This window comes from Vicugna pacos, chromosome 20 (genome assembly GCF_048564905.1).
Source record: "Vicugna pacos chromosome 20, VicPac4, whole genome shotgun sequence".
Classification (NCBI taxonomy): domain Eukaryota; kingdom Metazoa; phylum Chordata; class Mammalia; order Artiodactyla; family Camelidae; genus Vicugna; species Vicugna pacos.
In genome coordinates, this window is record NC_133006.1 from 11874666 (window position 1) to 12018844 (window position 144179).

The window sequence follows — 144179 nt, forward strand, 5'->3', positions numbered from 1 at the left end:
AGTTTACCACAACTAGCCACACTCCCTCGCATTTAACTGCAAAAGAAGCCTGAAATCTAACTCAGGAAAGGTAGTTCTTTGGGACGTTAGTCTACCATCTTCTCGGTCTGCTGGCTTTCCCTGCCCCAGCAAATCATCTTTCTATTTATTGGCCTGTCCTGTGGGGAGCAGTACGAACTTGCAATCAGTAACAAAAGATAATAATAGTATCTAAGACCCTGAATTGTTGAGATGGTTAGATAGACAGACACATAGATTCAGATGATTACTTGCAACAGTGCTCAGTACGTGGAAAACACAACACAAACATGCCTATTTTTAGACTAAGCATAAGTTTACTATAACCCTTAGGGTAATTAAACTGACCACTTAAAGCTCAGCATAACAAATGTGCGTTTTAAGAGAATAATGCAGATCCTCTGGAAATATGACAATTTATTTTAACAATTGGCTTGATAGCAGTTAGTCCTGGAAACTATTTCGACTTGAATCCTTAAATAGTTGAAGAAGAAAGAAAAGGCTGGAGAGGGTTAAGGCAACGGGTAAAGGCGAGAGACCACATCCTCTTTGTTATTCATTTATTGATTCACCCACTCAGTATTCACTGTCCACTACTCAGTGGGGACCCTATTACGTTGTCTTAGGTCAGCAGTTCTCAAATGTGGTCCACAAGGTCAAAACCACTCTTATAATAATACGAAGATGTTAGGTCCTTTTATCACTGCTGACTTGTGTACTGATGGTGTAAGTGCGGCTGTAGTAGAACTGTTGGTGTGTCCCGTGATCAAGGCAGTGGTACCAAACGGTCAGTTTTCTCCACACCACACTCCCCGCACAGGAAATGCTCGGCCCTACCCCGCCCTACCGTCCCTACGACTATTCCTTAAGGGCATCATTTCACGTGATACATTAAGGTTGATAAATCTCCTCTCACGAAACCCTTACAAGTGAGATAGATCTGTGGTGGTCAGGTTTAGATATTAAAGTTAGACTAGACTTATCAAGTAAATCGGGGGATTTTCCATCTTTTTCTAAGTCTTCAACTCGTTAAAAGTATTTAAAACACAGCCGTAATCCCCTCTGGGCTGGCTTTTTTCAGTGGTAGAACCTTAATTACATTTCCTATTTGAGGTGTGATTAGTCTATTAAATTTTCAGTTTCTTTTTGGGCAACTATTCATTCTTTGTCCGAAAGTTCCCTAACAACAAAAATGTGTCTTGGTGTTATGTATCTCATCAATTTCCCACCTTCCTCTCCCGGGACAGAGGGATTTCTGTTTGCAGAATCAAGCCTTTGTTTTAGGACAATTTTTTTTTTATATATACACTTGAGTGTAACAGATGCGTCTATAAAGATGCTACACAAGCATCTTTATGAGTGTGGTACCTTCTTGTTCACCTTTGAATGGTGTCAGTTATTGGCTGACAGGTGCCGAGAGAAGCAGCAGTGAGACAACCGAGAGCTTTAGTTCAGGACGTTATCTAAGACGCCCACCCATGAAACCTGTTGTCATTGCTGGGAACCCCTCGGTGTTCAGCCTTCAAATTAGCAGGGTTTACAGCTAGTGTGTAGCTTCTCTGTCAGTTCAACACGCCCCGCCGTCGCTCTCCTATAGAGGATTCGGGCCTAAGGCGGTCAGATGGACGTCAGAGAATCTGCATCTGGAATGACGTCTGGGGAGCCCTGTGTCAGATTTCAGGCTGTCCTTTTTGTCCTAGATCTCAAAGCACTGGGGAGGCATTTTTATTACAGATTGCAGTTATTTACCGCAATCTTTGAGAGGGATGTTTTTATCTTTTTTTTTTTCTTGAGTTCTAGTCATTGTACAATGTTGTGTCAAATTCCAGTGTAGGGCACAATTTTTCAGTTACACATGAACATACATATATTCATGGTCACATTTTTTTTTTTTGCTGAGCTACCACAAGATCTTGTATATATTTCCCTGTGCTATACAGTATAATCTTGTTTATCTAGTCTACATATGCCTGTCAGTATCTACAAATTTTGAAATCTCAGTCTATCCCTTCCCACCCCTCGCCCCCTTGGCAACCACAAGTTTGTATTCTATGTCTATGAGTCTGTTTCTGTTTAGTATTTATGTTCTTAAATTATACCTTTTCTTTCTGGCTTACTTCACTTAGAATGACATTCTCCAGGAACATCCATGTTGCTGCAAATGGCGTTATGTTGTCGGTTTTTGTGGCTGAGTAGTATTCCGTTGTATAAATATACCACTTTTTCTTTATCCAATCATCTGCTGATGGACATTTAGGCTATTTCCATGTCTTGGCTATTGTAAATAGTGCTGCTATGAACATTGGGGTGCAGGTGTCATCCTGAAGTAGGGTTCCTTCTGAATATATGCCCAGGAGCAGGATTCCTGGGTCATATGGTAAGTCTGTTCCTAGTCTTTTGAGGAGTCTCCATACTGTTTTCCACAGTGGATGCACCAAACTGCATTCCCACCAGCAGTGTAGAAGGGTTCAGAGGGATGTTTTTTCTTAAATCTCTTTTTTTCAATCTATCAAGTCGATTTTTCATTCTACTATGTTGTTTTTAGTTGGTTTCAAGGGAGAGGATAAGAGGAAAAATGACATTATTCTGTCATTTCAGATTGTACTTGCATTCTGTTTAGTAACATTTCTAAAAATACACTATACCATGAAATGCTAAGTGATTTCCCTTGTTAAAGAACTAAGTTATTCAGTGTACTTAAAATATAGGTTTACTTTTATTAACTTTATCCAAACAACTTTCTAGGAACTGAAATGCAGCTAATAAAGAACTTGTAACCTGATAGGAAAAAAATACCACCCAATAGTTGCAAAATGAGAACCACACCTTCTGTAATTGAAAAAATTCTTGGTGCTATACAAAAATATTGATGCCTATTTCTAATTTTCCTTATTTACAAGCGTATTCATTATAAAGGTGTCATTGGTAAAAATAAAAGCAATCATTGTTGGGATTCAGAAAAAAAATTTCACACCCTGAAGGTCTAGTCTCCTGAGCTTTAATTGGCCAGTCGTAAAGCCAAACAGAACCATGTGAGTTAAGCTGCTTTTCAGATTTTACTTCCTAGAATGGGGCTAAATCTGAAAACTGTTCCTTTAGACAAAACCAACTGCACAGGCATTAAATTAGGCGGTCTCGAATGTCCCTTCCAACATGAAAACTCTATAATCCAAAACTTTACCATCACGTGCCCGCAAAGTCTAACTTATGCCCTATGTTTATAAAGGCCAACAAAAAGCAAGTAGACAATTTCAAACTAAAATTTAACTTAAACAACTTGTCACACTTTCCATATTGCTTCATAATGGGGTCTAATTCCTTTTTCTACGATTCAAGGCTTCCAGATTTCTAGAAAGCCCAGTCATGTATATGACAGTACTTCCAGCAAGAGAGCATGGGGCTTGATGTCTTCCAGACTCGACAGGAGTCCCCCCGCCCACCTCCCTGATCCATAGTTTTGCTAAACTGTAGTCTATCAAATAAAAAATTGCAGAAATAAACGATTCATAACTTTTAAACACATTGTCCTGAGGAGCGTGATGAAACCCCGGGTTGTCCTGCCCTGGACGAGAACCACCCCTTTGTCCGGCGTATCCTGCCCGTGAGTCACCGGATGAACTCGTGGAATCGCGGTACTTGGGTTAAGTAACCCTGGTTTTATTTAATGGCCTGAAAATGCAAGAGCAGTGATGCTGGCAATTCAGGGATGCCACGCAGAAGCCTGGGAGTGCCTCCCTTGAGTGAGCAAGGTGAAAGCTCTCGACAATACGAATTCACGTGCGGAGGCTGCTAAGATCTGTGATAAGAAGGAAGCTTCCATCTGCAAAACCGTGAAGAAAAATTCACGCTAGTTTTGCAGTCGCAGCTCAAAATGCAAAAGTTAGGGCCACGGTGTGTGGTAAGGGCTTAGTTAGGATGGAAGTGGCATTATATTTATAAGGTATTTTGAAAGAAAGACCACATTCACATAACTTTAATCAGAGTGTATCATTATAACTGTTCTATTTTATTAGCAGTTGTTAACTTCTTACTGAGTCTAATTTGTAAGTTAAACTTTATCACAGGTATGTACGTATAGGAAAAAACATGGTAGATATAATAAGTAGGGTTCAGTACAGCCCGCGGACCACACATCACTGGGTGTCCTGGGACGTCTCCGCCATGGATCTGGGGGAAATGACTCTGTTTGTTTTTTGTATTTGCCAGGACTACCAGTTTTGAGTTCAGAGACCCAAAAAGTTTATGAGCAAGTTTATGCTTACGGAACCCCACAATAGATGGGAAGGTGGGGGGGCTCCAGAATGATGGTAATCAGTTCAAAAATCCTCTGGATTCTGTTGACGTATCTTTAAACTCTATTTTGTTCTTCTGTATCAGCTTTTTCCAGATGACAGGAAAAAAAAACCCAAAAACTGGGGAGGGCTGCCATGCTCAGACTAGCTCCTTTTGTTTCAGATGTTTGAAATCTCAGTCTCCAAGACAGTAATTCAATTTGGGCAAAGTGCTCTGCCCTGGGACCAGGACTGGGTGATCTATAAAATGGCAGCTCCATTTTGAGCACAGTACAAATGGAAAGAGTATCTCCCCCAAAGAAAGGGATGCTGGATGACTTCAGAGACGGGAGAGGAAGCACCATGCCTTTCTCTTCATCTGATCTGCCTAATTCACACCATATCCATCACTGCCAGATGACGAGAGGGGGAAAAGAGGAGCTTTCACTTAAAAAATCTGCTCTATGCCAGGCACTCTATGAGGTACTTTGTATAAATCATTTCAAATTCTCCCAACAATCCTGTGAGGTAGGAATTATTAATCTCACAGTCTCAGGTGAAAGATTGACAGAGATTCAGTAAATGTCACACAGCACTAGAACTATTAATGATTTCATTTTACTATTTACATGGTTTCTTTTATTTGGAAAACTCACAGTAACATAAAATAGTTCCCATCATACGCTGCAATAAGCATAAGCTGAATGAAGTTAATGAAAAAATAACCAATAAAGACACGACTGGCAATACTATTCTTTATTCATTTTCCTTTTTGAGAGAGAAGCATGCTTTTGTACAGCACCTGTAAACAAGTGAAGTATATTGTTTTGAGTTTCCCCATAAATATATATTATTATTATTATTATTATTTTTTGGAATGTTAGAATACCACAGCGCCAACTGCATTACAGAATAGTTACTGAAGGCAAGTCAGGCTACAACAAGGGTAAAATTTTATGGCTAAAAATATTCATAGCAGCAACTTTCAAAAGATGATTTTATTAAATCAAGTCATTGCACTTGGTCATTTTATTGCTACAGCAAAACAAGGCCATTAAATTTTAACACTTCTCATTTCTGATTTGAACTGATTGTCTCATTCTGTTCATACATTTCAAGTTTAAACGCAAGCATAGGATGTTTTACCAAGACGTCTAGAGAGCACTTGGGTTTTTTCTCCTGTGATCACAGTAAGAAGCATTAAGAGAGAATCCTCTGTTACGCCAGGCCCACTCTCTCTTCTATCTTCAGACTTAGATTTTCTAAGAGGTAACAGCTTTACAGTGTGACCACAGCTTCGTGGTCACACGCACGCACGCACACACAAGACTCCTAATATCGAAATATAATTAGGAAAATTAGTAATGTTACGTGTTTCGAACAGCAAACCTGAACACCACATTCACTAACAATTTGGCAACAACAGATGTCATGCTGTTCACCTCTAGTCTGTCATTTATACTCACTCATTAAAAAAAAGATTTATCTCCAAGTAAAAGCTATTATTATTACAGACCATTCTGTGATATGAACTTTATAAACGGGAATTAATACAATTCCTGTTATCAAGAGCAGACATTGGTAACTTGCTAGATTAATCGTTTTTCCCTTTGCGTTTGTTTGGCTTTCTTTTCTTTACTATTTGGTCAAGGGCGGGAAAAGAGAGACCCAGTTACTTTCGTTACTTTTCAATTCCGAGTGAGGAGTGTACAAACACACACTTTAAATGTCTTTCAGCACTCATGACCATCTTGATTTTATGCACTAGTTAGAGAATGACCAACAAAAACCTTAAGAACAGCCTGAAATCCGCTGGAAACTACCCCCACCCCCTTATTAGGATGGGGAGGGCTCACTTGGTAAGATTTTCCAGTCATAAAGCTAGGAGTTTCTACTTAAGGACTTTCATGTTAAAAGAAAATAAGATCTAATTTATTTAAGAAGAACGAAATCATTCATTTGACAAGTCATTTAGAAACATTAGAACAGGAATAAACAATTTTGTTCAGCAGCGACCTCATCAGAAGAGCCCACGGACTTTAAAGAGTTAAAATGTACATAACCCGACACACAATCCGATTTTCCCAACAGCAGGAATTTAAGTTGTGAATTTTACATTACGTAATTATATACTGGAGTTTCTATTATTTTCTATTTTCCTTTTATCTGAAACAATATGACAGAATCTCACTAACACAAGATTTCAGTATTACAAGATTAAAACTAAAAGGGAAAAATTGGTTTGGTGGTTTAAATGAACACAAAATGGAAGCATGATAGATGGTGCTCAAAATCTGAAAAGTCACTTGCTGTAATAAGCCTTCAAATATGATTTTTTTTGCAAATTAAAAAATCAAAAATTCTACTTTTAATATAAACCCACGTTATTGTGAGACACATTATCTGTACATAACATCTTAAAACGTTCAAGTGTTCGTAAGTGACTGAAGAAACTGCTATTCGTCCATTTTGTGAAAATGCATGAGTACGGCCAACTATTTTTGGTTTTAAATAAGCTGCAATGTTACACTTTATGATACACTACACACTCTTTATAAAGTTGGTACCTAAATGACACCCCAGAACATCTCCACCAGGCAGTTCAGTCTGTCAGGTAAGTTACACAAGGTTAATTTTTGGAAGTATGAAACTGCACACTGAGGTTCTGAAAGCTTTGGAGCCCTGTTTCTCCCGGATTACCATTATCACAAATCAGAGGGAGGGGCGTGAAGAATTAAATCACAAGATCTTGAAATGAGTAGCATTCGAGCCTATAAAACAAGCAGGAAAGTACAGCAATACGGCTGGTGTTTGCATATTACATGTGCTATCGTTTCCAGGCACGACAAGTGTAGGGTGAAGCTGACATGTTTAGTTCCTGAGACCGAATGGATTTAAAATACAGCTCATTATTTCCCCCAATATACTTAACAATCCAGTACATCTTAACTAAATTCCACTTGTGGATCCTATAGTGCAAGCAATATAAAATACTCTAGAAGTTGAAGAAATTATTTCATTAGTTATTAATCTACGCGTGGGTGGGTAATCTGGTTTATAGCTCGGAAACTCCTACTTCATCACCCAGAGTATAAACAGCACTGCAAACAAACAGGCACGACAGTGTAATCCTGGGTGAGAAGCTCAGCGTAAAAAACATATATATACAAAGTTTATATCCCTTATGTGTCACGGGAAAAGTAGTGAGTGTGGCTACCATAGAGCTAAACTGTCCCCCCCAAATAGTATATTTTACAGATTACTTGTAAAGATATCACCATATTTATAGTATAGATCTCTTTAAAAATAATACTACAAGTTCAATAAAAAAACTATTCTGAACTTTCTTTCCTTTCTATACAGATTCAGTAGTATTTTCAAGCAAACTAAACAAAAAAGTTTGCAATCCCAGCACATAAGAAATAAGGCCTCGTTTTTTTCATATAGGCAAAACAAAATATATATATATATAAAAAGTCACCCTCCCCTACACTTTTCTATAGATATAATAGTTCATATACTCATATCCATCATGACATCAGCATTTCTCATTTTTAGGTAACAAGTCAGCTGAAGTTCATAGTGTGGCTTCTGAATCCCTGGAACGTTAAGAACACTGCGTGAGTGTCACTTCAAGAAGACAGGACTGCTTTTTTCAGCTTCTCTATTTCCACCTAAAACACAAAACACAAAACACAGATTGAGCAACAGATAAAATATCTTTACTCTAGTAAAGTTGATTTACTTTATCCTATGCCATTAAGATCTGATCACACTTTCAAGCCTCCGGCTTTTGATTTCCATTCTAAAGTCCAATTTACAACAGTGCAATAAATACAGGAAGAGGGCAACAGGGGAAAACGTCATGACACAAGTTCCTAAATGGCAGGTGACAACAACAAAAAAGCGGCTACGGCTGTTTCAGCCGGAACAACGGCACAGCATGTGAGCCTCTGAAAGATCTGTAAGAAAATTAGCCCTACAAAAACCGAAAGTATCCTTGAAACCAAATTAAGAAGCACACATACCTGTAATTAAACAAAGGGGGCAGCACAGAGGAGTTACAAATAAAGAAAGGGACAAGTCTAGTTCTCTTTTTCACTTACTACTTATGTGCCATTGGTAAATCACTTAACCTCACTCGGTCTTAATTCCCTCAACTGTAAACAGTATGTTCTAGATTAAATCGCCTTTAAAGCCCAGGAGTATATACAAAATTCAGTCAATGGGTTAGAAATATTTCCACCAGCAGGCAGAAGACATTCCTCACTTAATACAAATTCATAATTTGAGAAACCTAAGAAGAAAGTAAGAAAAATTCTTTAAATTTTCACAGTAACTATAGAGAGCTATTTGATTTTGATGTATTACAAATGACTAAGTTGAGGCTCAAAGAGATGAAACACCACACGGGCGGCTCCAGGTCCATGGGTGCGCAGACTGTCCCGGTCAGTTTGAGGCTCTAAAGGCCGCAGCTTTTGTAGTCTCTTCCCAGTTAGATGACATCTCGATCATCCCTAACCTTCCACTGCATGTAGAAACACAAAGTCCTTACCTTCTCCTGACAGCATCACCCTTCTCCCCAGCAACGTACAGAAGTAACACACACTGTGGCTAACTCCAGACAAGTCGTTCAGTGTTAGATGATGAGCATTTTGCCACAGTCAAGAAGTACAATTTCAAGAAGCTCACCACCTCCTAGGGGATCCTAACCATTTGAGAATGGTTTGCAAATTCCACGATCTTTCTTGATACTATTTGACTAATATGATTAATTAAATACGTTAACAGCATTGGACTGGAACCAGTCTTAGTCTTCAGCCTGGATTGAGACAAAGTATCTTCAATCTTCAGCCTGATGTGCTATTGTCATCTCTGTTCCTAAGATACATTAACCACTGTACCAATTTGAATGTGCAAGGATGCAGAGAAAACAAAGAAAACACAAACACTGGGAGGAGAGGGAGTGCGGGGAAGAGAAACTCTGCATGCAGTCAGTAACGCCCCTTACAGACTGCTCCTGGTCACGTAAGTTTAGGTACCAAACACTTGCATTGCTGGACTTTCTCTTCTAGCACGTTTGCATTCACCGTTCATCATTAGTCCTTTTTATCACCCCTTGGTAAATTTAATACTATGTAAGGTTAACGTTACAGTAGTTGAAAGCACTATTTTTAATTTGGGGTGAAATGTAATTTCTCCTTTAAACATGTGATCCTAAAACTCTACCGCCTTATTAAGTGTGCTTTTGGAAATACAAGGATCAAACTTTCCTCATTTAAAAAAATAAACTTATAATAATACAGGTCAGCGAGAAGCTAAGTAACCGCTGATTTTGCTGCAAAAATAAAATCAAATAAAATTCTTCAAAAAAGAAATAAATAATTCATTTGACTCTTTTCATGATTTTAATGACAAACTAAATCACATACACAAATTTAACACTGCGTTAGTTCCTCTTGCTTATCTTATTATTTTCATATATGAATATAAATGTGTTATGTATAAAATATAAGGAATGAGAGTCGAGAAACGTTTTAATTTTTTTTCTACCATGTTTCACACTGGGAATTTAACATGTGTTTAGAAGATACATGTTAAAAATGCATCTTCTAACATGTACTGGTTTCACAAAAATGTGTTAGCTGTCTAATGCGTATACAGCACTGCAGCTGTGCCAGGAGCTATGGGCAAAGGTGAAGCAGGAAAACATCCCACCTCCAACAGCACAGAAAATGGGCAAAATGAGTACATAATCAAAGAAAATGATTACTTATTCATCTCTTACAAACTAAAGAACATGAGTTTGGAATAAGAAAAATCTCTCTTAATCAGAAGACTGGTGGCCAACTCAATCAATGTGATTGTTTGAGCTGGGCCTTGAGATCTACAGAACTTGGGCGTGAGAAGAGGAGACAAAAGGAAAATCCACAAAAATACAGTAAGAGTAAAATTTCAGACAAATGAACTGTAAGGGACGACTGAGGATCAGCACGTGAGGAAAGAAAGCTAAACTAGGGCCAGGCACATAAAAGACCTCATGTGCTGAGTCAAGAAGCTTGAACTTTATTCAGCAAGTAATAGGAAGTTCTTGAAAATACTGAGCAAGGAAAGATGAAGATAAGGACGAGAGCAACTTAAGCAAGCTAAACAGAAGACAAAGAGCATGAAAAAGGGATAGGAATACGGGGAATAAAGAGAGAAAGGTCAGGGGAGCAAAAAAGCCAGCAGGCCTGGAAGTGAGTAGAATCGGAAGAGAACAGAAATACCAGATCTGCAGGACCAGGAGGGCAGCAAACCATCAACAGAAGCAGAAAATCAGAATCAGAAAAGACGGTGCTATGTGTGACAGGGACATGCCAAGTCTGAGTTCACAGTGGAGCATCTGTGGATACTAACAGCTGGCAGCACGGGGTAGAAGCTGGGAGAAGAAGAACCAGATTTCGATGGAAGGTGCACCGGAGGCCACCATGTTACTCCTGGGTACAGACGAGCAGCGGGGGTGCACGACAGGAGGGCCAAGGAGTGCTGGGGGAACGTCTCACTCAGGTTAGGAGAGCCGGAGAAGTCAGAGACAGAAGAATCCCCCCATCCAGTAAACCGAGACACACTTTGAAAAGGTGGCAATGGTAAAACTGTGAAGCGCTGGAGAAACTGAAGAGACGCAGGAGTTGCCCCCAGCAAACCCAAAATGCAGAGGTTTGGTCAAAGACTGAATAAAAAGTGAAGAATCAGTGACTGCAAATGTGTGCTTTTTTTGTTTGGGGTGGGGGGGGGGGCAACAAATGAACCCCAGATGAAAAGAGAAAACTACAGATCAAGGGGGCAGCCAGACCGAGAAGAGGGCTTTTTGTTTTCTGAACAAAGGGAAAAACTGAGTATTTTCGTGGAAAGAAGGGAGAGTGTGGATAAAGGTGACATGTCAGATATAAGAGTAAAAATGCGGTTTTGATAATTTACCCAAATACCTTCACATATATTATCTCAACCACTAAAGCTAAAGCAGTCAGTGACTTACTCGATCGAGTTCACACAGTGCAGCTGAATCCCTCAGGACAAAGGTTTGGAAGCCTGGCTGCTTCTGTTAAACATGTCAGCCCCACTGCCGACCTCTTCAGCCTACACCCTAGATTCCTCACCCTTAGAACAGGAACACTAATCCTCTCAAGCTGTGCTGCCCAGCGGGACAACGCTCAGAAGGTGCGGCGGCGCCGGAGTGCCACACGCCGTTCAGCGCTCCAAGTCAGGGCGAGGGCCCAGGTTTACGAGCACGGCCCGCGCTCTGTCTCCCAGGGCTGACAGAGAAACGGGGCAAGTAACGAGCGCGGCAAACAGAGGGAGGGGGGCAAACGCTGCACCCAGAATGGGGAGAGTCTCTGCACAGGGGCAGGACACACTTTCTCTGAGACACGCAGGAGAAAATACAATAAAAGACTAAAGTCAGAGAGGACAGGAAAAAAATAAGGAAGATTAAGAAAATAAGTGAAGCTGTCAATCATCAGCAGAGAGTAAAGATGAAGGCATCACCGTTATAAAGTGAACTCAGTTCACTGCGAAATCAAAGTCAGCATCCCCCGCCCACCCCCCTACCACCACCCCGGCCCCCGGGGAAAAAAAGAAAAAAACTGTTTAACTGTGAAGAAAAGAGAACTATAGCTCAAGAAAGAAGCAGCGCTGAGTGCAAAAGGCCTAGAACAAGACACTTTTAGGAGGAAAGAAGCATGTTCATTTTACGCACGAGTGTATACCTTGTCCCACATGCACTGCCTACGAGTCCGCGCTTGGAAAACATGTGCTGAACGAACGGAATGCGGCAGGGAGTCAGCGGGGGTTAATTAAACGGCTACCGAGCAGTGGGGAGTGCCCGACTGAGTGGAGGAGGACAGCGTCATGTGCAGAGTCATGTGCAGAACCGATTACCCAGCCGGGCTGGAAACAACACGTCTAGTCTACGCTGACTACCGTCTCACTGCTGGAAGAAGAAATCAATTACCTCTAGATTACTTCTCACTGCCTTCTCTTCTTCCAAATCTTTTCGCAGTTTTTCCAGTTCTTTCCTAAAAACAAAGTGTTACTGTTAAGTCTTTCAATTAAGCAATATATTTGACTAAAGTTAACGGGATCTCTGTGGCCTGATATTCCAGAACATAGGGGAAACTTTTTAAAGGAAGTGATAGCCAGGTTGATTAAGAAAAAATTCAAATTCTCTAGCTGTAATGATTCAATATGACACGTAAAAACTCAGCGAAATCATGGCAGACCAACCTGAGAGAAAGATATTTTTAAGTGAATACAGATAATTTTCCACATTCAGTTATCATGCATTTCCCAGGCAGGACACACTTACCACCCAAATAATTAGGTAAAATAAACGTCAAAATATGTCACAATGCAAGGCAAATTATAGTTTTTAATAGAATAACTTGGACTTTACATATCTCTTTCTCTGCTTTTTAAATTAAATATTATATTAAAATCCAAAATCAAACCAATAAACAAAAAATTCAGCCAACAGGCCCTCTTCCTTAATTCATGTTTTCATTTTCCTGTGTTCCCTTTATATAGTCTCTTCCCCTCCATAGATGTAAATGTTCTATAATGCGTCTTTTCACAAAGTATTTTAAAACATTTCCATGCTGCTAAAATCTTCCTCCTTCTGATAACTGGTGTTTGGTATTCAAATGTCCAGGTGTTTTGTTGGGCTAGTTGGTTTCTCGGGGCTGGGGGTAGAGGGGTGGAGGGGATAATAGCTTGAGAAACTCATGAAAATTCTCATGAAGAAAGAACATATAAGAAATGAAGGTAGTTTTAAATTACATAGTTTCAAGACTAATTTTTTCTGTTTTTAATGATTAGAAAATTCTTTATATTGAAAGTAGATTTTCTACTGTTTTCTACTGACTGTAATTTTAAAGATAATATTTAAGTCAAATTTACCTAGCTTATTTTGGTATGTGATATAAACTGTGCTTCTAAGCTAGTTAACTTTATATTTCCATAAGGTTATCACTAAATTAAACAATGCTTTCTTTTTCCAAGTTTCTAAGTTTATTATACATTTAATTTATACCTAAATTAGGATCTACTGCTAAAATATTCATCCTGCTCTACTTATCTGTACTTACAATAGTTACATTATTCTAATTATCTCCTTTTTGATCTGAAAATTTAGGACTACTCTCACATTTTTGTTACCTTTTAAAAAACACATTTACAAATAAAAGATTTTTCCATGTCAATTGCAAAACAAGATAAACTGAAGAATTCAAGAAAGAGCATGATCAAATTCCTTCTCTATATATGATATAAATGTGCATAATATATGTACTTTTTAAGAAGTCATTCAAGATAAATTTATGTTTCTAAGAGAAGTTTGTAGACGTGCTCTGCAAACTACAAATACATGTTGTTCATCTCAATATTGTTTTTAATAAGTAACCCAATGTCAACTGAGAATTGGAGGAGAAACGGTAAATTCAAGCTCAGTGGTACCGTGATCTCTGGCAAGACTTTTATACCAGACTCCATATTCCAAGAAATACTGTTAGAGGCTACAGAAAGAAGCTGAAACAGGGAAAGAACACCTGAACGCTCACCCCCAGTTCAGTTACATTAGCTGATCTTTGATCTACTTTACCTATTTGGCTTTTGTGGAATTATGTTTGAAGTGTTAACACATTTTAAAATCCAAATAATAATAATTATAAGAAAAGATCTCTGAATTAATCGAAGATACGAGTTTGAGTTCTAGCTCTGCCGCTCAGGAGCCGTGTGATCTCAGATGAGCAGACCTCTCCCTCAGCCTCTCTCTTCACATAAAAGGAGGGAAAGGACTCCAGCACGTGGTCTTCCAAACTTACCTGAGCTCTAAGAGCTCCCTAACTCTCACCTCGTATGGTATGTCTCACCTCACACCATCATCAAAACCCCTCAGAGTTAAGAGAAGGGCCTTGTAGATTGCCTATCCCAGGTTTTACAACATCCAACTCAACCCCAGCAGAAGCAGTGATCAAAGTCCTCTGAGACATAAACCAAATATACACACAGATACACCCCAGATCCAAAATACAACATGGCTTTTCCTAATATTTTCAAGACTAATTAACCTGTGTTTGACATTTCTAGCCTTAAAGTATGTTTTTAAGGTTCATCTATACTGTAACATGCATGCGTACATTATTTCTTTTTATGGCTGAATAAAATTCCACTGTACAGGTGTGCCACGTCTTGTTTATCCATTCATCAGTTGATGGGCATTTGGGTTGTCTGCACTGCTTTGGACTTGCACAAACACCTGTGCACAAGTTTTTGTTTAAACACTTGTTTTCAATTCTGTTGGACAGTATTGCAACTTGAAGGGGGATTGCTGGGTCATATGGTAACATGATATTTAACTTTTTGAGTAATTGCTAGACTGTTTTCCAGAGTGGCTGCACCATTTTACATTCCCACCAGCAATGCATGAGGGTTTCAATTCCAAGCTTTCCAATTCCTAATTAGAATAACTAGAATTAATAATTAGAGTTTCTAATTATTACATTTTCTAATTCAAGTTTTTTTGCCATAGGAGAGAAACACTATTAAAAATTTCTTTGAAAACAAACTTGCTCACACTAGAAACTTGGCAGATTACTTCTTTGCCTGGTATGATTTGGAAGAATTCTTTACACATGTCTTAAGTAGTGCTCAAGGAAGGAAATAAAGGCCACTCACCCATGATCCTTTTTCAGTGCTTCCACAATGCACAGCAATTCAACAATCTGAGCTCTAAGTTCATCCAACGAATTTTTCTTCCCATCATCTGTTTCTGCCTTAGCTTTGATTTCTAATGGAGTTAGAAAAGCAGCCGTATTTGGTTTAGAAGCACTTGAAGGTGTTGAAAGATATGCAGATGGCTAAAAACAGAAAAAAACAGAAAAAGTTTATTTTATTTGTACTTATATTTAAGTTCAAAAGATTTTTAACTGCAAGGAGATAAATAATTGATGTACTACTTTCAAGATAAATGATAAATTCAAAAAGCAGCTTGATGTTCACAACTAGAAAAACCAAAGACTCAAAGAATAAACAATTACTACAGGTTTTTATAAGAAATGTCAAGGGCTTTATCTTAAAAAAAGAAAAAAGGGAAAAGGAAAATTCACGAGATTTATCTTATGGATGGTTTGCCTATGGAGCATCCACAAGCAAGAACATGTCAGCATTATTAAGGTACCTCATATTAAATAGTTATTATTTAGAATATCCAAAGAGCTTCACTTAAAAGTAATCATGAAGAATTTAGTAAGTCCATTGAAGAGGCATTGAAATGAATCCACAGCCTGACACCCTTTTACTATTTCACTTAGGCAACAGCACGTAAAATCTCAACAGACTGATGACAGTTGACAGAATCAGAGTAAGTGTACCGGGTAAATTGGATTCTCAGTCAAATGCCCTGAAATGAATTTGAGGAAGCAGCATGATCTTCTCAAATATGTGTGTCAGCTGTGGTTGTACTATCTTACAGTGCAAGGGTTTAGCAAAGACGCTCAACACCATGTAGCAGGTGGAAAAACCCAGGAATTCCACCGTTCACTCCAGTGTGCATTCAGTGCTTATGACCAGGCCAGGCACCGAGTGACATAAGGAGTAAAAACGCAACAGCTTCTGACCTAAAGAGGCATGTTTAATGGGAAAGGAAACAAATGTATAGATCTCTGCCTTATAAAATATAAAATATGCAACATCTCTATTACTCATTTAAAATAATGTAACTCTTCTCAAAAAAGATCTATAGAGAATAAGAACGTAACTTAAGTTTAACATGAATTATTTTTATTTAGTTGTAGTAGGAATTATTTTATTTCTTGGAAGAAGAGATACTTCTTCCCAACGGATACTTTAAATCCCATCACTTTGATGTTCACAAAGAACGCTACAAATTACACAATCTTAGACCACAACGCGCCCCACCTTTGGAGAGTAGCATGGGTCCTTTTTAAGCTCAGATGGCTTCAGGCTGGCACTGTCATCTTCTTTTGGTAACTTCGAGATTTTTTCTGGGCTGTGAGTCGGCTGAATGATTAAAAAAAAAAATCAAGAAACAGAAAACAGCAAAGAAGGAAAAGCTAGTAAGCATCTGAATAAAGCAAGTAACTTTCATCACTGTTTCCAGCAGCTACTGTTCCAGATAGTCTATTATTGTTAACAGGATGTTACATAATTTCATGTTGAATAACACACTTGCTTATCTAGAGGGTGGGAAAGCAGCCTGCCCACGAGCAACCACAATTTTCTCTCCTTAGGGAATTTAAAAGTGCAATAGTGCTTAAGAGCTAATATATTAACACTGAAGTACTAACAGTATCCCGCGCAATGTCCAGAAAGCATAAAAAGAAGTTACACATTTGGAGATGAAGATTAGTACTACAAAAAACACGATTTTGTGGGGGGAAATGTTCTCGTTCTTTCCTGAAGCGAATATACATACCACTCAAGTCCAATTATTTTTGTCAGATGAGTAGATTACACCGTCTCCCTGGCCCCTTCTGACACCGTGCTGTGTGGCTATGGACAACTCTATTCCTACTTCTGTAAACTTCTATTCCAAGCCCTGTTGAACTGAACAGGTTTCTTTCCCCCTCTTTTAACCCTCGGCCACTTCCTGACTTTTAAACTTTGGCGGAGCTACAAATCCCCCCTGATTCTTATCTTCAGAAGCACTCTGGATTTGCTAAATTCTCTGTGTTTTAGAATAGTAAATGCCACCCACTGAATGTCCACCGTTGAAGCGGCCAGGCAATCTTCTCCCAGGCATCTTCGGTCTATTTGCAGTGAGATGTAGCAAGTTTTCTGAGGAAGCTATGTCATCAAAATTTATAAGATCTGGAGAATAGAAGTAAATACGTCTACTAAGAGATAACTACATTTTAAAAGGAAAAAAAAAAGTCTCTGGGTTTTTAACAAACTATAAAATTAAAGAGACCACGATGACTCACAAGTTGATCTGTGCTTTTCATATGCATTTGGAAAACAACACTCACTCTTGAAAACAAACATCTTCTTTACCTGGTACAGTTTACATATTAACAATATAAAGTTCATGTTTCTAAAAGAGACTTAGACCTCAATAAGAGTTCTCACTAAAAGATATAAATCTGTACCATAGGTTGAAGTAGTTTGAAGAAGTGATCATCTTAAGTTCTTGCTTATTAGAAAAAAAAACGATCTATTTCTTCAACTCAGAATTAATTACAACATATCGGAAAATTAACACACGAAATTTGTTTTAAAATTCAAGTAATATCCTAATATTAAAATTTAAAAACTCAATTACATCTCGGACCCTGCTGCTTCCCAACTGCATTTCTTAATGTAAAGTGAGAGTGTAATTTTATGTACACATGTATGTGCACAGTATATTGTAGCTGGGACTCAACCTACTTATAGTTCATTACACTTCTGCTTAGACATTATGTGTTGGAATTATGTGATAGGTATAAACCTAAGGCAAATCAGATACCAAGGGAAAATGCCACATAAAGTATCCATTTGCTTCCCCAACGCCAAAGGCTGTTTGACCTCTGATTCAATAATTTGGGTTTAAGGACAAATCTGGGTAATCTGTACCTCTGAAATGATGGTATATATAATATCTTCCTTTTCCTAGATGGTCCAGAAAAACTTGCTAAAGAAGGTGATCTTTAATTTTGAAGTCCAGGTATCTGTAAGTGATGTAAGAACCCTAGGGGTAACTGCAGACATTTCCATTTGTCATTCTAATCTTCCTTTGGCCCAGATTCCAAACTAAGGCTATGAATCACAGTCAATAAGCCATCACTCATTATGGTAGCCTAGCCTTCCAGGTATGGAATCAGTCTCACATTACCACTGCCTGGAAGTTTATACCGCCTGTCTGTCAAATATTTAGATGTCCAAACTCAGAGAATTCTTACAAGAAATTTAAAGATACTTATCATTACTACCCTCAAAGCTTATTCATCAACTTTCATATTCAAAGTAATTTATTTAGAGAATTTTTTTAAAGGGATGGAGGATACAAAGGTGAAATAGGAAGAGGTCATCACTGTTTGGTAATATGCATTTTAAAACAACTATAAGTATTTGCTGATCTCTGTTAATTCTTTTCCATGTTCACGTTCTGGGATTGCTTTGCGTGTTCTATCTTGCATCTAGTCTCTAGTTTAATACATCACAACAGGCAATCTAATGTGCTTGTTTTAATTTTTGTCTTTAAGTCGTTCAATAAGTATCTATAAATAATGATAATATATATAACAACCACAATAAGAAACAGTGGTTTTAATGGAAAATGCATTAAATAATGTGAAAGACCTTGAGTTTAAATATATATTTAAATATCTCATTTTGTTAGTTTTAAAGACAAAACAATATTTTAAAAGATGTTAAAAATATGCTATAGTTCGCAGAGTTAAAAATTGTTTTTTACATTACACTTGATCTTAGCCAAAAGGCCAAGAAGTGATGTTTTTTACGTTGATACTGGCAACCTACTAAAAACTGTTAAAAAGTACAATCCAATCATTTTGGCCTGTGGAGATTATTTTCAAATGCATATTTAAGCAACTTGCAGAAAGAAAAAGGAACAAACAAAAACACAGGAAGGTATAAAGATAAATGAAACTGAAATGGTAAATAAAAGGAAAATTTACAAAATTATACATCATGCTCATGTAAAATGCCTTTCATATGTCCAGTTTTGGACTACAACACCAAGACAATTTTACTATTCTAAAACTCTCTCAGGTCCTCCATTTAAGACGTTAGGTTAGTGAAATGAAATAGTGCACATTTTGGACTCACGATATATTTGAAACTTTTTAAATTTACCTAAGAGTGATATCAATGGATTTATATTGTACAGGTGGCATAAAAGCATGACAATCACTTAACTCTTGCAATCACACTGTCACTCTGCCAGCCATTTACATTTCTACACGCTGCTTAAGACATAGAATTTTTAAAAATCAAAATGAAATATCAATTTTGGGAGAAAATAAACTGACTTCTATGGATATCAATTTAAAAAAAAAACTTTTAGCAAGAGTATTTTAAACTAATTAATCAAGAAAAATTTTCCAATATGAATTTCATTTTATTTTGAAATGGAAAACCAAAAGGGTTAGAATAGACAGACAAACATATATACTTTAGTAAAATTACAAAGAAAAATCAATGTGCACCACCTATTTATACTGAATATATTATTTTGACTTCTTTTATAAATTGTCATCTTACCAAAATGGAGGAAGGTAGGATAATTTCCTGACACGTAAGAAGGGAAACATGGCAAACAGGCTAGGAAACAAAATCTGGAAAGAAAAGTCAAGGATAGGAATGTCTAGAAAAAAGACTCAACCAAAAAAATTATTTTACAAAGCAGGAAAAAGGAACAGCTGTAGAATGAACAGAACCATTTCAACGTTCAGCAGATACTGCAGCTTATCTAAGTTTACATTACGATGTGTGTTAGAGTTTAGATTTATATTCTTTTGTCTTTCCAAGGGAAAAACTATGATTAGTATTTAATTTCAATATACGTTAAACTAGAAAGAAGCCTGTTTTTATTACTCAGTGAACATCAAGACAGCTTCTAAAAGGATGTTTTAGTACTGAAATTAGAGGCCAGAGTAATAAATCAACATATTAGCAACTCACTGATCCAACTGAAATTAAATCACCTTTTAGTCAAGTTTTAGTCCTCAACACATGACAGTAGTTACAATAAGAGAGGCAATTTTAATTCTGGTATGGTTTAATGAAAAAAAAATGCCAAATACTACTTTAAATATCTTATTATAAAAATACAACTCAACACAACACTTAAAAAAAGTCCCACATATATAAATGATACTCTCTGTGGGTATAGTCTATTTCACTGTGGAAAATGTGACACTCCCTATGATGGTATTATCAAGGAAATTATTAGAAAATAACATTTTTAATCTCTGCTCTTTATTTCCCAGGTAAATTCTACATTTTAGAGTGTGGTGTTTAGTTTTGTTTTGCTTTGAATCCTAGTTTATAAATACAGGCTCACTTTTTACCGTGTCTACCACTCAACCGGTAGACATCTTTTTGAAAAATCTCACCATAAATTATTTCTGGAAGGAAAAAATGAATATTAGGAAATTAATTCAAACAAAACAGATCAATTATCAACTACAAATGAAGAGAAAGAATGTTGCCCTATTTAACAATGATGTCTTTCAGATCAAATAATGTATGTTATCTCTAAAATTTCCTGTAACCCAAGAAGAATTTATCACAATCAAAAAGGATAAAATACTACTATAGTCTAAGAATGCGTCATCAACTGTGCTTTCTCACTGAAATGCCATGTTTCCACTAAATTTTCTGTCTTGTATTTTTAAAACTAATTGTAAACCAATTTTACTTCCTGGAAAATTTACTGTTTTAGAAATACTGAGACTATGTGAACTTTATAATTATTCAGTAGTAGCAGTGAGATCCATCCTAAATCAAGTTTTGATGAAGTGTTGGCAAAAGAGGGGAAAAAGTTAAAATATGGTTTAACAGCTCTGCAATGTGTAATACCATCTTGCCTCATATATGAGAACATTTATAGAGGGACTTCTTTAAAAAATGGAAACAAATTGAGTGCTCTAGGAATGTTTTTCTTATATGAACAAAAGTCAGAGTCTGCACTTACAGACATAAATATGTTTACGTAAGACTTTATACACAAGAAAATTTTATCTGAGAGTAGCAACAGGAATTTATAGATACGAGCAGAAACAGAATAAGATGGGGTAAACAATGGAGGAAGGGGAGGAGGAAAGAAATCACATTTTTTAACAACTTCTATGTCAGGTATTCTAACAGGTATCACAGATATAACGGCAACTTCTATGTCAGGTATTCTAACAGGTATCACAGATATAACGGATCATTCAATTGTTAGTTAAGTGAGAAAATAAGAGAAAAAACATGCCAATGACCAATCAGCTAATAATTTAACACCCACATTTTAACAGCAAAGTCTTTCTATGTCATTTCACCTCAAATCATTCTTTTACATAATAATGAAACACTAAGGAGATTTTCATGTATGTTGTAAACTTTCTGAAATTTATGTTAAGGGGCAAGTTTCATGTCATTAAAATTTAAAACCTCAAACTGAGCCATTTATAAAAATTAAAACATGCCTCAACCTAATGCCAAATTTGAGGCTGTATTTGATGCAGAACGTTTCTCTTTAAGGTGCCAACATCTCAAAAAAGAAGTAAAACACTTTTATACCATAAATACTCAGAACATGATATTCTAATTTTAAAAAGATAAGGAACGGCCTCTGAGCTGAGGTTTGAGAGATAAGCTATGTGGGCACAACTCGTGCCCAAAACACTAGATACTTGCTCAGGAAATATTTGCTACTTAATATGAACTCAAGTTCCAAAATTTACATTTTCTGAACTTTACAGGGTGTAAGTGTAGTACACCAAAGGCAGTCTGACAGGGGAAGATATGAAGACTGCAGCCTGGCGGTTAGCTGTTAGGTTTTTGACCTTATATAAGCCTTGGCATCTCTAAATTACTTCCTTATTCATTTCAACAACAAAGGAAAAAAAATTAGAAATTTTCAAACCTTGTTCCACAAAGCCTCTATTTTTTAATGAAGAGGAAATAATGGCTATTGATATAAGACAAGAATTGGGACCCAAAACAAAGGAAAAAAAATAGAATTTTTCAACCACCAACAGGGTGACACTGTACACGTTTTTAGAAACAGCAAAGGAAACAAACCTTGCTCGTAATCATATATAGAAAAAGTTTCGAAAAAAAGTGAAAATCTGTTTTAATTTACTTAAATTTTTTTGTATAACTTTGAGGCAACTAAATGAAGCAGATGTTCAAGAATGATACAAAGTAACAGAAAAACAGGAAAAAAACACAGGCTGTAAACATTACTCTTTCAACTCCCAAAGAGACTCAGCAAATTTAAGACTTGTGTGATAAAGACTGCAGAAAACTGTGGAAATTCAAAATAATACTTATGGATTTTTGATATCTAGGTTAGAAGTATGCACTTAATCTTTTTTCTCCAACTATTACTTTTGAAAACACATTTCTAGCTATATTTTAAATCAAACAGAAAATAATAAGAACTGACAGAATTATATTTTTTTACCATTAACCTCAGTGAAAAAAATGTAAAAAATATTTTTTAAAAACATAAAGATGAGTTTTTTGTTTTTATTTAACAGTAAATAAGAACAATTTTCACTGAGAATATACTGAATATATTTGAGAGAATATCTCTAAAATACAATCAACATCTCAATTTCCAGAAATTATTGATGAATATGGCTTCATCCAGATCAAGCAGGATCTAAATACATGACAAAAGATCTATAAAACATTCAAATTGAAAAACTGAAGGAGGCCACGCTTGGGTCGGAGGTTTTGTACTGGCAAACTAAAGACAGGGAAGAAAAGTAAGTCATTTAAAAAAGCTGAAAGGTAGTAAGTACCACCTTTTACAATATAGTGACAGAAAAATCTTGTGTAACTGGCCTTGAAGTTTACATGTGAAAAAAAAAAAGTTAACACTGAAGCTAAAGAACACATTAAGACATTAAAATTTTTTTAAAAGAAAATCACAGAGAACTCTATATAAAGGGGATTTAAAGAGTTCTTTTCTGGTTTACGTGATCTTGAACATTTACTATGTCTGTAGCTTTCTCTCTGTTTAGACGCAAAATAGGGGAAAATGGTATCTGCCTCCTAGAGTCAGTGTCAAAGATAAAATAAGAATATACATGAGAAAACGCTTTAAACACGTTAAAAACTAGAAACAAATACAAAGTGCTATACAATAACCATTACCACAAAGTAGTGACTATGTGATGTTTTTAATAGTGAGACCTTTATCAAGACTTCTCTGTTTCAAGTTTTCTATTTTACAACTGAGAGGTATAAAAGATCGGGAGACAAAAATGACTGCTGGGCTGAAAAATCAGTCCTAAAACTTAAGGAACAACATTTAGCTAAAGAAGTAAAGCCTGCTGATCGATCGATTGATTGATCTATCTATATGGGGGGGGGGGTAGTATCAGAGTCATAAAAGAGCCTATTTTCCAGAAGGGGAAACAAAAGTATCTTGAGATTTAAGTGGAAAAATAAAAATAAGTCTTCTTAAATACAATCTAGCGTGGGCACTGAAAGTCTATGGCATCTCTTTATTTTTAAACTTTAAAAACTAAAAGGTACTTCTACCTGCCTAAGCTAGGTGATACGGTCATTCCATTATCAGGGACAGAAGGATAAGGCTGACCTGTCAGGATCCATCTCAGTCTTCTGACCACTGAGAAAGCTTATGTGAACCATCAATATTTTGCCCATTTATATTCTTTGGCTTCAGAGATTTGTCAACAAATTTTTCTACTGTATCTATCCACACACAAATTACATACACAAATTTCTTATTTTAAACAGTTTCTACAAACCATATTTGCAACTTTTTTAATGCACCATCTTTCCACATGTTAACTTACCTGTTTCTTTCGAGCTCCTAACTGTAAAAGAATCTAGGTCTACTGATTTTGGTCTAAGTGGTAACTGTTCAGATTCTAGCTTTGGTTTTGATATTGGCTCAGTTTCAAACTTTGATAAAATGGAAGAAACTTCTCCATTAATCCTGAAATGAGAAAATCAAACATATGTAAAAATCATTTTGTATATAAAGCATGACCACCTTTTAAACATTGTGATTTAATGATACTGAAGATATTACAGTACTGATTTTTCTTTCTTGTCTATAAAATTATTTCTATAAACGTAAACCTCTAGCCTAAGACCAATCACAATAAAATCAGAAATGTAAAGCACCTTAATGGGCGTCTGTTCACCTAGTATGAATATAAGATTAATATTTAACAGAGATTACGGTCTATACAAAAAAATATGAAAAGCCAACACTTAATTACTTTGAGACTTAGAAAAGCATTGCAGTCAATTATGTCAAAGGTAGGCAAATCAACAAACTAACTTAAAATTAGGTAAAACTTACTTGGCTACAGGAGGTGGTGGAGGAACCGGTTTTTCAGGTCGCTTTGGGTACACTGTTCCAGAAGATTTCAATAAATTATTGGCTTTGGTGGGTGGAGTAGGCTTCTTGGGTGGGACTTGCGGAGCAGTTGGCTTAGGTTTCTGTTCCAGCACTGACTTTTCATCTGATTATTTAAAAATATATAGTAAGTTACTGACAATCAGAACTATTTTGGTTTTTCTACTTCTTAAAGCTAACGTCAGGCTGGAAAAGGGTGAAACAGACAGACATTATTTGTGTATGGGTGCGCTGCTTTAAAGTTTTAATTTACACTAGGAACCTTATTAGCACCATTCAACAGTCCTACAAAATAGGTAAGAAAATATTCTGGAAGAAACAACATTAAGAAAAATGTCATGCCGTGTTAATAAAAACAATTTTATCATCAAAAAGACATAGTTCTACATGTAGTGACATACTTAGCTCTTGATCTTTCAGGTACTGAGAACAGCCATTAAAATTAATACATGTGCACATATGAGATTGTCATGATACAGCAATCAGCAAAAAGTGTAACACAGGCCAATGTGCAGAAATAAGAAACTCCTAAGAATACTGAGTAATATTCAAAATTTACTAGGACTTTGAAGAGAATGTCTATCACAGGACCACAAACAATTTCATATTAGTCAGAGACTGATTATGAATCTTGACAAACATTCCAGGCCATGGTTAAACACCCTGTTCAAAATTACAGACTTTATTTAACAACAATAAAAATATAAAACACCACTGGGGGGAGGGCATAGCTCAGTGGTAGAGCACATGCTTAGCATGCATGAGGTCATGGGTTCAATCTCCAGTAACTGTGTTAAATTTTTTAAAAATTAATAAGTAAGTAAAACTAATTACCTCCCCAACACACACACACAAAATAATTAATTAAAATACTATTGTTTCAGTTTTATCATTTTTGTACAGCTTTCTTGGATCATTTGAAAATATAGCTTAGTCTATGAAAAACATCATCATCATTTAGTACAAAAGTCCATTTTTATATGGCCTCAAACTATACAAACTCATCATATAATTACGCCACCAGGAGTGAAAGCCAGAACTCCCCAATTCTAACCATAAATCAAGAGAACCATCAGTATCAGAGTTCTAATGGTCAGCCAAGCTTAAATTTCCAGAAAATATTAAAAGAAAGGTATTTTATATAAAACATCAGGGAAAATATTAAATGATCAATAGAAGTTCACTGATTAAGTGAATATACTTCTTTTAGCAGGTATATAAATAACAGCTTGAAATCAATTCAATTCCGTAAGTTAGTCTAAAACAAAAGAACACATTTAATATTTGTGGAAATCAAAAGTTACAAAAATAAGATTCACCACTCCTGGTATATCTATGACTAAATCAACTAATACACTAATACATGATGGCAATGTGTTTGAGTCCTAGATTTATTTATTTTTATTGATGTAAAATTTACATAATATAAAATTAACTCTTTTAAAGTGAATGATGCAATGCTATTTAGTATATCCACAGTGTTTGCAACCACCACCTCCATATAGTTCAAAAACCCTATCATTAGCCCAAAAGAAAATTCTGCTCCCATTAATCAGTTATTACCCACTCCCTCCCGTACCCAGGCCCTGGCAACCACCAGGGCCACCAGGGGTCCAATCTCTCCATTCTTGCCAATATTTCCAGTTTTTATTATTATTATTATTATTATCATCATTATTATCATTATTATCATTGACATCCTAGGGGGTGTGAAGGGGCAGCTCAGCATGGTCTTAGTTTGCATTTCTAATGACCACTGACACTGAACATCTCCAAAGTATGCCTGTACACCAGTGGTTCTCAATTTTGTCTTCAGTTTAGAACCATGTGGGGACCTTTAAAGACACTCACACCTGAGTCCTACTCTATAAAAATTCTGGATAAGATCCTAGGCATCAGCATACATTTAAGAGACATCCGGTTAACTCTAAGCTACAGCCAGGGTTGAGGTAACAACTACACCAAGCTCCTTTCTAGAGATAGCTTAGTTTCTCGCAACTCCTCCTAGGGACCTACAGCCACATCCTGATGCTTTCTCTCATTCTTCTCATCTTCTTTCTATAGCCTGCAATCACCTTCACATTTCCAGTCAATACATTCTGCTATTTTCTAAGTCTACATATTCACAACCGCCTCATTATTATGCATGTCAACTATTCAACGAGCAATTGTCTGAATGTCACTTAAAAATTTTTTTTTCTCCGTTTCATTTTTTACTCCTCCTAGTAACTACCAGAAGCCAGGTGCTTCACACATACACATTGATTTTATGTTCTTGCACGGTTAACATTTGGCTAAAAGTCTGTTACATGTGTAGATAAATATAATAAATAAAGAATATTGTTAGCTACTCCTTAAGAGGTCAAGATTATTTTTAGGTTCAAGCTGGAGTGATATATTACAAATATCACAAAGTTCTTTGTAGAACATTAGAGCTAACTATTGTTTCTTTTTTGGTAAGCACATCAAATATAAAATACAATAGCATCCTTCCTACCACAGATCCTCACTCAGAGCCTAAGACTACAGACATGTCACAGATGAAAAGGCATTTGAGTTCAGCATCCTGAAAGGAGCCTTAACACACCAATCCTCATTTTCATTCCATACTAGTGTCAACTATTATACCAAGATTCTAGAGTACTTAGCACTTTAAAAGCATACTTTCAGCACTCATCTCCAAATCACTGTGTAACGTAAGGAACACTGATTTAGGAATCCATAGCCAGCAATATGAATTGGAAAATACACACCTTCTTATTATATTGCAATTTTCCAAAGTTTTTACTCTTTATAATGTAAGCTTTCCTTTCACCAACCCACAGGAGGAAGACAATGCTCCTAAAGAAAGATGTAAAGTAAATACTCCAAGACTTCTATTTCACACAGTATGTTGAATTATGTACCAAACCTACTATTCTGCAAACTTAGAACTCAATGTAAAGCAAAAATATCTTTCAAGAATGAGAAAAGAAAATATTTTCAAACAAAATGTGCTCCACCATTAAGGAAATCCTAAAATATATATATATATTTCAGGCAGAAAATATACATATATTTTAGGCAGAAAGCATGAAATGCAAACAGAAATGTGAATAAAGCAATGAATGTGAATAAATGCAACCACACACTGCCTGGGAATCAGCACTACAGACGGTGGTTGAAGCCATAAGTCTTTATATATACATGACTAACCGAAGAATCAAGAATAAGACAACAAAAGATCCAGCTCTGACAGTCCTTATGAATTTCTAATTCACTGAGTGACCGGGGGCCACGGGGGAAGCAGAAGGAGCTGGAGCTCACCTCCTCTCACAGACGCACCAAGGTCACAACCACCTGCAGAGTGACTATCAACAACAGAAAAAAAGACTGGAAACTACCGGAAAAGATCTTCTAGAGCTAAAAACTCAAAGAAGAAACCACGACAAGACTGGTAGGAGGAGCGGACTACAACAATCAGGTCCCACACCTGCGGTGGGGGGACGACCCACAAGCTGGAGAATAATTACACTGCAGAGCCCCTCCTGTGGGAGAGAGAGCCCCACGTCAGGCTCCCCAGCCCGGGGGTCTGGTACCAGGAAGAGGAGCCCTCAGTGTTGGGCTCTGAAGGCCACGCCACTGGGGCTTGATTACAAGAGCTCCATGGGACTGGGGGAAGCAGAATTTATGCTTAAGGGTTGTACAGAAAACCTCACACTCACTGGGGCCGAGGGCAAAAGCAGTTTTTGTATAGCAGCCTGGGCCAGACCTACCCGCTAGTCTTGAGGGTCTCCTGAGGGGGCGCAGGGTGGCTGTGGCTCACCTTGGAGACATACACACGGTGGCAGACACTCGGGCGTGTTCATCGGAATGAACTCTCCTTCCGGGAGGCTGACAACTTGCGTGGACATTAGCACTGACCCACCCAACAGCCTTCAGGCTCCAGTGCTGGGACGCCTCAGGCCAGACAGCTAGCTGGGCGGGGACATATCCCCACCCATCAGCATACAGACTGGCCAAACAATCTCTGACCTTGCAGCTGCCTCTAGATGTACTCCCAGCCACACGGCCCAGCCTGCCAGAGGGCTGAGCCCCAACTCCACCCATCAGTGGGCAAGCACCAGCTCCTCCCACCAGGAAGCCTGCACTAGCCTATAGGCAGCCTCACCCACCGGGGGCCAAACTCAGCTAGAAAGCCTCCACCCTGCAATCTGTGACACAAGTCCCAAACACAGGCCAGATTCACCCTGGGACCAGCTGGCCTTGAGCCCCTGGGTGAGGAGAGGGGACAGGGCTGGGATGCACGGGACATCTCTTAGAGAGGTCCACTTTTCCAATGTCAAGAAACATAACTAACATGCCACATACATAAAAATACAAGTAGACATTTAAACAACACGAGGCAGTGGACGAATACCTTCCAGACAAAGGAACAAGATAAAACCCCAGATGAAGAACTAAGTGATGTGGAGATAAGCAGTCTACCCAAGAAAGAGTTCAGAGTTACGACCACAAGGGTGATCAAAGATCTCAGGAGGAGAATGGATGAACAGAACAAGATGATAGAAGCTGTTAGCAAAGAGACAGAAAAAATAAAGAACCATCAAACAGAACTAAAGAATACAATAACTGGAACGAAAACTACACTGGAAGGAACCAATCGTAGACTAAACAAGGCAGAATGAATCAGTGAGCTGGAAGACAGAATAGTGGGACTCACTGCCAAAGAAAGGAAAAGAAAAGAAAAGAGAAGAAAAGAAAAAAAGGCAGAAAGAAAGAGAAAGAAAAGAAAAGAGAAGAGAAGAGAAGAGAAGAAAAGAAAAGAAAAGAAAAGAGAAGAAAAGAAAAAAAGGCAGAAAGAAAGAGAAAGAAAAGAAAAGAAAAGAAAAGAGAAGAGAAGAGAAGAGAAGAGAAGAGAAGAGAAGAAAAGTAAAGAAAGTAGTTTAAGAGACCTCTGGGACAACATAAAGCACACTAACATTCTCATTATAGGGGCCTCAGAAGGAGGAGAAAGAGAGGAAGGGCCTGAGGAAATATCTGAAGAGAAAACAGCTGAAAACTTCCCTAACCTGGGGAAGGAAAAAGTCACCCAAGTTCAAGAAGCACAGAGAGCCCCATACAAGATTAACCCAAAGAGGAGCACAGTAAGATATAATTAAAATGTCAAAAATTAAAGACAAAGAGATAATATTACAAGACAAGAAAAGCTAAAAGAATTCAGCATCACCAAACCTGCTTTACAACAAATGCTAAAGGAACTCCTCTAGGCAGGAAAGAAAAGGCCACAACCAGAAACAAGAAAATTACAAAATGGAAAAGCTCACGGGTAAAGGCAAACATACAGGAAAGGTAGGAAATCATTCTTGCACAAAAAAGAAAAATAAATCCAAACATAACACTAAAGAGAATCACCAAAGCACAAGCAAAGAGAACAAAAGAAAAGGAAGAAAAAGAACTACTAAAACAAATCAAAAGCAATTAACAAAATGGCAATAGGAACATATATATATTTTTAATTACCTTAAATGTAAACAGACTAATTACCTTAAATGTAAACAGTTCCAAGTGCACACGGAACATTCTCCAGGATAGATCATATGCTGGCCCACAAAGCAAGCCTCAGTAAATTTAAGGAAACTGAAATCACATCAACAATCATATCAACCAAAAGACACAGAATGGCTGAATGGATACAAAAACAAGACCCATATTATTTGCTACCTACAAGAGACTCACTTCAGATCTAGAAACACACACAGACTGAACGTGAGAGGACGTAAAAAGGTATTCCACCCAAACGGAAATCAAAAGAAAGCTGGGGTCACAATACTTACATCAGACACTAAAGACTTTAAAATAAAGACTGTTACAAGAGACAAAGGACACTACATAATGATCAAGGCATCAATTCAAGAAGATATAACAGTTGTAAATATATATGCACCCAACACAGAAGCACCTCAATATATAAGGCAACTGTTATCAGACCTAAAAGGAGAAACTGACAATAACACATTAGTGGAGGATCCTAACACCCCACTTACATCAGTGGACAGATCATCCAAGCAGAGTATCAATAAGGAAATATAAGACTTAAACGGCACATTAGACCAGATGGACTTAATTGAAATTTATAGAGAATTCCATACAAAAGCAGAATATCGTCTTCTCAAGTGCACATGGAACATTCTCCAGGATAGATCATATGCTAGCCCACAGAGCAAGCCTCAGTAAATTTAAGAAAATTGAAATCATATCAACCGTCATTTCCAACCACAATTCTATGAGATCAGGAAATCAACTACAACGAAAAAAACCACAAAAATCACAACACATGGAGGCTAAACAATATACTACTAAACAACCCATGGATCACTCAGGAAATCAAAAAATGCTTAGAGACAAATGAAAATGAAAATGCAATGATCCAAAACCCCAGGGACACAGCAAAAGCAGTTCTAAGAGGAAAGTTTATAGCGATACAAGCTTACCTCAGGAAACAAGAACTATCTCAAATTTCTAATTCACTGAATGAGTAAGTGAATTAATGATACTCCTGGGCTTTTGGGTAGGAACCAGCAGCAGCCACATGACCTTCTGGAAGAGACAAAGCCTTATTGCAGTCAGTAGAGCCCCACACCTTTTTCAGAGAGACAGGGTAAGAGTCACAATTCAATTCACTGGGGCTGAAACTCAAGAGAAATCAATCAACTGTACCCTCAAAATCTCTGTAGTCTCATGTATCAGTAGTGAATTCCCAGCACGTGACTACAGCTTTCCAGCAACAGTAACCTGCTGACCTTTAACGCCAGGCTAAAATCTGTGACAAACGCAGAGGCAAGAAAACCTCAAGGGAGGAATATCCACCAGCACAAATGATCCCTCCCATTCTGCTCATTAGTAAACCAGACTGCCATTAATGTATTAGTACTTACTCCTACTTGGAGGGGATTCATATCTGGTTACGTTCTGCTTATGAATGAACTGAAACATAAGAGGGCAGATCTTGACTTCTACAATTGCAGTAATAGAAACTCAAAAGAAATGCTCCTCAAGAAAAAGCAAGCACAGACTCACTGCCTCTACTATTAAAAATGTGCAACCAGGCTGGGCTTCAGCAGCCAATGACACATGTGGATGTGACTAGGGCCCTGGGGGAGGACGTGTACATAAGGTTACCACTGAAGTGATTTATTATAGGCCCACCAGAGCTTTTGTTTTATTCTCTCCTACACACCTATGCCTCTCCACCTAGCACTCCAAAATAAACATCAGTTCCTTCCTTTCTATCAAGCATATTTCATATCAAGGATGGGATGGGGCACCAAGAATGAAGTGAGTTACTGACAGGTATATCCAAGAAAATCTTCCCCCAAAGAGGACAAAAACTTGTGCTCTTAAGTAAAATGGGGAGATATAAAATGTAAAACGGGGAGATATAAAGAAACTTTCCATGCTGAACACAGATCAAGATAAAACTATGAAAGTGTATGACATTCAGGGTCAAGAATGTGGTTACTACATCTAGTGAATGAAAAAAGTAGAAGAAGATACCAAAAATGCAACTTGAAATCAGTTCGTGACAACATCAAATGCTGACCAGGACGTGAAGCAGCAAGAGCTTTCATTCCTTGTTGGTAGGAATGCAAAATGGTACAGACATTTTGGAAGACAACTTGCCAGTTTCTTACAAAACTAAACATACTCTTACCATATGAATTAGCAATTACATTCTTTGGTATTTACCCAAGTGAACTGAAAACTGATGTGCACAAGAAAAACCTGCACAAGGTTTACAGCAGCCTTATTCATAACTGCCAAAGCCTGGAAGCAACCAAAATGTCCTTCAGTAGGTAAATGGATAAACCCCGGTACAGCCAGACAGTGGAATATTAATCAATACTAAAAACAAATGAGCTATTATTAAGCCATGAACACACAGAGAAACCTTAAATGTATAGTACGAAGTGAAAGAAGACAATGTGAAAAAGCTACATATGACTATATGACATTCTGAAAAAAAGCAGAACTATGGAGAAAATAAAAAGATGAGGGGCTGTCAGGGGTGGGGGGAACAGAGGGATTAAACTGCAGAGCATTTAGGGAGGTCAGACCGTTCTGCATGATATGACAATTATACATTTGTCAAATTATACATTTGTCCAAACTCATTAAATGTACAATGCCAGGTGTGACCCCTAATGGAAACTGTAGACTTTGGGTGATAATGATGTGTCAGTGGAGGTGCACTGATGGTAACAAATGTACCACATGGTGCAGGATGCTGATCGCAGGGGAGGCTGTCCATGTGTGAGGGCAAGGAGAACATGGGAACTCTGTGCTTCCTGCTCAATTTTGCTGTGAATCTGAAACTTTTCTTAAAAAGTCTATTGAAAAAAAAAAAAGAATCTGGCAACAATGTGAAATAGAAGTCAGACAAGCGACTAGAATGAGAGAAATCAATTAGGAGAATACAGTTAACACTTTAAGCAAGAGACCTCAAAGACAGGCAGTAGAGAGAACACTGGCAGTAAAAACAAAAGCATTCTGAAACATTACTCAAGTTTTTGCAAATATATATAACCTCATCTACTAGATACAACCACTGCAGATCTTCCTGTACAAAGATAAGGAAGTATTAACAATAACAAAACAAATAACGCTTTTAAACAAAACTCCTATGGTATCTTGGAATGTCTTTCCAAGTTTACATGACAAATACATGCAGTGGAAATTAAATAATACATAATAAGTCACTTCCATGTTTTAAGCAAGAATTCACTCTTATGCCTAAGAAAAAACTGTATTTCAACTGGAACACTACAAAAATGACAAAAGTATAACTGTTTAATACTTCGTTTTCTTACACAATATTTGAAATAACTATGATTAAATACGACATCCTTACTGAGGTGATGATTTAACTTTTTCATGAATGTAAACTGGTATCAGTTTGAGTAAAATCTTAATTTCCTATTGATCTTGACAAACTACTCCCTCTGAGAAAACCATAAGCATTACAAAGGAAATAATGAACATTTGTTAAAATCAGAGTACATGACTCAGTGTAGAGACAGTTTTTCCTTACAATGACAATGAAACGAATAATTATTCTTCTGAAAGTGGAAGAATTCGCCTCACCTTTTTCTTCAGGCTTTATAGGAAAATACTTCTTCTCTGTACCTATCAGCTCAGCCTTTGGAGCTGAGGGAAAAAAAACAAAGTTAATAAAGTCTTTAAAAAAAAATAGCTTTAGAGCACAAAGATAATCATACTACTAAAAAGCAAAGGTTTAAAAAACAACATCAGATGAAAACATGGTTTAACAGTATGAACAATACACCAGAATCACTGGGCTCAATAACGAACCCTACACCTGCCACTATCATCTTGAGGAAGTGATGGCTCCGTGGTCTCAGTTCCTTCTTTATCAAACAAAGGCGTTCACATCCTCTACAATATCCAGTAGAACATTCTGTGATGGATGTATTCTGTTTTTGTGTGGCCCAATACTTACTATTGAGACTTCAAATGCTGCTACTGCGACTATGAAATTAACTTTTTAATTTTAATTAATTTTAAAAGCCCAGCATGACTAGTGGTTTATAAGTCTCCAATACCAACTTCCATAAAAATTACTTTTAACTTATGCTTTCCTTGCTCTGGGATAAGGTTAGCAAATACAAACCTGAAACTACAGAAGAGGGAAGAACCTGCATTATTCTAAAAAAGTGCAAATATTTTACAGAAAAAAAAAAATTTGACCACACATTTAAAAATCAGAAATTGGGGGCTAGAACTTATAGAAATAGACAAAGATGCCTGAAAACTGACACACTGTAATTGACTATACTTCAGTAAGAAAAGGAAGAAAGAAAGAAAGAAAGAAAGAAAGAAAGAAAGAAAGAAAGAAAGAAAGAAAGAAAGAAAGAAAGAAAGAAAGAAAGAAAGAAAGAAAGAAAGAAAGAAAGAAAGAAAGAAAGAAAGAAAGAAAGAAAGAAAGAAAGAAAGAAAGAAAGAAAGAAAGAAAGAAAGAAAGAAAGAAAGAAAGAAAGAAAGAAAGAAAGAAAGAAAGAAAGAAAGAAAGAAAGAAAGAAAGAAAGAAAAAGAAAGAAAGAAAGGAAGGAAGGAAGAAAGGAAGGAGGGAGGAAGGGAGGAAGGGAGGAAGGCAGGAAGGGAGGAAGGGAGGGGGAGGGAGGGACGGAGGGAGGGAGGGACGGGAAGGAAGGAAGGAAGGAAGGAAGGAAGGAGGGAAGGAAGGAAGGAAGCAAGCAAGCAAGAGAGATTACAAAACTTCTGGAAAACTTTTCTAGGTATAACATCATTTATTCAACTGTTTAAAAAGAAGTAACAAAACTTCTCTTTGCTTAAGCCTTATCACACACTCTAAAAGAAGAGCACATAAATAATCAGTATTTGTCTGAGACATTAAAAAAATGGAGTGCATCTCAAAAGGTAGAATGACTTCTTAGCTAGGTAAATATATTTTCTATACAGATTTAAGCTTAGTCAATTTTCTTAACCCGAAATGTGATATAACAGAAATATCCAAGTTGTTTTCTAAGATTCCTATTTTATAGTTTGTACTTAAAAAAATACTGACAATATTAATACATATGAACGCTCAATTTTCATATATTTAAAAAAATTGATACATAGCACCATAATATTTGATTTTTGCTTAAAGAAAATCAATGGTTTATAGAAGACCCAGTTTCACTATTTTAGAACTTAAAATATGAAAAATAGCAAACTGAATAATCTGTCTCTTACATACCTGGACCCTTAGCAGGTGGTGGTGGTTTCTTTGGTTTCTATTAAAATAATAATAGTGAAAACAGTAAAACATTTACATATTAAATATTTATAATTAAATTCTGATTGTAAATAATCTTAAATTATGTAAACATCTCTCCTCATCCCATCTCTGACAAAAATTATAAAATGATAAAATAAAAATTATAAAATAAGATCCAAACAACCCCACAAAAGATCAGAGACCAAACACGTATTCTATTAGAACAAACGTCTTCTTGATCAAAACTCAAACATTTCAGAAATTATCACTGAGTTAGATAAACTTTAAAAAATCTTGATGAGCAAAAATGTTCTGTTCTGCCTCCACTATTTTAAGATTCCTATGCACCATTTTACCCCTGTTTAACAGCTGAGGGTTTTTTGTTGTTGTTGTGGGGGAGAGAGGAAGGTAGCAGGGAAAGGGAGAGAGACTGTGTTTAAAAAGAAAAAGATGGAGTAGCTAATAAATATATCTAACTTTCACTCTTCAGAACTCTCAAAGAGAAGATTAAAAGCAAAGGTCTGTTTTTCCTCAATTTATTAAAATTCTCTCGGGTTTATAAGCATTCATTCATTTCAGCCTTAATTTAATGCCTTAAAAAACTTGAGACACATTTCTAAGTATGTGAATTTGGTTTTTCCAAATTAAAAATAACTGATAATCAGTACTGCATAAACACCTAATAAAAGCAGAAAAAAAAAGTTCACTAAAATGAGTATAAAAATAAAGCACACTGAACGTTGCTGAATCAATGCTGAGTGAAATCTAGCAACGGAAGGGTCTCAGACAGCATAAGCCTTCACACATTATCCTCTAGTAATTTATTCTAAATGAAAGACTGCAAAGGTTAGAGATTTCTGCATTGGCTTAAATCAAATATGGCAGACTGTCTTGCTGTAGTGTCTCTGTTTTCTGTAAAATTCTCTTTCCCTCTAATTTAAAAACTTAATCAGATTCATCCCTCCACAGGCAAAAAAAAAAAAAATCAAGTTGTAGAAAAGCAAAAGATCGCTGACGAACAATTCAGTCTCACTTTATTAACTGTGAGAGGTGGGACAGACACATTAAATACTGTCAAGAGGTAAAGCCTTCTCCTCGCCCTCCCAAAAATGCAGTGACAGAATAGTAGTAAGATCAATAGTACCTTAAAACAAAATTTTTCAACAAAATTAAATAAAAGTACAATTTCTTACAACTGAAGTATTAATCTGTTTATAACAGTATGATCAGCCTTTTTTTCTTTTAACTATAATAAAGTAATAAAATTTAAGGTTACTTTTTAGTCAGAGGAGAAGAAAAACAGAAATAAAGCACAAAACTGATATACTGGTTTGCTTTACCACACTCCAAACAACTTTCATTTGATTACATAAATCTGAAACCTCCTCAAAAAATTATTCAGTAACCACGCAAAAAAACTTGTTTTTTTAAGCAATACTGGCAAGAGGTTTTTTGGGCTTTTTTAAAATTATTATCAGCAGTGAACAAGAAAAGCTTACAGGAAAGTCCTTATCCAGTTCATTTATCTGAACAGCAAAATTGTCTGGAAATACTCCTTCTTTACCATTAAGTTCACCCTTCCACCAGCCAGGTTCCCCAGTCTCCTACAATGCAAGATGAAGAATAATTAAAATAGGGGTTACCTTTAAATAAGAAAAAAGTTAGCAACAAAATAGGAAAATACTGAGTTCCATTATTTTTACAAGGAAAAATAAAAGCTTTCAACAGTTTAGATTTTTTTCAAAATTGTAGAATAGATAAACAAGATTATACTGTATAGCACAGGGAAATACATACAAGATCTTATGGTAGCTCACAGAGAAAAAAATGTGACAATGAATATATATATGTTCATGTATAACTGAAAAATTGAGCTCTACACTGGAATTTGATGCAACATTGTAAAATGATTATCAATCAATAAAAAATGTTAAAAAAAAAAACCTTCAACAGGATGTGACGTCCTCCTAAAAAAATATTCCCCACATAATACTTCAAGTAGTAGTAAGTTTCAATTTTTAGTAAGTCAAATAATTTAAAAATTCAGTTTACAAGGATAAGAACTTCTCAGGGGGAGAGGAGAAAGGAAAAAAGGAAAGGAAGTGGAAGAGGAAAGCAGAGAGAGAACATAAATTTCCAAACTATATCTTAACATTCTTTTCAACACATAATACACCAAAAACTAATCACATTATTTATTTGTTTTAGAAATTAAGAGTCTTCTACAACTCCTTCCAAACACCACACACCCTTCTACGAGAAATTAGGTGTTACCAGTCCTACCTGCATGTATATGAAAAATTAACATACACTGGGGGGACAGGTCAGGATGGCAGAGAAGGCAAACCCTGGGCTCACCTTCTCCAAAGTTACAGCTATTTACAATACAGCAGCCACCAACGAGAATGACTAGAAGAAAAGATTTTCCACAATTAAAGACACAAAGAAGGAGCCCCAGTGAGATGGGCTGGTGCGGCAGAGACACAGTCTAGTCAAGACCCCCACCCCTGGGGAGGCGATGCACAAATGGCAGGACGACCACCACTGCAGAGGCTCTCCCGAACGAGTAAGAGGTCAGCGCCCACACCGGGGTCTGCAGCCCGGGGTTGCTGCCCGGGGTGGGGCTGGGTCCCTGCGCAGGCTGGCTGCACCAGAGCTGGACAGCGGTAGGAAACAGAGACTCCGCTTTTAGAGAATAACAGACACAAAATCCCACATACTCCAAGACCCAGGACAGCGGCATTAATTTGAAAAGAGCCTGGGTCAGACCCACCTGCTGATCTTGGAGAGCCTACCGGAGAGGCAAGAGGCAACCAGGACTCCCTTGGGGTCATGGAAGCTGGTAGCAGACATTTGTGCCTATTATACCATGAGAACGCTGGTGGTGGCAAATGCTATTTTGGAATCCTCTCTCTAGCCTATTAGCACTGAGGGCATATACACACCCATCAGCCGGTTAATTCCAGTCTCAGCACCCCCAGAGCTAAGCAGCCAGTCTGCACAGGGCCCCAGCCCCACCCACCAGTGGGCTAGCATCAGCCCCACCCCGCTCTCCAGGCCTGCAACCAGTACTCTGGGTGCCAGTCTTGCCCACCACTGGGCTGGCCCCAGCACTGGGATCCCCCAGGCCCTGCAGCAATCTTTGTGGAAGAATTACTATTGTTAAAATGACCATAATCCCTGAGGCAATCTACAGATTCGATGCAATCCCTAACAAATATCAATGACATTTTTTGACAGAACTAGAATAAAAAATTCCAAAATTTGCATGGAAACACAAAGGACCTTAAACAGTCAAAACAAAGAAAGTTTCTCTTCTTGAGAAAGAAGAACAATGCTGCAGGTAGCACGCTCCCTGATTCTGAACTATACTATAAAGCTGGAGTAATCAAAACACTATGGCACCGGCAAAAAACACATACACAGATTAACGGAACAGAACAGAGAGCCCGGAAATAGACTTACACTTGTATGGCCAGTGAATCTACAACAAAGGCAAGAATACACACAATGGGAAAAAGACAGTCTCTTCAATAAATGGTGTTGGGAAAACTAGACAACTACACACAGAAGAATCACACACAGAAGAATCAAACTGGACTTTCTCACACCATCTACAAAAATAAACTCAAAAATGAATTAAAGACTTACATACATGTGAGGCCGGAAACCATAAAACTCTTAGAAGAAAACATAGGCAGTATGCTCTTTGACATTGGTCTTAGCAGTATTTTTTTTGGATAGATCTCCTACCCAAAAGGAAATGAAAGCAAAAATAAACAAACGGGACTACATCAAACTAAGAAGGTTTTGCACAGTGAAGGAAGCCATCAACAAAATCAGAAGGCAGCCTGACGAATAGGAGAAGATATTTATAAACAACGTATCCCATAAGGGGTTAATAATCAAAATACACAAAGAACTCATACAACTCAGTATCAAAACGCTAACAACCCAATTAAATAGTGAGCAGAGGATCTGAACAGACATTTTTCCCAAGGAGACATACAGATGGCCAACAGACCCATGAATAGATGTCCAACAGCACTAATCATTAGGGAAATGCAAATCAAAACCACAATGAGGTAACACCTCACACCATTCAGAATGACTGCCTAAAAAGACAACAAACAACAAGGATTGGCGAGGATTTGGAGAAAAGGGAACCCTCGTGCACTCTTGGTAGGAATGTAAAACTGCTACAGCTGCTATGGAAAACAGTATGGAGACTCTGCAAAAAAATAAGACTAGAACTATCATATATAATCCAGCAATTTCACTTCTTGGTATTTTTCCAAAACCAAAAACACCAATTTGAAAAGATATATGCACCCCTATGTTCACTGCAGAATTTCTAACAATAGCCCAGATATGTAAGCAACCTAAAGTGTCTATCCGTAGATGAATAAAGAAGGTGTGTGTGTGTGTGTGTGTGTGTGTGCGCGTGTGTGTGATGGAATATTACTCTGCCAAAAAATGAATAAAATCTTGCCTTGTGACAACATGCATGAACCTCAATGGTATTATGCTAGTGAAATAAGTCAGACAAAGACAAATATCATAAAATCTCACTTACATGTGGAATCTAAAAAACCAAAGAGATGAACAAACAGAACAGAACAGAAACAGACTCACAAAGAACCAGTGGTCGCCAGAGGGGGAGGGGGTGGGGGAATGAGCGAAAGAGGTAAGCGAAATTAAAAGGTACAAATTTCAAGTTACAAAATAAATGAGTCACAGGGATCAAATACATAACATGGGAAATATAGTCAATAATATTGTAAAAACTGTGTATGGTGACAGATGGTAACTAGAACATCAGTGGTAACTAGAAAAAACAGTGTATGGAAATATCCAATCACTATGCTGTGCACCTGGAACTAACATAGTGTTGTAGGTCAACTATACTTCAATTAAAAAAAAATATTTTAAATTACACACTGAACAATCTGTTAAGGCAATTTAAAACAATGGAAGAAATTTCTAAAATCACTTTAAAGGGTTATAGCAAAAACAAATATTTATAATATTCCTATATTAGAAATAGTTACTACAGGATTCTGCCCACACCCCAATAATTAAGGTTCTTTTTCCTTAATTCAAGTTATAAAACTACCTCAATTCTTTGAAATAGCTGCACATTTTCCACAGTATAACATTTCATAACCACTTACTTATCAATGGACATTCATTGTTCCCCTATTTTTCTTCTTTTTTAATTACAAACAATGCAACGAACATTAGATGGGAAAAAATGGTATAAGGTAAAATAGGAAATGAGAACAGAAACATGGGGGTTAGAGAAAAAACACAACATGATGGTAAAAATAATTTCCAATACCGATCAATTATAACAAAGACAGACAACAGAAGTTGGCTCAAAACAACATTTCTGATCATTTACTATGTGCCAGGTTCTCAGGTCACAGAAATAAACAAGACAAAGTCCCAGTCCTTCTAGAGCTTACATTCTAGTAAGACTACTGGAAAATATTTCTATGAATAAAAGAAGTGATTCACTGAAAAACTGAGAAGTATCTTACCTTACTTAGCAAATGGATTATCTCTCCCTCTTTGAAAGTGAGTTCATCTTCGTTAGTTCCTTCATAGGCAAATAACGTTCTACAATACTCCTTAGCTAAAACAAAGAATGTAAATAATGGGGCTTATATAAATTCGCTCTTTCAGCAAATACTTACTAAGCCTCTATTTTGTCTAAAGAAACGTACACTAGAAGCTTTCACAGATGACTTTAATAATTTGGCCAATACTACATGTTGAATTAAGCAACAATTTCATTAATCATTCATTCACTAGTTACCACATGCCTACTATGTTCTAGTTACAGTTCTAACTGTAGTAGATACATCAGTGAACAAAGCATACAAAACTTCTTGACCTCATGGTGCTTACATCATGGATTTAATTCTCTGATGAAGTAGTGCAATGTAACAAATGTCTTCAAAAAAATCTAGTAATACATTCGAGCATGCTTCACTCCTAGTATGGAAATTTCATTCAAAAACTTACCTTTAAGTTTGCCTTCAGTGTCTGTTTTTGTTGTCTCCATACTCTGAGTTTTGGGTCCCAGTGACTGTGTGATTAAGGGCTAGAACAGAAAGGATGGCATCAACTATATTAAGTTAGAATAAAGCTAGTAATGTTCAACAAAATTTCCATTAACAGTTACCTAGCTCTCCCTATGGTGCGTACAGCCGGGTCAGTAATGTGACTGAACACCCTGCCATGGAAAAGATCAGTATCTGAGATGCTACTTAAATGACAGCCCAGAACTTCCAGTTTTTAAAACTATCTTCAAGATAATAAACATACTCTGATTTATCCATAATTCTGTGATTTATTTTCTAAAGTAAATAATAATAGTATTTGAAAATTTACTATGAACCAATTTCTGACCTAATAATAAGTACTTTCCACACATTATAACTTAATTCTCAGAACAACCTGCATGAAGTACGCACTAGCCTCTTGTTACAGGTTAGGACGCAGTTAAGCCACCTGCCCACAATGCAAAGTAATTTAGTAATGGAGCCCAGATTTGAACCAAGAAAGTCTGACTCCAAAAGTGGCCTCTTAGACAGCACTAAACTTCCTTACAATGAGACAGAGATGAAAAGAAAGTCTTTCTACTTCATTGCTGCTATTGGAATGAAAACATTTAGGTGATGTCACAATTCTTGTAACTATAGGGTCTAGTAGGCAATTGTCCACTGTAACTGCCTACAGTAAGTCCACCTTGTACTAGTGTTTCCTGGAGCCCTCTCTGCAGAAGTAACACTCCATTTGACCTTAGATTTCATTAGTTAAAAATCTGAACATCCTGTTAACTTACCGTGTGTTCTGTTTTTATCTTTTAAGATACTCACTTTAATTTAACCATCATATCTTCCAATCTGGTGTCACCTACAAACATAGCAAATGTGCCCCTACTTTACCAATTCCTAGGTCAGCGATCAAACAAGCCTTGCAAGGCCACCATACAGGGTAACCCTGAGACTAGACTCACTAACAACAACTCTTCAGTGGACATTAAAAATGGCAAATGAGAGGTTACCGGTGTGATTGTTAATCAGATAAAGTTATTCAGGATAATCATGAACCTTAGAGTTAGAAAGGGACCCCAGATCATCTGCCTTATGTCCCTCTTAATGCAGACACTGCTTCTAAACATGCCTAGCTGCTACATGACTACACAGCACCATTCCAAAAACAAGAACTCTAACCTGCTTCCTTTAAAACCAAGAATTAATTAGGCCCATAATCCTACTGCCAGAAAACCACAGAGCTAGAAGGCAGCAGGACAGAAAGCACAAGTTCTGTTCCCTGAACCCAAATTATTATTACATGAGAAAACATGTAACAAACTGGGGGGGGGGGGGTTAAAACTAACCATTTTAGGAGAAAATTTTAGAATAGAATGCACCAACCAGAACAGTTTAAGTGAAATGTAACTAAGAAAGGCAAGTAAACACTAAAATATCTTAAAATTTTAAGAGTTAAATAAAGACATACAAATGAGAGCTACCAGGGAAATGGTGCTCTAAAAATCAAGGGAGAGGCCTCTTATCTGAAATAATCTCAATCTAATCTCCAAGGCAGTAACCCCAGGAACAAGAGACTTGAAATAAATGTTCTAAAGACTGTAGCTACTTCCCTCACAACATAAAAACTTAAGGGTTTATTTTAAAATCTCTTATTAGACCTTATAATTTATGATACATTCATTTTCACTTACTTCACAATGCCAGTGACATGCTAGTGGAAAATAAAGTTCTTCATACATTTAGGGCTATCAATTCATAGATTTCACCACTACCGACAGAGGGCCAGGAGTAGGGACTACTCAACTGAACATCTCACTGTGAACCTATTTTAAAATGGCCCATTTCAGGTCTACTTCAAATTAAAAGAAAAAAACATATAATTTTAACTTTTTTAAAAGGAAAAAAAAAACTTGCCTTTTCTGTTTTTACACAATGATAACTCTGAAGTTTCCACTAAGAAAAGTGTGTGTTAAATTTACCAAAAAGAAAACGCAATTTTATAAAGGATCAAACGTCAAAGTAAGTCACTTAAACGTGAAGACACTCTTCTCATTCATAATCTCATAATCTATTACTGGCAATCTCAGAAAAGAAAAGGTTACAGAGCTGTAAACTCACTTTTACATTTTAAAAAGTGCTTAATGAGAGAATGCATGGCGTTCGTCTAAGGAAAGCTCATCACGCCTACCTTTTCCGGTTTCTTCTCTTCTGTTTCACTACTGGACGTTCTTGTTCTAAGTTTCACTGAGCCTTCCTTAAAAATATCTCCAAATCCAACTCCTCGGATTTTCTTTGGCTGGGTGACTGATCCAGGTGCAGCTTCATTCCCATTTCCCGGAGAGGGTGAAGGTGAGGTAGACCCAGTCAAAACGGTTTCTGAAAGAATAGTTTGTTTTTAAAGAATGACACTTAAAATCACAAAAACCTTGATATTCCCGTTTCATAGGGTTTATACTCTATACCTAATAAAAAATGGTAGAATAAAAATAATACAGTAGTTGAGTACCAAAATATCCCAAAGAGTAAGAAGTACTTTATACTGGATTTTTTTTTTTGCAATGTTGTTTAAAACAACTTAAAGTATTTCTAATTAGTAAATTGGTCATCAGAAAGCCAGGAAATCACAGTATACCAGATCCTTAAGAAGAGCATATCAAAATTTACAGCTCTTGAACAAAGATGATATGATGGAAGACAGAAACATTAAAGAGATAAAGTTAATCATTTAAAAAGGTTGTATGATCCAAACTGATCAAAATTAGAGTTTCTGAATATAAAAAATGGTAATATTAGCAAATTTTTATTTTAAAAAATCAACAGCTCAAGACTTATCAGTTTAACTTGGGGATGAAGTAATTTATAATCTAAGAAAAAAGTTCTAGAGAAAATCATCCAAGAAAATTTTGGAAACATCTCAGAATGAGGGTTGAGGCGTAGAGAAAAATACATGATTTCAGTTCATTGAATTAAGGAGTCTGTTGAAGTTTAACAGTTAAGAACAACCGGGGCAATCACAAAAATGGTAATTACTATTTATTCAGAGTTTAATCTGTGCCAGCGACTTGTTAAGCCCTGTATATGAACTATATCTAATTTACATAATCACCCACAGGCTTAACATTAAACACTATTACTCCTCATTTTCAAAATAAGCAAAATAGACAAAGAGTTGTTAAGACCTTTCCCAAGTCCATACAGGTAGAAAGTAACAAAGCCAACATTTGCATGGAATTCTAGTTGACCCCAAAACCAGTCTTGAACATTTTAACATAACGACTCAAACAACAAAAGCCTCTAATCACACATTTAAAACTATCTGAGAAGTAGTTAGTAGAAACAACTTCTATGAACTTAGGAAATGTAATGCTAACAAGTACAGTCACCTACCCTAACTACTTTCAACATGAGCTTAAACCACATATATTTCTGGTGATATATTTTTAAATCAATTTCATTCAGAGAATGTTTACATACAATAAAGTGAATCCACTTTAAATGGACATTACAGTAATTTTTGACAAATGTGCCCCTATGCACCATGTAACCACAATAATCAAGATACAGAATATCTCTGTTACCGCAGAGAGGACACTTAAACACTATCTCGGTAGATCCTTCTTCCTATACTCAAATCTCAAGGAACTTCTGACCTTCATTCTGTCAGTATAGATATGTCCTTTTCAAGAGTTTAAATAAATTAAACACACAACACAGAAATCCCTTGTGTCTGCTTCTTCAGCTAAGTATAATATGTGTAAGATTCATCCACACTGTTCCCTGCATCCATACTTCACTCCCTTTTCCCGCTGATTGGTGTTCGATCCTACAGATACATCACTATTTATCTACCATTAAGAATGTTAGCTGGTTCTTTGTAGATAAACTTTATCCAATTTAGAAAGTTCCCTTCTGTTGCTATTACAGAGAGTTTTTATCAAAAGTAAGTGTTGAGGATGTAAAATTCTTTCTGCATCTACTGAGATGACCATACGGTTTTTCTCCTTTATAAACTTTTTAATGTTCGATTACACTAACTTTTTAAAGCATAGGATAAACCCCATTAGTCATAATGTGTTAACCCTTACATATTTTGCTAGATTTGATGTGCTAATTACTCTGTTCAGGATTTCTGTGTTTATGTTCCTGAGATAAAGGTCTGTAGTTCCTTTTTTTAATGACTTCATCAGATTTTGATATCAAAGTCATACAGACCTAAGAAATCTGAAAGAATCCGTGTATGATTAAATGCCTGGCAGAATTCACTAGTGCAACCACACAGGGAATGTTCTTTGTGTAAAAATTTTGATAATGAATTTTCAGAAACTATTCAGTTTCTATTCCTTCTATGTTTTGGTAAGTTGTACTTTTCAAGGAATTTGTACCTCTCATCTAAGCTGTCAAATTTATAGGCATATTTCCTTACTATCCTTTCTCTGTATGATCTGTAGTGATACTTTCATTCATGGCTGATTATCAGTAATATTTCTCTTTTTCTTTGATCAGTCTTGTCAGAGTTTATCAATATTTTATCTTTATGAAACACTCCACCGTTGAACGTGCTGACTTTCTAGACTGCTGGTTTGTTTTTAGTTTCATGGGTTTTTGCGTATTTCCTTCCTTCTAATTATTTCAGGTTTGATTTGCTCTTCTTTTACTAGTTTAAGATAAAAATTTAGACGACCGAGTTTGTACTGTCTTTTCTAGTATAAGCATTTAAAACTATAAATTTATGTACAGGTACTACTTTAACCTGTATCTCACAAATTTGGATATGATGTGTTTCCTTTTTATTCATTTCAAAATTCATTCAAATTTCCCTCAATAACTTCTTCTTTTATTCACAGGTTATTTAGTGTTGTTCAATTTCCAAATATTCCAAATATATTCCTCAATCTCTTTCTGATACTAAAACAATTCCACTGTGGTCATAAAACCTACTCTGCATGACTTCAAATCTTTTAAATTCACTGAGACTTGTTTGGTGCCCAAGCATAGGGTCTACCTGGTAAATATTCCATGTACTCTTCAAAAGAATGTGCATTCTATTCTTGGGTTAATGATTGTATAGGGTCAATAAGGTCAACTTAGTTGATATTATTCAATTCAAGTCTTCCAAGAACTTACTGATATTTTTGTTCACTAACTTTACTGATTACTGAGAGAAGCATGTTTGGTTCTACTTGTGGATTTGTCTGTTTCTTTCAGTTCTGGCAGTTCCATCTCATGGATTTTGACCTTCTGGTATTGGGTTACGCATACTTAACACTGTTAAATAATTTTTATGAACGGACTTCATCATTATGAAATGTTCCCTTTATATCTCTGACAATGTTTCTTTTCCTAACATGTACTCTGATACTAATGTAATCATTCTAAACTTCTTACACTCTGCAGAGATATCCTTTTTCATTCTTCTTTTAACCTATGTCTTAATATTTAAAGTGAGTTTTTAGTGGACAGCATATTATCATTCAATTGGCCTTTGGAGTTTTTAGATCATTTAATGTTAACAGAATCACTGATGTGGTTATGCTTAAATCCATAATCTTGCTATTTTTTTCCTATTTACCCATTTGACCTCTGTCCCTTTTTTCTTTTTCACTTTTTTTCTTTTTTTTGATTAAACAACATTTATTTTCTCAGCTTTGGATGCAGGCAACCCAAGATGGGAGTGCCAGCATGGCTGGGTTCTGGTGAGATGGCTCATCCTGGCCTGCAGGTAGCTGTGTTCTCACTGTGTCCTCACACGGCCTTTCCTCAATGTGTGCATGTGGAGGGAGAGTGGGCTCCAGTGTCTCCTCTTATTTCCTTTTTTTTGGGGTGGGCGGGTGGTATAATGACATGTAACACTGTATTAGTTTCAGGCGCCTAACATGACTCAATTAGTCTCCTCAAAATTCTGACCTCTTCGCTTTGCACCTCATTCTTCACATCTCCCCTTTCTTACAGAAGAAATTAAAAGACCATCTTGCCCACAGCTTCCAGGCACTAACTCTGAGGTATCTCCAATAAATTGAGATTAATCTGATATCTATTCCGTAAATCTCATTTCCTCCCACCTTCTGGGTAAATCCTGTTCTGCTAATCAATTCCATTCTTCTGCACTTGCACCTTCAGCTTCTCCCTCTTCACTTGTCCTCTGCCATTAGCATCTGAAAACGATCAAGACTTTCCCTTCTTTAAAAAAAAAAAAAAAAAAAGAAGGAAAACATTCTGGAGTCTGTGCTGTCCTCAACTGCTGCACTGCTTCACACTTACTCTCTCCACTGACTCGGCTTTCTCCTGAGCTCAGCTTCTACCCCAGTCACTTCTCTTTACCACTCTTGTCTTGGTCATTAATGATTTCGTCAACTCTAAATCAGGGTTACATTCTGTTTCTTACCTTACTTAACCACGCAGGAGCATGTGACACTACTGTCCATGCCCTCTCTGCCAACCACACACTCACAGCTTCCTGCTGGCTTCCCTCTGTGCCTCCTTGGTCTTCTTTTTAGTTACTCTACCTTGGCTCATACCGTAAAGTTGCTACACAGGATTCTGTCTTAGGCTCTTTTCTTTTTCCACTCTAAACATTCTCCCTAGATAACCTCACCTAATTCCATGGTTCCTTGCACCACCCAACATACTGTCAGGCCCCAGTCCTGGATATCCATCCACCCCCACAAAAATGTTTTTAAGGTTTGAGGCTCATATACACAACTGACTAACAAATAACTCCTCTTGGATGCTCTCGCACTCCTACAGAACTCAAGGTCAGCATCTCCAAAGTGAATTCATCCTCTTCTCCCAAAAAGTATCCCCTCCCTACACAGAACACCTCCATCTACCCAGCTAATTGAGCCCAAAATCTGGTAGCCTTGACTCTTCTTCCTCAGTCAGTCCCCATCTCCCATCATCACAAGGTGCAGATCTTTATACCACTTATTTAGCACAGGAGTGCTACCCATGTTTCTCCACTCCCATGCCCACTCCTCTAGTTTATACTGTTTCTACCTAAATTATCAAAGCATTCTCAACTGGTCTTGTAATCTCCTTACTCTCCTTTAATCCACTCTTGACACTGCAACCAAACCACTGTACTAAAAAGTAATCTGATCATTTCACTCCCCTCTAGGGCTTCTCTGTGACTCGATTACCAGTTTTGCAATGCCTTCTTAAGCCTGACCCAATCATTTCTCCAGCCTCAACTCACCATATCCAACTACACACTCTACAGTCCCTCTGGACTGAATCTCTTTCAGGATCCTGAAGTTGGTATGCTCTTTCTTTACCCCCTGCCAAAAACCTGCCTGAGGATCTCCCGCCCATTGAGATCGCACCCTGTTACTTCCTACAGGGCACATTCCCTTATAATCCTGCCGAGTCTGAGCTACCTCTCCCACTCATCTATAGCGCCCTGAATTTTCCGGCACAAATATTTCTCATGTGGAATTAAAATCACATCTTTTCTTTCTCCACAGACGAAATGCTTCAAATATGGGGAATAATCATGACTATGTTGCCCTTCACAATATCCCCAGACACGGGCACAATTTGCTCAAGAATAAGCACTGAATATACTGAATGAGCAAATACATGAATATTGAACTAACAAAATAGTAGCATTTATATTTAGAATTTCCCTTCACTCGTTTCAACTTTTAAATTTCAGATTTAGGAATGCACTGATTCTATGGGAAATGCCGCCAAAACCACATTATCATCACTCATAATTGTCACAGGGAGGAAAGCACATGAAAAGACAGCTCTATAGGCATGAGTAAAGAAAAATTAGAAGAAGACAACATGCAAACAAATGGGCTGAAATAGTGAGAATTACCTAATATCCACGCCCCCCTCCATGTTAAATAAAACAGTAGAGTAAAAAGGTCAGAAGAAGAGAATGCCAATTGTGATTTACCACTCAGTGGTTAAATAACCTCAGAGTTACAATTTCTTCACCTTTAAAGGTGGAGGGGGTGACACTAACTACAAAAATTATGAGGACTTAACATAAGAAAGTACTGAAAAGTTCTCTGTGCACCAAAGAACACCATTCATTCACTCATCCATTGAGAAACACTGATACTATTCCAGAAACTGGGTATGCAGCAGTGAACAAAACAAAACATATACTCTAATGTGGGAGTAGACAGACAATAAGAAAATAAGTAAGAAACTGAAACAAATGTATCAAAGAAAGATCAAAGAAGACAAGAGAATTAAAGAATGGGAGACAGAAGCTTTTTGCTGTTTTATACAGAGCTGTTAAAAAATGCCTCACTGAAAAGGTGACTTCTGAGCAGAATCCTAAAATCAAACTGAAAGCCGTTAAAGGGTATCTCAAAGAACATTCTGGGCAAAAGTATTCAGCAAGGACAAAGGCTGTTGAGACAGGAATGTTCCTGACACCTTTAAAAACAGTAAGAAGACTAATGAGAACAAAGGGGAGGGTTAAGTAGGAGACAAAGTCAGAGAGTTGGGGTAGGCATCTGGGGGGTCCACCAGATCTTGGAGGGTTTTGTAGCCAATTTAAGAAGACTCTGGCCTTTACTCTAAGATGTACAGCTACTAGAGGGTTAGCACGTTAACATGCAGTAGAGAGGTAATGGCAAGTAAGAGACTACTGCAATTATATGGAAAAGATAACTTACATCAAGGTAGCAGCAGCTGAGGTGATAAAAGAAAACACTTTCTGTACATTTACTTAGTAGGTGACAAAGTCTATTACTGAATCAAGTCTAGAGTGTGACATTATAAAGAAGAGTAAAGATGAATCCAATTCTTTAGCCTAAGTAAAAGGAGGACAGAGTTGCATTAACTTGGATGAGGGAGACTGTATAGCGCAAACGTGGGTGCAGAGAAAAGATCAGTTTTGACCATCTTAGTGTAAGATGCCTATTAGATGTCTAAATGGAGATTTCCATGGGCTTAAGGTGGGGAGAAGACTTAACAAGGGAAGTACCAGTAGATACAGTCATTGGCTTTATAAAGAAGGAGGAAAACTGAAAGCAAGTCCTACTTAGCAAACAAGTAGAATCTGAAAGGTGACAAAAGGACACCCTAAACAAGAAAGGCTAAGTGTATTTGACAAGATAAAAGAGTGGTCATTTGATCATAAAAACAGACAAACATCACTTCCTTGGAGAAGCAAAGCTTTTCCTGAAAATGACTACTAAAAGATACTAATCTTGAGATTCTATGGAGAAACCACTGAGTAATAGAATAAATTTGCCACAATCCTACAAAAAAATATATAATAGGGGCTTTCTTATAGCTTTTATTCCATAGTTCTTCAAGGAAAACTGAGGGCATAAAAATAAATTACCCATAAAGGCTCAAGTAATAGTGTCTACCTACTGTCTAGAGTCAAAATTGCCTTCTTAGCACTGACAGCTAGCGTTTAACTGTTCAAACCAAGAACATCATCCCATATATCTTAGTCTATTTATTTAAAGAAGAAAAGAGCTCTATTAAATGTAAAGAAGTATAAGAAGAAATCATGTAAAATATCAAATATAGTGGATACGGCACTCCAATACTGTGAGCAAAATGTAACATTTTATAATGTACATTCGGCAATTCTTGTAACAGCTACTAAAAACATACGCTATTTCACTGACTAAAAAAGACTGTTAAAACACCAGTTACAGACAGAAGATGCTATATTTTGTTAGGACACAGGAATGGAGGACATCAATTCTCTAAGTCATAGTGCATAAGATATCAAAATTTTAAATTAAAACTTAAAGGACTCTATACCTTTACCACTGAAGTTTTAAAGACCTTCTAAGCACTCACTTCCTGGCATTCACATCAATATGCAAAAACTTTCTGCCTAAAAATTAGACTTAAAAAAAAAAGGAATTGCAGTGTACTTCAACCACTGACTTCCCACCCCATAATCACGAAGATCCACATTTAGAATGCACTGTTATTGTAAAGGGGTTAAGCAAGCAAGGAAGTACATTTTTAACAGATATAATTCTGCAAGGTTACTAAAATTTAAATAAGGCTGAATAGTGCAAGAAACTGCCCAAAGAATTTATAATGATGAAAGGAATAAACTACATCCAAATTAAAATTTGATTATCTTTTGCTAGTGGTCCCACATGGACTTTAAATTTTATACATATTTTAAGGGTTCAGTTTACATGGCATCATAAAGATAATTTCACTTTAAGTTTTAATTCACACTAAATTTCAATGTTAAAAATAAATACCAAGAGATCCAATACCTTTGAAACATAAGGAATACCAATGTGCACCAGAAGTAATTCGGGGGGCAGTCTGCAAAGTGGTAAGTATACCATTAAATTTAAGTCAGATGTTTTCAGCCTTATGCTTGTTCTCTAATGGTTTTTATGCATCCTAAAAATGTAAGTTCTGACTTCAGAGTTGATACCAAGTATCCTGAAACAGTAAGTGTAACATAAAACAGTAAATGACTCCTCTCTTTATTCCCATTTCAATGACTGTCTATCTTGCAATGGAATCAGTACCTGCATAGAAGATCGATTTCACTGTCCCAACCCCACCTGACTCTAACGCCCAGTAATAAAAACTGCTCTAATTAACTACTGTAGAATCCAGCCGTCCCACTTCTGGGTATGCACCCAAAGTGAACGCAGGTCTGCATACCCACATTTAGCAGCATTATTCACAACTGCCAGGAGGAGGAAGCAACTCAAAAATCCATCAATGAATAGATAAACAAAATGTGGTACATACATACAATGAAATCTTGCTGAATCTAAACAAAGGAAATTCTGCTACAACATGAATGAACCTTGAGGACATTTTGCTAAGTGAAATACGTTAATCACAAAATGACAAAAATTGTATAATTTCATTTATATGAGGTATCTAAGGTAGTCAAATTCATAGAAACAGAAGGTAGAATAGTGGTTCCAGGGGTGGGGGGGCTTGAGGGGGTCAACAATGAGGATTGTTTAATGGATATCAAGTTTTGATTTTGCAAAATAAAAAAGTTCTGGAGAGCTACTGCATGACAATATGAATATACGTAACACTGATAAACTTTATACTAAAAAATGGTTACGGTGATAAATTTTACGTGATGTGTTTTTTATAATAACAGTTTTCCCCAAAAACTCTATATAGAGGAAAACCAGGGAAAGAACAATCAGGGAGAAAAGCAGGCGTTTGGAAGATAACATCCAAGCTAAGATAGTTGCAGTCAGAGTTGCAAATTACATTGTGAATGTTTCTTGGAACACTTCTGAGAAGATGAAAATCTGCAAAGTAAGTTTAAAAAAAAAAGTGGAAAACATTCAGAAGTATCTTCCACTTCTTATAGTCAGGTCATTTCACTCTAGATTCAAAAATACTTCAGTTTATATTTGTCTTACCCCCCAGAGGCCTGGAAGGTCAGTTCTGGACTACAGAGAGGGTTCCATACCCTCATTAAAACCAACACAGCACTTAGCACATAAAGGCTTAAGAAATAGTCACTTGATTACAAACTGGCCTTGACTTCTTCCTAAGTTCATATATTTTATCCTAAAAATTAGAGCAGAGTTAAAACTACTCATCAAATTAATTTATACCTTCATTCTGTTATTTATTCATTATTACTAAAACTGATTCCTAAAACCCTTACCTGAAAATTTGGTATTATTTATAGTTAACCAGCAGATTTTCCTCAATATCTCATTCATTATTCCTAGCTCTCATTACTAGATTTACTATATACTGTTTACTTCCCAAAACAAACTAACAGTATTTCATGACTATGTAAGGTAACACAGTTCTCCCCATCACTTTCTAAAATTCCGAAGTTTCTTCTACATCATTTCAGAAATCGAATTCACTCCATTTTTCACACTCAGCACAATCTATTGAGATCACCAAAGATTATAATATTGCTTTTCAAGCATTAATTCTTTAATGAATGAATATAAAAGCAAATAAAAATTTTTCAATCATACTTTCGAATGGTGAGCAAGTTTAAGGTTAATTTATAGATGAGTCTCTAAATGACAGAGATCACAAAATAATTAAATGACATTCAGGCTGCACACGGAAAACAAAATCAATTATGTGAATATGGAAAACAACCAAAGGAGGATTTTTTTAAACTGCTAATATTTCTGAAGTAGTCAGGCCATTTGCTAACTCTGACCAAAACTGTATTTAAGCACATCTTAAGTGGGAAGAAATCAGATAACGTAAGTAGTATCATTTGATAATCAGGGTATTAGAGGTTTATTTTGGGTTGAGGTAGACATCAGAAGGAAAAATATTAAATTATTTGTCTAGATATGTAGGCAAATAGTTCATTTTAAGTCCCTGTCATAAGCTCCCTTTTTTAAGTAGACAAACTAAAGTTCATAGTTCAAAAGAACAGAGTTTTAAAAGACAAAAAAATAAACACTAGGTCATACATAAGTTTATTTAAATCCATTCAAATTTTTTAAATAGTCTACCTGAATCCTCCTGGGCTTCGTGAGTTTCACCATCATATGTTACCTCTAATTCTTTCACAAAATTTGAGGGAAACAGTCCCAACTTGTTGTTCAGGGTTCCACTCCACCAGCCTTCTTCTACCTGAAAGAGTTCACAACTCAAAACTCAGAAACAGAAGGCGGGAAGTATGAAGAGCTCAGAACTTTCAGTAGACTTAAGGGAGCACCAGAGGATAGCGCATTCTTCAAACCAGTGTGATGAAAACATGTAGAGCAAAGTGGAACAGGCACAACAAAGAGGACATCATCAGACCAGTAACTCCACCCGGGAATCCCGAACTGGCAGCCACTGGGCATCAGGGCAAATAACTGTAATATTTCCTATTAGTTAGGAACTCTTAAAAGGCAGTAGTATGGTGGTAAAGAACACCGACTCAAAAACAAACTGTGTGGGTTCAGATCCTGGCGCTCTGCATGCCAGGCATACGAACTTGTGCAAACACGGCTGAAACAAGGTCACCTATCCCACATGCTCATCTGCAATGTCATCTTGACGCTCTTCCCACCAAGAAGTGATGGTCTTTGTCCACACCCCCTTCAATCTTGCTGGCTTAGGACTTTCTTGTAACCAACAGAATGTGGTGAAAGTGACATTATCAGTTGCAAGGCTGGATTATAAAAGGCTATCTCTGTGTTCACCGAAACGCTTACACTTAGAGCCCTGACCTGCCCTGTCCTACTATCCCACACAGCAAGAAAGCCAAGCCAACGGGGGGCGGTACACGATGGCTCTCCACAGGCGGTCCTCGTCTTCGGGGCTTCCAGGCACTAGTCGTATCAGGGAAGGAGCCATCTTATGACTCTATCGGTACCCAATTTTGAATCTTTCCAGCTGAGGCCCCCAGACAGCACAGAACAGACAAAAACTATATCCCTCTGTGCCCTGTCTGAATTCTGGACCCACACAACTAACAAACCTAACAGTTGTCCTTTGCCAGAGTTTGGAATGGCATGTCATGTAGCAACAGAAGATAAACCAATTACTTATCTTCTCTGATTCAATCTCTTATTTGTAAAATGGGGATAAAAATTCATATCTTCTTTGGTTGTTTAGAAATTTAAAGGAAATAATAAATGTGAACCACTTAGAATGGTGCTTCGGACATAATACTGGATTGATAAACACTATTATTACCACCACTTGGTAGAAATAAAACAGAATTGCCTTTTGTATAAACATACTGGAATTTAACACAAACCTAAGTGACAAATTACATGTTATGATACAAAATCATTCCCATGGCAATACATGATATCAAAACATATACTTTGAAAATGGCATCTTCAGCTGCCAAAAAAACTTCAGTATTCCTTTAATGGTAAAAGCAGAGATACGAAAAGTTATTTTTTTAAATACTTTTAAATCTCACTCTAAGATGCTAAAATGAGGGCAAGTGCTTTTGAATGTGAATGTAATAATTCAAACAAGACAAAGCTTTTTTAAATATTCTGCTTTTGTATACCTTTGCTATATGCAAAAGGTAAAAATCCTACTTTACGACATTGTGCCAAAAGTGAATTAAAGATCAAAGAAAAGTTTATATTCTTAGCTACTTGGATTACATTCATTTTAGCTTTAAAAAGGTCTTTTTATCTTCCTAAAGTCAACAGATACAAATATAGCACACAAATAGCATCGCAAAGATGATTAAAGCTTTATTTCTACAGATAAGACAGTCTTACTTCAAGTCATTAAAGACCCATTTTAAAGTCTGTTACCTTAAACTTTGTATAAAAAAACGATAAAACTGGCAAAATAAACTGAACAAATTAATATTCTTACAAGGCATTTTTCTAACACCCAGAGCACCAATTGCAATCGCTGCTTCATCTCTAAAACGCGTCTTCCTCACCTCTTCACTAACGTCAATAACATCTCCCACTTTCAGCTCCAGTTCATCGTCATTTTGTGGGATGTATTCAAAGAGAACTCTACACTGACGCTTCTTGGTCTCTAAAGGAAGTAACACGAAAAAATTAAGTTAAGAAAGGTCGTTAAAACAAACAGTAGCACCTTTATTTACACACTACGTTTACTGTCACACCATTTGTATATATGAATGAAAACAGAACATGTAAGCGTCCTAAACAGCTAAATCACAATCTGTTCCGGTTGGCTTTCCACCTTGTTCCCTACGCTACAATCTCTTCATCCTAAAAGAAATTCAAATCCATTACAAATAGGTAGGCTCCCAGCAATGAAATCTACTTATACATCTGATCCCACTAATTATACAAAAGTAAAGTATCTACTGCCAGTTTTGAGACTAGAGACAGTCAATAAAGGACACTGTTGGCACAACAAAGTTATCAAAGACGCACATTTACTACAGACAATCACTCCAAGCCAGTGATTTTCAGACTACTTCCTGATCAAAGTCTAGAAATACTTTATTTTTTATTATAGTCAGTTACAACGGGTCAATTTCTGGTGTACAGAATAATGTTTCAGTCATACAAATACATACATATATTCCTTTTCATTATAGGTCACTACAAGGTATTAAATATAGTTCCCTGTGCTATACAGAACAAATTTTTTAATCTTTTTCTATATAATAGTAGTTACTATTTGCAAATCTTGAACTCTCAATTTATCCCTTTCCATTCTAAGAATACTTCAAATACACTAATTTAAAAGTATCTGTGTTTTAAAAAGATAAAATGCACAATGTAAAATGTATTTTATCTTCTTTAATAGATCTATTTTCTGACATAAAAATCAAACTCAGGTGAAGATAAAAATAATATTACTTTAACTTTACAAATAAGTTTCATTTATTCAGACAAGTGATGGCTATTTAGGCCTTTAAAAAATGTAACTTGATTCTTTTTCATGAGTATCAGTATCTTTTTAAATGACTTAAAGTGAATAAAGAGTATTAATTAGCACATTCCTGCCTCCAAAAAATATATATCAATTAACTTTGAACAACCTAGGGTATCTTTCAGTGAAAAGCTTTCTTATTGTTGCTTTTCCTCTCACACTAGCATAATTCTCCAGTGTTTTTTTCCAAAACAGTGTGCAAAATTATTTGCAAAGCAATTTTTCATTTTTCAAAGGAAACAGCCACATTGGATAACACCATCTAAACAGCCCCTATTATTGCCACAAAATGTGAGTCATTTACTTAAAAAAGAAAAAAATTTCTTATGAGTCCATATTTTTACATAATTCACTCATAAGCTAAGGTCACTGCTTTATTGAACTTACCTATTAATTGGCAACTCAAAGGAATTTAGAGATTTGTTCACATTTCAAATGGCATACACAATGTCTACCATACACACTGGTCAAATAAATATAGATTTTCTACAAGGTATCAGAACCTTTGCTAAACACAAAAGAAAATAAAATATATGTAAGAGTAGAGTTGTCAATAAAAGGATGCATGAAATTAAGTCCATTTTTAAAAATAACTGTAACTAGTATTTTCTTAAGATAAGAAACCTCCATATAGCTTTTCAGATCTACAAAGAGATTAATGATAAGAAAGTTTTTTTAAATCAGGATTGTATACATAAAGCTATTAACAAGGAAGAGGATAAAGAAGGTACACCAAAAGCAGGGACATTATTTTTTTATCTTTTATGTACCAACACTACTCTAAGTCCTTCACAAACAAAAGATCATAGAAACTTGCTACAAACATCTCCCACACAAAAGATCATAGAAACTGGTTATACGTACCATCTCACCAATGAGGAACAGGAACTCAGCAGTAATTGTCCAAGACCATAGAGCGAGAGAGAGAGGCAAAACTCGAAGTGTGCCCACTTCTGCCTCCTACTCTCTGCCCTTCCAGTTCACCAGGCTGCCTCCTTTACAGATACACACAGTTCATGCACTCTAGCCAGGCTGGACCCATAATCCCTGAAAATACCACGAACTGACTTGCTTATCTCTGTGGCTCTTCCAAAGGTTGCAATTTGAACTGGAATGCCATACTCCCCAGTCTTCACGTGACTGACAACGTCCTACCTGAAGAAGAGCTTAGATACACCTTGTTTGATGACTCTGGTATAGAAGTGCCCTTTCATTTGAACCTTTGAATCTTCATTTGAACTGCACATTATATTTGTCTCTAATACGGTTCTTAATAGTATAAAACTCTGTAAAAATAACAAATATTTATCAGGCACTTCTTATAATATTTACTTAGCATGTTAATACCTCTAAAACGCCTTGAGGTAATTATTACTATCATCCCAGTGGTATTACAGTAACTTGATGCTTTCCTCTGTGAGTTCTGAATCATTACCCACATCCAGCTTTAAATGGCAGATTTGATTGCCCACACTAACACCGTTCTATGACCTTCATACCCATGGGTATTACGATACTCAGCATATAAATGTTGAATAATTTCAGAAGAACCATTTAGAAATGTTTTATATTTTTAGAAAAGCAAAATCAAACTGTGGGAAACTTCACACTCAGTGAAGTAACTTTCCTTATTGTTTCTACTAAAATAGAAAATTCTGTATTTTCAATTGTAGTTTGGTCATGAAGAATGGCAAGTATGTGATAGTTCTGAAAAATAGATCTAAATATTCAGATCAAACAAAGCTCTTAAATTATGGAACTATTTCTCACTGATGATCATTGTTTTAATTTTTCTATCAAATACTAAAGTGAAGAACATACCACACTCAGAAGTTGGGAGGCTAAATGTTAAAATTTCAGAGACAGTAACAATAAGATTCTTGACCCATTTTTGGTTCTATTTGGTTCTAGAAAGTCTATCTTCAGGTTTTAAAGTCTATCTTCAGCATTTAAATTTTTCTAATATAAAAAAATTTTTTTATATCTTTTTCTCCAGTAAACAAAGATCATCATTAAAAGTTAAGAAACATTGAGACTGATCCATTTGCTACATGGTTGAATCATCTTTAAAAGTTTTTTTCTTATTCTCAGCAATAAAAAAAATCATATTACTTAGGCCATTAAGTGAAAAATTCAAGCTATGCAAGAGTCTAGCTAGTTGAGATAGAGCATTTAAGACAATCAAAATCTTTCAAAATATCACCACCAACATGAAGAAAAAAACTCATGTGATTAGGGATGAAGTATCATGTCTTCAATATACTTTCAAATGACTTAAGTTTTTAAAATGTATTTATATATGTAGAGAGATAAAGCCAATATAACAAAATGTTAACAGCAAACTTAGGTCAAGAATATACTGTGTTCAGTGTACAATTACTACTTCAACTTTTCTGTAAGATTTTAAATTTTTCAAAATAAAATACAAAGTCAGAACACCCTACTCCATTCATTCCGTCGCTGGGAAGGACTCATTTGAGTGAATCTCTTTCCCCTTGTAAGTCAAGAGTATTTTAATGTCACAGAAGAGAGCCTGAATTACTAACATGCCTATTTTTCAAAAATTTATTCTGTGAAGGTGTAAGGTCAGTGATCATATTTTGATGATACTCAGAATTTTCATTATTTTCTTCAGCACTGACTCAAAATCAGAAGCATGCTACCAATTATTTTTTGAGAATGAAACACTGCGTAGACTGGCATTCTAATCAATTAATTTTTCATGCATCATCATTTCTTTCTGTACAATTACACTAGTGATCCATCAGTATCAATCTCAATGCATCTTTCACATTCAAAATAACTATTACCTAGATGAAAAATCATTTCTGTAGCATGAGTTCCCACTCACAAGGAATACAGGGTTACAAGCTCTGATGTCTTGCTCACACACGGCATGAGTAGATTCATACCTGGCATCCATTTTTTCCAAATATAAAGTAGAATATCTACTAATATTCCACACTGAATGTTATATAGAACTGTGATGCTGAAAGATGTCAGTTTTTTACTTTGAAAGTAAAACACTCTACACCATTATCTTTGGGCCTGATTTTATAAGGGTCTCAGCAGTAATGTCATTTGTGCCTGTTTTTGCTATGAGAAGTAAAAATTGGTTTCGTTTCTGTAACTTTAGCAACTTATTGCAATCAACTCTGCCCTGGAAAATTGTCTGTGCTCACTCTAGAAAATACGAGTTTGTCTCACGAAAAAAGGTATTACGCTTAACTTACAAGCAATAGCAAAAGTTTCGATGGTTTTATGACTAGACCTCACAAAAAAGCCAACGCTTTTTGGCTTTGGAGACCAGAGGAAAACAGCTAACAACTCCAGTCCCCAGATATTTATCTTACTATCTATGTGAACTTCTCCTTTTTAGCTGTGTAGACAAAATTCAACACACAGGCAGATTCACTTGTCTTGGCACCGAAAGATTTCAACTGAACCTTCACACTGCAGTGTTTATCACTGTCAACCTTTTAATGGTTTGGCTTTTTTTTTTAATATGAATGGCATTGGTTAAAAGTGTACATACTACTATTTTAAATTACAATGAAACATTTTTGAAGAACTGATCTATTTCATAAATTAAGGATACACTACAAACTAACAGTAACCAAAAAAACTGATTAAAAAAAAGGTAGCTGCTTTTCCTGGAAAAGTCAGCTGAAAGCAAAAACAAACAACCCGCATCCTGTTTTAAATGTTAACACCAAATGACCAATTTAGTCTTCGCAGCACTTGTACTTAAAAACAAGTTATGGAGGATCCTTAGGAAAAAGCTTAAGCCTCCCGGGCCCCGTCCCAACCGTATAATCGTTTTTCCTTCTTACAAGAAAAGTTATGACCAGCGTTCCTGAGGAAGGTAAAATTAAGCGTGTCCTTCCCTATTAGAGACAGAATAACCTTGAAGCCCTTTGTCTAGCCCCTACTTAAGAAGAGATTTATACTCTGAGAGCTCAGTAAAGCTAAAGAAAGTGGCAAATAAATTTTACAATAGACAGAGGTCATAAATAACCCTTTCGTGGGCCTAAAACTTCTCATTGTGCACAGAAATTCTATATAGAGGTTCATCTGTAGGATGTGGAATTGACTCTGTTATCTAACCCCAATCTCCAGAGTTCAGAGTCCAGGGCAATTACAACTACTGAACACTCCCACCTTCAGGCAGTAGTCTCAAAGCAGGATGGGTAATACCTAAATATTGTTTGCACACTGCATTCACTGGGAAACAAAGAACACACAGAACCCTTTAACTGGTCTGTTTCATTTTTATGAAAATCTGTTTTCATTTTATGAAAATAATCAAAAGGTGATATAACCTAGAAAGCAGAGGTTTCCCCAGACTTCACAGACAGTAGCATAGAAAGTAACAGGTTGAGATTATTAAAGTCATTATAAGTCTTACATTTGTGAAATGTATTTAAACAAAATTTGTAAACTTTCTTTATTGTAAACTACGTGGTATACAAGGGATTTTAGTACCAACATCAAACACAAGGGACCACTAACATCAAAGACACTGATCTAAGATAAATGTGGTTAAATACTCATTCATAACTTATTACATCAAACTGAACATAGTAGTCAGTATTCACTCTCTCAAGGGGCTCCAGGTTTACTATATTAAAACACTACCAAGGAACTATATTCAATATCTTGTAGTAACCTACAATGAAAAAGAATATGAAAAGGAATATATGTATGTACATGTATGACTGAAACTTTACGCTGTACACCAGAAATTGACACACTGTAAACTGACTATGCTTCAATTAAAAAACAAAACAAAACACTATCTGCTTCCATAAATGTTATACCTCTTTGTACATGTTTAATACCTTCTTTAGTAATAGTCTTTCTAAGACTGTAAGTTTATAAGAACAGCAATTTACCAGTCTTTTCTTTTTTTTGTCTTTTTACCACTTTCTCATCAGCAGCAAAATACAATTTAAAAGAGTTTAAATGATCCAAGGTCGTAAGACAGCCTCAAACTTAAGTCTGATTTCAAGTGTGGTGCTCTTCCTCTATCCTGAACTGTTCTCTTAACCTATTTACAGAGTATCACACAGATAAAGGATACTCCACTGGGCCAACCACCTGGGAAAACTGAATGTACATGTTCAGATGACTAACCACTAAAAAAAACTGGGGAGTGGGACACATAATTATATTTATTTATTTATTTTAATGGAGGTACTGGGGATTGAACCCAGGACCTCGTGCATGATAAGCACATGCTCTACCCTCCCCGCTAAAAAAAAAAAAACTTACCAAATGCTTGCATCTATACTGCTTAAGCATGAGTGGATCTTTCGGCATTTCATTAAATAAATGGAATTAAAGAAAATTTAAGGCAAGGTGTTAACTATTCAGCAGAGCCTGTAAGACTAGTAAGAAAACAAAGCCTTTTATCTTAAACTCTGATTCCTACAGATAGGAAGTTATAGGGAGTAAGACAGCAAGTACGAAGTTATAAAGCATCCTTCTATTTTGATTTGAATAAATAGGAAAAAAAATTATTTACATACTCTTCTTAATGTTTTTGGTTTGTGGATGTGGTTGAATTCCTCCAGCGAGAAGTCCATAGGTGCTTATTCGTTGTACAAGACTTGCTACATTCCCATGCCTTTCCCGTTTGATGGGCAAACTGTCATCCTTGGATTCTGTCTCTCTCTTAACCTCCTACAAAAGGAGAAATCAGTAAGCAGGTAAATTAAGTTGTATATTATTAAATTAAACTCTCAAATGTAAAATACCAAAACCAGGTACAGTGATCATTACATAAAACATAGTATCAACAGTTTTCAACCTTTTTCTCTGCCCACACATATTTAAAGAATACAACACACTTCGGTAACAGTGACTCACTATGAGTTTAAGTCTTATCAGAACGAGAGATGAAAGTAAAGAAAGTGACACTGAATCCATCTCCACCCCAACATACAAAAAACACATAAACACACACGCACATAAGCAAACAGTAAGACAAACGATAATTCTAAGTCAGGGGTGGGCAAACTTTTTCCATAATGGGCCAGACAGTAAAATGTTCTAGGATTTGTAGGCCATACAATCTCTGTGCCAACAATGAACTCTGCCACCCGCAGAGCAAAAGCAGTCATATACATAAATGAATGAGTGTAGCTATTATCCAAGAAAATTTTATTTATGGACACTTAAAATTTCAAATTTCACATCATTTTCATGTCATTAAATATTGTTCTTTATTTGATTTTTTTCCAACTACTTGTAAAATTCTTAACTAGCATTCGTGGGCACTACAAAAACAGGTGGTGTTTCGATTTGGCCCATGGGCTGTTTGATTAAACCCTGTTCTCAGTCATAGGTCTAACAGGAGATAAGTGAACCTTCATGAAAAGTATGAGGTTTTATTGGAGGACATAAAGGAAGACAAATGAAAGGGGAGTTAGGCCATGTTCAGTGATAGAAAACTTATTATCATAAATATAGCATTTTCCCCTAAAATTGATGCAATGCAACTGAATAAATATATCACAGATTTGGGCGAGCAATTAAATAAACTGGTTCTGAATCTGTACAGAAGAACAAAAGGCCAAAACAGTAAAAACACTTTAGTGAAAAGAAAGTGAAGGGACTTTTTAAAAACTAAGATATAAAGAAAAATTATATGATACTATAATCAGTGTGTACTGGCATAAAAACAGATATATTGATAAGTGAAACAAAATAGAGGGTCCATAACAGTCAAACCTGATTTATAACAGGCAAAAAGTGAGGGGGAAAAACTGAATCTTACATGATGCTTGTAAAACTAGCATTTCGCATTTAGGGAGTAGGGAATAAAATTGGATTCCTACTTCACACATTTGATATTAAAATTAACAGCTTCTTTTCATCAAAAGCAACCATGTAAAAGAAGCCAATCACTAACCAGAGATATTTTTCACACAGAAAGTTAACAAGGAATCTGCATCTCTGGGTGTTTACGTCTAACGCAATGTTAACTACGCACTATCTAACCGGTAGGATTTCAGATTATTTTGACTTCTTTGTACTGTTCAGAGTGTTTAATGCTTGCTTTTTTTGTTTAACAATGTGTGTCATTTTGCAAACAGAAAAAAAGTTTTGCATTTTGGGAAGACTGTTACGTTGGTGAAAACTTATTAAAATACAGAACATACAAGACACAAAATCTTTCACAATGTAGACTGCTTCATTTCTACTGGTAATGTACCGCAGGAAAAATATTTCAATTTGCTATTAATAACACATGACGTAATATATGAACACCTCAGTTTTCAGACTGCACTAAATATTTCTCAAACTAATAAAAATACGAAAATCTATGTAAAAACTGGTAGTTACAACCTCAACACGCCAGAGAGCACTCATTTCGGATTCTCCTGAACATCCCATGTGCCACCTACATTTTAAGAAGATAGAATAGAAGTCTTATCTCTTACTGTTGCTTTCTGTGGTGCAGGAGACCAAGAACTTGGCTTGACATTCAAATCTTGTTCCTCTAGGAAAGTAACTCCAATTTGACCAAATGTGATTAAGAGTACAGGTTCAGGAACCAGGTCAAATGAGTACAAAGCCTGGTTCTATCCTGTTCGCTAGCTAAATAACTAGATATTTGTGTTATCTTTTAGCAAAAATTAACCACACGAATAAGTACAACATATTAATTAAAGACAAGGACAGTGTCTCTCATTTCCAAAAAAAAAAAATTACAATATATTGCTCAAGATCTAGAAACATTTTCCAGACCTTCAATATTTGCTGAGACATAATCAAATCCATGAATATTGGACATCATTAATCTTCTGAGAACAAAAAATGCACAAAAAAAGAGGGGGAAGCACAATAAAAATATATACAGTCTACACTGAATAGGGAAAACTCAGGTTTACAGCCTTCCAAACACATAATGCCAACTAAAATGTTATCAAAAGTTTCAAGTGACTTCAGGCTCTAAGCAAAGTTATAAATAAGGTTAACTCTGAGTTAGGCTCCACCTCTTCCACCTGTGAAATCTCCTCCTGCTACAATCTGCTACCACCAGATACACACACAGGCGCGCGCGCACACACACACACACACACACACACTCTTCCTCTCTCTCTCTCTCTCTCTCTCACACACACACACACACACACACACACACACACCAATCTACTCTGTTCCCTAATTCCTGGACACACGGTACCCCCAAATCACTCTTTCGTGACCATTCATCTTTAATAGCAATTTTACTGAGTACCTATAAATCTTAGTAAGGCTTCCAGTCTGCCCTTCCTTTTACCTAATCAGCCAGTAAATCAAATACAAATTAACATTGTAACATCTCTTTCTACAAACTTTGCTTCCTCTCCTTACTCTGAAAATGACTCCAGGAGAGCCAGTAAAAAGAGGAGTCCTCACTTGAGAGTGCCACGTGTTGACAAAGCAAACTCAGAAAAGCTGAATCTCACTCTACAAAAGAGGGAAGCCTCCTACACAGCAGGTAATGTCAACACCAAACTGGCCAAGAAAAAAAAATACAATGTGGATAATTTCCATATAGATAAGAATGTACTATACATTCTTTTAGTTTCACAGATAAGTAATAGGAAGCAGCAAATTAAAGGAAAAGATGAAAAATATAAGCACATGAGGGGTAGCCTTAAAAAGGCTGGCTGGAGACGGTATAGTTATATTCTTTATCTATTAAAGTAATCAAAGATACTTCATTCTGATTACACTAACCAAAAACAGGTAACTTAAAAGGTTAATCAACAAAATTCACAAACCACTCCTTCATGTTGAAATATTATCTATTTTACAACTTGGTTATCTGAGCATGACCAGTAAAGGACCATGACCTGAAAACAGAAAGCAATTAACTTCTCTACATCACAGAATCAAAGGTCGCAAAGAGTAAGAAAAACCAGATTAGAAGGCAAGTGTTTCTTTTTACTTCTCAAGAAGAGAGACAGGTATCTTAAATCACCAAATCCCTAAACAGAGTTACAGTTTTGCTTATGCTAATTAAAATCTGAGGAATACAGTAGTCTGTCCTTATCCACAGGGTCCCAAGACCTCCAGGGGATGCCTGGAACCATGGATTGCACTGAGCCTTACATACACTGTGTTTTTTCCTAAATATATATACCTATGATAAAGTTTAATTTATAAATTAGACACAGTACGAGATTAACAACAACTGATAATAGAAAATGATAACAATTTACTCTGGTAAAAGTTATGTGCATGTGGTCTCTCTCAAAATCTCTTACAAATACAGTGCCTCTTCCAACTTAACAAGCACTTATCACACACACCGTGGCCATAACTGTTCCTGTTTGAGGTGAGACAACAAAACTGATATGAATATTTTTCTTCTTCACAATTTCACAGAAGATTCATTCTTACCACGCACAGATCTTTGCAACCTCATATGATTATTTTTTTCTTTCCTTATTAAGTCAAGAGCTTTCATCTTTTCACTTAAAGGACACACTTTACAGCTTTTGCTGGTATATCTGTATTGTCAGTGTCACAACTCTTGAGCTCAGCAGCCGTTATTAAGTAAAATAAGGGTTACTTCAACACAGGCGCTGTGATACCGTGACAGTTGATCTGATAACCAAGACAGCTACTAGGTGACTAACAGGTGGGACAGGCTGGACAGAGGGATGATTCACGTCCCAGATGTAATGGCATGCGATTTAAGACTTACGAATTGTTTACTTCTGGAATTTTCTGTTTAATATTTTCAGACTACAGCTTCCTAGCTGAAGCTTCAGAAAGCAAAACCATGGATAAGAGGGGGACTAGACTTAATTATTTTTAAGTTAACATTCAGGATTTCCAACAGCATCATATAAAACGAGTACCTCCACCTTTACAGAAGCATAAATCAGACAATATGGAAGGGTGATATTACTAAAGAATAAGAAAAATAAGCAGGATTAAATGTTTATTTGATGTACATCCACTGTTTGACCTTTGACTGAGTCAAAATTAAACCCATACTTAAAAGAATAGGTTTCCAACGTAACAAAGTGGTTTACCTCATTCCTAAAGTTTTCATTTTGTTTCCTGGAATATAAGTGACAGCATATAAGGTATGATCCAGAAAGAACTACCTTAAGGCATTAGATTTTCTTTTTCTTTTTTCATTATGATTAAATTAAATGGATCCCCCCCCCCCAAAAAACACCTTAAGTCCAAACAAAATGACCAACAGGAGAAAGTCTCCGTGATATGAAATCAGCTCGTACCTCCCTGAGTGCCACGTATCAGAATCGTCAAGGAAAACAACAATGACAGATATAGCACACCGGGGCCACTGTGACAGTTTCTCAACTAACTCTCTTTCCCTAAATACGCTATTCTCCACATGACTGCTCTGTCTCCAAGTTTAACAACGGGCCTCGCTATTTTCACAGCTCCTCCCCAATCTGGAAAAGGCGAACGTAGGAAAGGTGTGTGTGTGTTGGGGGGGGTTATGTACATTCATTGTCAATGGCATCCTACTCCTTTCCTTTTTCTCATACAAGAATGTTAACAAGGGCCAAGCGAAGCAGAGTGGGAAAAGCACTGAAGAAAGAACTCTTCTTACCAATATTCTTTCAGACATACCACACTTACTGAAATGGACTGAAACTGCCCCAGCAGATTATGATGGTCGCACTTTTTCATACTAGTTCTGTTAATTCAAAAACGTTATTTTAGCTTTCCACCCGAGGATAAAAAGGGTTTGAGGATAAGCTCTGCAGTGTATCTGTGACTCAAAAGACATTAGGCCTACATAGAGACCCTTCTCTCAAAGCTGCTGGACTCCTTGAGGTCACTGACAAACAGGTAATGAGTCCTGATCCAAAGAGCAAAACCAGGAGATGTCTCAGAAGCCTAGGTTCTGACACTCCTGCTTTAAATTATTTCTACAACTTGAATTACCTTAGCAGAAATAAATGTATTAACTTCTAAGGGCAAAAATTAGAGTTTAACTTTCCAGGTAAGTCCCAGGTAAACACGAACATGATTTACATAACAATGTCTTGAATTTAAATTTGTGGTGTGAAAAATCGAATGTAAAAGGAGGGGAGGGTACAAATAATTCAGTTTAAAACATTTTCTATAGAAAACTGTCTGTAAGGTATCTACCAAATTCCTAAAAGTGGAAGGACATGAGGGAAGAGTTACAAGGAAAGAAATGTACTTTTCACAGTAGGTATTTTCTACATTGTTTGAATTTTGTTTAAACATGTATTACTTCACTAATTTTTTTTTTAATAAAAAAACTGCTGTGCCCACAAATTGTCTTAGGGCATCTAGAGAAAGGTCTTAGCTGTGCAAGCACACACTAAATCTAAGTCCTTACACGTCTTTTCTAGCATTGCCTGTATTGAACTGCTTCTCTAACTCAGTCCATACAGTCTACAAGGGATTCAAAGTGCATCAAAAATAACCCAAACCTCAGAACAAATTGCTCTTAATCAGCATGTAAAGCATAGTTCATGTTTCACGGTGTATAACAAAAAAAAGGGCTGGGAGGTACCATAAATAACTAGAGACAACTCTGACATTTCATATACTGGTTTTGTTTTAATTCCCAATAAGTAAAGTTATCTTCCATTTAATATTCTGACATCAGCATTTGTTCCTCCTCTAACATGTTTCCAATTAATGAAAGCATATCCAACTCCAAACATTCTTCTGATGTAAAGTTAGCTTCCTGAACTGTTCTGAGTCACCAATATGTCTTCAAACACTTGAAAACACCACTGAGGTTCATCTAAACAAACGAGCAGTTTTCATAAAGTAAGGAATAGAAAATAATAAAGGTCACATAAAACCAAACTATCATTTCCTTCATTCAAATAATAATTCTTCCTAAGGAAATAGTGGAATAAGATTTTAAAACTAAATGAGAATTTCATTTTCCAAAAAAAAAAAAAAAAATCACTGAGACCCTTCCAAAGCAGCAATCTTATCATCATCTTATTCCCCATACTTTTTTAAAAGTAGCTCTTAAAAAGATATTAAATAAATTTAAAGATCTAATGTCTACTTCGTCATTTAACCTAAGAAATCTAGAAATAACATGAAAAACATTTTTGAATGCAAGATAAGTTGTTGAACTGCCTAATATTTAAGAAAAAAGGTGATGCAGTGATTTCAATCTTTTTTTCTAAACAGGAAAAAAATTTTGCTAGAAATGTAGGTCAAAACAAAGAAAAAAACCAAATGATTTTTATTCACTTATCAGCTTAAGCATGAGTAACTTTTGTTTCTTTGTTCCTTATTACATCAAAAAGTCTCAAACACTTTATCAAGCTCTGAGAACTCTTCAAAAGGGACCAAAATTCCACTTTAAATCTAAAAATATAAGGAACAGCAATTCACTTACCACCACCTGAGACATCTTCTGTAAACATATCCACTTACTTTTTAAAGCCCCAGAGTGAAAACACTGTAGCAATAACAGGTATGTAATAATCTGTAGCACCTCCAGGATCGGTACAAAGCGCACAAGAAAGCTGCTTCAAAGCTTGAAGAGCAGCACCCCCCACCACAAAACCATCCTGCTAACACTCGTCACGTTCGACTAATAAAAATATTTCTTTTAACCTCTTTCGGTTATCTTCTTGCACTGATACTTCTCTGCTTTTTCCATAACCCCCAGGCTTCAATACTTGTAAAACTATCAAATGTGCCTTCAGTAGTAATGCTCCTCCCATCCTCCTCCCCAGCTTCCTCTGACACGCTCAGGTGGATCAGACTATGCCCCTATCACATACGACACGCGTCAGTGAACAGAGGCTGCTAACAGTTATTAAATGCCTACAGCTACTCAACTGCACAGTGAGCTACCCTCATGCTTATTTTAATCTTCAGAAGGGATAACTTAAAATAAAGGATATCAACTATGCTTATCAATCTTTCACTAAATGCTAATCTAATCTTTTGTTAAAGGTAATTAACATTACATTTTTCCAAGCACTGGCTTTATAATCACAGCTTAAGGAAAAACAGCTATTCCTACACCACTTCTAACAGGAGAAACTTCTATAGCGTGAGTTTTTAGACTGTTAAAATGTGCACTGCAATCTCTACTAAAATGCATCACCATCTAGATTGCCTTGTGGAAAGAGGGGATTATTTTTCCCTAAGAAAAAGTACTGAATACTCTACTCTTTCCTCATGGATTTGTAATGTTAAAGAATTAAGCCAAAATTGAAAAGAAATATGTTAGTTTATCAGATTTTTCTACAATCTCAACTTTAATGTTTTGGACTAAAGTAGAGAGTCAAGTGTCTGATTTGTTAGTGTAAACTTTGAGATTCAGTATCAGTGTCTTAGCTGATATAAAGAAAGCAAGATTGATGAAACTCTTAGACTGAAAATCAAAACATCAAAACCAATGAAAACACAGAAGAGTATCTTTAAACATTCTCTACTCCCAAGCTGTCCTTAGACAAGTCGCAGAAAGTACTGATGAAAGATAAAGGACATCTAAGCAGAAGACAAAGGACAAAGAGCAAAACTCTGTAAATTACCAAGAGCTACCCAAAGGACGGGTAGACAGGTGGTCAAATACACACACACATGTACAAACACACATACACCCACCATTTTATTATCCACCAGGACGCCAAGCAACCATGACATTCATTACAGCAGTACTTGGGTCTCTAGTTTTTTCAATTCTGCAGAGTAAAAATTAATCTACAGCTCTTTAGTTTTAAAAAAAATACTTTAATATATTTCTTTAAGGTTAAATCTTATGAAGCAACAGCTAGGAATTTAACTGAGAATGCTTACCTTAGCAAAATTATCAGGAAACATTCCTCTTCTGCCATTTAGTTCTCCTTCTAGCCATCCTTCCTCCTGCAGTTTTCTCACATTCCTGATGACTTCCCCAACTCGAATAGTTAACTCATCATCGTGCACAGCATCATAGTCATACTCCACAATATAGTCAACTAAAAAAGGAAAAAGAAACAAATATCTAAAACTTAATTCACAAAACAGTACTGACCATATTAATAAACTTAAAACTAAGGAAGCTGTTTAGCAACAATAATTAGTATTATAAAGACATCACCAAAGCTTACCTCAATTTTAAACATTTGGCTACATCAGCAAATTTCCTAATTGCCTGAGTATAATGCACAGTACCAGCTTTAAGCAGAGCCCTCAACACAACATATAATTCATATGATCGGTTATTCTGCCAGTCAGCTATACATTCTTTGTGACAAACTCTAAGGTGGTTCCCATGATTCCCATTTCTTGATATTCATGTCCTTGTCTAATTCTCTCTCTCAAGTGTAGGCATGGCCTATGCCTGACTTCTAACCAACAGAATATGACAAAGATGATGGATTGTATTGACTATGTAAGATTTTAATGTCCATCTTGCTAAGAAACTGTCACTTGCTGGCTTTGAAGTTGCAAGCTGCTTTGTTGTGAGCTGGCCTGTGGAGGGCCACACGCAAGCAACTGAGGAGGTCTCTGGCTGACAGCCAGGAAAAACTGAGGCTCACAGTCCGGCAGCCCACAGGGAACTGAATTATGCCAACACCCACGAGCGCTTGGAAGCAGATCTTACCCTAGTTGACAACCCCACCCTCATCAACACCTTCACTGCAGCCTTGCAGAGGACTCAGCCATGCCCAGAATGCTGCATCACAAAAACTGTGATATAATAAACATACCTTGTTTTAAGCTGCTAAGTTTAAAAACAGAAAATGAGTACATCCTGAAATGAAGACTGCTAAGTATCTATTCCACCTCCTTTAAGTCTAAGATTTTAGGTCACAGGACATCACACATGCACAACATGAACACTGTACAGGACTCAATGAAAGAAAAGCACTAGAGAGTTCCTAATCAAGATGGCAGACTAGCCACACCTCTATTCATCTTTTCTTCCTCCTGTATGAATGGTAAGAAAAAAATAGAACACACACACACACACACACACAACTACAACCCCAAAAAGAAATGGGACTGTGGGCAGACACTGTTGGCTGCCCGACCAACAGCCATTCCCTCACTAACTCCTCCTCCTTCCTCCTTTCTCACTGAACCTTGACTTTGTTCAGGTGTTTTGAGACTCTGTACTTTTACAAGTGAGTCTGCTCTCAGTCCCAGGGGGTTAATTCTTAATTATTCTAGACAAGTACTTCTCAAATACTAGTACAATCAAGGCATCCTGTTGACTTGCAGAAGTCGTCTTGTGACTTGGGGAATTTTGCTTAAATGCAGACTGATTGAGTAGGTCCCAGGATACATAAGCCTGCTGGTCAAAGGGGCGAAGGAATAAAAATAGTTGATTTATAGTTATTCCATTCACATTCTCTCACACGCACACAAACTCAGACTGGCTTTCAAATACACATGTGATGGATGGATTCTGACTAATACGATGTACGCAGGGGTTCTGAGAAGATTTTATTTGACCTTATAAGAAAACACAAAAAAGGAACGTCCTTTTACAGAACTTGGATGCTCTTCACCAAGAATGTAATGGCCAAAACTGCTACAACTATTTGAGACAAGAAAAACAGCAGATATGATCAGGATAGAAAAGAAGATGAAAAGAGCCTGGATCTCACTAGATTAATCAAACTACGTTAACCAAGCCCAGAACTCCAATACCTTTGAGATTTCTTGTTATAGAAGTATTTTTTCCTAAACTTTAAAGTAAATTAAAGAGAGGATCTGTATTTTCAGCTGAAAGTATCCCAATCTGAGAAGTGAACTAGCAGGAAATTTTTAAAACTTATGAAAATGGACCCATGAACGATAAAGCCAGGAAGAGGAAGCCCAGAGAACTTAACGGAAACTATAACCGATATCAAACTGCTATGCAGAACCCCGGAAAAGGCTAGGAATTCAGAAAAGAAGGGCTTATGGGAAACGCAGAACTGAAAATAGGGAAATTAATCTCTCTGTGGAGGAGGTGACACCCATTATCAACTACAATAGCTCTCAGACAATAAGGCTATTAGGCTGGTATTTTTCCCCTAAGGTGAAAAACTAAAGGGTTAATCTCAAACACACACACACACACACACACACACACACACACAAGTTTGGGGAAACGAGTATAGCAACTATGGATGAGTGATGGTTTCTTAGAAAAATGACTACTGATTTCCAGAATTTAGAAGTCTCCGGAGCAATGGGCAGCATCCAACTGACTAATTCTAAAATAAAACTTCAGTCCTACCCACATAAACAGGGTTCCCAGTTGGCTTCTTATTCATGATTTATTCATAAATATGAACAGTAAGTAGACAATAGTTAATCATACAAGACCATGATAAATTGAAAAAATCCTCCTAGATGAAACATACACTTACCTCGCCCATTCCAGAACAATTCAGTCCTAAAGTCATTAGATGTAGAAAAGCACACGGGAGGGGAGGGGAGACCTAGGTGGGGAAGGAGCCCAGTGTGAGAAGACAGGGACCAGAAAGAGGAAAGCAGATATAGGTATCCAGAGCTGGGGTGGGGGTGGTAGTGAAGCTATGAGAGCCAGAGCAGGGTGAGAAGAGCATCACCTATGGAGGCTTCCTTAGGGCAGGTTATCAGAACCTAAGGCAAGGTGAGGGCAGCATCCCTGCAGAGGAGACATGATGCAGTGTGCCAGAGCCAGTCACAGCAAAGAGGGCACCCAAGCTGAGGGTAGTTTAGTGAGGATCATCAGAGGTCAAATGGTGTAGGAGATAGGGGCAGATTTCCACGTAGAGATGTCGGAGGGTGGAGGCAACTAAAAGCCCACAAGGAGAAGAGGGTGACCACACAAGGGTGCGGAGTGACAGCTGAGATGGAAGACCCATTACATTCATGGGGACTGATCAAATAAGTAAATATACTAAGGACAATGGAAGCCATGTTTCTCTACAAAAGGAAGGGAGTTACATAAAGGGAAAAGACTTCATTCAATCCTATGATGTTAAATGGGCATGAGAAGTATCATTATGATTTTCGATACAGAGACACACACAGACACACACACACAAGCTCTGTTCACTGAAAGGGCCTGAATCTGCAACACCCAACGGCAACGAGCAAACCTAACGCAGAGATCTTCTAAATACCACTTTCTAGTGAAAGGAAACAGGAATCCTCAGGAAGACAGGCGATTCCAGGACTAAGGCAGAACAAGTGCAAGATAAGGCCAGAACACGCACGGTGTTGTGCCAGAAACCAAGGAAGTTCTCGAAGAAAGATAAGGTGATGCCAAAGGACACAGAGAAGTGATATCAAAAAGGCTCCTACTGGCCAAATCAAGACAATAAATAATATCAAAATAAGTAAATAAAATAAATATCAAATAATGACAGTAACAGAATATACCCCATTGAATAATTAAGGAACCATGAGTCCATACATATGTAAGTTAATTTCTTAAATTTTACAGTTGAATTGTGATTAACCAGGAGAAATCCCGGTTTGTAGAAAATACTAAAATATTCAGGAGATTGGCATCAGTCAGGAAAAAATTCTTTCTAGTAGACCTTAAACATTTCTACAACTTAAAAGTTTAAAAATTAAAAAAGATTTAAATACGTACAAATTTTTATTCTCAAGAGATGTAATAAAGTTCATAAAATGAGAACAGAATGCTATGAAAGAAGGAGTAAGAAAATAAAAAGCATTTGGAAATTTGTGTCTTTCAACATGTCTTAACAAATCTTTTTTTGAAGAGGTGGAGAAAAACCCAAGAAAATTATTACAAAAAAGGTAAACAGGACACTAGATAATTTGATCCAACCCTCTCAGGAAAGACAACTAAAAAAGCTGGATGAAACATAAAAACCACCTTACTAGAGAGACTAAATTACTAAAAACAGAGTAATTTTATCAGGTGAACACTGGAGCCCACAGAGGTAAGTACAACAGTGGAGCTACCTTTGCCCTGGAAGGTATCTGCCGATTCTAAAGACTTGACAGAGAGGCCGAGCGGCCCTTACAGCAGCTCTGCCCTTCCAGGGTTTGAGAGCGGAGTCCAGGAACTGTCAAGGGTGGTAGCTCTGAGAATCCACATGCGTGCGCAGTTTGGGACGGGAGCCTGATAACTGCACCCTCGCTCTGCAGCCCAGTTTGCTACGTGGATGACTCAGGAAACAGCACACCATTCAAGTAGTTCAGAACAAAAGGGAAGTAACCAGAATTCTCTCTAGAAGATATCCTGGACCTAAAATTGTGTCAAGAATTATTTTTCAATTTACAACATCCAGACACAAGGAAACATAACCAGGCATGTAAAGTGAAAAAAAAAACCACAAATAAGTACGGAGAGAAACAAGAAACAACAGAAACATTCCAATGAATTCCGAATACGGAACGTAACAGATAGACTTTAAAACAACAGCATCTACCATGTTCAAGCGTGTAAACTACAGCTTGAAAAACTGACACAGAGCTGAATATTGCAGACAGTGAGAAAACAAACTGAAAAAGAACCACACAGGTATTCTAGAACTGAGAAAGACAATGACCAAAAATAGGAACTCAATGAATGAGTTTAAAAGTTATTAAACTTTCTAATTAGATACAGTTGCAGAAAACTAGCTAAAGACAGACAAGCAAAAAGAAACTAACCAAAATAAAGCCAAGAGGAACAAAAATACAGAAAATATAGATGAGAATGTAAGAGACATAGAAGATATACTAAGACGGTCTAACATGTTTAACTGGAGTCTCAGAAAGAAAAAATTAAAAGTATCTGAAAAGTTAATAGCTGTGACTGACCAAACTGAGAAAAGATAACAATTCATGGAGTCAAGAGGTCTGAGTAAAGCCAAATGGAATAAACAAAAAGAAATCTGCAAACAGCATAGTAAAATTGCAAAATATCAAATATCAAACAGAAAGAGAAAGAAGGATCTCAAAAAGACAAATTCTTAAAAGGTTAGCGGGTTAGAGGAGCAACACTTAAATAGGCAGCTGACTTCTCGGCAGCAACAATGGAAGCCAGAAACAGCAGATTCGTATCTTCAAAATGCAGAAAGAATATAGCTGTGCATCATGAAGTGTACACCAGAGAAAATACCCTATGAAACAAAAGAAAAAATAAAGACAAGCAAAAAATGGAGTTTACCACACTGAAAGAAACTCAGAAGGTGTTCCCTGAGCAGAGCAAAAAAAAAAAAGAAAAAACATCCAATATTCAGAAAGAGATGCAGAAAGTAAAGCAAAAGAGTGGTAAATAAATAGGTATATAAAGACTGAAAAGAACAAATTAACTCAAAATGGATTAAAGACTTAAAACCTGAAACCATAAAACTCCTAGAAGAAAACAAAGGCATCAGTCCCGGGGAGGATTTTTTGGACTTGACATCAAAAGCAGAGGCAACAAAAGCAAAAATTAACAAGCAGAACTACATCAAACTAAATCTTCTGCACAGAAAGGAAGCCATCTACAAAGTGCAAAGACAACCTCTAGAACGGGAGAAAGTATCTGCAAATCATCTCTCTGATAAAGGGTTAGTAAGAACTCATACAACTTAATGGCAAAAATAAATAAATAAATAACCCAATCTGATTAAAAAATGGACAGAGGATAGGAATAAACATTTTCCCAAAGAAGACATACAGTCAACAGGTACATGAAAAGGTGCCCAACATAGCTAATCATCAAGGAAATGCAAATCAAAATTTCGGGTTATAAAGTAAGTAAGTCCCCGTGGATGTAATGTATAGCATGGTGACTATAGTTAATAAAACTATATTACATATTTCGAAGTTGCTAAGGAGTAAATCTTTTAAAAGTTCTCATCAGGAGAAAAAAATGTGTAACTATGTATGATGATGGATGTTAACTAGATTTATTGTGATCATACCTCAATATATATAAATATCAAATCATTATGCCCTACACCTGAAACTAACATACTGTTATAGTCCAACAAAAAAAATCGAAGTAATAATAAGAAGAAAGAGGAGGTGAAGGAATAGGAAATTTTAAATGCAGGAAGATAAAATAACAGTAGCTGTATAAAGCATGAGTTAAAGTATTCTAAGGTCTTTGCATGATACAGAAGGAGAATAAAGGTAGCAATTAACATTAGATTTTTAAAAGCTAAAAATGCATGTGCTAATCACTAAAATAACAGAGTATCAAAATGCCAAACCAAAAACATAAAAAACCCAGAAACAAAATCCTGACTTGCAGTTTCAGCTCCAACGTGGAAGAAGCTTGGAAGTTGTCGCTCCCACACTTACAATAAGAAAAAAGTTAAACAAATGGAAAATCAAAGACTTTCCCTGGATGCATCAGAGAACTGAGGACACAGGCAAACCACCACCTCAAGATAATGGATAGACAGGCATATCCAGAGAGTCATAGCTAAGATCTACCCGATCATCTCAAGCAGAAACCACTGGAGTAGTAAACTGGCAGGAACACTGCAGGCATTAGTTTCCCCAGGCTGTCATAACAAACTATCACAAATTAGGTAATTTAAAACAATAAAACTTACTTATTCTCTCACAGTTATAGCTCTGGTGGCCAGAATATAAAATTGAGGTATCAACAGGGTTGGATCTTTCTGAAGACTGGGAAAGAACTATCTGGCCTTCTAGGGACTGCCAGCAATCTCTGGCATTCCTTGGCTTGCATAATTCCAACCTCTGCCTCCATCTGCATGTGGCCCTCCCCTTCTCTGCCTCTGTCTCAAATCTCCCCCTCCTTACTCTTAATAAGGACATGAGTCACTGGATTTATGGCCAATCCTAAATCTAGGATATCATCTTTAAATTCTTAACTACATCTGCAAAGACTATTTCCAAATAATGTCACATTCATTCACACCTGGGCTTAGGACTTGGACATCATTTGGCGGGCAAAAAGTCAATCCACTACAAAAACTTAAACAGTAATTCTGATGAAGCGCTGGAGGCTGAGTGTGGAATAGCACGAGAGTAGAAAACTTCTGCCAACCAGAAGGCTTAGGGGAGCCCCCACACTTTTGTAGGTTTTACTTCCAGGAACTCCACTAGGGTCTCACAGTGAAGCACCTATGTAGACCTCCTTGTGGTTCTGGCAAAGAGGAAGGGAAAAGTAATTATTGTGAAATAACCAGTAACAAAAACAAAGACCTACTCTCCAGGAAAAAGACTTCACTAGGTCCTGATCCCCACCTGTGGAAAGGGTATAAAGGCATTTTCTCTGATTCCAGCCCACTCTTACCTTTCTATCTTATACAGGGAGGTGGATGGCGGGGCAGAGTGGATGTAAAAAAGACATCAAAGTCCCAGGACGCAGATTCACAACTCTGAGATTTAACTATAAGATTGTAAGATGCTTCCTCTTCCAGAAATCTCACCACACCAATGAGGCTCCATTATATTAACAGTTAATTACCACTGAAAGAGTTGCATAATGCAGATTCTATCTGAGAAGGAGTTCTTAGGGAAACCCAAAGACAGCAGAGGAAATGAAAACAAGGACACTAAAGGAATTTGATGCCTCTGGCACCTACAGCTGGAAAAAAATATCAAAAACAGTACAACTCCTAGGCAGATTAATATAAAACCTCACACTGAAGACCTGTTTATGTCCACTCCTTTTACCTAATACGAGACTGTGACTACAAAGGGATGGCAAAAAGAAGCTTTTAAAGATAATAGAACTGCCCTGTACCTGGATTGTGTGCTGGTTATAAGAATCCACATGTGTTAAAATTAACAGAAATGTATACTCCCCCCAAAATCCATTTTCCTATATGACAGTTCAACAAAAAGAAATAAAAAGGAACAGTAAGACAACTGTGGAGATGTGCAAAATCTTTATAATGCTATTAAGAGCAAAAAGTTTTTAGTATTTCTGACATCAGGGATATGGTTAAACAAAGTATGTTACTTCCATACAATATAATGTAGTCATAGAAAGATGTTCATGATCAATGAAAGGGATGTTATAAAATAAAATGTATCATATCATCTTATTTTTCCTACACACACACACTGGGTTATATACCACAGGAAAACTTCGCAAAGATATATACCACAACAATAGGGAAGTATCTCTGGGTGGGCTTTTCCCCTCATTCTCATTATTGACATTGTTTTACTATTCTATGAAAAATATAAATTATGTAGTTTCAACAGCAAAAATTTAATTATAAAAATAGACATACAAAAATCTTAAGCAGCCACGTGTCAAACAACAGGTAACTAGTTAAATTAAATATGGTAATACTATACAAGGGTGTAAGATTTAATTACAAAAGACACAGTTTAGGAAAATATGAACAATAAAATTTCAAGTGAATAAGGCAAGAGACCAAACTATAGTTGATCCTTGAACAGCATGGGTTTGAACTGTGTGGGTCCACTTATACATGGACTTTTTTCAATTAACATAATATAATGGAAAAAATTTTGGAGGTTTTTGACCATTGTTCAAAATAAAAAAGGAAATTTGTGAAGCATCACTGAAGCTACACCAGCGTAGTGAAACCCCTGCACTTATTGCGAATACCTTTTTATCTCATAATGAAAATGCAACTTTTAATTCAGGATTGCTATGGGAAAGGCACACCTACAGACTCTAATATGATTCAAGAAAAAAAGCAAAGTCATTACGTGACAATCTAAAGCAAGAGGAGAGGAAGGGGTCTAGAGCTGGAGAATTTACTGCCAGCAAAGGATGGTTTGATAATTTTAGAAAGAGGTTTGGCTTAAAATAGTCAAGATAATAGGAGGAGCAGCTTCTGCTGGCCAAGAGACAGCCGAAGAGCTCCCAGGTGCCACTGGGAAAATCACTGAGGAGAAAGGATTGTCTGAAAAGGTTTTAAGTGTAGACAAGGTACCCTATTCTGGTTAAAAAAAAAAAAATGTCACAAAAGACATGTACTATTAGAGAGAGAGAGAGAAGCAAGCACCAGGATTTAAAGCAGGAAATGACAGGCTAACCACTGTTTTGTGCAAATGCCGTCAGGTTTGTGATCAAGACTGCCCTCATTATAAAGCTGCTAACTCCTGAGCCTTGACGGGAAAAGATAAACACCAGCTGCCAGTCTTTTGGTTGTACAAGAAGGCCTGGATAAGAACCCAATCCACAGAAAGGACTGGCTCCATCGATGCGCCATCCCTTAATTCAGGAAGTACCTTGCCAGGAAAAGACTACTTTTTAAAATTCTTTTGATATTAGATAATGTCCCCTCACCACCCAGAACTCCATGAGTTCAACAACGAAGGTGCCAAAGTTGTCTCCTTGCCCCCAACACAACGTCTCCAATTCAGCCTCCAGATCAGGGGGTCCAAGGACCTTTAAGGCGCACCACACGTAATACTCTATGGAAAAGACTGTCAACACCGGCAGAAAGGAAACTCAATAAGAGATAATGAACGTCTGGAAGGATTACACCATTGAAGATGCCACTGTTGCTATGAGAAAGCCGTGAAAGCCATCAAGCCCAAAACAATACATCTCTGCTGAAGAAAACTGTCCAGATGATGTACACGACTTCACAGCCATTCACAACAGCGGCAATCGAGGAAATCATTAAAGGGTGCAGACACAGCCAAAAAGGTGCTGGGTGAAAGGTTTCAAGATACGGATCCTAGAGAAATTCAAGAGCTAACAGACACCACACCAGAGGAATTAACAGAAGACAGCTTGATGGAGATGAATGCTTCCAAACCGGTGCCAGACAGTAAGAAGAAAACAGGGAAGCAGTAGTGCCAGAAGCCAAACTGACATTAGACAATGAAGTAGAAGGGTTCTGATTTTATTCAAGACTGCATTTGACTTCTTTATGAGCTGGATCCTCCTATGATACAGGCACTGAAACTAAAGCAAACAGTGGAAGAAGGACTGGTACCTATAAAAACATTTTTAGAAAAATGAAAAAGCAAAAAAGTCAGACAAAAATTATGATGATTCTCCATAATGTTATATCATGTGTGCCTGCTCTCCTGCCTCCCCTTCCAACCCTTCCGCCTCGTCCGTCTCTGCCACCCAAGACAGCAAGACCAAACCCTCCTCTTCCTCCTCCTCCTCACAGCCCACTCAACATAAAGACCTTTAATGATAACCCACTCCCACTTAATGAATAGTAAATAATCACCATGGTTTACAGCTAATAAACTTATCTGCTGTGTGTCTTCACGTGCAAATCTCATAACTGTACAACAAAAACTGTGTGAGACATTTCTGTGTCATCATCATCGTCACCTAAATATTCATCATGTGGAACATGTGTGCAAGACTTTTATTGAAGTGGATAACCTCACCTTACATAGGTATAGGTGATATTTAACATAAAGTTAATAATGTCTTAGTGTTGTTACTGTTTTATAACTCTGCTTTCAAAGAATTACATTACCATACAGTACGCCTCTCTCTCTTAATTAGAGAAAACGTGTATTAGGGTATCATCACAGGTTAGTGGGTTTTTTTTTTAATGTAACAATGTTTCCATACTATATTGTGAATATGACTGTAATATTATATGTCAATTTTACAACAGTGTATTCCAGCAACCGTTATCAATTACACTAGGCTATCAAAGGCATTAATACTGCTGCTTCTTCATTATCAATGCGTAAATCATTATACCTATAAATATGAATTCCTTTTTCATATTATCTTTTCATTTTTTATGTCCAGTGTTAGCAATACATACAATGTCTATAGTGTTCTGTATCATAAAGACAATACTGATGTAGCTACAGATTGATGATTCATCTTGGAAGCAGATAACATAAACTTATGCTGTCAATAAATACAGTACTATAAATGCGTTTTCTCTTCTTTATGATTTTCTTAACATTTTCTTTTCCCTAGCTTATTTTATTGCAGTATATAATATATGTAACATACAAAATAAATGAAAATCAACTGCTTATGTTATTAGCAAAGTTTCTAGTCAACAGCAGGCTAGTAGCAATTAAGTCGAGGAGGAGTCAAGTTATTAAAACTAAAAATTAAAAACACAAGATTTTCAACACTGTGGGGGGGTCAGCACCCCTAACTCCCACACTGTTCAAGGGTCAACTGTATACGTAAAGTATGAACCAAATCTGTAAAATGTATTTACTTTTTAAGACCTGAAATACATCAAAATAGCTGTTCATTCTGTAGAATTTTACAGGTCTTTTTCTCCTCAATTCTCTCTGTATTTTTTAAACCTCCTAGGATGAACTGATGTTGGTTTTACAATCAGAAAGATGTCACTAATGCTGGTATCCTTTAGTGTACCATATTTAGGGAATGTTAGTGAGGCAGAACTTCAAATATGCAAGTGTTCCTTACTGTAATGTCACTCTTTCCCAATGAGGATTTTGTTCCGAGGTAATACAGGAGGGTATCTGATGCTATGTCCCACAGTATATACACTGAAACATTTCACCTAGTTGGACAGCCAGTTAGAGCCATCTGGGATATGTTTCAACCCGAAAGGAATCATTAAAGTCATAAATCTCATCTATCCCACTCTCTGATAAAATTCTACCATTCTATTATCAAGATCAAACTCAATACAAAAAGGTTAATGCCAATCTAACCACATCACCCTACTATCTTAGAAACCACAAATTCCATAAAACAAATCATATGGAACAAGAATCCCTGACTTACAAATGCACTGTTTTGCAAGGCTGACTATTTACTCAATTTTAAAGTGCTACTTGCCCTTAGCCATCTATTTAATTATAATGTGTATATGTGGATATGAGAATTGTTAAACACTTCAGTGTCCTTTGTAATATGTTTACATATAATATGTGTACATACACGATGTACACAATATTTATTACATACAGTATACAAAATGGTCTTAAAAATATTACAATGAGTTATGAAGGGTATGATAAAAAATATGTTCCAGCAGTAACTATCAGGTCAGTACAATGAACTCCTCTTTAAATAATGTTCAATTATTTTTTATTTTTATCACCTTGCAGAATTATACTGAGTTGACTTTCATACCTGTTATCCACTTTATTTTAATTAAATCTTTATTCAAGTCCAACTTTCATTTTAACACAGTCCATGTTTTTTCTGGTGAAATTAACTTATGCATTAAAAATCAGTTTGTAGTAAGAGCTATTTTTATACACATGTTAAAGTAGATTCTTTTTGAAATTTTTCTCAGATAATCAAACTATATTAAAAAAAAAACCCAACACTAACATCTCACTTATTAGAGCTAAATGAACCAGATCTTCCTGAAGACAGTAAACTTCAAAATAAATTCTTCCGAGGTATCCGGGGATATTTTTACCCATGTCTGAATAGCCATCCTAGTACAAGACTGAGATTACGTGCATTTAACTGATCAGTGCTACTCAGTGATCTCAAACAGCACTAGCCCGTGTATGGTTAACTTATCCAGCAATCCATTTCCAAAGCATCTCAAAAGACTGAATACCTCAAAGAAGCCTATCAGGATGAACAATGAAAAATAAACTGGAGCCACAAGAGATTACAGAATACACAAAGAGATCTGTCAACTCAACACTCTAAAAAAGAGATGCTGTAGAGAGTTGGGTCAGACTCAGCAGCCCAGAGGCATGTGAGAACTTGTGAAACTGGGCTGGTTCTTGGATATGCCATGAAGTTCCAAGCCTAAAAATCGCAATGAAATCGGTAAGTTTCTATTAAAAAAAAATTACTCAAGAGACTTTTTTTAAAGTAACAGATCAATAATCCAGGAATAAAATCAAAGTAGTCTAAAAAAAGGACCTCAAAAATCAGTTACCAAAAATAGACAGCTTGTTTTAAAGGTTAAGTCTTTCAAAACTATTGCAGAACACAAAACAAGGCTACAAAGCTTCACTATTTTAAACTAATCAGTTTTGAAATAATGTGAATGCTACTAAGACCAAAGATTGCACCCAGAAATGTACCCTCTCAAATAGATAAGGTTCTAAATAAAATGTCAATAAAGGGAATTCAATACATAATTAGATAATTAGCTACCACAAATAGGCAAGGTCTATCATGGGATAGGTTTAATCTTGGAAAATCTAATTTATCATATAAATAGATGTAAAAAGAAAAACCAAATGATTCACAGATTCTAAAATAGCATTCAATAAGAATTAGCCTTTGTTTATATGTGTGTGTAAACCTAATTCCTCTGGTCCCAGTAAAAAGTTCCCAGCATGAAGTCTTTACTTTTAAGCTTTACCCCAGAAAACATAAGCTTTGGGGCTAAAATAGCAACTCAGTTTCTCTCAGGATAACTGGATTTATAACATGTAAATCCAGAGCTAATTTATATTAGGGCGATGGTTCTCAACCAAGATAATTTTGCCCCATAGGGGACACTTTGGCAATGTCTGGAGGTATTTTTGGCCGTTACAACTCAGGGAATGCTACTGGCATCTACTGAGAAGAGGCTAAGGATGCTGCTAAGCATCCATCAGAACATGAGGCAGACACCTCCCTCCCCCACAAGTCATTTCCAGCCCAAAATGTCAACACAAAACTGTCAGGGTTTAAAACCTCTGTATAAGGGGAACATGACACATACAGAATTTCATCTCATACCATATCCCACAAATTCTGAGTAAAAAAGAACTCAACACTCTCTTTCTCTGTCTCAAACAAAAGGAAGTGAGCAGGAGGAAGGCAAGGAGGGAGGGAAGGAAATGGAAGTGAATATCAAAATTGCGGAGATAGAAGAAATTTCTAAACTAAAGCAAACAAAACAATCAAAATTTCAAAGCCAACAAGTTGAAAACTGCTGAATACTTGCAGCAAACAAGACAAAGAATTAAAAGTATCTGTAGGAACCAAAAAGAAAACTATGAAAAACTAGACTGAAAAACAAGTAAAAGAAAGTGAAGTATTTAAAAAGTACACTAAGCCACTCTAAGAACTTAACCCTCACTTTAAAAAAAAAACAAAAACAAAAGAAACATTTTTACTTAACAACTTGGCTGTGGGAAGGGGTGGGAGGTAGTGCTGGTGGAGTATGTTTTTAAAACATTTAATTTGAAAATAGTGATCTTTTTTAAAATAAGAATGTCTGAAAACCAAGCTTAAAAATCCTAAAATCCAGAAGTTTTTTTTAAAAGATTATGCACAGACACATTAATGGCAATACTACAGAAGCTTTCTGACTGTTCTGCCCTAATAAACACGTATTTTTTGATAATGAAGTATCACTTCATGAAAAAAATAATGTCAACAATTGACACATATTCCAAACAGGTCTGATTTGTATGAGCATTCACGAGGGAACGTTTACTTTGCTTTGGGTCAGTGCAATATAGGTAAGTGGCACAATGGCATCTAACTGGGTCTGTCAAGTGAACCTCATTTACATTATAGCACTGGTTATATTAGTCCACTGAGTAGTAACCTTTATTACATCAAAGGACAAACTACACAGTTACACAAAAATTAACAAAAACATACTTCACTATGGAAAAACTGTAAGCTTTATTGCCAAAGAAGTAGTAATATGATAAATACACTTCCATGGTTCTACCTCTTATTTTCTATCAAAAAAAACATTTTTAGTTTTTATTTCCAGGATTAAATATTTATTTTTTACCATAAACCAAAAAATTTTTACTAGAAACATACTCCAGGACTATCTTTATAATAAATGGAGAAATGAAAAATTGATGAACACTGCTTAATGTCATTAACCAATGATATTTCATGATATGGGTCCCCTACAGCTACCCAGGATCTGTGAGTAAAAATACTAATAAAAAGAACAGTATCATCCGTGAAGTCCTTTTAGCTGTATGTATAATATTAGAATTTCTGTCATTTACTTCCTCAAGCTTGTTAAACAGAACTGATAAGCAGCATTTCTTATGGTTTTCAGCAGAGATAAGTAAATCCAGTCATTCTTAAGATATTATACATAAAACCCACCCCTCCTTTCTGAACTTCAAATAGAGTGTGAAAGTGTTATGATAAATCACAGAGAAATAAATGTGACAATGAGTGTGAAAAAAAAAAATAGAGTGTGAAAGTTTGCCAAATACCATATACTCTTACCATATATTCAAAGGGAAGCAAAGAAAATGTGGTAAGAAAGTTTTTACACAGTATTTCATTCCTTTAAACATTACTAAATCATATCAACAGGTGACAGATATCTACAAAAATTACCTTAAGCAAAGTTTTAAAGCAGAAAAGGATTTTAATCTCACGAAAACTGATTAAAAATTAGTCCAAACCAAAGATATTGCCATGTACACGTTATTAATATCTCCTCCCAAAATAAATCCTAAAAACAACAAACATACAAAATCTATCTAACAAGCAAATGGTGGAAAATTCACTTAAATACTCCTGACATTTTCAATCCGCTATTAACTCTGAATAAACACTAAAAACTGGTTTTAAGCACATTAAGCCAGACTTTTTTAAAATATCAATGAATATGTCATAAAGTTTTATACGTGTCACCAAAAATATCCTATAATACCCTACTAGACAGGTGAGTAAAAGACCAACTGTGTGTTAACACACAGTTAAAATTTGTCTTTTAAGAGAAAATCGTTCCCCAAATACATGTGTAATGCTAATTCACAATTTTTAGGTAATAAATATTCACATTTCTTCATTTTTAAACCACATTAGGATGGACAGTCATTTCAATTCATCTTATTTGCTCAACATTCCCCTCCTTTCCCAGAATGTGCAAATTTGACCCTTCTCCACATCCTGTCTCTGACCTTGGGTGAGTAACAATCTCTCTAATTTTAATTTCTGAATCTGAAAAATGGGAACAATGCTGTTCTACCCCAGAATGCTCTTATGGGATTAAATGCTTGATGAAGTGTCTAGCATTGTAAGCATTTCCTAAATGTTAATAATCAGCAAAATATCAGCTAAAGAGAAAATTTAAGCTCACCAAAAAATGGGAAGTTCTGTAAAAGATAATTTTACTCACTTTCTAAGCCAACCTTAAAAAGATAGTGAAGTTATATAGACAACTGAAAGAACCTATAAGAATAATCAGAATCATGAAAAAAATCGAGTTATTTGAGTTTCTCCTTGTTTCCAAGAATCCACCAAAAACAAACGCAGGCATACAAAAGACAGTAACTTAATTCTTTTAATAAAATGTTTAAAACTGACAGACTTCTGAAATGTTTTCCCCATGTCATTTCTGAGAACTTATTACATCCCCAGTAATTGTGTTTTTCTTTTGAGCTCTTATCAACAGTATTCATTTCCTTATAAAATTTCATTCTTAAATCTTACTTATCTCATTAACCATTATAAACTGGAAAAACAGCTTATTATTACTCTTATTTCTAACGCTAAATTATTCACTCAACTAACAAACCAAATGTCATTCAAAAGCTTCAAATTCTCTAATAATACCAGTAGGCCAATTGCAGAAAACATTCTATTTAGAAAAAGAAATAAACTTCAAGTTTATTAGATGCAATCCATTAAACTGAGCACTTTTTCCATGAGTAAATACACTTGTTACTTAATTACCACTAATTAAGCATCTAATACAAAACTAATCATTAAAGCCAAAATGGTTTATTTACCATTAACAAATCCTAAAATAGTTCAGTTCTTTATGTAATAATTTATACTTGCATAACACTTTTAAAATATTTTCATGTATATTCACCAGATTCACAACAAACCTGCAAGATTTACATTCTAAAACTGCACTGTCCAGCTAGTAACTACCATCCACAGGTGACTACTGAGCACTTGAATTGTGGCAAGTTCAAACTGAGATGTTATATAAATGTAAAATCACACCAGATTTCAAAGGAAAAAAACGAACACTAATAACTTTTCATACTATGTTGAAATAATGCATTTTCTTTAAAACAACATATCCAAAATACTAAAATAAATTTCACTTGCTCCTATTTATTTTTTAACATGGCTACTAGAAAATTTTTAATTATATATGTAATTTATCAATTTAGTATGCCTCAAAAAAGCATATATACTTGCTTCACAATATCCTTTAAGATGGTATAATTTTACAGTTCAAGCAACATTGCTCAAGTTATTTTAAACAAACTTTTTTGAAGCAAATTAAGCCTTTATGCCTAAGTTTATATAACATGATAAATTGGAGACTCATAAAGAAATGACTTTCATCTTCAAAATATGTAATTTCCCCTGTATTTACTAGAGCTGTGTAACATACAAGGAGTAGGTAACCTGCAGACCCATCCAACAAGGTGTTTAATAACATAGATGGCTGATTCTCTACTAAAAGGACTTAAGAACCTCAATGAGTCATACAGAAAGGATTAAAGAGTTTACAGTTGACCCTCGAACAACATGGGGGGTAGGGAGGCCAATCCTCCTCATAGATGATAATTCAAATATTATTTACAGTTGGTCCTCCAGACCCGAAGCTCCTCATCCACAAATTCAACCAACCGCAGATCCTGTAGTACAGTGGTATTTACTACTGAAAAAAATCTGCATATAAGTGGACCCGCAAAGTTCATACCCATGTAATTCAATGGTCAACTGTATTTCCAAAAACAAAGTTAGACCCCACCCACCAACATGAAACAGATCCACTTGGCAACATTCCGTTAGCCTGGTTTCAGTGGACATATATCAACACAGTTAAATTTTATATTATTAGTTAGACTGGCCTCCTCTCCCCAATTACTGCAAACTAAAAACATTACTGAATCACAGATTTAGTGGACACACAGCAGGCTGCCAATTTTCTGCCAGTTACTACGGGTATTAAAATTTTTAATAAAATAAAAATAAGTGATGTGGTCTCTGGCATCCATAAGCTCAGGACAAGTAAGGTTATTACATATGAAACAAAAGAATAACAACGGAATTTTTATTTACATTTTACTTGTATAGAATACAAAGAATATAAGGAATTTAGGAATTTAGAGGGAGAAAGAGGTTACCCTGAGATTTAAAATACAGTCTGCATTTCCATTGGACATACGTTCTGAAATTTCTGAAATTTCGACAGATTTCTTTTCATCATTTAAGGGAATTTTTTTTATTGCTTCACAAAATGCATTTAATAAGAATGGTCTAATTAGTAGGTAAGTAAAAACGGAGTCTTCATCTGAAACAGCCTGCACACAGAGCACATGTGCACACACGTACACACTCTCCGAAACAGCAAGGCAAAACACTCACCATGGGGCAATATCCTGCAGCAGAGCAGGAATTCCAATTAAAATCTAATTTAAAAACCCTGATAGTGAAACACTTCTCTAAGTAAATTAAAAGTTTAAAAAAGAATGAGGAAAAAAACATGCAGAAGAGTATACATTTGAAAGACCAACTTTAAATGTGTTTCCTAAAACCATTACACTCTACTTTAGCCAAGAATATATGGTCTCAATTTTACAACCATATGAACTTCTATACCTATAATCCAAAACGAACAATTTGGCACTTGATTTTTACAATAATCATGACAAATAAATACTCTAGGAATGACACTCTTATAGTTCGTAAAGTCAGTCCAGATGTTAAATAAAGTTCTGGCCTTCTGGGTACTGGGGCACTGACTAAGAAGGTTAGGACACTTTCAGTATTTCAGGTAAAAGGATCTTAAAGATAGCAATTCAAATGCAACTGTGCTTCATTCTAAAGACTCAGTGCCAGGAGTGGGATCTTGGCTGCTGCCAAGTACTCACTATGTCACTGGTCAAACTAAGAGAGATGAACAAATCCTGTTTGCCTTGCAATGCAAGAATCTCTATCCTGATCTTCCTTATGCTTCTCCTGTGACATTTTAACATTTCTGACATTGGAATATAGTCTCTTAATGTACTATATTCCCTCTCTAATTTGGATTTCTAAGGATACACACGTTGAGTTTTATTCCTATCATCTTACTCCTCTCACAACACTCTCAGCCATCCCAACAGTCATGACACTTATCCACAACTGAAGGGAAGGAGACCCAGAAGCATCCACATCAGAATCTCCCAGAGTTGTGTGAAATTTTTTTAAAAATCCAGTCAGTTCTAATAATATGCCCAACGCCTACCACTGCTGTAAACTACCTGCAACACCAAAACCTCTATCTGTCCCAGCTCTCCGAGCTCTTAATACGATATCGAAAGCTCCTTTCCTTGACTATGTGATCTTGTAGTAGAACCTTTCTCTTGATGTTGGTGGTAACAGTTATTGTTATCACATAAGCATTTTTCTACTAGAAATTCTTAGTGATTAGATGCCACACAGTCACTCTGAGAATTACCTGGACACTGCATCATCAAAACGAAGCTGAGCTAAGTGGCACTAAAACAGATACCGGAATTCAGAACCCTATGTTAGTCAAGTCTGTTTTGCAAGTCAGTTGAGAAGCAGAATATCATCATGATGGGAAGCATACAAAATTTTTAACACCAAAAATGCAAGTCTACTGGAGGCCCTGGAAAGGACTGATCTGGTATAAAGAGGCTCTGGGAAAGGAAAAGTCCATAACACTGCCATATCTAGACAATAGATCAACATTTTAGGCCAGATGTCAATTTACAAATATGAATCTTTTAAAAGCAGAGTTTCTTAATATAGTAAAGGGTCCTTTAAGTGCAAAATAGTAAATACACTTTCAGTTGAATGAAAAGAGTAAGTGAGTAGAACATCCAGGCAACTGAGACCTTCAGAAACCAACAAACAGAAAACAAAAAAGAGGTAATGTCAAATTTCTTCCGAAGGAAGTAACATTTAGGAACCCAGAAAGAAAATATCTATCTCACTTGGGGCTAAAATCAAAGTTGCAACTGAAAAATGAAAGCATTATGACACAATCTAGGGTCAGAGAAGCCCTAGTAAATTATGAAGGGAATTCTGTCTGCTTAATAGTGGTAATAAATGACTCTGTGAACCACTATGAACATCTATCTAAAATAAACCTAAAAGAAAGCTGTGGTAGTGATGCAGGGGAGTAAGAGGGAGGACTGAAAAGGACTCTACCAAACAACAAACAAACAAACAAACAAAAACAAACCCCAAGAAAGGTCTTTCTAATAACTAGCCTAACACCACTACAGTGAAACCATGGGATCAACAATTGGTAGTATTTTCAAGTTTCTTATGCCTTACTTACTCATTTATCATTGTACTGGCAGTCATGACTACTTAACACTGCTAAGGGCTGTGTGCTTGTTTCTGAAACAGAAAGGGAATGCTGAAGCTTTGTAATCTGCTTTGCTTTGGGTCTGAAAGGAGAGGAATAGGTGAAAAAGAAAAGCAGCAAAGAAAAAGCAAGTGTAACAGATCTCTGAGATCAAAAACAGAGTGTGAGTACTAGACTGTGAGCTGGGAATGTCCTCAAGCATTTATAGACAGAGGATCTCCTTTCACCCCAGCTATCCAGGACCACTTACAGATCCAGCTACCGATGTAGCCCCAGGCAGGATACATGTGATCTACAGCTTAGGAGCACAGCGTCTTATCAATATTCCTGCTTCGATCATCCTAAACAGCTCCAAGAACCAAGCTCACTTTTTTTCCTGGGAACAAATACCAACCTTGTATCTCTAGTAAGAAATCTGGGCCGTCTGGTTTTGTTTCCCTGTTGCTAGGTCTTCAAGACTTACTGCTAAACCCCATTTCCTTCCTTTTCCAAGCTGCCAGTCTGAACCCCTACCTAGTGCCTGCTATGCACCACCACGTCACTCCCACATCAAGCTGGCCAACTCCACCAGTGTCTGCACATCGCCTTTGGCTATAATTACCCCTCATGCTGACAAGCTAACGATAGGCATACATAGACCTCCATCCAGATTTCCCAGACCATTCTGGTCTCTCCATTTAGAAAGACTTAATCCTGCTTGAGGTAACCTGCCTAGTAACTGGATATCAAGTCTGACAATTAAGCAAGTCACAGATCCATCACAATGATTATCAATTTACCTAAATTTCAATCACTTCATATTAGCTTTTTTTTCACCCTTCCTTTTCTGACCACAAACTCTTCAGCTATTTCATAATTTGCACCAGTTTACCTAAGAACTGCTTCTGCAGCTGTCCTATTCTCACCCAAATCAAGAATCATGACATCTCTTTCTTTGCCTAACTTCAAGCTCTTGACAGGACACCACTTCTTTAAATACGTTAGAAAATTTATCATACTTCAAATGCATTTAATGCGGAGGATATTCCATGATAGGAGGAGAAGGGGAAGAAAGTTACAGACTACTACTTATAAATAAAAATTTGAAGGTATTTTCAATTGGCAATATGAATGAACCAAAAGCACTTTATTTTTTTAACTTTATCTTAAATGTGTTAAAACTTAGATCATCTAATTAAGTTATTATGACATCATTTTACTCTAACCCCCTCCCCCATTTAGAGAGATATATGGCAAACTTCAGCCTCATTTCTATAAGAAAGTATAAAATACTATGAATATGAATTTTCACCCCAAATATGATTTGATGGAATTATAACTATTCAAAATTTGAAACACTTAAAAAAATCTGGTCATGAGTAGTTACTAAGAAATACAACTAATTATTAGATTTGTTAGGGATCCAACTTCGAAACAAAAATTTTCTAATATTCCTCTTTCATGCTCTGGATTAGTTTAACTGAAGCAAATCCTGAAATTGAAAGATGAGCAACTAGCAAGCAATTTCCATGTCATTACTTATCTGTCTGAATCAAGATTTTCTCCAAACAGTGCAACAAAGTAAAATAAAGGAATAAATCACTGTATTATAGAAGTGCATATATTATCTCTAAACCAACTGCATATTTCAATCCATTAATTGCTTCATAATTTAAACATATTGACTTATTGTATGTGACCTCATTAAAAAATAGTGTAAACTAAAAAGTTCAAAACCTTATCTAAAATTAAGAGAAACTCAGTCTTTAAAATCCACTCAACTTTTCAAAAAAAAAAAAAAACATAGTAACACTTCGTACCATTTGCTTTCTGTCTTATTCTACCCCAAAATGTAGATCTGTACTTTTGGAATAAGAAAACACAAGTATTGCCCTTCAATCTCCTTAAAGGTCTCCCCAGATTCTTTCACCCAGAATGCCTCAAATTTCGTTATGATAAGCATTCTTCCACATTTAACAAATGCAGAAACTAAAAACAGTGCTCTAGTTTAAGATAAAGTTCAAATAAGTCCCTACAAGCACTCATCCCACTTACTTTTTCCTAAACTACTAAACTTACTACCAATACTTTCTCACAGTATATTAAATGTTGAGTTATCTTCCAACATAATTTTTCTAAGGATACATTACATAAAATTCAATTTCTGCATTAGTACAAAATCATCTCATCCCACTGGTCCTTTAAATACAATATGCTGCTTCTAACAAAGGTCAAAAATTGAGAAATTTTTTTCAAGTTGGTGCAAGAGTTAGGCAAATTTACTTGAAAATGAAAATAATAGCAACCAGCATTGGCACTATTCGAAGCATTTTACATGTATTAGCTCATTCAATCCACCTAACAACCTATGAGGTTGATAGTTGTATCCCATTTACAGATTAAGAAACTGAAGATCAGTCACAACAGCTAGTAGGTAGAAGAGCCAGGATTTGACCTTAAACTGTCCCGGTCCAGAGCCCATCCTTTTAACCATATGTACCACCTAAAGGTAAGAACCATCACTTAATAGGTATTCAAGTTATTACAAAACAAAGAAACTAAAGATTTTTCACTATGTGACAAACCAGATAACATATCATGTAAATATATTTTAAACTATCATCTTAAATCATAAGAAATAAAGACTTCTGACAGCAAAACCAAGCTAATATTAAAGACAAAAACTCCGTTTAAATGATTTTGATAATTTTATTATGAATAAACAACCAATAATTTTGAAGTATACATTCACATGAAAATATCTGAGAAATACCTTTCAAAAATTAACTACAAATGCCTCCAAGTAATCAACCTTCAAAAGACAGAATTCGGGAAGGGGGTGGGGTATAGCTCAGTGGTAGAGTGCATGCTTAGCATGAACAAGGTCCTGGGTTCAATTCCCAGTACATCCATTAAAGTAAATAAATAAATAACTCTAATTGCCTCCCCCACCAAAAAAAAAAAAAGACGTTCTGGGTAGTCAAGTTGAGAGGTAATGTGGGAACTCACCTAACCAGAACACAGCAAAGTCATTAAGAAAAGGCCTCCGGACAATCAAAATAGATGCTCCAGTGTCTAAGTATTGATACTCACTTTTCTCAAAAGAGGCTCCCACACACTAAATAGAGGTCTACTTATTTTTTTCTTTATGTAGAATTACAAATTTGAATATGATTTTCACACCTGTAGAAAAACTGGCGACAGGAGGGTGAGGGGGACAATGATCATAGTGACAAGCACATCCAATAGCAAAGCAGAAAAATATTTACTTAAATAACTTCAAAAACGACTGAAACATTATGCTGTACACCAGAAACTGACAGAACATTGTAAACTGACTATACTTCAATAAAAACATATATACAAAAAAATAAAAGGTTAAAACCAGTCAAGAAAATAATAAAGAAATAACTTCAAAATGCAAAGAAATCTCATCTACAGTCCTATATACAATCCAACAGACCCTCACATCACAGTAAATGACGGTCACAAATGATGACCCTAGGTCATCAAAAGATTTAATTATATTCTGCATCCTATTTAAGACAGAAAAGAATTACATACTTAATTTTAGTTTGATTTTCACTCAAAAGTGGTTAAAGTGGCTTTATAATTTAATGCTTAAAGGATAAACCCTCAATTACCCACTAAACTCAGCTAATCAATTAGAAAGGAATTCATTGAAAAGTTCCAAATAGCAAAGGTTTTACTGTTTCTAAGTTTAAGGGCCCTTTGTGCACAAAAGTTATCTGAAAGCAAGAGGGAGACAGAAAAGTGGAAAGTCTAAGAAAACACAGAAGAGTTAGGGCTGTCTACAAACACTATGCTTAGAGCATTTCCCACAAAACAATGTGTGGGCAGTAGGTGCCACATCAGCAGTACTGTATCTGTCCTGCTTCTAAAACCATGTCAGTTTCATGAATTGTTCATTTCAGTTCATAGTTTGTTGCTGTGAAGCAGTACCAACTCTTTTCCTCAACTGCAGAAAGCGATAGCGTCCTTCTGATTGCTCTATAAAACCAAAACTGCGGTTACTCTTACAGAACATGCTGATGCCTTATGGCGGCACACAACTGATTTAAAAAAAAAAAAAGTTCTCTTTTAAATTGCTTGTCATTTTTAAAGGATTGAGGCGGGTAGTGCCTAGCCCACACCGAACTATGTTATCAAAAGAACTGTTACACTATTCAACAAAACTCCCTTTCAAACCAGGCTGCAAGACATTCTTTCTCTAGCTCCAAACAAAACTTTAAAGCACATAGTAAATAACATATAAGGCCTTGTACTTTTCTCTCCTAGCGAGGAAGTCTAACTCCAAACAGGAAACTGCTTCTCAAAGGGTTCAACGCAGAAATCCTACCAAACCCCAACCCAGCTCTCAGGAAGAGATTTAATATTTAAGTGCCAAGTCGCTTGCCTAGGTAGAAACGACGTAAACACTCAAGGTTCCCTTGCCCTGAGGCATCCCTTGGAAGTTTTAGCAGAGGGGGGGAAATGCCGTTCACAAACAAACCAAGATTCTTTAAAAGGCCAATCTATACAAAGGCTCACAGAAGAGAAAGAAGTTGAAAGTGCTAGTTGGTTAAGTTTTTCGATCACCCTCCCCCATCCCCCGGGATCCGGGAGGAAAGAAGAGGCTGGGGAAAGGAGGGAAGCTCGGGGCTGAGCGGAGCTGGGCCGGGGGCGAAGTGATCCGGCGCCCCCCACCCAATCCCCTCACCTTTCCCGGGACCAGGAAAAGAGGCGGGGAGAAAAGCACGAGACGGAGCACCCTGGAGCCCCGCGACAAGAGCAAGGTGGAAGGCAGGGCGAGGAGGGGCGGCAGGCTGGGAGCGATGTGGCGGCGCAGGGGCCGATCCCCGTCCCCTCCCCGCCGAGACCGAGAAGGGGAACGGCCTCCCGGAATCGGGAGGGTCCGGCCGGGCGACGGGGAGCGCCCTCGAGTCCCTTACCCATGCTGGGGACTCCCGCGGGGAGCAGCCCGGCGCCCGCTGCTCCTCCTCTGGCTGCTCGCGCGGCCGCTCCGGCGGCAGAAGGCGGTCCCTCCCTCGACTCTTGCCCCTCCTGAGCTCAGGCGGGGCGAGGAGGCGCCTCCATCCGCCCGCGGCGCTCCCCGGCCAGTCGGGTCAGCGCGACCCGTGAGGACGAGGCGGCGGCGACTCCTCACACGCGGCGGCAGGAGGGCCCTCCCCCGCCCGCCCAGACGGCGGCTTTCCCACCCTCGGTCGCTCCCGCAGCGGGGTGGGACCTGCCGGCTCGTCCCGGCCGCCGACTCCAACCCGGAGCGCCGGCCCAGCCCTAGATCCCGCCCCTCGCTGCTCCCTCGGCGTTTGCCGTCCTCGTACGCGACGCCCGAGACTGAGGTGGAGACCGGGACAGAGGCCGGGAAGGTGCCGGGAGCTGGGCCCGGGAGGAGGAAAATCTCGCGAGAATCCCCGGTTCTCCCTGCCCCGCCCCCGCCGCGTTCCGGCTCACCGCCCGGCCCCCAGCTTCTGCCAGGTGCGATGACGTCACGGCCGGGGGTCGCGCGCCGCCAGCGTCCAGGTGCGCGAAGTGGATGGGGGCGGAATGCGACACAGCTGCGAGCAGTCCTCCGCCCTGAACTTCGCAGCAGCTGGGACCCGCCTTCTGTGTCGTTTGTCGCCTCAGATGGAGGGAAAGACTTTTTGCTGACAGGCAGAGTGAGCCTGAGTTGCCCCACTTTGCAGTGTTGCATTCTGCAGAGTAGCAGGCTTAGGGGGACCTAAAAGAAAAGAGGCCGCGAGAGAGACAAGAGGACAAGAGAGAGAGAACCAGCTTACTTTTGAACTTTGGAGGCCCAGCTGCTACGAGGACCCGTGGTTTACCTTGCAAAGTTCCGTGTGAATCAGAAACATTTCTTCGTCGGGAAAATAACCCTAGGCACCAAATAAATTCTATTTTATGAGAGTAAATTATTGGGTTCCTTTAGTCTCTGTCCACGGGAGACAACTTTCTAAATCCCTTTTCTCTTTTGAAAGTATGGTTTAAATTGTTACCTAATGGGGGGGGGGTGCTGGGCGTGAGCCGGGATAGTAATGATTTGAGATATTGCCTGGCATTTTTTCTAGCCTCAATATGAAGAAGAACATAGGATTATTGTAATCAGACATGATCCTTTCTTAGAGTAAGAAACAAATATAATTAATTCAGCCAGCTGTCTTCCCTTCCTGTTGAAGCAAACCCAGTTCCCACAGATGTGTGTGAGAGCAATATTTGTCGAATGCCAACAGTGCCTGGTGCTTTTTAAGGAAATTTTGTCATTTAATTCTCACAATCATCCAACACGAGAACTGCTTTGCCCTTTGGAACAAGGCAAACTTGGGTTTCTGAAACTCAGCCCAGACATTTATTCTTTGTGAGACTTTGGATATATTAACCTCTCTGGACCTCTAGAATGTGTGGAAAGAAATTGCTGCAGTGCAAAGCACAGTGCCTGGCACATAGTAGCAACCTTGTAAATATCCATTCCCGCTATCTCCTATACACCTGCGTTTGCCATCTTAATTCTTTTATTACTTCTAAAAAGGTTACATAGGTTACCTTTATAACAAGAATTGGCTGTCACAATCAGAGACCAAAAAGGAGAAAAGAGAAAAAATATTATGCACACCTAAAAAAGATGTACATACTGGCTGTGTTGTACTGAAACCATGGAACATGCTGTGCCTTTTTTCGGTCAACAGATGTTTATTGAGTATTATGTTCATTGTCTCCTACCAAGCTAACTAACAAACAAGCCAAGAAAGCTGAAGTCCAGCCCTTATCCTCAAAGACTTAGCATTCTAACCAGGAAGTGAGACATGAACACATAGTTTATTAATAGTATGAGGTAGTGAGAGTCAAATGCCTGAGAAATCAAAGGAAAATCAATTACTATGGACAATGCAGGTTTCAGGGAGAAGGTGTAAATTGAAAGATATAAGCTTGAAGGAAGGCAATCATTTCAGCCTGGAAAGTCCTAGAAGTAAGGAGTGGAAGTGGGTATGCAAACGGAATGTTCCTGAGCCTGAAACTCTCTGGCTTCTGCAGCCCATAGTAAAATAAACCATCTAAACGTCGAAAGAATGAGGCTGATGGGAGGCAAAAGGGAATTTATGGAAGGAGACAAAGAAAAATATAATGTATTGGAAGAGAACCAAACGCCTAGGTCTCTAGGATGTTAGATATTTTAAGAAGAAAGGCCAATGAACAGAAATGAAAAGAGGTTAAAGAAAACAAACAGGAGGGAAAAAAAATCAGTGGATTTGACAATAAGGTTACCTTTGAAAATATAATTTCAGAATATACATAAAAGAATATATAATATGTATAAGTATATATATTCAGAATACATATAATGGAAAAGTTAAAAGTCAGTTAAATGTTTCAGTGACTAAGTGAGTGCCACAAGTAGATAGGGTGACTGTATTTCCTTAACCAGAAGTCAGGTCACATAATCTGACAAGATAAAATATCTACAGTCAGTTCTAGCCAATAAATCACAGGATCTGTATTATTTCCATAATAAACGCATATATTGAAGAAGTTTGAAAATTAAAATAAGTAAAATCACTTTGCAGACTCAGAGGGCAACCTCCCATTGAGGTAGTGTGGAGATACTGAATCATAAAAGAAATTGGAAGGATCAGGGAATAGGACGCATAAGAAGGGTTGAGAAAACGGAGTTAAGGCTAAGAATTAATCACAACCCCAGAGTTAATGCTGTCTTCCAGAGGTAAAGCCTAAGGAAGTCCCAACTAAAGAGTGAAATCTACACATGTATTTTTTAAACTTACAAAATTGTATATGAAACTATGTTCTAAACTTTTGAGTACTGAGCAAATGGTAGCTATTATTTAGTCTTTCTTCCCCAGTGAGACCTTCAAAGGATAGCACTGTATTTTATACATTTTTATATGGCTAGCACATTACTCAGCTCAAAACATTGCTTTCCTCAGCAGTAACTATTAGTGGGATGATAGAAAATATAGTGAAAAGATAATCTCATCATATATTTAAATTTAACTTCAAATTCCTTTCAGTTAAGAGCAAATTACCTTTTCCTTTTGCCTTTATTTCCTTTATTTTATAATGAATTGGGGTTTTTTTTTGTCCATCTGTCCTCACCCTTCTTTGCATTACCAAACAAATAAATTACTATCACTCTAATCACTCACTTTCTTTTCTTTTTTTCTTTTTTGTGTTGAATACTGAACATGTTGATCTGGTATAAAAGAGAATATGATCATTTCTGTGAGAATGGCGTAATTTCAGACCTGCCTGATTCATACTAAACAGCCATTATTCCTTACTGTTTTCTTAGGAATTTGTCAGAAGACATCTATATTGAAAAAACCATCTACCTTCTTTCCTTCTGGTGAAGACTATTCTAACCAGGAAGATTATTCTGAAGAAAATTAAATATTAGCTCAATTGTGTTATTTTTAAAACACTCACTTAGCTCAAATCTTAGAGGCAACTAATTCTTTTTGTTTATTCTTAGTTCCACAACGCTAGATTTCCTGGCCAATTTTCTTATTGTTATCTTGTTTTGCCTTGGCTAGTTGGCTGTATACTTAAGCACAAATTACATCAATGTATAACCTGAATTTTAAAAATCATTCTTTAGAAAAACAATTGCAGGAAATAATAATCTCAAACACAATGCCTATACTGTGAGGTCAGTGAGGCTGGAAAATGTCCCCCCTGCTCAAACTGGTGACCCATTAGACTCATCCACCTTGGAGCAAAATTCTGCTACTTTGCTGGCAATTGGAGGGATGTGCTCAGATATAGGGTCATTCTAAGCACTTTCATTACTGCACATTAAGAAAACGCTTAATTAAAACCATGATGAGTCCATCGGGGAACGGGTAGAGCTCAGTGTTAGAGAACGTGCATAGCTTGCACAAGGTCCTAGGTTCAGTCCTCAGTAACTCCGTTAAAAATAAGTAAATAAATAAACCTAATTACCTCCCACCCCAAGAAAGTTAAAAATAAGTAAAATAAAAATTGAATAATATGATGAGCCCATCCAAATGACTCACTGCTTTGCCAATTGAAAGGACATTTTTTTACATATACATACATATTCTTTTTTAGATTCTTTTCCATTATGTGTTATTACAAGAAATTGAATACAGTTTCCTGTGATAAACAGTAGGTCCTGAAAGGGCCTTTTTAATACTGTCATTTGTACTTTATTCTGATCACAGTGTCATTATAGAGCTGGTGGATGGTCGGTAAGTCATAGAACCTCCTCGTGGGGTCCTCAAAGAGAATCTCTTTCAAGAAGCACTACTCTTTCCAAATGTTAAAGCTCATCTCTTTTGAAAGGTCAGCTACTTTAAGTAATTCCAAATGACAAATGCATTTGCATTTTTAAAGTATCAGGGAATTCAATGACACACACTAAATCATGTCAAGAATTTCTAGCCATGCGTACAAGTTCATTCAACTCAACACTTACTGGTCACCCATTATAGATCAGCACCTGCTCTGTCACTGATACAGAGATCGAAAATACAGTCCCTGCCCTTTAAAGAGCAAGTATTGGGCAGCTTTGGAGGGCACACAGGAGTTGCCCAATAAGGAAGACAAGGACGTGTATCTAGGCAGCCCAAACAACAGGCAGGTGTATAACTGAAAGTCTGATATGCCTTTTGGCAGGCCAGACTGGGGAACTATAGTCAAACAGGGGGGGCTCCGTGTGTCACGGGAATGATTTGAGGTCTTATCCCTAAAGTTTTAAGTAGTTAATAAAGGATTTGTAGTAGGTAATGATTTGCTCTTTCAGCTACACCAATAGTCATAGAAAAAAAAATTCACATGTCTCAAAAAATTAAGCTTAAAAAATTTGGTTCTATAAGCATTGACTAAGCTTCACTCCCTCGTTCAATTAATAAACATGTTTTTCACTAGTAACAAAAAATTTTAACGTAATATACAAGGCATTACGTATGCTGGGCCCTGTGAAAGACGCAACACAGTGAATACCAACTCTGCCTTTAAAAATGTGATTTCCAGCTAAGACGTCTAAGATATGTTTAACTATTTTGAATTTACACTTATTTAAATAAAATCCACCTTTTTGCAGAGAATCTGCATTTAGAATCATCACAGAAAAACCCAGTAAACTGGGCACGTTCTCATTTTAGTCATGAATTTAGTAATGAATGAATATTCTTATTTAGATCTCTTTGCAAATTTTAAGCAGTAAATACAAATGGCCAGTTGCCCCCACATCAGAAGATATTGGTACATACCACAAGTTACTGTACCACAAGTTTCAAAAAGGGGTAGCTTTTTTAAAAACAAAAATATTAGTGATTTGCGTTTTCTTCACTTGTGAGCTTTTACAAATGCCAAAGAAAAATGTTTTTTGTTTTGTTTTTGGTTTTGTTTTTGGTGTTTTTGTTTGTTTGTCTTATTAACCCAGGGGAACTCTCAGCAGAGGAGTCATCTATAATCATTATTCCTTGGGCGTTAGCATGTCTGTGTCTGCCTAATGTGACATGAAAAGGCACTCATCAAATTGTTACATGTCTGCGCTTCTGCTCAATGCACCATGAATCGTTTCTGAAACAAGAAGTGGAAACTTTATTTCAGATCCCCCCTCAACTTCCTTAACGGCGCAGATGACAATGGAGTTGATATCCCATCTGAGACTGGAACTTTTTTTTTTATTGAAATATAGTCAGTTTACAATGTTGGGTCAATTTCTGGTGTACAGCATCATGTTTTGGTCATACATATACATCATATACATACATATATTCATTTTCATGTTCTTTTTCATTATAGATTACTACAAGCTATTGAATATAGTTCTCTATGCTATACAGTAGAAATTTGTTTATCTATTTTATGTATAACAGTTAGTATCTGCAAATCTTGAGCTTCCAATTTATCTCTTCCCACCCTCTTCTTCTCCTGGTAACTGTAATTTTCTTTTCTATGTCTGTGAGTCTGTTTCTGTTTTGTAAATAAGTTCATTTGTGTCTTTTTTTTTTTTTTTTTAGATTCCATGAATGAGTGATATCATACGGTATTTTTCTCTCTTGCTGGCTTATTTCACTTAGAATGACAATCTCCGGGTCCATCCATGTTGATGCAAATGGCATTATTTTATTATTTTATGGCTGAGTAGTATTCCATTGTATAAATATACCACAGCTTTTTATCCAGTCATCTGCTGATGGACATAGGTTGTTTCCATGTCTTGGCTATTGTATATAGTGCTGCTATGAACACTGGGGTGCATGTATCTTTTCGGATTAGAGTTCCCTCTGGATATAAGCCCAGGAGTGGGATTGCTGGATCATATGGTAAATCTGTTTTTAGTTTTTTGAGTAATCTCCCATAATGGTTACACCAAACTACATTCCCACCAACAGTGTAGAAGGGTTCCCTTTTTTCCACAGCCTCTCCCGCATTTATCATTTGTGGACTTTTGAATGATGGCCATTCTAACCAGTGTGAGGTGATACCTCATTGTAGTTTTGATCTGCATTTCTCTGTTAATTAGCGATACTGAGTATTTTTTTTTTTTCATGTGCCTTGTGGCCATTTCTATGTGAGACTGGAGCTTTTAAACTGCCTGTTCTGACATTATTTTGATGCCCAGGATTAAATGCCTGTGAAAGCAAAAGAAGCTTGTGAAGGGAAACATTCCTCTCTGCATATTCCGAGAATTCACATTCCATTCTGCCGGTTTCTGGCCAACATCACCACTCCCACGAATGCACCACATTCTATAGGTGGCTCCTGAGCAGATCTCCTCCATCTCCTTGGCAGCCCACACCTGCTCACCCAGCATTACCTTTTCTCACATCTGCCTAAGCTAAATCCCCCTCCTTTCCTCCCTCTTCCTTCCCCACCCTTTTCCCCCTATCTTATACCGTATCTCTCCTAACTCTTGTAACACTGACCTTTGTCAATCCAGTTTGTCCAGTCTAGTGAACTCTACAGAAGCAGCCTCCTTGAGCTCCTAGCCCTCCCTCACCACAAAATCTCTTTTCACAGAATACTCTTAGACCTCATGGAGACAATTTTAAGATAACAGCATTTTTTTTTTACACATTAATAGCATGTCATCTTAACATAGTCCTCAAAATACACCAGGGAAGTAGGTGATGTGATTTCTTTTTCCCCAAGATTATCAACCACAGCAACATGAGCAACAGTTAACACCATCTGACCATTTTCCAGTCTCAGGCACTGACCTACACACTTCATACACCTCATCTGATGTGGTCCTCATTACAATGCTATGAGTCATGGTATTAGCATCCCCATTTTAAAGAGCAGGAAACTGAGACCAGTAATTACCTTGCCTGAGATCACATGACTACTAAATGACGGGGCCTGTACTTGAACACATCGCTACTGTTCAGCTTATCTCAAGTCAGTTTGCTCCCTATGCTATAATTTCTTTCTTTCTTTTTTTTTTTTTAAGAGGAGGAGGAGGAAAGAGACAAAGGGGTGGGAGGAAAGGAAACTTCCCTCAGTGGTTTGTTGTGAAGATCAGCTGGGAAAAGGCCTGGCACAGCGTAGGCACTTGAAGCTAATTTCTTTTCTCACCTTTACACATTCATTGAGGACCCAGTCTGTGCCAGGTAGTGTACAAGGTGCTTGTACAGATGGGTGTGCAGGAGTGATAAAGGAGGGGGGGGAGGGTAATAGCTCAGTGGTAGAGCGCATGCTTAGCATGCACAAGGCCCTGGGTTCAATCCCCAGTACCTCCATTAAAAAAAAAAAAAAAGAAAGGCAGCATGTAAGAGGGGCGGGTATAGCTTAGTGGTAGAGCACATACTTAGCATGCATGGGGTCCTGGTTCAGTCCCCAGTACCTCCATTGAAAATAAACAAACAAACCTAATTACCCCCCCCAAAAAAGATAAAAGATGCCTTAAAAAAAGAAAAAAGATGTGGGGCCCACCCTCGTAGAGCTTGTGGTTAAAGGAGGAAGTTGCATTTCCCAAGGACACAATATAAATCACCTTTATGACTTCTCACGGGCCACCTCCCTACAAGACCTCTTCTTTCTTCAGCATGTTCTCTCCTTTCCCGTAAACACTGTGCCTATCCCCCTCCCAGGCCGTGCGGAGCGTTTTATTTTGTAATACCGCTGTTATCGCACAGCTTTCATTTCCTGTTGTGATGCTGATGGCCTTGAGACTGGGACTATTTCCTTTCTTGGCATTCTTGCCAACCATTAGCACGTGGCTCTCAATAATTGTGTGCTAAATTTGACAATGGGAAGACACGGTAAATTTATGTCTCTATGCCCTGCAGGTTTCAAATCAAGGAGTTATTATTTCAGCGATTCGGTCAGATTCTTCTTCCTACGAATGTTGTCTTATAAATGAATTATTTGCCACTCTGTGGCAAACTCTGCCTGGAGGCGATTAGCCAAGATGTGATTCCCAAGATCTATGCTTCACTAAGTGGGCCCTTCTCTTTTTCAGTGAAGACAGTTCCTGTTAAACAATGAAGTCATAATTGAAGTTAATTTTTACATACCTGAATTTTGGTAGACATACTATTTCAAAAAAGCTGGAGAAGTATATTCAGAATAAATACATTCTATTTATTACGAGGTCAGATTTTTTTTTCCCTAAGGATTAGTGGGTGGGAGGGAGGAGAGAAATAAATGCTAGTAGTGTGAGAGAAATGCTGGAAAAGTCTTACCTGCCCTCTGGTCTACATTGTAGCAGCCACTCCTGACAGGTGGAGTCTGGGTTTCATCAGGCCTGCCTGTGTGCAAACCCGTGTTTGTGTTTACATGCCTATGTGTGTGTTCATTCTCCAGCATGGAACCACCACCTTCTTGCCACCTTCCCTTCACCCCTAAAAAGTATACAAAGAATGAAGAAATCCGGGCTATTACAACATCACAAGGTTGGGCTCAAAACATATTACAGAGCCATGCCCTGCTAATTAAGAAAATTTGTGACTTCCCACATGCAGTTTTCCTTCAAATCAAGTGGAAATGAGAACCCAGGATTGGGAGACATGCTCAGCGTTTCAGAATACGATTAAACAATTAAATAAAACATTCACAAAGCAGAAAAGATATTGTGATCACCACACAGCAGAGTTTTGTTCAAAGACCAGCAGTTCTCCAAGGTCGGGCAAACGATGTGATGCCAAGGGAAATAGTCTTAGAGGAATTGCCATCTCTAGTTAAGTTCACTTAAGGAGCTCTCTTCCTCAGATGAGAATGTTAGTTAATGGGTCTATTTAAAGATTGCTTAACCCAAAATGAAAGGGAAAGGAACCTCATGGCAGACACCTTGTAGAGACAGGAATTGAAAGCCCATGAAGACAGTTTCATTTGTGTGGGAAGAACCCTGAGAAAAAGGAACTCTCTAAGTAAACTTATTGAGAGAAAGAGACAGAGAGAAATATCATACGACAAAAGGCCGGACAGAAAACATCTCTTAATTACGCTTTCATTCCTTCATTCATCCATTCATTTTGGGAGGAGAATGTTTTAATCCTGACTCAGGTGGTTTTTTTTAAATGAAGCGATAAATTGAAATCAAATTTCTCCAGTATAAATAAAAACTTGGCCTATTCTTAAATCCATATATTAAGCACATCCACAGGTTTATGCTTTTCTTCTGATTACGTTAAAAAAAAAAGTTTGTTGTACAAAATTCAAACAATACAGAAATGTGTAAAGTAACAGGGGAAAGTCCCAAAGAATCCCATGTCTCAGGACAACCACTATTAACAGTTTGGTTTATATCAACCACTATTTTCATTCATGTTCTTGCATGTAAATTGCTTATAATTATTACGCTATACATATTGTTCTGCAATTGTACTTTGTCCATCTAATCGATAGATATATTTCCATGCCAGTGCATTTATTTCCATATCAGGTCATTGCTTCAAATGGTGCATTTCATTATTTTCATGTACCATGGCCAATCCTATATTAATGGTTATTTATTTTTCACCTTTGATAGTGTTTATGCTTGATAGTGTTCTGATGGTGTTCAAACTTGCATGTAGTTAAACTTATCAATCTTTTTGTCATGACTTTTGAGTTTTACATTACCATTGAAAGGCCTTTTCTCCTCCAAAATGATAAAAATAAATAACCTATCACTTTATCTAGTTTTAAAATTTTTATTGATCATCTATAGTCTCAAAGTACATGTGTCATAAGTGTACAGTTTGCTGAATTTTCACAAACTAAGAACGTCTGGTCATACTGTAATTTCCCTTTTTACATTCAAAGTGATATATTTGGATATGATTTAAGGTGGATGGAGTAAGACTGTAGTTCGGGTTTGTTTTTATTGTGATGTTTGTTTTTACCATGATTTTGTTTTGTTTTGTTTTGGGGTGTAAGTAATTAGGTTTGTTTATTTATTTATTTAATGGAGGGACTGGGCTTTGAACTCAAGGCCTCCTGCCTGCTAGGCATGCGCTCTGCCACTGAGCTACACCCTCCCCCTGTTTTCATCATACTGTTTGAGAACAGTAATCCATATTTCCCCTACAGATTTGAAATGCCACCTGTATCATATGCTTAATTCTATATGTACCTGATCAATATCTGGAGTCCAATCTACTCCTATGTTTGTATTTCACTATTTCTTAATGTTTTAATATAGAATTGCGCTAACCACTCCTCCTTACCCTAATTACTCATCCTCAGAATATAAACTGTTTTAAATGTTTAGAATTACAACAATTTCTTGCCCCTGCAAGAAGTCAATATCAGAAACAAGCTCTAGGCCAGAAAACACAGCCAATAGACTGTCTTGTGTGACTGTGAGCAGATAGTTATCTCTCTACTGCCAGTCTAGCCAGGACCTGTCACAGGTAAATATTCAGTAAATAGGTGGCTCCTGAGCCTGACTGAGCATTAAGAGTATGTCAGACACACATATTTGACTTAATTCCAACTTAAATTCCAAATTAAAAATCCATCTTCATCAGAACTCAAGATCAGAGCTAGATATCACCATCATAGGTGGAAATTCTGACATACAAGAATCAGTCTGAACTTTCCATTAAAAAGTATTGTTCCAATGTTATTCAAAATTTTAGAAGTCAAATTTTTGTTTGGTATTATAGAGCAGGAACAAAAATTTCTTGGCACTCTTGTCGATTTGGTTGCTCCTATGGTCACTGTGATGCATATTTTGCAAAGCTTAAAACAGTAGACAGTGGGAGGGCAAGATACTTAGAGACTGGCCCTACCCAGATAGGGTGCCACTGGAACATAGCCACCAAGTTTTCATTCTTCCCTCTTCCAATGGTAATTGACTAGAGTAATGTCTCTGTAGATTCCACAAGTATCTGGAATTATCACAGCCTTCTTTTAAAAATCTCGTTTTGTTGTTTGATTAGTGAGAAAATTGGTGGTTGTTTCTCACCTTTTCCTTTTTGTTTCTCATTTCTTCCGAGTCTTTACTGTGTCTGAATGAAGGTGATTTAATATGGATATTTTTGTGCGTAATTTTGAAGTTTTTCCTCTCCGTTTGAAATATTCTCCATTCAAAATATCAAATTGACATCCTGCTGTTAATTTCTCACCCCATCATGGAAAGAATTCCCAAATAAGAGTTTTTGTTTTCTTGAAAGGCCAATTATTAACTGGAAAGAAATAACTAAAAATGAAATATACTTCATAAACATTCTTTTCTTTACTGGCAATGAATGCTAACATTCCCAGCCATTCTGTAATGATTGGAAAGAGAGAAACATAATTTCTTTTTTTCTTCCTTGTATTGTTATTTTAAACTTTATAAACATTTATGACACAAATAAGATACATTGTCCATCCCAAACTCTTTCTCAAGATTTACTTTTGCACTCAGTGTGGTTCAGTGCATTTTTTAGCTTCTATAAGTCACTCACATTTCTTGAGTCATGGCTTCTCTTCCCTGAACACCAGACTCATCAGTAGTCAGAACTTCCTCTGACTTTTTATCTCCCTCTCTCTCCCACCTTTAAAGATCCTTATGATTACATTAGGCCCACCTGAATAATCGGCAATACTCTCCCTATGTTAAGATCAGTTGACCGGCAACATTAATTTCATATTAATTTCCTTTGGAATTAAGCATATTCACAGGTTCCAAGGATTAGGACGTGGCCATTCTGGAGGGCCATTATTCCACTTACTGCCACACAGGTATTCATAGACATTTTATCAATCAAGCTTCAGTTGCAGAGAATAGAATCTACTCCAGCCAGCTGAAGCGGAAAAGAATTTTCAATAGCCTCAGAATTGTTTGTTGGCTGGTTAACTAACTAGACTTCAGCTAAGTTTCTAGGAGTCATTTCCAAAGAAGGTAGTGCAGAATGAGGCCAGCAGAGAGCTGACAGTACTAATACAATCAGGTATGTGTCTGTGGAATCTAGAAGCCGTGGGTCGGGCTGGTGTCTGTAAAAGCTACATCACCTCCACTACAATCAGAAAGCTGCGCCTGCTTCACTGGGAATCCAGTACTACACTGCTGAGTCGTGCAGCCACTGCCTGGATCCACGCAGCAAACTGGATGCCTCGGGCCCCACCTCTCTCCTCACTTAGCTCAGTTTCAAAATCAAGTGTTGTACGAGTGCGTCTGATTAGAGGAACATAAATCACATCAAGCGCTCTGGTTATAAGGGAGTCTGGGAGATGTTATTTTTAGCTTTCTAGCCTCTGCATCACAGGAAGGAATACTAGCAAGCAGCTGAGAATGGATATTAAACAAATTAAGCAAGATGCCTGCTAGAAACACACGTGGTATGTTTCTGGAAGGAAATACAAGAAATTGGTACCATGGATGCAGCTAGGGAGGGGAACTGAACAGTTGGTGGATGAGATGGGAAGGACACTTTATTTTCATTGCATTATCCTTTGTAACTACTAAAAGTGGTACTTTGTACATGTATTGATTATTTACAACTAAATAATTTTTAAATGATACAGGGCAAAAAAAAAACAAACAAAACCAAGTAAACTAAAATAAATATAAAAAAGCTCTGTAATGATTCTGCTATAGCTGGTCCAAAGACCAAGGTAATGGTGCCAAATAATACTTGTTGAAACAGAGACAGATTCACAGACATAGGAAACAAAATTATGGTTATCAGAGGGGAAGGGGAATAGGGAGTTTGATATATAGATACACGTTACTATATATAAAACAGACAAACAACATGATCCTACTGTATAGCACAGGGAAGTATATTCAATAACTTGTAATAACCTATAATGAAAAATAATATGAAAAGGAAGATATATATATATATATAATTGAATTACTATGCCGTGCACCAGAAATTAATACAACATTGTAGATCAACTATCCCTTAATTTTAAAAAAATTAATACTTGTTGAAATAAATTTGTTTCTCTTTGGTCAAGCTGAGGAAGAGTCTAGTTAGGTAAAACAGTAATTTATAATTGTTGGAATTTAGTTTTAAATTACTTTTATTATTTTTGACATCTTTTATGGATCAAAAATATTTAGTGTAACTTAGATATTTTCTTAATCTTGCATTTTGCTCTCACTTGTTACTTTTCAGTTTCTTAGTGTGACTAGTTAACTAATATACACACAAAAGACTGACTCCCAATTATCCGTCACTTGGGTGAGGCTAATTGTTTGGACTGAATTCCACAGCCAGGAACCACAAGGCCACCACGGACACATGCAAGTTACAGGCATGATTCCAGAAAGGGGACAGTTTTGTGGGATGGTCTTGCAAAAATAAAACCTATTAAACCAAGAAAATATGTTGATGAATAAATTAAATATAATGCTGAGCTCGAGAGACCAGAAAAAGGATTTATTTTAAAAAATGGGGGCAGAAGCGGGGAAACCAGAGGAAGTGGTATGTTGGCTGGGGAAGAGAATGAGTCGATTTACATAGCATTTGGGTTAATAGTTGGACAAGTTCTTTCAAAGAGCAGAGTCTAAGCGGTCAGTTGAAATGAGGAACTGAAATTTAAGAAACAGCAATTCGGCTGGGCACACACATTTAATAGTCATCAAACACATGCAAAACCTTTATTATGAAGATCTTGAGAAAATCTGCTTCATCACAAGCTAAAACTGATGTTTCCAGTGTGCCTAGTGACAGGAGTCTCGCTCTTAGTAACAGACAATGAAACCTATCAGTAGGACTTGAGTAGGAACGGTAACCTGAGGCTTTCTCTCTGAGAAATGTGTCTGCAGGTCTCACTGCAGTCAGGTTGTTGATCCCTCTGGGTGCGTTACTGAATTGGCCCATGGACTCCCGGAGGCTAAAGGACTTAAGTGGAAAATTGTTTATTCAGCCCCTAGGTAACCACAGTGGGGCATCTGGGAGAAGGCATGCTGATTTCCCTTCTATGGCAACTGAGAAATTTCTAAGAGAATAGGACTTTATTCTGTTTTTCTTCATCTTTTGTTGAGGTATAATTGTAAACAAAAAACTGGACATCATACATGTACACAGTATGGTGAGTCTGGACATGTATACTATTCTTGTGACCATCACCACTATCCAGATAATATACGTATATTGTATTTATATATAATGTATCCAATATGTATAATATATCCATCACCTCCATCACCTCCCAAAGTTTCCTTATGTCCCCCTGCCTTTTTTTCTTGTAGTAACATGAGATCTACCCTCTTGACAAACTTTTAAGTACACGATCCCTTGTTGTTAACTCAAGGCACTATGTTATACAGCAGATCTCTGGAACTTACTGGTACTAATTACTTCTGACCCAATAAAAGTCTCAACCCTTTGCAACTGGGCCATTGATTGATTAGGAAAAGTGCTGTGTAACTTCGTGTGCAATCACTTAAAACAGGTCCTCTATGTCTGTCTCTCTCTCTCTCTCACAAACACACACACACACACACAATCAAATTAGCTGTAGAAGAGTTGCCTTCATAAGTTAATGGCTAACTAGAACCAGGAAGAAAATTCTCAGCTGCTCTCAATGCTACCAATATGTGCCTGTAAAAATCTGCATAAACCCCCATGATTCCCTGGAGAATTCAGTGGGTGTGGAGGAAGAAACTGTTTCAAGCAGAGATCTGACCCGTGACCAGAAATCTGACTCCATCAAACGACAACGTTGCAGGCATTAGGTGAGATGCAATCTCGGCCATTCGGCAGGAAAAACTGCAGGAAGTGGACTGGCCACCTGCCTGGGGCTGAGGGAGGAGTCCAGGCCCCTGGAGGTCTCAGGCCTTTTCTAAGGGACCTCGGAGGACAGCTGCTGCGGGACCAGGCATAGACCTGGCTGGTGACTTTCCTGTTCCTGCAATGCCCGGTATAAAAGTTTTGCTTTGTCAAGGATCTTTGAGGCCAAGATTCTGGGAAGTGTGGTTATTGGCACCAGGTATCAAATAGAATAATCCTGTCGCCGAGATGGTCACCTCTGCGGTGTGATTTCACATTCCTGAGAGGCTCAAACATCCGCTCAAAATTACTTCCCAGACCTCCTCCTGCAGTTCTCTGATCACAGAGGGGTTCTGCCCTGTTCTGTGAGCCCCAAAGTGCTTTCTTATGGGGAGAAGGTGAACAGAATGTGTCCCATGGTGGGCAGGGGAAGGAAAAGAGCCCAAAAGTTATCGGAGTGATGATTTAATTTCTTTTTCTTTTAAGCAATGGAGTCTATTCTATGTACAACTCTGACACAGAAAAGCGGAGCTTTGGGGTTTGGGGCTAGATGGTTGGGGTTTAGGTCCCTCCTGCTGGACCCCCAACTTTGGCCCTCCTTAATTCTGAAAACTATTTCAATTGAGACCAACCCCTTCAGAATAGTAACTGTTCACCTTTAAACTGTCAAAACCCAGGCAACGATGACTAGGTGAAGCCGAAATCTATTTATGATCTAATCCCCCTTGGTATGAATTAGTTTAAATCAGAGTTCTGTTTTTTCCTAATAACTGGTTGAAATAAATGCAGCCGAGGATGTTAATTTTGATCAAATAGAGGGAAAATAAAATTAGTTTGAAACACGTGGCAGTTGTGAGGTGGGGTAGCCATGATGTAAAGTCTCAGGAGGGAATTGGGCACTGAATCTGGTTAGAAGAGACACAAGGTAGGATACTGTGACTGTAAGGAGTAACTTATTGCCACCCAATGTGGCACTTTGGCCACTTATTGCCTGTGTGACCCTGGGCAAGTTACTTGACCTCTCTGTGCCTGTGTTTCCTTATTTGTAAGATGACCATAATAATGGAGCATATTTTGTAGTGTTGTTTTGAGAATCAAATGAGTTGATTTTTTAAAGCCTTAGAACACCGTCTGAAACACAGTGAGTCCTCTGTAGGTGTGCAAATTAACCATTTTTTGATGGAGGATTCACAGTAGTAAATGGTGTCTCTGCCATAAAGGTCACATACACTGAATCAATTTTATAAGTTATCATTTTCCTGACATCAACATGTGCTTTTATTTCACTTAGAAGTGATGTGATAAAAGTTGATCTATATCTTCAATACGATGTTAAAGAAATCAATAATCTTTTATATCAAAAACTATATGGCTATAAAATATATAATAAGATATGCAAAATTTTGAAGGAAAAAAGTGTAAAAAATGCTGCATCTGAAAAATAAAAGCAAAAGAGTTTGTCACCATAAAGTATCCTAGTGCAAAGAGTGATCAGGTGTGTCTGGTCACCAATATGAAACAAAAACTGAATTCAGATGTTCTGGGAACAAAAAATGATTTAGCTGACAAGAAACTTCAGAGTATTAAGCCAGGAACTGAGAAATTGACATAGGAATCAGAGATGCTGTGTAAACCTACTGCTTCTGATTATTCTGATTATTTTAACTACTACTATTTTAATTATTCCTATAATTCTGTAATAGACATGAGGAAGTACAGTTTCACTGCTGAAAGAGGCCATAAATGGCACTGAGTCCAAACACATATCTGGTACCTGATGCTGTCCTTGCCAAGTAGAATTCAGTCTATGATTCAACCCTACCTTTTCCACTGAGAACCAGCTGCTAAAATGTAACTAACATGGTACATCACCCAGAAGATGTAGTAAACCTATTCTGAATATTGTGGTCTCAAATACAGTCTCAATTAAATTAAGAGACATCTCCAGACAGTCAGGTAGCCTAGTCAACTGGGAAGTTAAACTTAAATATATTCCCTAGGTTAGAGCTTCTCAAACTGTATCGTACACCCAAATCACGTGGGGGCGTTCCTGAAAATGCAGATTCCGCTTCAGCGGCTGCACGGGGTGACCAGCTGAGATTCTAGACTTGGAACAAGTTTCCCACGTGATGCTGATGCTACTGGTCTAGCCACAAGAGCCTCCGAAACCCTCTCCAGAGCCGGCAGGAGAATGCTAAGTAACAATGTTAACTTTGTTCAGTGAGGTAGGGTATATGGGAAAACTCTCAAGCCCCCAACACAGGCCGCCCACTGTGTTAGGGTAATCTATCTGGTTCCTTGTGTCATTTCAGTCCCTGGACTTTGCATCTACCTGGCAGGCATGAAATGCCATCATCAACAGTGACAGCCAAGTCTCAAGCTCACCCCCCAAGCCACCTGTCTCCTACCTAAAAACACGCCACTCCCTGAAAGCTGTGAAGCTTTGTGAAGCTGTGAAAGCTGTGGTTACATATAAACAGAGACCAGTGAAGAAAGATGCGTATACAAATGGCAGGTGATGAGGAAAAGCAAGCAGAAAAGAATCAGAGAATGTTTGCTAACTAGGAAAAAAAAATCCTGTGTAATATCTGCCTTTGGGTTCCGCCTGGGATACTCAGCTGAGGAAGTGATCATTGCATTTTCTACATTTGTAAGTGAAAGAGCTAAATACTGCATGAAAAGATAGGACAAAATGAATTCAACATGCTGTAAACTACCCCTTATGTCTGAGTGGGAACAGGGGTTGGGGTAGACAGTGGATACAAACCATTGTTGATCACCTGCTGTATAAAAACTGCTTTACGTGGGTATCATTTAATTTCCACTCAACCTCAAGAGACAAACACAGGGTGAAAGTACCCACTGCACAGCTGAAGAATCTGAGACTCAGAGAAGTTACAGAACTTGCCTAAAATTTATGTATTGGCAGAACCAGACTTTTCGATCCTTTTCTTTACCATGACATTTTGTAATATGAGTCCAATAGACTGAACACTGTAGATAGATTTCTGTTTTGATGTCGGGTTTTTGGTTTTTTTTTTTTTTTTTTTTGAGTACCTAGAAGAACTATAACCACTAGCACGTGGGGTGTGTCTAGGAAAGGGCGTATTAAGGACAGATGCTTTTCAAAGTAATTTTTAAAAACAGAAAATAGATAAACATGGAAACATTCAAATAGGATATAAAGCTACACAAGGAAAAGTAAAATCTCCTCTGCCTCCCTTCTAGAAATGGGACTGTTGGATGGGCAAGTCAGAGTCTCTACGGATGAAGTTCCAGCACGAGGACATTAGACGGACACCTGGGATGATTTAGGGGCACAAAGAAGGTAAGAGCTCTGACCTAGCTCTCCCCTAAAAGCGAGTCCTTCACACTGAGGCTGCTGTCACAGACCCTATTTGATTGGAAGTTTCATTTTCTTTCCTTTCTCAAAGTTACCTTGAATCTACAAGCATTTGTTGATTGAAAAAAAAAATGCAAATGGCATTGTTTCCCACCAACTAGTGGGTGACAGATTTGAAATCCCAGAGCTAAGTTGGTGAACAGATCAGGTCTGTTTCCACCTGTCTGTGCTCCCAGCAGAAGCGTCATGTGTCTGTGAGTCACAAGACCTGGCCAGCTGCTTCTGGCACGTTCACTGCACCTCAAATCTGCAGCCAGCCCAGAGGCTTCAAACAAAGAACTGTTTTTTGTTGTTGTTGTTTTCATTTTTGTTGCTGTTGTTTTGTTTTTATTTTTTGCTCTTGCTTTTAATGATCCTGGATAGAAGTTTCATTTGATATGCTATTTCATAGAACCTGTGGGGAAGTTTATGCACTTTAAGGGATTCCTAACGGCTCCTTGTTGGGTGCCAAAATGGCATTGACATTGTTCTAGTCTCCTTTAACTTCTTAGAGCTCCATGATTGGAAGTGACAGTGGTGGCTGGAGCAGAAAACATTGCCCCAGGAAAACAAATGGAAATACACAGTTCTTTGTTAAAGTCTCCTTGGTAGCTAACACCGAAGATTACCTGTTTACCATGTAATGTAATATGGCAGTTATTCAATCACAATTGTTCTTAGAACAGCAAAGATCAGAAAGTGCTTTCTCTCCCCAGAGTTGCAGTTAGTAAAACTTGGTTAGAGCATTAAATTCACCTTGCTGTTACATGAACACTGAGCGCAAAGGGGAAAAAAATATAGCTAATCAGCTGCCGAGTGGCATGCTTTTTAATCCTCTCTAGCTACAATTAAGAAACAAGACACATTCTTTTTAATCAGCCTTGTCTTTAAAACTCTGTGAAAACCTGGCACTAGATACACAAAATTAGGAAAAGAAAGCTGAGCTAGGAGCAGCAAAGCATGAAAGTTGTTGAGTGAAACTTAAATGCATTTTTCCTTTTCAATCTTTCATCCAGTAGGTAACATTTTTTTAAAGGAATTCTTTTGTTTCTGGCATGAAGAAAGAAGACATAGAGTATATTAACATACGAGGTCAACCTGTGTTTCAGTGAGTACTCTTGGCTAACTTCAAAGGTTGGTGTTCTGGATATTTAAGATTTTTTTTTTTGGATATTTAAGATTTTAAATCAAGAATGCAGAAATCCTGGACTGCCGTTCCTAGAATATTCATATTCAATTTCTAGACTACAGTTTCTAGAAAAGTATGAGTGGTCAAGTAGATTGACACTAATCAAATGATTATTTTCCCATTTCAAGTTCCTGACCATAATGTGGCGGACAGTCATTACGTTTAGACGTAATGCTAATTGTACTTTAGGGTAATAAGCAACTTAAACCCCCCAAAATTCAAAGTTTGAAATCATTAAACCAAGGCCAACAACAACAAAAAAAGAAGAGTATGAGCTATCAGAATAAATACAGTAGTAGGATTTTGACCGTGCCTCATTTATGAAAAGACAAACTTTCTTAGATTTTTCTACCACAGACGGTCCACATCTTTCAACTTCAGTTTTGCTTAAGTACTCCATAGCATGGCCCCACAGCAAACTTGGAGACCTTCAGAAAACAAAGGTGTGATATTCCACCCATGCTGACTGTAAAAACCCAGGTTGGTTTTATTGATTGAGCCACAGCCTACAGAAGGATGACAAGACAGTGATGTGCCCCGGTGAGAGAGGACCAGGCAGCAGTTTAGATGAACGGGAACACTAGTTGCTCCTCCCACTACCAGGAAGAAAAGTTTACGTCCTATGGATTCCTTGCATAATGGTATCCCCAGAGGTCAAGGCTTTGTCTGATAACTGTCCAACACTGTCAGTAATTGGCAGGTTCAGATAAAAACATCCCAAGTTTAGCCCTACCAACTTGACAAGACAGCTTTTTATCTCCTATAGTATATATTGATTTGAAGTTTTGAAGATTTGCTATTACACTGATCTAAGAGGTCACTTTTTTTAAATAAAGTTATTCAACAACTTGCAGTGCACAAATACATCCCAATGTTGTATTGGTAATCATTCATTCCAGGGAAGGGGGTTAAAAAAAAAAGAAACAAAAAGAAATCCATTCAAATATTTATTCAAAGGACATTTCTTTATCTGTACTATATGCCAGACACAGCTGTAAACTCTGGGGAGAGTTTCCTGCTTTCACTTATAGTTTGAGTATGTTTTTTATAAACAAAATTTAAATTTGGTTGATAATATCTAGTCTAATTTAGCTTGCAAATACTTAAAAGAAGGAATTCATAACAAAAACATGGCCTAGAACGTATAAAATGAGAATACCTCAGTGTGATATTTTCTACTTTCTGGGACAAAAATGTTAAGGTAAGTGAGATAGAGTGGTTTGAAGCTGTCGAGAAGGTTTAAAATGGCCAAATGTGGTAAAGTTTCCACTTCCCTAAATGGTTAATATGGATTTTCTATATGGGAGATCAACAACATTCTCATAAAACACGTGTCTTAATCACTTACAAAGCATGGAAGCTACTCTGAAGATGTAATTATGCTTTGCCGGTCGTGGGAGGGAGCATAGACATCGGAGTTCAGGTATTTAAAACCGGGTGGAGGTGTAGACAGGCTACTCCCGGGTGGAGGAGCGATTAGAACTGCACTAGAATCTTGAGGAACGGCAGCAAGAGAAATAAAGGGGAAGAAGGTTGGGGAGGGGAGAGTCCCTTCTAAAAAGACTAAAGATGAGGTTACAAGGAAGGAAAAAAATTTGACTTGACACAGAACGCTAGTTTTCAGATCCTTTTTCTCCTTTTCCAGTATTTTCAATTTTCTCTTAAGCTCTTCCGAATTGTTCAAATAAGAGTGAATGTTTTCTTCATCTTGTTCATGAAACCCTTTACTCATACTCTCCTTAATGTTCCTACCAATTATGTATATACTCTCAATCTTTAAAAAAAATCAAATTCCTTTTTATTTAGCTACATTTTTTAAAAAACGATTGAGTGCAGTGGACAACTTTATCATTAATAAAGGAGAGGGAAACACTTGATTTCCAAGCTATGACACTAGTTTTCTTTCTTTCTTATTTTCTTTTAAGTTTTTTGCTATCTAAAAAAAAATTGAAACATAGTTGACATATAATGTAACATTAGTTTCAGGTGTGCTGCATAGTGATTTGACATTTGCATACACTGACATGGTCACCATGATGCGTCTAGGATCATCTGTCCCCGTACAGGGTTATGACAGTGTTATTAACCATATTCCATGTGCTGTGTATTACATCCCTGTGATTTATGTGTACCCTCAACCTTTAATTTGGATGTATTAAGGAAAAACAATTTGAGTTATTTCATCTCTGTTCTGATCCATCAGACAAGTTACTTAAATTTGAGAAGGATTCAGCCTCCCTCTGTGAGATGAAAGTGTAGATAACACTTCAACTCCAATAGAGACTATAAGTAACAGGACACTTGGCCTTAGGCTTCAACAACTCAGATTTATTGGCTCATATCACAGGAAGTCCAGAGATTGAGCAGGCGTTGAGGTTGGTTCAGTTAAGTAACTCCAGTTCCTGTTTCCTCAGTTCTCCTGGCTGTGCTCATCTCTGAGTATTGGCTCATTCTCGGGGCAGCGTCCCTTGTGATGACAAAACAACTGGAGAATTTACAAGATTCACATCCCTCTCTCACAATGTTGAAAAGAAGAGTCTCCCTTCTGGTGCTCTCTTTTAAACAGGGACATTCTTTTTTTTTCTTTTTTAACATTTTTTATTGATTTATAATCATTTTACAACGTTGTGTCAAATTCCAATGTAAAGCACAATTTTTCAGTTATACATGAACATATATATATATTCATTGTTACATGTTTTTCTCTGTGAGCTACCATAAGATTTTGTATATATTTCCCTATGCTATACAATATAATCTTGTTTATCTATTCCACAATTTTGAAATCCCAGTCTATCTCTTCCCACCTCCCGCCCCCTTGGCAACCACAAGTTTGTGTTCTATGTGTATGAGTCTGTTTCTGTTTTGTATTTATGCTTTGTTTGTTTGTTTGTTTTTTAGATTCCACATATGAGTGATCTCATATGGTATTTTTCTTTCTCTTTCTGGCTTACTTCACTTAGAATGACATTCTCCAGGAGCATCCATATTGCTGCAAATGGCATCATGTTGTTGGTTTTTATGGCTGAGTAGTATTCCATTGTATAAATATACCACATCTTCTTAATCCAGTCATCTGTTGATGGACATTTAGGCTGTTTCCATGTCTTGGCTATTGTAAATAGTGCTGCTATGAACATTGGGGTGCAGGTGTCATCCTGAAGTAGGGTTCCTTCTGGATATATGCCCAGGAGCAGAATTCCTGGGTCATATGTTAAGTCTATTCCTAGTCTTTTGAGGAATCTTCATACTATTTTCCATAGTGGCTGCACCAAACTGCATTCCCACCAGCAGTGTAGGAGGGTTCCCCTTTCTCCACAGCCTCTCCAGCATTTGTCATTTGTGGATTTTTGAATGATAGCCATTCTAAACAGGGACATTCTTTTCCTTTTGGTTTCCAAAAAAACCTCTCTCCTTGTTGGCTCAGACTGTATCCCGTCCCAAGTCCCAATCCATTGTATTAGCTTGCTGGGGCTGACATAACAAAATTCCACGGACTGGGTGTCTTAATGGAAATTAATTTTCTCATAGTTCTGGAGACTAAAAATCTGAGATCAGGGTGTCAGCAGGGTTGGCTTCTTCTGAGCTCTCGCCTCAGCTTGCAAATGGTTATCTTATCCCCGTGTTTTCATATTGTCTTCCCTCTGTACCTGTCTGTGTCCAAACCTTCTCTTATAAGGACACCAGTCATGCTGAATTAGGACCAACTCGAATAACCTGATTTGAACCTAATGACCTGATGAAAGGCCCTGTCTCCAAATACAGTCACATCCTGAGTTACTGGGGGTTAGGACTTCAACCTATGAATTTTGGGAGGACACAATTCAGCCCCTAACACCCATTCTAATAGCAGGGACCTGGGTGAGCACATTGGCTTGGGCCGAGATTCCAGACCAGTGAGCTCATCCCCACAGCTAAGTCAAGCCCATGGCCAAAACACGTCGGAGGCAACAGGAAGGGGGGAAGACTGGGTGAAAACTGGGCCGACAAAAGGAGCTGGCGCTCAGCAATGTTAACTGTGCACGGGCCGGGCCGAGTGTTTGCCGGGATCTCTTCTAGCTCTCAAAGTCAATGATTCGAACTCCCAAGTATTTTTCGTCATGATGCTGCTAAAAGCTAGCAAAGCAATAGGTGGAGCATTGATGACAGTAGACCAGAAATAGGAGACTAAAGCATTTTGCTGCCAGAGAAGCCAGCAGGGCAAGATGACACACTTGAGGAAATGTGGCTCTCTTGTCTCTTGATCGTGGCAATGGAAAACTAGTCCATGAGTTCCAGGAACTGTATGTGGGGAGGGGGGAAAGATGCCCAGGGTAGCCTGCATCTCATCATGTTGGATATGGTAAGAGCTCTGTAAACATCAAAGAGTGCAGACCAAGACCATTGACAGAAATGTTTCCCAGCTTTGGACTTAATCTTTGATTATGTTGGCTTAAAGCAGGAGAAATGGATGTTTTATAGGTTAAAAATAATTAAATATCAACAATTTCATAGTTCAACCTAATAAAGGCCTTTCCCAGTAAGCATTAACATGTGTTCTGCAGATACAAACTAGTATGTATAAATAGGTAAACAACCAGGACCCACTGTATACAGTGTAGGGAATGACATTCAATACCTTGTAACAACATATATGTGCATGTATAATTGAATCACTATGCACAATGTTACTAACACAACATTGTAAATCAACTATACTTCAATATAAAACAATCCTGGTTCTAAAACAAAGCAGCAAATACACATACGAAGCAGGAAAGAAAGCTATTTCAGAACATGCACTCACTTGCAGCCTGATAGCCCCCACCGACCCCATTTACCAGGCAACAGAAAACGTTAATAATGACAATCTTAACTGAGAAAGAGCGTAATTATATTTCACATGGTCTGCTTTCTATGTTAGGCATAGAAAGCATGTTAGGCATGTATCGCATGATACATCTAAAAGCATTCAAACAAACTAACCAAAATTGTGGCCTTTTTGAGTCTTGGTTATCTTGGATGTCCTTATGTATGCTAAGTTACTGAATTCCCAACTATAAATGGGAAAATAGGATTTTCTGAGTTTCATACGAAGAGTCGAAAAGTGATTCCGCTCCCTAGCCCTACCTTCCACCTTCCCTCTTTCCTAACTTTATTGGCACTGAAATCTCAAGACGTATTTGATGGCTCGTTTGTTTTGTTTGGATCTCAAACAAGCCTTAATGGAAAAGAAATATTGGCCCCAGACTAAGTGAATCCCACTAACTTACTATAATATTATTTTTGGTTTAGACTTTAGTTCTCATTTTATTTCCCCAAGTGTGCACAGAGATTGAGGCATTTTTTTTAAAAAGACTTTTTCTTCCTTACTCCACTAAAGTTCTTTTACTTTTATAGAAATTTTACACAGAAGAAGTTTCTCTTTATTATTTAATATCTCTCCCTTTAAAACGATGGTTGACATATGTAAGGTTTACATTGATAAGGAAAAATGGGTAGGCTCCCTAAAATCTTTCCTGTAAGTTTCTAATAATTAAAAAAAATCACTTACAGCTCCTCTATGGGAAGTTATTCGAAAGAACCTTAGTAAAAGGTTTCACGTTTAGATTACTTTATTTCCCATGTTCTCACAGAAAAGCAATTTTATCTGCACAGAATCTGAGAAACTTACATTTCTAAGATTTTTGCAATAGAGCAAGACAATTAGCTGCTGAGCACAGACTTTAGGCAATTCTGTTGGTAGAGCAACACAGTGTTAAACGAAAACACAGGAGAACTCTTTCTATTTGAAAAATGAAAGAATGTCACTTTTTTCTTTTTCATTTTTCCAAAGGTGATCTCTAAAAAATGCTTTTCTATTATTCAATTACTAAGTTTGTTGAAGTTTAATTATTCGTGTGGCTCTGATTGGCAAAGTGCAGTCACTTTTTTTTTCCCTCCACTCAGACACAAATGCTGGCCTACATTACAGCTCACCGTGGGAGATGTTTCTTCTGAATTAAATGAGAGTAAGAAGAATGTTCTGAAATTATCGCTTAGTGCCCCTCCCACCAACCTCCCCCCATACCCTTTGAAAGACTATTAAAATCAAGGCTGAACATGATTTTGGTAAAGTGAAATTCTGGGCTTTTTATACATTAGTTGAAACTTAGCAGAGACAGGTGTTAGCATTTGCATTTAGGTTCAAGGAGGAAATGAACATATGATCTGGAGTTAGGTTGCTCTAGAAAAGTCCAAAGATTTAAAGTTAATCTAAAGCTTAAAATTAGTCAAAACACGATCTGACTCTCTAGTACTGGAAAAATAAAGGACATTAAGATCATGCCAAGTAATGCTCCCTCTGTTCTAGGAGCTGGTTAGGGCACCCTTGGGGCATCTTAAGAGTCAAATTCTTTTGTCCCCTTAATGAAGGCACTGGGGATTGAACGCTTAGCATAAATAAGGAGGTGCAGGACCTCATGCGTGCCAAGCAAGTATACCACTGAGCTATACCCCTCACTCCGGTTAACAGTCAAACTTTTTAAGAGCAATATTGAGGAAAGAGGGTAAATGAGCAGACTAGGAAACTGAGTTGTGTGAGGACCAGTGTATGGAACGAGAGATACCAGGACTGAAGAGAAGGCTCAGGGAGAGACAGCCACTAGCACCCAGTTAGCGTCTCTTCTGTGCCAGAAATTGCACTAGGTGCCTTAGAACCTTGCTCAGTTCTCAGAATAATCCCGTCTGTAGGGAGTGTTACCTCCACATTCCCAGCGGCAACTTGCGGCAAGACTGCATTAGTCAGTGACAGAGCTGTGACTCCACTCCTGATGTCAGAACTCGCACTTTCCCGCCCCCCATCACCTGCTGTAGGTTCTCGAGAAAATTATGGATCAGGAGTTGCTTCACTCAGCCCTTAGTTCAACACTGTTTTGGGCCCCTGAATATATGAGACCCTGTGCCAAGAATTCTGCCCAAAGCGAGCTTCTGGCTTCTTAGAGGACAAGAAAATACGTAACCAAAAGGCTATAATGGAAGGTGGAGAGAGTAATATGAGAAATACCATTAATGTGCTTCAGGGGAGGAAATACTGCTGCTGAAGAAGAAACGTGTCATTGGAACTGGGCTTTGGAAGACAGAGACGCGGATGTGCTGAGATGGGGCAGGGAGGGCACCCCAGGCAGCGAGAACAACATAACCGTGGGAAAAGGAAATGCGTGTCTAGGAAACATCCAATGGTGCAGCGTGGCTCTAAGGCAGGGCAAGAGCAGATTGACAAGGAACGTGTTGGAAGGATGGATTGACATACATGAGAGAGTCAGAAATGCCAGCATATGAGCTCTGTTATGTTCGGTAGGCCATGGGGAGCCACAATTGATTTTTTTTTTAAATTAGGGCAATTACAATGGCCTCACTGGTTTTTTTGTATAAAGAACATACGGCATGGCAGAACAGAAGGTGGGAGGAGGTTGGAAGGCTTTTGTTTCTAAGTGCGAGGTAATGAGAGCCTGAGTCACTGTGCTGTCCAGTCTTCTTCCATTTCTTTTTTCTTTAATGATGTCTTCTTGACAAAATTTTGTGTATTTTTTTATTTAGTTACCATGTTTATTATCTTAAATTTCAAAATTAAATTTTTAAATTTTTATTCCATTTTTAAAGGTTACACTCCATTCGCAGTTATTACAAACTGTTGGCTGTATGCCCCATGTTGTACAATATAGCCTTGACCTATCTTACACCCAGCAATTTGTATCTCCCACTTCCCACCCCATATTGTGCCCCTCCTCCCACTGGTAGCCATGAGTCTGTTCTCTATAGCTGTCTGCTTCCACTTCTTTTTAAGCCCACCCAACCCTCATTCATGCCACCCAACTGCTGGTCCATCATAGCGAGTCTTGACCCACCTTTCTTTGCCTTTTCTCAATCTCCTTTGCCTTCACCTCTTTCTGCTAACTGAGATCCTTGGCTTCCTGACTTCTGCCTTTAACTCTGGGCCCCATGTCTTTGACCTTCATCCTTACTTCCTGGTATTCAGACAAGAGTTTTCTGCTGTGCCCTAGGCTTTGATTCACTTTCCCATCCTTGGCTTGTTCCATCATCTCAGGTAGGCTCATGATGCCTCCACCTTGGCCTCAGCCCTTCCTCATGTACAGGTCAGGATTCAAGGTTGCAAACAGAAACTACTCTAGCGAGTTTAGGACAAAGAAAAAAAATTTTTAATTTGATAAAAGACGTTTGGTACCTCATGGAATTTTCAAGAGTGATGGCGAGTCAGGCTCAGAGGCACTGCAGCCAGGATCCACACCCACATCATCTTGTGAGAGCTGCTCAAGGGGAGTGGGTACCACTGCTGCTGGGCACAGGCACCGCAGCCCCGCCAGTGACTCAGGAGACTCAACGCCACAAGTTTCACCCAGGATGTTCTGCAAGGCCTCTATTGTCATTCTTCTGAAATGGTCAATTGCAAGGGCTCCTGCTCCCTGAGATTGTCCCCTGCTGGAGTGAAATCTTTATGATTATGTCTGATGGGTGAAACCTAACCACTCTCAGAGACGGATGCACTGCGGAGCTATGGAAGCTTCAGCCTCAGGCTCCCTCACTTGCAGGACCCCTTCCAAGGCCCTGAGTGAGTCCTAGAAATGCCACAGGTTTGGGAAAATTCACAGAACAACACTTATGAAATTTATACAACATTATCAGCTATGAGTTGTGAAGCTTTAAAAAAACTTCTCTAAACTATAGATAATAATAATAAAAACTTGGACCAATTTTGCTCAAAGAAAGTCTTAAGTATCTTTCTATTCTTTTTATAAAAATACCATAAGACCATTGTATGCAGCTAAAATAGTCATACATATACAATAAATTAATAAATTTTTAAAATAATAAAGAAAAATATTAAGGAGCTGCATTAGGCAGTTAATTAATTTAAAATGACATTGCTTTTCTTGACTTGTGATATTCTGGTACTAGTCAGCTTTTAAAACTTGTAATTTGAAACTTTTCCCCTCATTCTAAATAAGTACTTACAGCTCAGGGAATGATATTCAATATCTTGTAATAACCCGTAATGAAAAAGAACATGAAGAGAAATACATGTGTGTGTAACTGAAACACTATGCTGTACACCAGAAACCAATACAACATTGTAAACCGACCGAACTTCAATTTAAAAACTAAGTATTTAATTTTTCAACCTAATTTTAAGTTCATAATTTTGCTGCTTTTTTCTGAAAGAAAGTTTCCCCAAACTGGATTAGCTTCAAGCCCCACCAACCCAAGGTCTGCCCTGACTGAATCCCTCAACCCTAAATAAATAGGCCCAGAAACCTGTGGGGTGGTCCCCAGTCAGAGGAAGGGTGCTCAGACATGCCAGGTGGCCCTCAACGTGATGAGCGTCCTTCCCACTGTGCTTGAGTTTGTGTTAAGCAGGTGGGAAGAGCACTTCTTTTGAGGAAATAGACTTGGATAGGGTTTGGACAAGGAATGGAGAGTCGGGAACACACAGCAGAAATATTACATAGACATGTAGACAAGGTGAGACCAGAGGACCCTGGCATAGATAATGATCAGGATAGTGATGCTCAAAGCCAAGATCAAGTTCTCAGAGCTGATCCACATTCAGGGAGGAACTGGGGAGACAGAGTTGGTTTTTGAACATTCTTGGACTCAAATTGTGTTAAGCCTTCGTAAGGACTCAAGCGAGTAAAATTTGCCATTATTAACTCACCATCTCACAGCACTAACGAAGGGGAGCAAAAATTACGATTATAAGACATAACTGGACAGCCAAAGGAGGAAAATGAAGTAACAGGTTAGTTTAGAAAAATACCAACATGCGTAATTGAAGGGCAAGTGTAACCGAAAGGTAGATCAGGCAAAATGCCATTCCTGCTTTGGTTTTAACCAAATTTTAACATTTTTACCCTAAAAAAAAAAAGCAAAACCAGGCAGGATTACCCAAACAAAACATGGTTGTCTTACAGAAACAGCTATAGTAGCAGCAGACATTTATAGAGGGCTTTCTACATTCCGTATATTACGCTAAATAATTTATATATAATATCTTCATTGTTTCTTTGATTTGTTTGGGTTTTTTTTTTTTTTGGTGGGGGGAGGTAAGTAGGTTTATTTATTAGATGGAGGTATTGGGGATTGAGCCCAGGACCTTGTCCATTGCTAAGCATGGGCTCTACCACTGAACTATACCCTCCTGGCCATTGTTGCTTATAACAACCCAGTATGATAAGTGTCCTTATTCCCATTTTACATATGGATAAACTGAGTCTTAGAGTGGTTAAATTACCTGCCAATTTGCAAACAGTAGTCTGGACTCTGAACCCTCGACCAGAGCACACAACTGGAGCATTACATTGCTCTGCACATTCAGCCATCCGGTCTCGTTATTTTGCTGGAACTCGTCGATGTGGACAGCATGATGCGAATATATAAGCTTTGTTCCACAACCATCGCAAGTGAAATTTATCTCTGATAGTCTCACACCCATACTAAGGAACAATGGCCCATTCAGAGTTGCACAGAAATAAATCACCAAGCAGACTAGTTTCTCCGAATGACCGACTTTTGGCGTAGAGCTTGCTGAAGGGAGGCTGAATGACTTAACAGGAGTTTGTTTGAAAAGCAAGAAAAGGGGGAAGGGTGTAGCTCAGTGGTAGCACACATGAGGTCCTGGATTCAATCCCCAGTACCTCCGTTAAAATAAATAAATGAGTAAATAAAATTAGTCACCTCCCTCCCACCCAGAAACAAAACAGGAAGAGGAAATTATTTGTACATTGTGGATTACATTTAGTCTTTCTTTTCCTTTTAAGTTTTGGGGCAGGGGGCAGACTTAAGTAACTGGGCTGCAGGGAAGATGAGACCAGGAAGCTACGGGCATCCTTACCCACCGCTTGCCTTTAGGACAATAGACGCACAGGGATAATGAAACAGTCCTGTGTTCCCAGTCCAACTGAGGTAGAGAAGAAAGAAAGCTAAGCAGAGGCTTCAGATTGCTTCCTTTCTCCTTCTCCCGTGCAAGCAACTGGATTTCTCTATCCAGAGTAACGCACCCCACTTTTTAGTCCCTTTAATTGTCTTCATTTTATTCATCTCAACCGTCTTTCTTATTTATTTGCCGATTGTCTGTCTTTTCCCTACAGCATGCATTTTTCTCAGGGACAATATTGCAGGGTAAACATTGGCTCTTGGGGGAGCAAAAAAACCTTAATCTTCCTGTGGATAAGGGTCAGACATTCACTGTACATAAACAGATACACAGTATATCTGTAGTATTAAAATTTCATATTGGAGCCAGTTAGGAAAAAATGTCTAATAATTTCCTCGGGTGGGGGTCCATGGTGAAAAAGAGTAGAGAAAGACTGTTTTAGGGGGTGAGCTTCAGAAGGGCAGGAACGGCAGAATCCCTGTGGATTGCAGCCGCAGTGTCTAGAAATGTCTTGCACAGAGAAAGGGCGTAATAAATATTCTGAAGCATCAACCCTTCATTTGCCTTGTTAACGACAGGTCACACCCCACATGGTGCCGTTCTTTTAAAGGAGGGGGAAGGGGAGAAAGGGGAAAAGGAATTATGTAGAGGATTTTTTCTTTTCTGAAGGAAACAAGGCAGGTGGGGCAAGAGTACATATATCAATTATCAAGGTGTCAACGCAGAGGTGAAGTTACTGCCCCATGTTTTCAGAAAGCTACTTTGTCACAATTAGCTAATGTTGACTTTTCAATATTTAATTTAAAAACAAGCACACAGCATTTGAATCAAAACTTGGCTGTTTTCTCACGCTTTGCCCGATGTCCTTGCTAGGTATTATTTCTTCCACATGAGCTCAGACTTGAATCTGATGAGCTCAAAGCTGAAACTGCCAAGCAGGGCTGGCGAGTGGGTGTGCACGTGGGGATGGGAGGTCCAGAGGCTCCCAGCCATCATCTCCCAGTATCCATCTTTGGCCAGGCAGACTCCACGCCCTGCCTCCTAACAGACTAATATTGGGCTCCTTTTAGGTCAGGATCGGGACAGCTGAAGATAACTGAGACAGTGAGCATTTCTTGTGATCTCTTTCTATTTCCCCAATCCAAGTTCTTCCCACAGCTTCCTCTCATGCAGTAAAAGTCACAACCCCAAAGAGCTGTGCAGAAACAGAAGAAATGCCACCATCATGATCTGGTGTGGATTTCTTCTCAGTCCTGTGCTTTAAATGCCCGAGGTCATACAGGGAAACTTTTGAGACCAGGATCTTCAAGTGTCGGTCCTGTACACCTCGGTCTCCTGTTCTATACACCCCCAATGGCATAAGATTCCATGTGTTGACTTAGCAGATAGAAACACTCTTTACAACGTAACCTACCTAGATGAAGTTTCTACATATTGATTAGAAAAGCTTTCAAGAAAAGCAATACTAGTAACGGATAGGAAATATATCTCTTTAGGAAAGGTACAATTATTTTATTCTGAAAAGAGGTAACTGAAGAATGCTTTGACAAACATGGACAAGGCATGAAAATATGTCTCCATAGCTCTTCATTCATTTAAGAATAATCTAAATGTTCACAGAAATGATTACCCCAGGATAAATGGTCTGGGAGCATAGAAAAATGGGTTGCATTGGACAAGAACAGATTTCGACTTTGTAAAGTGGGTAGAATTCAGAACACAGGAGGATGTTAGCCTTTGGGACAGGTCCACCCTCCTCTGAGACGTTTGGAGAAGGAGAAGATGCTGGGAACAGGGAAATAGGAGGATGGAAAGTTAGCCAGTTTCCATGGTGGGCGTCTCTTGATCTCTCTCAAAAGGAACCTCAGTAGTGCTCATATTTGAAATGATTTCCCCAGGATAGGTGAATGTTACCTATTCCATTCTGGGCTCCTATTCCATTCTGTCATCCATCATGCATTTTGTGAAATCAGCTGAGCCCTTGAAAGAGTGATGGTCAGAGTTGCCAGGTTGCTTCCAGGCAATGGAGATCTTAGCCATACTTGCCCTGTATCAGCTGTCCTCCCACGTGAGGGTGACAGAGGTCATCACCTTCAAGTGAGAACAGAGAGGAGGAACTGAGAGCTCCGAGTTGGGTAAGAGTCTGAAACCGCCCAGTGCAGGAAGTCTATCTGGGAGTTCACATGCCCTGAAAAAGTGTTACTGGCTTTCAGTAATCAATGATGGAGGACAGTTATATAGAGATTTTTTTTTTAATCTAGAGAATTCAAACAATCAGAGTGTATATTTTGAAGAAAGAGCGAAATTTTGAAAGTACAAGAGAGGCTCTCTTCACAAACCTCCATTTCACCAAGTTTCCAGATGAGCCAGCCCTCTCCAATCTCCCTGGCAGATGTCCATGGCATGCTGTCATGAAAATTACTCATGGCTTGTTCACGACTTTCTAGCTCTCTTCTGTTCCCATCAGTTGATTCTTTTCTTTCTTTCTTTCTTTCTTTTTTTAATGACAACCTAATTTTTATTTCATTTTATTTTTTGTGGGCGGAGGCAATTAGGTTTACTTATTTATTTAATGGAGGTACTGGGGATTGAACCCAGGACTTCACACACTAGGCAAGCACTCTACCACTGAGCCACACCCTCCCCGCTCCTCCCATCAGTTGAATGGTCTGTCCTAAGAGCACTTGTTATTGTAATTATACCTTTGTTTTCCTTTTAAAAATGATCATATATTAAAATTCACTCTTTCGATGTACAGTTGTACGGATTTTGACTTATTTTATGGGATGTAAGACATATTGTATAGATTTGTATTCCTCAACCAGGCAATTCTACTCACCTTCTAAACTGAATTACCTATTAATTCTTTGCTTACTGTCTCCTATTTCAGAGCCATCACACATAATGCTCCTCTGCCCCAGAACTCTCATCTTCCCCTCACCTAACCGTGTCCCTCCCTCCCCTTAAAACTCACTCTGTTCTTTCTAGCCCAAATCAGTCTCAATTACCCCAATAACCCCACACAGCCAACAGTTTAGATACAACAAAAGTATTTATTTCTATTTTTTTCTATGAGATTAAAAGTTGACCAGGAAGGATATATATAAATTAAATATTTATATTAAATAGATATATATATTATATTTCCCCATTCTCCTCCTTTTGGAAGCTGTAGCTAATTTTTCCCTCGGTAAACATTAATAGGCTGACTCATGCTGGGACACAATTCTTGCCTTTTCATTTAAGAAGAAATAGAAACAGCCAGCCAGATCTAAATAAAAAAAGGAGAATGATCATCTGAGCAGCGTATTTCCAAATAAAAACATAATATTTAACATTGGACTTGGAACCTTACTGTAAATTTGGACTGCAACCCTGATTTTTAGAAACCCCCCAAAAGGCATTTAACTTCTGGGTCTGGCTGCTGGTTTTATTTTATAAGATACGAGCTATTCCATGGATTGTTTAATGTATGTACAAGGCATCTTTGTAAGCCTATGTAAGAAGATTTGGGCATGGGAAATGAGAAGCTTTTCTGAAAGGGAGAAATCTCATTAGGAGCAAATGTGTAAGACAATTTTCTAAAGATAGATCCCATCTCTGTGGCTATAAGTTCTTACAACACTACAGAAAGTAAAAATCAGCGTTCATGAGCTCAAAATGATCTTAGGTCATGGAGCCCAGCTTCCTAATGTAACAGATGGGGAAATTCAACAGGAGAGTGCTGCTTCCCCTTGCATGAGGAGGTTGGGGGAGATTTCGGGTAGTTCATAAGCAGTTGTCAAAAAGAGTTTATAGGTAGTGCAGGAAACCTCTCTTTGACATTGTCTTCGGCACGTGCTGGAGAAAGCGTCACTGCTGAAACTGAGCTACACATTGTGAGGACTTCCAGCGGTGAGAACTTTGCACAGAACACAAGATGGACAGGCTTACATCAGATTCAGATCCTCCTTGCATTCAGCTCCAGTGTGGTTTAATAGCAATAACAGGACAAAGGGTTTCCATCAGGCTGCCCCTGTGTAGACATGCAAAGAAAACCAACCTCGTGTGCAGAGCTCATTGGTCCCAGCTGTCAAATGCAAAGACGTGCTGTGTTATTGACAGAGAATGATGCTGAAATTCTGGGGGGGGGGGGGAAGTCATCAGTGAAGAATAGTAATGACCCTTGAATGGAGAGTTTGGTTTTATTTTGGGTGATGCTTACTTTGATTAGAAGGAAGAAAATATGCTCCAGTCCTGGTTCTGTTATTGATTGTCTGTATAATTTCATTGATCTCTTCCACCTCTCCCCACCCCACTCCACACACACTTTTTTTTTTCCTTCAGATACCTCTTAGGACTCAGATAGCAATGCTGAATGAAGAGTAATAACCAATAAAAATAGTTGCTAGGTGTATATATATATATATATTTACACTGACAGGCAATAAACTTAATGGAGGAAGCAATTTAAAAATATGATAGGTATGCAAATATTTTGCTTTCAATATATTTCTTACTTGATATGTTATTTGGATCCCTCATATTAACATTGTGATGCATTTTATTCCTTGAATGCAAGTTAAGTTATGCTACAGGGAGGCAGTCCAGAAATGGAATGGTAGAGCCATGACCTCAACAAGAGCCAAATGGCTCTGCAAAGTTCAGGGTAGGTTTATACACATAAATAATGGAGTGGCATCAGCTATCAGTGCCAGCTATCGGAATTTCAATTCCTTTTTAAGAAACATATCTTACAGTTTGCAATACAGCTGGACAGGTTGCAGAAGACTCTAAGTTAGAGCTTACCGAAACCTTTCTCATGATAGAAAGGACAGACTACAGAAGCAGGAACCTTTCTGTAAAGCTTCCTGGTGGTTCACAATTCTTAGCAAATATGTCTGATTCTTCCCGCAGAGAAAGGTTTATTTCCAGGAGGGCAAGCCCAAGGGCCAATGCAGTGAAACCCCTGTGTGGTTCAAGATAATTTCCCGAGGTTGAGATAAACGGGGTGGGTGTGAACATATTTATACTGTATTCCATTCCAGGGAAATGACTCAGAATTCAGAAGGTTAGCGCTTCACTTACCCACAGCTATTTTCTGGGCCATTCCAAATACTTGAATCCTGAGGCTATGATTAATTGAGCATCCGATACAATACTGGGAAGCCACACTGCTTCCTAACTGCCCACCAGCTATAGGGCTGGTGGAGGTGAGGAAGGAGAGGGTCACAAATCGGGCCTGTTTGCTTTTTAAGAGGCTGGAGGGTAACACACAAAACACAGAGGAGAAAGAGGAGGGCTGGAGGCAAGAGGATGCTCTTTGTTTTCCCAGCATGTCGATAAAATATTTGCCAAGATCAAAAGCAGGAGATACTGGAGTTGAACTCTGCTGTAGGAAGCTTAGAGCCAAAATCAGCTGACAAAATACAAAGTTTTGACATCATTACTAAACGTAATGATGTACGTAATAAGTACTGTATCTAATAAGTATGTGTTGGCTTATTGTTGCCTGTTTTGTTTGGTTTTCTTGCCTTTCATCCATTTGTTATTGATTTGGGACATAAGATCTCCAAGGGAAGCTTATTATGGTTTAAAAATATGATAACTAGTTGAACAATCGTTTGGGTTATTTCTTGGGAAAAGCGAGGAAAGAAAGCCAAAGTTATCCAGTTATGGAAAAATCAGGAAAAAATTAAATTTGCTTTTTAATTGCTCCTCCTTTTTTTCCTCTTGCCTGTAGTTCTGGGAAAGCAGAGTCAACGTGATCTAATTGTAAATGATGGGGATTTGATATGCGGGTTAATGATTATCCACAGGGAAGGAGTGTTTGCCAAGCTTATTCAGACCCAAGGCATTTCTGGACAAGAAGCCATAAGAGCCAAAGCCAAGGAGCCTGATAACTGGGGGAAATTCCTCTTCTTTAATTGGATGCAAAGCATAATAGTACTTAATGTAGGAAAGACATTTAAAAAGTGAATTGTCTCTAGGTACCTTCCCTTGTGTATTTCCTTTGCAGGAAACATGACTGTTTTTAGATCTTAGGAGAGAAAAGCCAGTGTGGTGATAGTTCTGATTAAACTAGAGATTTGTGGTTCTGGAATGTTAACTCCTACTTGTTATTATTATTTTTTAATATTCTCTCCCTCCTAGTGACTCAGTGTAATACTGATTTTTCATAAGTTACCTTCAGGCTTAAGAAAACACATTTCAGCATTTCCTATTAAAGCTGAAAGACAGAGTTAGCTAAGCTCTTTTTGTTTCCTGCTTCTTCTTTGGAATTTAAAAAATCAAACTGATTTTCTAAAGCTCCTTCCTCAAAGTTCTGAAAATTTCAATATGGTTTCTAGGTTTTTCACAAAACCTAGGAATGATTTGAGGCTTAAAAGTAAAATGCCTTGAGGTTTATTGCTAATGAGACTTCAGAGCAAGACGTTGGTCTGCATTATTTAAAAAATCTTTTCTTCCCCCTGTTTTGGTTACGTTTTTTGAATACTATTTTGCTGTTTGACATAGTGAAGACATTTAGGTAGTAGAAAATAATTTTGTCGGTAGCCAGCAGTAGTTTGTATTTGGGATGGAGCTGGATGAGTTTTTGTGTGTAATGGAATGAAACAGATTGTGTCTACAGGTGCTTATGTTTTAATTGATCTCAAGCTATTGTCAAGTCTGTTTTAACCAGAAATGAATGTCATCTAATCTGTGGCTTCTTCATATCCTTTACGAAGGATATCCTTATCTCTGAAATATTATAGTCAGTTTGCCCCTCCAAAGTCGGGAAAGAGATACTCAAGTTAAAACCCTTCATTTGTGTACCAGTCAGACCTCATTTTTCAGTTCCCACGGATTTCAAAATTATCGTTCTTTACCTGCCATTGAATTAGCTCTTTTGTAATGGAACGGCAGGGAGGGCATAGCTCAGTGGTAGAGTGTGTGCTTAGCATGCACGAAGTCCTGGGTTCAATCCCCAGTACCTCTATTAAATAAATAAGTAAACATAATTACCCTCCCCCCGACACCAAAAGAAACAAACAAGCAAAACAAAAATTAACCTGGTTTCTAAAATAAAATATAAATAAAAAAAAAATAATGGCATGAATAATTGACCACAAATTCAAAATGTAAATAAGAATTTAGGAGGACTATTAAAGATAATAAACTATTCCCCCTTGTCTTTAGCAAAACAATTCATATTAATTCATAATAATGAAGGCTTTATTTTAAAAATTAATTTATTTACCACATTATTTACCAAAGGAGGGAAGTTGGACCCTTACCTTACACCATAAACAAAAATTAAGTCAAGATGAATCAAAGACCTAAACATAAGACCTAAAACTATAAAATTTTTGGAAGAAAACATAGAAAAACTTCCTGGCATTAGATTTGATGATGATTTATTGGATGCACCACCAAAGGCAGAGGCAATGAAAGAAAAACAGATTTAAATTAGACCTCATAAAAATTAGAAGTTTCTGTGGCTCAAAGGGGATTATCAAGAGGGTGAAAAGGCAACCCAGAGATTGCGAGCGAGTATTTACAAATCACATGTCTGCTAAGAGGTTAATATCCAGAATACATGAAGAACTCACTCCTAACTCCTCGGTTACAAATATACAGATTACCTGATTTAAAAATGAGCAAAGGGATGGAGTTGACATTTCTTTAAAGACGATATACAAATGGACAAGAAGCATGTGAAAAAAATGCTCAAAATCACTAATCATTGGAGAAGTGCAAGTCAAACCCATAATGAGATACCACCCCATGTCCATTAGGATAGCTATTATAAAAAAAAAAAACCCCAAAACAGAAAATAACACATTTTGACAAGGAAGTAGGAACACTGGAGCCCTGTGCCCAGCTGGTAGGAATGTGAAATGATGCAATCATTGTGGAAAACAGTAAGTTGGTTCCTCAAAAAGGTGGAAATGAAAGTCCATCAATGGATGAATGGGTAAACAAAATGTGGTCTTATACCTACAATGAAAACTCATTCAGCTTTAAAGAAAAGGGATGAGATTCTGATACATGCTACAACATGGATGAGCCTTGAAGACGTTCTGCTAAGTGAAATAAGCAAAATACAAAAGAACACAAACTGTGTGATTTCACTTAGATGAGGTACATAGGATAATCAAATTTATAGAGAAGGGAGTAGAATAGTGGTAACCAGGGGCTGGGAAGTCCAGGGATGGCGGCGGAGCTGGGAGGCAGCAGGGAGCTGTCAGTGGGAAGAGAGTTTCCTTTTGGGATGCTGAAAAAGTTCTGGAGATGGATAGTGGTGATGGTTTCACACTAGGGTAATGCCACTGATCTGTACGCTTTAAAATGTTTGAAGTTGTACATTTTGTGTTATGTATATTTTACCACAATAAAACAAATCCATTTATGGATTTAGTCTTAATTTGGATTTCCATAAAAAACGGACCCCATGGGACAAGGACTTAAGAGGAAGTGGTTTATGTGGGACCCCAAGAAGTATTGGTGAGTAGGGAAGAGAGGGAGGCGAGGAAGAGAAGGCGACCAAGACGGTCTGAGTCATCAAGCCAGTTACCGCGGAATGACTGAGACTTAATCCAGCTGGGAACTCTGGGAGCCAGTAGAGCACAGGCCTCAGAGCTGACTCCCTGGGGATGAGGGGCGGGGCTATTGTTCCATCCGTCCCCATTGGTCAGTAGCTGCAGGGCTGCCACCCAGATGTCCAAGTCCTCTGAGCCAGGTGCAGCAGAGTGGGCTCCAGAGTCCAGAGGAAGTCCGTGGGCACAGGGACCCGATGTTGGCAGCTGGACACGGTAAAGGCTGAGGCTACTGACACCATCTGCCTCAATATATGTAAACAAGACTTTTTTTTTTTTTTTACTAATTCAAACTGGATGGCATTAATTAAAATTGAAAGAGCTTTCTTGATTAGGCAAATCCCACAGGAGCTCCTGTATGTGAAGCATATATATTAGGTGCCACATCACCCCCTCCCTGTGACTGTCTGCCTTTAAACCATCTTCTCTCCCGCGTCCCCAGCTTCTGTCCAAGTCTTCACTTCCCAGTCTGCTCCTCATCCTCTGCTCTGGTAAGAAAAAGCACACAACAGCCTTCTTTTCTGAAGATGGGAAACTTGGACAAAAAAAGAAATGTTTTCTTTAATTATACCCAATATCTTATAATAATCTATAAAGAGATATAATCTGCAAAAGAAAAAAAAAACACCAAAAAACCCAAACCTGGATCACTATACTGTACACCCAAAACTGACATAGTGTTGTAAATCAACTCCACTTCAATTAAAAAAAAAAAAACAGAAAAGAGAAATTTGCTTTCTTCTGAATGTAATTAAATCTTGTTTTATTTTTGTCTTTTCCAAATACATATAGGAACAGTTTTCCTGTATGAAGTAAATGAGGGGGGTGGGAGGAGTAGGGGGCAAAGATGGCGGAGAAAGCTCTCGAAGGACGAGAACTGGGCAGGGCGCTCCAGAACCAAACTATCCTGTGCCTATGGAGTAGTGAGAACCATCAAGGCTTAACTTCATTTACAATTCAATGAACACCAGGGACAACTCTCACTGTGAGCCTATTTATTGCGGAATTGTTTGAAACTTTGCAACTTTCTCTTTGTTTGGTGTGTTGACCCCTTTCCTGTTTCCTGTTATAATTAAACAGTGAAACCAAACCTAACCAAACAAAAAGATCCTGGAAAATCTTTAAAAGATTATGTGGTTTCAAGGCGGCCAAGGGGTCACACTTTTTTGATGCATGAGACCCTAGGAGGGCTGACATCCTCATGGAAACACCATTGAAAAAGAAGCTGATGGTCCCACCCTGATGGGAAGAAAAAAAGCCCACCGAATTTTAACCTTTGACCTCCACTACAAGTTGCCACTCTGGCTGGGAGCTGAAGAAATCCCCTCTACCTGGGGCAGTGGGAAGCCTGGAAGGCTGCCTCTCGGCTTACTAAGCTGAATCAAAACATTCCCCATAGAAACCATAAAATGCGATGGTTAGGTTCTGAAGTGCTGACAGCAAAATTACAGTTTAAATAGGCTTTGTGGTCTTAAGACGTAATGACTTACCATTTCTCACTCTTGGGACCAAACCCATTTTCACATCAGGAGATTCCTCCACTGGATGATTTACTGAGAAGAAAAGTTCATGTTAACCACTGCAGAGAATTTCCTTTCACTTACCTGCCTGGCTTGTGCTCTTAGATTTATACGTGTGTAAGTTTAAACATGCCCTTCCTGAGGTAGGAATACTTGACTTAAAAGTGAGCTTTTATATGAGCTATCAAGCCATGAAGAGACATGGAGGAAATGTGAATGCATGCTATTAAGGGAAAGCAACCAGTCTGAAAAGGCTACCTGCATGATTCCAACTATTTGTCATTCTGGAAAAGGCAAAATTATGGCGACAGTAAAAATATCATTGGTTGCCAGGAGTTAGAGGGGAGGGAGGGATGAACAGACAGAGCATAGAGAATTTTTAGGGCTGCAAAACTGCCCTGGTTGATACTTCAATGGTGGATACATGTCATTATACATTTGCCCAGACCCATAGAATGTACAAGCCTAAGTGTGAACCGGTTGCTGGTGGATGTAACCAGTTTCCAGGTTCTTGTTCCGTCCCGGAAGGAATTCAGAGACAAGACGCAGAGGTTAAGATAGTAAAGTGAGGGTTTATTAAGCGATAGACTGTACACTCTCAAGGGGAGAGCCGGCAGGCTCAGGTGAGCGGCTGCCCTGAGGTTTTTCCCAAGTTGGTTACATAGGGTGTAAAAATGAATGGGCGAAATATTCACTGGAGAGGGAAGGGTTTGGGGTCGTAGTCCCTGGTATTCATCCCAACTCCACCTTCCCAAGGGAAGGAGGGATTTTTGTCCTAATTTAGTCTGGATTGGAAACATCATGGCATCAGTGCATGATGGGTACTTCTAATCTGCAAGGCTAATGTTACTGAAATGAGGGCATAATAAGCAAAAGGTTACATTCGGACATTGGAGATTCCTCTCTTTTCCCACCTTTTTTTGTTGGCCTCCAGGCTGTTCATCACCCCAAAAAGTGTGACCACTTATCAGCCCAGAGGTTCTTGCTTTTCCTTCTCTGCCCAGGGACCCCTGGTGCTTATGTGATGTATGGTTTCCTGTGTTTGGCCTGTGCCCCTCCTTTCTGCCCAGTTCCTGCCATTTGGCCTGAGTCCCCCTTTCTCTGCTCTTATCTAGCTATCTGCTTGCTCTAACAAACCCTTGTGTAAAATGAGGACTTTGGGTGATAACAATACAGTAGGGCAAATTCATCAATGGTGACCAACGCACCACTCCAGAGGGGGATGCTGATCATGGAGGAGGTGTGCGTGTGTGGGGCCACAAGGCATATGGGACATCTCTTTACCTTCTGCTTAATAACGCTGTGCACTGAAACTGCTCTAAAAAATAGTCTATTAGGGGTGGGGGTATAACTAGGTTTATTTATTTATTTTTAGAGGAGGTACTGGGGATTGAGCCCAGGACCTTGTGCATGCTGAGCAGGCGCTGTACCACTTGAACTGAACTATATCCTCCCCTCTAAAGTCTGTTTTTAAAAAAAGATGAACTGTATGTTCAGCTAGTGTGTGCATAACACATATGTGACTGCTTTCCTTGCTAGCGTCTTGGGTGGATGTTGCCACCTTGTGGCCAATCGGGGAACTGTCAAATGCAAGATGGCCCTTCCCTCAGAGGAAGGCTTGGTGAACTTAAAACAAACCAAATCTGCTTTCAGATACTCACTGCTCACAGCTCAGCAAATTCCACCAAAGATAAACTACCTCTCTCTATCTCTCCCTTTCTCAATCCTCCCCCACCCCAAACACGGCTGAATTCTCCTCTTATAACCTTCCCCCTCAACTATTGCCCATCATTTCCATTCCCTCTCTCACAAGGCAATTTTGCTATTTTTCTTCTCTCTCCTCCCTCTTATTTTTATTACTTTGTGAACTCCCTCACTCAGGTTAATGAAAGCCATGTGTTTTAGAACTACTTTAGGCACGCTGAAACCAATGTTATAAACTTTAAAACTTCTGTGGGTCCCAGAACAGCCCTTCCTTCAAGCATCTCCGCAAGCTTGAGAAGGGGTGACTGCTTACGCCTCAGTTACATCCGCTTTCCCCCCAATCACCAGTATTTAAGGTAACATTTCAAAATCACTTAAAACATTACTAAATACATCCGCGGGTTTGCTGGTATTTGCCCAAGGAAAACTGGTAGGGTAAATCAAGAACTAATAAAAATGATGTCCTGTAGGGGGCGGCAGAGAACAGGGTTGAGATCAGGAATAGAAGAGACTTCTCTGAATGTGGATTTTATTTGTTTGTTTGTTTGTTTGTTTGTTTGTTTAGGTTTTGTTTTTGTGCTCCTTTAGAAAGTGGCTTTATGGAAGTATCATTTACAAAATAAAAAATTCCCTCACATCAAGTGTGCGATTCAATGATTTTTAGTAAATGTACAAAGTTACGCAACCATCATGACAATCTCATTTTAGAACATTTCCATCAGCTCCTCCCCCTCCCAAATTCTGCCCTCCTGTGAAGTGACCCCGTTCCCACCACCAGCTCCAACATCTCACAAAGTCCATCGTAAGCCCAGCTGCTTCTCCTCTGACCTTAACCCGGATGACCTTACGGCACAGCTCCAGGGCATAGCATTCACATGTAATCCACGTAAGTGGTACCTTGTGGAGCTGTGCTGCACCCCAGGACTGCACCCTGATCTCCAGTGCATGAAAGAGAGGTTATAATAATAAGCAATGGCAGACTATCATGGTGTATTTAGAGCCAAGACTTATTGCAACAAAGTTTTCCACCGCTCAATGCTGTGTTCATGTTAAAAAGCAACACTATTTGTAACAGTAGCTGAAGATTATTAATCTCTATCAACCAGTTTAAAAAATTAAGAATATGATTATTTGCAGTTTTAAAAATAGATTTTAGTTTCAGAGCAGTTTCAGACTCACCACAAAATTAAGTGGAAAGTACAGAGATTTCCCAAATACATTTCTCCTCCACATCTGATTCTGGAAGGAATTAGTTATGGGTTTATTTATTCATTCATCTAATAAATACCTGCTAAGTATTTATGTATGCCAGGCACTGTTTTTGATGATTAAGAATAAACAGTGAACAAAAACAGACATGGCCCCTACCCACAGAACCTGTTTGGAGAAGTCAAACATTAATCAAATAACTACACACATATATAATTGTGGCAGTTGCTGGGAGACAGGGCTCATGTCTGTAAAAAGTATAACCAAGAGTTGTGCGTGAGGACAGATGGTGTGTCATCTACTTCTTTTTCAGTTTTTTCCGCATCATTCCCTAAGTTTTTTGTGCACAAAACTCTCCTTTTTTCTTTCATTCAATTCCAACCCTCCCCTTTACAGAAATGCAGACAAAACAGATCAGACGAGGAGTCACCAGCTCTCTAATCCCATCAACAGCTACAATCTGAATACAATTCTGTGAAATGAGAACATTTAGAATGCTAACTTCAGAAAGCCTTCTTCTGAAAAATCTTGATAAAAGGAGCCATGATTTTAGACCAGGCTGAAAAATCTTCTCATCAGTGAATGCAAGAGTAACCTTAATTCAGTAAATGTTAATTTGTACATCATAATTGAGAGACCACAGTTATCAAGCATGTGGACTTTGGAGGCTGATTCTAAACACTACTTACTGTATATCATTTGTGCAACCTTTGGGAAGTTGGTTTGAGACAGGAGGGAAGGGGGCAGGGCACAGCCACTCAAGGAATGACGGCAATTTAACACCAAAACGGTGGAAGATTCAACTCCTAGTTGGGCTTGAGGATTCAGAGGTTTGACTTCTAGTAGACCTTGAGCTTCATTATATGCTCATTGTAACAGCGTGATCAGTAACATGCCTACAGGCGCCATGACAGCCCCAAGGCTAACCGCAAAAGGCCAAAGAATGGGCCATGGCCCAATTCCTGGTAATCCCAGCCCCTACCCCAGGGCTGGAATGATCCCACCGGCAGGCATGTGAAGCTACTGAGACCATAAAAAGCGACACCACCAAGCCTAGTGGCATTTTTTCGCTCTCTCCCCTTTGGAGACAGCCTGCATTCTGTCTATGGAGTGTGTACCTTTTACTTTTGCCTGAGTACCCCATCCTTACACCTCTTTCCTTGCCTTTCTCTTGCTTTAAACTCTATGCAGTATGTGTCTCTCTAAATAAATCTACCTTTACTCAATGGTGGCTCGCACTTGAATTCTTTCCTGCCTGAAGCCAAGGACCCACACTTGGTGGAGCACGTTCCAGGGGCTCAACTGAGACCTGGGACATGGCCCTCCTCACATCCCACATCCATTTTCCTGCATGATCTTGGTCACTCTGTGTCTCAGTTTCCTCATCTGCAAAATGGGGCTAATAAGAGATAGTGCCCATTTTGTAGAGGAGTTGTGAGGATTGGATGAGTTGATAGATGCAAAGTGTTTTAAATATAATGTATCAATTTTACACTAATGATTCGTGCACATAACAATATGCATGTTATTTTCAATAAGAGTTTACTTTAAAAACTAAAAAAAATAAATATAATAAACACTTAGTACTTACAGATAAAATAGGTGGTTGCCAGAGGTGGGGGGTGGAGGTGGGCAAAATGGGTGAAGGAGGTCAAAAGTTACAAAATTTCACTTATAAATAAATAAGTCATGAGAATGTAATGTAAAGCATGGTGACTAGAGTTAATAATAATCTATTGCCTGTTTGAAAATTGCTAAGAGAGTAGATCTTAAAAGTTCTCGCCCCAGGAAAAACAATTTTGTAACTATATGTGGTGGTAGATATTATCTAGACTTGTTGGGGTGATCATTTAGCAGTAAGTACAAATAATGAATCTTTACGTTGCACCCTAGAAGCTAATGCAATGTTATATGCCAATTATACCTCAATTGAAAAATGAAATAGAGCTTCATTTTAGACTACCCCACTACAAAGGGAATTAAAAGTGATGAATTTTGCATTTTGCTGTACACTTGAAACTAACACAATATTGTAAATTAACTACACTTCAATTAAAAAAAAAGAGAGAGAGAAATAGGATGGGGAAAAAAGTGATGGATTTTTTCTTTGCAAAATCATCTTAGGCCAATGTATATCCAGATTCCTGTCAAAGTTCAAAGAGTTCAAAACTTTGAGAGAATTTCAAGCGGGATACATGATTCCACTTTGGATAGCCTGTTATCTGCCACTAATCCACATGTCTATTTTTACCAAGAGATCTAAGCGTCGGGATTCACAATATTCTCAGAACTGGAGCGCCCTCAGAAAGTTAGCTTTTTAAAACATGAAGTTTGTAGCAGATGCGTGATTAAGAAAATAACTAAATCTCTTAAGACAACAATTTTTAGATGGTTCTACATCCTCCAGAATCTCTTATCTGATTTAATCTCCTTAGTAAATCAAAGCATTTGTTCTAAGGTTGACGACCAGCTTGGAAGGTATCAAAGGATGGGATCTTAAAATAGCCCTGGGATACTTCAGATTATGTGCAATAAACCAAAAAAACTCCAAAACACAGAATAACTACAGTCTTCCCAGGGCTTTATAAAATGATAAAAGAAACTACTATTTGCGTAGTTATGGATTTCTGCGTAACCCTGTTTGCAGAAATACTTCTGAGACCAGCCTTGGTGATGGCCAAGATATCACACATCTACGACTCAAGTATGATGCCAAACGCTCTTGATTTCAGTTTATTATCAGGAGTAAAGTGGTCTTTTTGGTTAGAGCTCTTGGCAGATTTCCCTCTTGCCTATCCCGTCACCACTGCCATCTTCTCCACCTGCACCTCCTCCTTGATTCGGGGTTTGGGAAGATGGTGAAAACAGAGCACCGTGCTGCCTCTGCCCTCCCCTCACCCCCGCAGTAACAGCTCAGTGACAGACATAAGGGATCTCCATCCCAGATGGGTTTTTACCATGCGGTAACTTATGTCCTTAGGGCTCAGTATCATCTTTGAAAACCTGTTTGCCTTAAGCTCAGGAACATGCCTTCACACCCACATATTTCATAATTTTTCCTCTTCACACCCCTATGACCAAGGAATATTTGCAAATTCTTTTGGCTGAGTAATTGGTAATTTATGTGAGACATCCTTAAGTACCTACAGCCTGGCTTTGTCTTCCACCAAGCTCCTGGTTGGGACCACAATCCCCCGTTGGATTCTTTATGAATGACTGGAGTGAATCTGGTCCTCAGCGATGGGGACTGAGCGGGTGACATCAGTTAGGGAGCCAGGTGTTTTGAATGACCTTTAAAGACTGGAATTTCCTAGGTTTCCTCTTGTCCTCCCCAGAGTATTCATTCTGATAGCTGCAATTGCTGGCTCTATGTTGATGACCATCAATTCTATCCTTTAAACCCCAAGCTCTCTTCTGAAATCCAGATCCATGTAATCAGCTGGCTGGTGGGCATCTCATCTTGAATATGTCTCTGGGCCACCCTGTGATGATGGCATCACTTCCCTCCCCTCCCCACAAGCTGCTGCTCCAGAAGGTATTTTTTTATCTCAGTGAACGACACGCCGTCCACTCAATTTCTCCAAGCAGAAGTCAGACTTAATTCTTTCCTTCAACATCCTCCGACCTGCACACGTAGGCACCCGTTCTCTGTCCTACTCAACATAGCCCAGATCCATCCAATTTCCTTCATGTCACCACCTCCACCCTCACTGCCGCTCTAAGAGCCCCCCCGCGCTTCTGGCCTCTGATCTTGTCCTTTTCCAATTTTCTCATGGCAGTGAGAAAGATCTTTCTAAAACACAATTTAGATGCTGTCACTCCTCGGCTTAAACTCTTTCTAGAGTCCTGTCCTGCCGTCTCAGTGAACACCAGCTCAGCAGACTACTTCTCACTGCTTTCAGTGCTGTCTTCCTCCCCCCACCCCCACTTCTATCTGGCTAACTCCTAATGAATTTTAAGCCTTAAATTTATTTATTATTTCCTTTAGGAAACCTTCCCTGAATTCTTCAGATGAGGTTGGCTCCTCTATTCTCACAGCATCTTGTGCTTACCCTTCGTAACAGTTATATTATTTTATATTAACTTGTCCGTCTCCTTCATGTATTATAAGTTCCTTGCCAGGGGGAACTGTGTCTGGCTCAGCACTGCACCAGGGTCTAGTAAGCATCCTGCAAATATTTACTGAATGAATGAATGAATGAATGAATGAACCAATCCATCTCAGGCAAGACCATCAGTGCTCATAAGTTGTTAGTACATGTGTATGTGCCCTACGGCAGCAGCATAAAATATAAAGTGGTAAAATTTAAGATTCTGTGATTCCGAAGAACAGAGTGGTGAGCCATTAATGGCAGTGTTTGATTCTTGCTATTCCTGAAGGTACTGGAGTACACCAGAAACTGACACATTGTAACTGACTATACTTCAATTAAAAAAAAAAAAAAAGAAGAAGATATTGGAACTGTGAGTGAAACATGTCCCCTGCCATATCAGTAAACCAAGGATGTTGTGGCCATCAAGCCAGCAGTCACTACGTCTGCCCCCGTGCCCCTCAAGGGCTCTCAGGATTGAGAAAGCAGGGTAGGGGCCCTAGGTGGGTAAGGTGTATATCCAAAGAATGGCTCCAGTAAGTCCAGACTTTTGCATCTTCCCCTGCAGAGAAAAGAGCTAAATTCATTCACTTGAGCTGTCCAGTTTCCTTTGATTGACAGTAATCTTTTGATCTTCCAACTACCTGGTTTTTGTTGCAAGAACTCCTATGTATCCTGGCTCCTCTCTTCCCTCTATCTGAGAGGCTGCCTCCCAGGCTTAAGACCTCAGCAAGTCCATGGAATAAAAAAATAATTCTCAACTTTTAGCTTGTGCATTTTTTTTCAGTCAACAGAATGAAGTATATAAAAAAAGGCAAGATAATAAACTCATTTATTAACAAACAATGACATTATCAGGGCCCATTGGGTGCCAGTCCTTATGAGGGGCTTCGAACATCCTGAGGCCATAAGACCT

At 37.8% G+C, this 144179-nt stretch overlaps 1 protein-coding gene across 1 annotated transcript; it reads right to left on the reverse strand.

Moving 5' to 3' along the window:
* Positions 1–5030: 5030 nt before the first annotated feature.
* CD2AP (CD2 associated protein) lies at positions 5031–95969 on the reverse strand. Its single transcript, XM_006201929.4, has 18 exons — positions 95513–95969; positions 70339–70499; positions 62073–62226; positions 55568–55668; positions 53676–53796; positions 43436–43623; positions 41213–41291; positions 40726–40820; positions 36682–36786; positions 35162–35198; positions 33526–33588; positions 24346–24508; positions 23831–23973; positions 17044–17156; positions 16245–16346; positions 15003–15184; positions 12283–12346; positions 5031–7963 (listed from the first exon to the last, which is right to left on the reverse strand). Exons 1-18 carry the CDS (start codon positions 95514–95516, stop codon positions 7922–7924), a joined length of 1917 nt encoding a protein of 638 aa, XP_006201991.2. The 5' UTR covers positions 95517–95969; the 3' UTR covers positions 5031–7921.
* Positions 95970–144179: the final 48210 nt, after the last annotated feature.

Bases quoted from the DNA above. Each gene is read 5' to 3' on its own strand.
- CD2AP (XM_006201929.4), bottom strand. The intron at 33,589-35,161 runs GTATGTAAGAGA...TTTTTCCCTCAG, and splicing joins ACCACCTGCTAAGGGTCCAG to CTCCAAAGGCTGAGCTGATA. The intron at 17,157-23,830 runs GTAAGTTAACAT...TCTATTCTCCAG, and splicing joins TAGGAGCTCGAAAGAAACAG to ATCTTATAAATTTTGATGAC.